The sequence below is a fragment of the Leptonotus elevatus genome, chromosome 4 (assembly GCF_054856555.1).
Source record: "Leptonotus elevatus isolate MCC_2025b chromosome 4, RoL_Lele_1.0, whole genome shotgun sequence".
NCBI classification, from domain to species: Eukaryota; Metazoa; Chordata; class Actinopteri; order Syngnathiformes; family Syngnathidae; genus Leptonotus; species Leptonotus elevatus.
Genome location: NC_141242.1, coordinates 27,529,009 through 27,666,586, shown reverse-complemented (window position 1 = coordinate 27,666,586; position 137,578 = coordinate 27,529,009). Strand labels below are relative to the sequence as shown.

General features: G+C 40.5%; 4 protein-coding genes, 2 long non-coding RNA genes and 2 pseudogenes across 7 annotated transcripts in view; 4 read left to right on the top strand and 4 right to left on the bottom strand.

Moving 5' to 3' along the window:
- Positions 1 to 5,684, top strand: part of chst6 (carbohydrate sulfotransferase 6) — a 12,780-nt gene extending 7,096 nt beyond the window's left edge. The window contains exon 2 of the mRNA XM_086073914.1: positions 3,016 to 5,684. Within this exon, the coding sequence (XP_085930040.1) occupies positions 3,076 to 4,272 (1,197 nt within the window). The 5' untranslated portion in view covers positions 3,016 to 3,075 and the 3' untranslated portion in view covers positions 4,273 to 5,684. The remainder of the gene's footprint in view (positions 1 to 3,015) is intronic.
- A 10,436-nt stretch (positions 5,685 to 16,120) lies between these two features.
- LOC147176449 (uncharacterized) lies at positions 16,121 to 16,900 on the bottom strand. The gene is made up of 3 exons (XR_015094566.1): positions 16,781 to 16,900; positions 16,611 to 16,705; positions 16,121 to 16,534 (listed from the first exon to the last, which is right to left on the bottom strand). It is a non-coding gene; the product is annotated as an uncharacterized LOC147176449 (long non-coding RNA).
- Positions 16,901 to 21,019: 4,119 nt separating this feature from the next.
- Positions 21,020 to 32,846, bottom strand: LOC147176448 (uncharacterized). 2 transcript variants are annotated; one of them, XR_015094565.1, is made up of 7 exons: positions 32,611 to 32,846; positions 32,159 to 32,200; positions 31,683 to 32,023; positions 31,438 to 31,606; positions 31,270 to 31,351; positions 31,105 to 31,191; positions 21,020 to 21,276 (listed from the first exon to the last, which is right to left on the bottom strand). It is a non-coding gene; the product is annotated as an uncharacterized LOC147176448 (long non-coding RNA). The 2 variants fall into 2 exon arrangements; XR_015094564.1 differs by lacking the exon at positions 32,611 to 32,846 and having other exon boundaries at positions 32,159 to 32,244.
- A 14,280-nt stretch (positions 32,847 to 47,126) lies between these two features.
- On the bottom strand, positions 47,127 to 94,296 carry LOC147176445 (muscarinic acetylcholine receptor M2-like). Its single transcript, XM_086073150.1, has 4 exons — positions 94,175 to 94,296; positions 65,756 to 65,945; positions 52,008 to 52,880; positions 47,127 to 49,628 (listed from the first exon to the last, which is right to left on the bottom strand). The coding sequence occupies exons 2-4, from the start codon at positions 65,906 to 65,908 to the stop codon at positions 49,317 to 49,319; spliced, it is 1,338 nt and encodes a 445-aa protein (XP_085929276.1). The 5' UTR covers positions 65,909 to 65,945; positions 94,175 to 94,296; the 3' UTR covers positions 47,127 to 49,316.
- LOC147176447 (uncharacterized) lies at positions 77,279 to 79,440 on the top strand (annotated as a pseudogene).
- Positions 79,642 to 80,887, top strand: LOC147176446 (E3 SUMO-protein ligase ZBED1-like; annotated as a pseudogene).
- Positions 94,297 to 120,802: 26,506 nt separating the features above from the next.
- On the bottom strand, positions 120,803 to 130,935 carry LOC147176444 (uncharacterized). Its single transcript, XM_086072571.1, has 6 exons — positions 128,863 to 130,935; positions 128,609 to 128,771; positions 128,158 to 128,218; positions 127,023 to 127,088; positions 122,850 to 122,915; positions 120,803 to 121,554 (listed from the first exon to the last, which is right to left on the bottom strand). The coding sequence occupies exons 2-6, from the start codon at positions 128,641 to 128,643 to the stop codon at positions 121,390 to 121,392; spliced, it is 393 nt and encodes a 130-aa protein (XP_085928697.1). The 5' UTR covers positions 128,644 to 128,771; positions 128,863 to 130,935; the 3' UTR covers positions 120,803 to 121,389.
- A 5,786-nt stretch (positions 130,936 to 136,721) lies between these two features.
- LOC147176443 (guanine nucleotide-binding protein G(i) subunit alpha-1) overlaps positions 136,722 to 137,578 on the top strand; it is a 31,653-nt gene continuing 30,796 nt past the window's right edge. Inside the window, exon 1 of the mRNA XM_086072753.1 lies at positions 136,722 to 137,184. Coding sequence (XP_085928879.1) covers positions 137,067 to 137,184 — 118 coding nt within the window. The 5' untranslated portion in view covers positions 136,722 to 137,066. The remainder of the gene's footprint in view (positions 137,185 to 137,578) is intronic.

Sequence of the window (137,578 nt, the reverse complement as noted above, 5' to 3'; positions counted from 1 at the left end):
AGACGACCACAAAAATGAGTTGACAAAAAAAATTCTGCCTCAACACAGGAGGCAGGGCGATTACTCAAGTAGTCGATGGAGTAATCAAGAGGGTAATATATTCTTTTTTTTAAAGTGGCAGGAAAGAGCCGCTCAGTCCGGGAATCGAACCGGAGTCGCCTGCATTGCAGATTGGTCTACATTAAGCGGGAACAAAACACCACTCTGAAAATATTTGTTAGTGCCAGCTCGAGCTATTATAAATAATTGATGAGAATACACTGATCATGTTAATTTCTCACAATAATTAGGAAGCAAATCAATACCATTATGCAGCACATTATTTCTGTAAGCCTTTTGCATTGGTTAAATGTCACTGGTGAGCAATTTTTTGGGCAGGCCCGCAGGCTAATCGTGGTCTTTGGGGGCTACCACGTTGGTAACCCCTGATCTGTAACGTTTTGTAATTTTTTTGCCGCCTCCAGCCAGAGTGACAGATATCACTCAACACGGCGCTCCAGCTGCAATGCATTGCATGAGAAGGTGTGTCCAAACATTTGGCCTGTACTGTATATCAGTGACATGCAGTGAGCTCTAGGTTTGGGTAGGCAGGCAGTCGCAAATTGAGACGCACACACCAATTACAAATTTGTGTGTTGGCAGACGTTTTTTTTTTTTGAAGAGCACACTCAGCCTGACCTCGAGATACTCAGATACAAGATGCCATACATTCAAACAATTTTAACATATGCCTCCTCTGTATTGATAGAAAATAAAACAAAAAACATTACTCTCTTTTGAAGTCTTACATGTTTTGCTCCGCAATCTTTTTTTCTTTTTTTTTACTTCGAGCGAGGGTTGTACCCATCGCCTCCGATGCGGAAGCTCAACACTTGCCACTCAGCTAAAGTTCTGGGCCACCGTCAGCCAGTGCGCAGTCTGCCAGCCACAGTAAACGTTGCAGTGCCTCCCATTTGCCGCACAACGAAAAATGGACAATTTCAAACCCGCCCGGACGCCCGGAAAGAATGTAATAAAGTGAATATCTCCCTGCAGCCTAATTCCTCACAAAATCAAGCTAGCAATAGCAATAGCAATGCCAAACACCATGTACAGTGAAACAGCCAGTTCATTGGAGCACATCCACAAAGCCAATCTTTCCTTTTGCACCATTCTTTGTGAAAAGTACAAATAATTCTTTGTCCCTTACTTTACTGAAGATCCGGTAGCTAAGGCGTTGGTCTCCCATCCTTCAAAAGATGGCATTTTCCCTCAAAAGAAAGGCGTTAAAATCATTTTAGATTCTCCAGAGTGGCGTCATCTTAACGCTTTGCTATCCACTAAGTGTGTTTTGAACTCACAAATGCACTGTGGGAACGTACGTTTGCATAGGAATAATACAGCGACGTTAAAAGGTTGCGTAGCGATCTGCCTATTTGCGTTAAAGGACTTTTCTACTGGGAAACTGACTACGCATGCGCGAACACACATCGCTACGCGGACAGAGATGGGGAAAGCACAGTAGCGGTGTGCCTTCAGGAGGATAATTTTTGCAGCATTTTTGCCTACAGGCCAGACGTAGTAATTGAGTCATTTTTAATTGAGGTATGAAACTCACCAAATATTGTCACTTTTAAACCTATAGGTAGAGTCGGCTTTCTGAAATGAAAGAAATAATTAAAATAAATAGAAAAAGCCAAACAGTTTCAACTTTCATTTCAGGTGTAGGCAGTGCCTACCTTGCCTATCCTGACCGCACACCTTGCCTATCCTGACCGCACGTCACTACTGTATATGCTGTGTACTATATGCTAAGCCAAATATAAATACAGTGTGTTGACCCCCGGTTTTAGTTTGTTTAACTTGTTGGCATAAGAGGTATTTATTTACTCGATTAGTGCTGTCACTATTCAATTTTGTATCATTTTAACGCAAACTCAAAATTAATCCGATGAGTCAATCAGTTGAATAATCGATAGATTAATCGATTCTTTAAAATATTGATAGTGACAGCACTATTTGGATTACTTTTGGATTAATCCAATACCAAGTATGCTCATGAAGACAAAATAAAAAATAAATATCACCACAATAGATCAAAATATATTTCTTTACAGTGCGTCCCTGCTATTTGTGGATGATAGGGACCCGGGCAGCCTAAAAATAGCAAAAATCCTTGTGTAATTGACACCCACTAAAATGCATTTCATAGGTTGATTGATTGGTTGAAGGCCATTAGCTGTTTTCAAACTGTCACTGAAAGCAACCACACCTGACAGACAGACAGATAGATAGTCATCCAATGAGGTAAAGCTTTGCTTGCTAACAAAGCTGTAGTGTGGAATGGTGAGAAAAGGGACAAATTATGCTTTTGAAAGGAACATTTCTCATGGTAGCGCATTTCATCCACACACACACACACACACACTAATAATATGAAGATGACAATGCGTGACATCTACTGCAAAATGAACTTTTATCCCAGTCACGAGTTTAGCCGTATATATTATGTATGGTGTTTAAATAGGGAATTGATGGGAGGGAGATTTGTTCGGAAGGTGTAATTCACATTATTATGGTGTAGGCAGCTAGCAAGAAGCGCAGCGTAGCATGCTGCAAGACTCTCAGCTCAAACTTGTTCTTTGTTCAAGATAAATCAGTCCTTCAGCAAGTCAAGTGTGTTCTAAACAGTGAACACTGGTTGCTGAAGCTTTTTAAACTGGCCGTGTGTGACACCACATCGACATGACACAACAACGCAACGGCATCTCTCATTGCAGAAATTGTAATCCCTCGAAATAATCCCCATTTTTTATTTAAATTGTTTTTTTCCTGTACTGTAACGGAATACAGTTAAAAAAAAAAGCATTCTGAATACGGTACATGTATTCCGTTACTCCCCAAGCCTGGTCATGAGAGTAATTAAGCAAACTGTATAACACTGTCTGGGCGTTAGAGTTAAGAACTGCATATTAATTTTCCCGTCTGTTCCTTTCCTCAAACCTGTCATTCATTCTTCCCCTGCCTCTTTTGCAGCATGGTCAGCGTGCAACTCCACAGAGGGAAAGCATCAACATCAAGCGCCAGATACCAATCATGCCCCGTTACAGAGTGAACCTCAACACTGTGGTTTTCCTGTTGATTCTGCAGGGAGCAGCAGTGGTCCTCTTCTGCAGCTGGTACATCAGGCTAAACCCTCACGACTGTTCCCCCTCCAATAGGAAAGTCCACATTCTGCTGCTGTCATCATGGCGATCAGGATCATCCTTTGTTGGTCAGGTGTTTAGTCAACACCCATCTGTCTTCTACCTCATGGAGCCTGCCTGGCATGTTTGGACCAAACTTAGGAACTCTGGCGCACAGGCACTACGGATGGCTGTAAGGGATCTAATGCGTAGTGTGTTCCGTTGTGATTTTTCTGTGACAGATGCCTACCTGCCAGAGCATTACAACGTGTCGTCCTTGTTCATGTGGAGTCACAGTCGAGCGCTTTGCTCACCGCCGGCTTGTCCTCTCACACCACGTGGCTATTTCAGCAATCAGACTCAATGCTTGCAAACGTGTGATGCAAGAGGCCTACAGGGTGTGCAGGAGGCCTGCCTTTCTTACAGTCATGTAGTATTAAAATCAGTGCGAATCTTTGAACTGGAATCCCTCTACCGGCTCTTTGAGGATCCTGGCCTTGACCTCCGCATCATTCATCTGGTTCGGGATCCCCGGGCCGTGGTGCGCTCAAGGGAACAGTCTGCCAAAGCTTTTGTTAGTGATAATGCTATTGTTTTAGAGCAGAGAAACATGCCAGCAGCTGAGGTACAATACCAAGTCTTGCAGGAGATCTGCCGTAGCCACGTGCGCATTAGTGAGAGGGCCCTAAAGAAGCCCCCGCCATTTCTAAAAGGCCGCTACAAAATGGTACGCTATGAGGATGTGGCCCGCAATCCACTACAGGAAATAAGTGCCATGTATGACTTTGTAGATCTGGACATGACAAATCAGTTAAAAGAATGGATTTATAAGCTGACTCACGGAAAAGGCAAAGGTTCCTTGAAAGAGGCTTTTGAAATCACTTCAAGAAATGCTGCAGATGTTTCCCAGGCTTGGCGCACCACGCTGCCATTCAGTAAGGTTAAGCGCATCCAGGAAGTGTGTAAGGGGGCCATGTCACTGCTTGGGTACACCATCGTTAACAGTGATAAAGAACAGAAGAGACTTGATATTGATTTACTGGTACCACGAGAACCGTACCAGTTCAGCTGGTTACCACCCAGAACACAACGTCCTGGTAAAGGTTAAAACAGTGGATAGGGAAAATAGTCTCTTGTAGACTGAAATTGTTGTTCTATGTAGTATTTGTAAGATGTGGTAATATAAGTGAGATAAAACTGCCATGACAATTTAAATTTTTTTTTTAATGAGCTGAACAGTTTAAAATTTAAACGATTGGAATCGGTAAAGAAATGTGGAAGTTAACCATAATCAACATAAACTAAAAGTATCTTACTGTCGCTTTAAGAAACATGCACATTCACGCACACACATTGGACTTTAACATGTTGGAGACATCACGCACACACATTCAACTGATTTGTATGAGAAACGCACACCTCGAACAAAAGCCTCTCACGACTTAACGGTTCAAGATGCAGATTCCAGAAATGGTTCGTTAGAACGGCAAGGTTTTGTGGAACGCGAGCATGTTCTAATTGTTTTAATCGGATGAAAAATGACCAAATTAGAGCAGGTTGAAAACTTTTGATTTGTAAAAAATGAAGAGAAAAAGGCAGCGAAATTAACATGGAAAACATAGGCGAGAAAGTCCGACTTCTCCGCCCTTAAAGTGAAAAAAAAGGTACTAAATGACACCTTAGCCAAATAAGGGTTTGTCTGAAAGAAGACCCTTGTGACTACAAAATGTGCGAAATTGATGTCTAGTGAGCAAAGATTGTGGCCATGGTGATGAGTTGAAGTGAAACTTTTGGAAAATCGATGTTTGTCTCTCGTCACTCTAAGGCAAGCAGACGCAATACACACCAATGTTAAAAGGCAATTTTTTTCTCCAATTCGCTCACTGTCTTTGAACCCGCACAGAGGGGAGAGCTTACATTCCTTAAAAAAAATGGGATGGGAAAAATTGCAACAAAATGAGCTAAAAATCATGTCGGCCGGTTAACGTATGCGCGCGTAGCGTGTCTTGGGAAAAGGTGCTTGAGTTGATTATTTTCGGTTTCCCATTCATTCCAATGGGACTTTTTTGGGAATTGCTTCGCAAGCAGTAGATCTGCTACTTCTTTGCTACGCAGCAGTCCCATAATAAACCCGATTTTCTTAGGATATTAATATGTGCGTGCTTTGCTTTGCAAGCAGTAGCTCTGCTACAGTATTGGTTTATTATGGGACTGCTGCGAAGCCAAGCAGTAGCTCTGCTACTGCTTTGCTTTGCAAGCAGTAGCTCTGCTACTGCTTTGCTTTGCAAGCAGTAGCTCTGCTACTGCTTTGCTACGCAGCAGTCCCATAATAAACCAATACTGCGGCCCTCCGTCTCCCGATGGCTCTTTTTGTTCGACCATTGGGCCGAAACTTTGGCGACATGCAATGGGAGTTGTCCATTGAGGTGACTCTGAATTTTTTTGTTTGTTAAATACCTACGAACTGCAGACTAGTTAAAATCGCATATTTATGCAGCCCAATATTTTTGTAATTTTATTTTTGCTTTTGTTATTATATTTTATATTTATGGGGTGGTGGGGTGTCTGGGGGCTTGGGGGCCTGGGGGCGGCTGGGTTAGGGTGGATGGCGGGGGTGGATGGGGGTCGTGGGGGGAGCGGGGGCTGTGGACCGGTGGGGTGCCTGGCGGGCCTGCAGTGCCCCGTCCTGCTGCGTTGGGTTGGGGGCGCGGGCCGTGTTGGGGTGGGGGGGCGCTCCTGCTCCTGGGTTTGCTCTCCGGCCGGTGGCCCTGGCGGGGCCCGGGGGTCATCCTTTGGCGCTGCCGCGGCCTGAGGTGTTGCGCTTGCTCTGTCCTGGCAGGGGTCGACGGCTCCCCTCTTTGGTGGAGATTTTCATGCATGCCAGATCCACCACACCAGCATCTATCGAAACTCAGACACAATCTGCTTCTTCCTCAGGTCATTGAATCGGTGGAGGCTGGTGTCTGTGGATCTCACTCTGCTTCGTCTGTCCTTCCTTCCTTTCCTCAGTCTCTCCTTTGGTCTCTTGAGGTCTCCCTGATTTGTTGGAATTTAGATGTTTCTGGGGTTGGTGAAGAACTCTGGTCGGTGCTGGATTTCACTTTCCTTTCTTTGGTCCTTCCTCGGGTCTCCTGACGGCGGTGTTCGGTTTAGGTGAACGGTATGGGATTTTTTTAATAGGTTTTTGGTGAACTAACGAATACACACACACTCGCACGCACGCACACACGCACATACACATTCTCACCCACATACAAAATAATAAAAAAAAGAAAAAAAAAGAGAGCAATGATGATGACATTACCGAATGAACAATACTGAGCTCTTAACTCTTTGACTGCCAAGCATTTTCAGAAAAGAAGATATGTGGGTGCCAGCTGATTTAAGCATTTTGACTGATCTTTCAAGGTCGACAGAAAGTTTTGTGTTTGGACTATGGAAACACAGATACTACCAAATGAAAGATTGAACTCTCAAAGTTTGTTTCTACCTTATTCCATTCTTCAGTAATCAACAATAGAAAATAGGTTAGTTTCACCCAAATGCTCTGTTTTGGACCAAAATACGGAGAAATCTAGCTTTTAGTGAAATGATATTATTTCATGCACTCTAGTGAATTTGACACCTTTTTTTTTTCCATGAATGATGCCACAAACACCTAAACAGTGCTTTACTTCTGTAAAACACTACCACCAACAATGAAAAAGTGTTTTTTAATAGCAAAATACGTTTATTTACATTCAACAGTGTAACAATTTGACAAAACAATTTACAAATGTGTGCAACTGTGGTACTATTTACAATTGTGTGGATGTTTCAACTACACAGTTTTCTTTTTGTGAGGTATATTGTGTAAAGGTGCAAGGTGACGAAGCAGGATTTGCACCAAAATCCATCTTATCCACTCCATTCATGATGGCATCGTAGTCCAGAACCAGTGTCTTCTCCGTGATCAGACTGTACCCACTCCTCCGATGAATATGCATTGGACTCGGGGTACTCTTCATCGTCCGATTGAACGTCCGCCTGTGCAGAAGTGCTCGTTTTCCGGCGTTAGCATCGCTAGCCGGTGAGGCTTTACGACGCGATCAAAGCCGCCGCGTCAACGCTTCCAACTTCGCCGTCAACCTCGGAGTCACCGTCATCATCATCATCAATGTGCTCTTTAGCATTGGTCGATGCTTTTCGTCTTTGAAAAAAATGCTCAAGCGTGAGCTGCTTGCAACCGGTCGCCGTTTTTGCTTCCTCAGCCATTCTCCCCTCAACACTCTAGCTCAGCCTCACGTCTTCTACTGACGCCTACCCAATCTTGTCCAAAGAGAGTCATCACTGCCATCTAGTGCCTAAAAATAGTCATTAAACTAACTCGACCTGGTTGATACTTTCAGCACAGCTTGCCAAGGCTTTCCTCCACCCGTTTAAAAAAAACAAAAAACAAAAAAATAGTGAACGTCTTTTAACGTCTTTGCCGGCACTCATTTGGATTTTACTAAACGTTATTAAATGTTTTTGGCGGTCAAAGAGTAAAAAAAATAAAAAATTAAAAAATCTGGTGTGTTAGAGGATGTAAAAATCTAAAACCTGCAGTACCCCGGCCCTCGAAGACCTTGAATGGGGAAGCCTGGTTTATTAAATAGACAGTCGGTAGCAGTACGACAGTAGGCTAGTATGCTAGACGGTAAATTCACCTCAATCTCAATAACTGCCTCGTTCGGAAGTTCCAGCATTTTTCTGCGCTTTTTAGCCTCCTCTTCTTTATCCACTGTGATCTATACACAAACCACAGTATTGCAGTCAGTTATTTGAAATAGATCATTACAAAAGACATTTAAACCCTTGATTTTGTTATTTTATATGATTCTAAACACTACACACCCAAATAAAAATAAGGCATATTTACAGGAAGATGGAAGCAATCCTGACAATGGGGGCATGTTGCCACCACATAGCAAAACATTGCATACACATCCTTTCCCTGATGATACATATATGAATTTTCATTTAATATGATATTAACATAAATTAAGTTGCAAACACTTCAAAATTCAGTCATTGTACCATTCATCCATCATGTACCACTTATCCGGGGTCGAGTCGCGGGGGCAGCAGCTTTAGCAGGGAAGCCCAGACTTCCCTCTCCCCAGCCACTTCAACCAGCTCCTCCGACGGGATCTCAAGGCATTCCCAGGCCAGCCGAGAGACACAGTCTCTCCAGCGTGTCCTGGGTTTTCCCCGGGGCCTCCCGCCGGTGGGCCATGCCCGGAAGACTTCTCCAGGGAGGCGTCCAGGAAGCATCCGAACCAGATACCCGAACCACCTCAACTGGTTCCTCTCAACGCGGAGGAGTAGCCGCTCGACTCTGAGTCCCTCCCGCTCGACACTGAATCCCTCCCGGATGACTGAGCTTCTCACCATATCTCTAAGGGAGAGCCCTGCGGAGGAAACTCATTTCGGCAGCTTGTCTCCGGGATCTTGTTCTTTCAGTCATGACCCACAGCTCGTGACCATAGGTGAGGGTAGGAACGTAGATCGACCAGTAAATCGAGGGCTTTGCCTTTCGACTCTTTCTTCACCACAACGGACCTCACATGTGCATCACTGCAGACGCTGCACCGATCCGCCTGTCAATCTCCCGCTCCAACCTACCCTCACTCGGTAACCCGTACTCCCGAAGCACCCCCCACAGGACTACCTGAGAGTCACAGTCAAATAGTAGTTCGAACACACCCTGCGGTCCCCCTTCTTAAAAAGGGGTACCACCACCCCGGTCTGCCAATCCAGAGGCACTGTCCCCGATGTCCACGCAATGTTGAAGAGTAGTGTCAACCACGCCACCCCCACAAAATCCAGAGCCTTTAGGAAATCTGGGCAGATCTCATCCACCCCAGGGGCCTTGCCACCAAGGAGCTTTCCAAACACCTCAGTGAATTCAACCCCAGAGATAGGGGAGCCCACCTCAGAGTCCCCAGACCTTGCTTCCTCAAAAGAAGACGTGTCAGTGGAATTGAGGAGGTCTTCGAAAAATTCTCCCCACCGATTCACGACGTCCCGAGTCGAGGTCAGCAGCACCCCATCTCCACTATACACAGTGTTAATGGTGCACTGCTTTCCTCTCCCGAGATGCCGTATGGTGGACCAGAATTTCTTCGAAGTCCGGAAGTCGTTTTCCATGGCCTCACCGAACTCCTTTCATGTCCGAGTTTTTGCCTCAGTGACCGCCAAAGTTGCATTTCCGCTTGGCCAGCCGGTACCTGTCAGCTGCCTCCGGAGTCCCACAGGCCAAAAAAGCCCAATAGGACTCCTTCTTCAGCTTGACAGCATCCCTGGGGAGTCAAGGATTGCCGCCACGACAGGCACCAACCACCTTACGGCCACAGCTCCGATCAGCCGCCTCAACAATGGAGGCGCGGAACATGGTCCACTCGGAATCAATGTCCCCTGCCTCCCCCGTGACAAGGGAGAAGTTCTGCCGGAGGTGGGTGTTGAAACTCTTTCTGACGGAATTCTGCCAGACATTCCCAGAAGACCCTCACAATACACTTGGGTCTGCCAGGTCAGACCAGCATCTTACCCCGCCGTCGAAGCCAACACACCACCAGGTGGTGATCAGTTGACAGTTCCGCCCCTCTCTTCACACGAGTGTCCAACACATGCGGCCTTAAATCAGACGACACCACTACAAAGTCGATCATTGAACTGCGGCCTAGGGTGTCCTGGTGCCAAGTGCACATATGGACACCCTTATGTTTGAACATGGTGGTCGTAATGGACAGTCTGTGGCGAGCACAGAAGTCCCCCAACAAAACACTGCTCGGGTTATGGTCGGAGGGGGGGGGGGGGGGGTTTGGCGTTCCTCCCAATCACGCCCCTCCAGGTCTCACTGTCATTGCCCACGTGTGCGTTGACGTCCCCCAGCAGAACGAGGGAGTCCCCAGAGGGAGCACTCTCCAGACTCCAAAAGGGTGGATACTCTGAGCTGCTGTTCGGTTTATAAGCACAAACAACAGTCAGGACCCATCCCCCCCACCCGAAGGCGGAGGGAGGCTACCCTCTCGTCCACCAGAGGGAACCCCAACGTAAAGGCTGTGTGGTTAGGCGAGTCCGACTATATCTAGTCGGAACTTCTCGGCCTCGCACACCAGCTCAGGCTCCTTCCCTGCCAGATAGGTGACATTCCCCAGAGCTAGCAAAAGTTTACTATACAACTTGTACTGTGGACTCCAATTCCTGGTGCAAGCCCAAGGTCAAAAAGTATTTGCGTTGCAAGGTAAAAAACATCTCGGTCATCTGGCATTGTATGACGTATTCATCTGCGTTTTTATGGGGGTCCAAGACGTATTGCAGCTCGAAAAGAGTCATATAACATGCATGCACGACACAAAATCAACAAATTAACACACAACATTGTGTCTCTATGCTACCATGTTTTCTTGAGTTGAATTACTCTACTATAAAGGGAAGATAAAAGCTGATCGGTGCAGTCATAGTAAAACATTCAGGGCTCTTTTTACTCATCTGGGCATTGGTGGAGCATGCATGATGTAGAAAAAGCTTTAACATTATCTTTTTAAACAGCACAATGCAACTTTAATAACAACCAAATAAATAATACAGCACAAACTTGTCATTACAGTCGGGGTTCCCTTTAATAACAAAGAATGAAAGAAGAAGCCGCTTTGAGGTCGAAAATCCGTGTGGGCGGAGTCAAATGTTTAAATCCACCCCGCGTGGTGGCATGCCTCGACTGCACTCTTCATCCAGCGCTTACTCGAGATCTTCGCCCAGAGGAGGAATGATTTGTAGGGCTGAGTATCGCTTCTAATTTCCTCAATCGATTCAATTTTGATTCACACGAGTTCAGTTTGATTAGATTTTTTCTGATTCGATTCGCTTCAATTCAATCCGATATCGATTAATTATGGCACATCAATTATTCATAAATATTAAATTCCAAAGTAAATTTTGCGTAGGCAGTAAAACAAACATTGACATCAGCAAGGATGAGATGAAAATATTTCCATAATCTAATTCAATAATTGTAAATATAAATTCTGAATTGTCTTAAAGTGCAATAAGTCAGGTCTTTCATAAATGTAAGAAAATACTTTTAAATTCATGTGAACAGTAAATTTCAAGAAAACATTAAGATACCAAAAAAACTGCCTTTAAAATTCAATGTTCTTAAGAATTTATGGGGAAAAGAAATATGTAAAATAATAGATTCATTGTTTTATGAATCGATATCAGGCTTGAAAAGGAAAATGTATTTGATATTGATTATTCTAATGATTTGCATTTGCAGGGTGACAGCCAATCAGTCATCTCCATTTTACACAACTGCTATTGATGGCACATCAATTAAAACCATGTCGAAAAGAATGACTTTGGAAGCATGTTATGCAGTGTGTTGTTTCTACAACTAGGTGTCAGTACTGCATAACGCATGGAATTCCATGCGAGCCCTGATGTTACGGTTAGGTTTTGGAAAAAAAAGTGGGCATTCCGTCAACAGCGGATGCCATGGCAAATACCCATTTCGCTGAGGGAAGGACGATTGACAATTCCAATGCCGTTGACTTGAAATATTGACGATGACGGAAGGGTGTCCTGACTGTTGACGATTGCCGAATGATGGACGATCAAAATTCAATGACGCGCCCACCTCTGCCTGAATGTAATAATAAATGGTGAATAATAACATTAATGTCTTCATTAAGGATATGGAGCTTATCCTAGTTTGGGTGGGTTACACCTAGTTCGGAAAATTGGAGCATTAGATTAACATGCATGTTTTTGGAGGAGGCCGAGTAGTTTGTAATTAATTCAATCAAGTAACGCTTTGATAATAAAGTTGTAAAATAATGATGTTAATTATGATCTTGAACCGGAAATGAGGGCTTCTCTTTAGTAATGGCTCCTGTTTTTGACTGTCTTCTTCGTCAAGCCAGCCGCTCTTCATTTCAAGTTCGCCATTTTCTAAGCTTTACGGTAGAGTGCGCAAAGCACGTAGGACGACATCCGGTTTTCTAAATAAAAGACCCGTTTTCGAAACAAAATATTATTGACAAGTAGTTTAAAAGTTTTTTTTTTTAATTGACAAGCAGTTTAAAATGTGTTTCAGTATAACACAGCACCAATTCACGTTTCATTGGGCATGCACTCTTGTGGAGTAAATAAATAGGTAAATGGAGCTATAACATTGATATGTACAATATTAAGTTAATTGAAAACGAGGGAATGGTTGAAATTGGGGGGAAAAAAGAAGTCTATGTCAACCAGCCACCATGGCACTATGATATAGCACTGATTTGTTGTCAGTAGGTCACATGACCTGGAAGCTATTGAATGAAAATGCTAATTTTTACAGATTTCTTTTTAAAATAAAAAATGCGTTGGGAGTTCTGAATTGGCTAGCAACCAGTTTGGGGTGTATCCCGCCTTCTGCCCGAAGCTGGCTGAGATGGGCTCCAGCACCCCTGCGACCCTTGTGAGAAATAAGCAGTTCAGAAAATGGATGGATGTTGGGAGTTATAATGAAAGAATAAGAAGCGTATGTCAACCAGCCAGCATTGCCCTATGATCTAGCATGGATTTGGGGCCAATAGTTCACATGACCTAGAAGCTATTGAGCAAAAACGCAAATTTTTAGCCGGTATTGTTAATGTGGAATGAAATAAAGTGTTTTACATTTATATTATCCTTGTTTTAATCTGTATTTAATTATGTGAGTCTGCTATTACTGCCAGAAACATGAATAGACAGTTAAAACAACAGTAGACCTACTTTCCGCACAGAAAATATGCCAAAGTACTACCATGGGCGAAGGCTTATTTCAAAATGATGGAGTTGGATAATCAAAATTTTTATTGGCTTCAAATGTTGATCAAAGGTGACTGTTGATGGGATAAAAAGCTCATTCCCATCATCATGTGCCCACATGGCCAACCAGTGGCCTGAAGTAGGGGGTCCGAATTTTGTCCCATTTTGTCCCCTAGCCATATTTGGAGCCTTCCTGTATCCCCACTAAAGGCCTGAGGGACTTGAAACTCTCTAAATAAATAAAATAATTCACAAATATGATGATAAATCAGTTGGAACCCCAAAATGTATTGCGTCAATAAAAAAAAAGCACCTTTAGCAGTTAATCTCTCTACAAATAGGAGCAGAATCTTATAGACAGGGTCAGAATACACACACACATGCATACTTGTCAAGAATTAAACAAGCAAACTTTGGCAGATGATGGCCCAAAAGATCAATTGTAAGCTTAACAGGATCTTCATTGTTTTGGGCCAAAATCTGCATTTTTTCCTGATGTCATCAGTTGAGAGGTCAAACTTCTTCAGATTTGCAAGGCTTAAAATCTTGGATGATGCCCTTATCTGTGATTGGATTTGACTTTCCTCTGGTCTGTCAACACTTCCTGAAAGTTTGAGATCAATATATTTTTCCTAAGGTAAGGTAAGGTTGCTATTCACATTTAAAAGATGAATGTGCCTACAAAAAAAAAGAGAAAGAAAGAGAGCGATGATGATGACTTGGGAAGGCTGCCGAATAAATAATACTGAGCTCTCAAGAAAGACGAAAAAAAATCAGCCCAAAAATTTTAATGTGTTTTTTCTCAAAACGAAGGATTTCAACCTGCCAACATTGAAATTGTGGTAACTTCATCAATTTTGGAATTACCACCACATATTGTACATCATTTGAAAGGGATTTAGTTGTAGAATTAGAATATATGAATATCTAAATTTTCATTTTCGGAGACATAAGCCTGATTTTGTGAAAACACATCAAAAATATTAAACATGCCTTCTGTCCTGAGTTTTTCATACATTTGGGCAAGTTATGGTAATGCAAATCATTGAACAGGCTAATAATGCATCTAAGTTGTAAGCAGAAACTTTTGATGAAAAGCAAAACTTTTTTTAGTGGACTAACCCAATATTTTTGTTACAGCAATTTACTAAAACTTGACTCATTTAACCATTTCCAGCAGAAATAAATTAATATTTTGTCTATAATTAATTTGATAACTTCATTATTTTGATATGCAATGAATACCTTTAAAAGCAAATTTTTCCACTTGCTGTTGGCTGAAAATGACCACGCATGCTCAGAACTCAGGTAACGACCTATGGGGTATATGCCCGGAGAAGGAGGGACTTCCGATTTTAGTGTTTTAACACATCAGCTTGGTTTCAGTTTCCGGTTTGCGCCGTGTGAGCTGCGTCCCAGTACTTACGCTTACGCCTTTGTGTCCCTCAGTTGCATAAGGGTCTACTGCAGACGCTGGGCGAGTGGACCTCTACCGGAAACACATGACTTCGAGCGAGCTGTTTTTTTTAAGCAAATGATTTTTAAAAGCAGACAAATAAATAACTTCATAATCTATTTACAACTAAGTGTTAAAAATTATGATTTGAATTTCACTGCAAAACTTGTTTTAGCAACACATGGGATACTGTATGTACAGTATAGGATTTTAAAATAAAAAATGGCAAATATGTCATCATGAACTCACATCATATGAAAGGGAGTTTAATATATCTCAGTTCAAGTAAACAGGTCGTTTTTGAAGACATTAAAGAAGTGCAGGGACAAGCTATTGATCGTATGTTTACACTGTCTCAGCTATGACAATTTAAATGGCCCAGGTAAAAGGAAATCCGTTCAGGACAGAAAGTCACAGTCCTAAGGTAGGCTTCAAATTTTTAAATGAAAATCGTGACTTCAATGTGTTCAATTTTCGTGACAATTAACATGAGATGAGCTAGCGAGCACCAGATTACGAGCTATGATCGTACAATAAATCTTACTCTCATACTAAAACTTCTTTCTTTCTGCCCACTTTGAGTGCTCTGCATGTCAACCAACGTTTACGCTGTTCCACACAGTGTTTGTAAATTGAACCATGTGGAAATTTTCACGCCTGGAACGTCCTCTTCTTCCAAAATGACGCATAAACTGGTGTGGCTACTCTGTTTGGGATTTCAGATTTGTACATATTAATGATAAAAACGTGGCGTCATTTGAAATCAACCCACTATCGTTCGCTGAACCAATGAGGTTGAGCTTTAGCCCGCCCGAATCCTCCAGAGCCCGCCCTCTTCTCTAAGAGTACAAATCACGGAGCTCTACAAGTACGAATCAGTTTTGCACCATCTGTAGCGAGAAATTTGGTGCAAAAGTCACGTGACTGGACAGCATCTGAAAAAACAATTGTGACTCCTAGTGGCGACTTCTTTGACTACAAGTTGTCATTTCTACAGGTACAAATCACGACTTTTACAGATACAAATTTACACTATTTTTTGTACAGGTACCCCAAAAAATTTACAGGCACATTTTTTTTTTCTTCTACAGATACAAATCTATACTTTTTTCTACAGGTACAATTAAATTAATTTTTTTACTACAACTACATTTTTTTTTTTTTAATAGATACACGTTACTTTTGCACCATATTTACCTCCATATTTTACTAATTTGTCAATTTTTGACAGCCAGAACAGATTTAAATGCAGCGTCCATTCGTCCATGTTAGATTTGTTTGCTACTCCCGGCTTCCGCGCTTCCTGGTTTCGTCACAGCTGCATATCATGTCGCTCTGTGATTGGTCATCGTGAAAATCAACAGGCTAAGGACAAGATACATTCTCGGGAGTTTGTGAACTCACAAATACCGCAATAATTAATCTTGCGGAGCAAGGTTAAAATTAGATGATGGTTTAATCAATATTGTTTCCTTAAAAATTATTAAATTGGGGTACACTGACGGAATCGTGGTTGCCAGTGTGCGCCTACAGCCATTCTGACCCCTACCAAAAGTTTGCACCATCCATACACCACTGTGAGGGACACTGGAGGCAATGTGTGTGAAGTGTCTTGCCCAAGGACACGACGCCACATGACTTGGGGAGAGTGGGAATCGAACAGCAGACCTTCTGGTTGGAGCCTCGGCCGCCAATTATACACTATGCATTTAAGAAATAAAAACTGTTGATAAAAATGCAATCTTCATTTCTTATATTGTCATATTTTTATTGTTTACTAAAACCATTGCCTTTGTCCCTGGGATTAACCTGCAAAAAATTGTTCCTCAAAATTAGAAAGTAGCTCCTCAAAGTCATTGATTCGCTTAACTGCTCCGCAAAATATATTCATCTACAAAAATATATTTTGAGCCTTATACTTAAAACTTATTATTATCTCTTCATTAGTGTATTGTGCTAAATGTATAGACTGAAATTAAAAATTCTGTCAAAAGACAGCTCAAAAATGAATAGTCAACCATTTTTACAGGAGGTTTCAAATAAATATTTTTGAATAACATAAACAGGTAGTCTTCAGAGTCCAGGGGGTTAATACCTGCACAAAAAAAAAAAAGGTTTAAGTGAGTCATAAAATAGTAGTAAAAATGTAATGTTTGTTGAGTGTCTGTCACCAATGCTTGCCGATGCCCAAGTACTTGGTCTGCTCGTCAGTCAGCTTTGTAAGGTAAATGTCAAAGCCAGGGATGTGAACTGGCCACGTATTCGTCTGTGAAAATTAATATTGAAATTTCAAACTTTGGGGATTTTGTGTTAATATTACAAATATTGAAAAATAACTCACCCATCTTTTTTGGCAGCAGGTAGACATCCCGTTTCTAACGTCCTTCTGGAGCGTCAATGAGGGCCAGTATGGCAAGCCCTATGAGCATTTATTCCATATCCTTGATATCAGACAGTAGTGTTTCTCACTAGTTCAGTCTTTGTCAGCACTAGTTGGACAATTAGCCACACTAGCTATGCACTTTGTCATACTAGTTGCACAGAAATACTGACTAGTCACTAATTTTTAGCAACGTGTTAATTAGTCAAACGTGAATTCTTCTCACTAGTGACATGTGTCCTATGATTTCCTTGCACTAGTTAGGTTGTGAGAGCTGAAACATCCACTAGTTAACTAGTGAAAGAAAAAACACTGACAAGTTAACTAGTGAACGGCTCTTGAAGTCTACATGTTGAACTAGTGACACGCAATTGTTTTACTAGTTAACTAGTGATGCCCCAAATATCTACTAGTGAACGTTTTGGACCTCACTAGTTACACTAGTGAGACATTTTGACTGAACTAGTTCAACTAGTGAGGTCCAAAACGTTCACTAGTAGAACTAGTGGATGCCAACATGCTCACTAGTAAACTAGTTGCACCCCAAAAATGAATGAGGAGGTGGGGCCGACGTGCATCCAGGATTCCTATTGGCTCTGCAGTTAAAATACACCAATCAAGATTCAGATTTTGTCATTATCCCACCCCTTTAATTGCATGTTTTACACTAGTTTACAAGTTGTCCTGAGGAATTGGAGCTCGTTAACAAGTGGATGCCTATTACGATTACATGTTAACTAGTGAATGCAGAAACCCAGACTACACAACTACTTGCATCTATTTGGACCTTACAAGCTAACTAGTGAGGCTCAAAATGTTCACAAGTTAACTAGTAAATGCAGAGATATCCACTAGTTACACAAGTTGGGCTCTTTATGATGCCACTTGTTAACTAGTGAAACACGTGTTTTCCTACAAGTAAACTATCTGTGTACAGAGTGAGTAACTAGTAAACTAGTGACACATATTTTCTTATCACTAGTTTACTAGTAGAACGTATTTTGTCTCACGTGTCGGCCTCAAGAATGAATTTGTACAGACTTTGACTGCAAGTTTCACACAATTGCTCACAAGCTGGCATGTGCACACAACTACTTAACCAGTGAAAATAATTACATTTTACTAGTTGACATGTTTGCCAGTTACAACACTTCGCAAGTTCACTAGTTGTGCGCACATGTCAGCTAGTAAGCATTTTTGTTAAACTAGTATGATGTAAAAGACGCCTATTACACTAGAAACATCAACTAGTGCAACAAAATTCACTACATGTTAGATATGTGTTGTACTAGTTGGGCACAGTTGCTTACTAGTGCTACATAAGGGTCCACTAGTTAAAAGACACGCCCAACATGTAGGAAAAATGTCTAACGTGTTCTGTCAAATCTTTTACAAGTTCATTTCTTGGTCTGACTTGTGAAAGAAAATGCCTTCCACTAGTTAACTAGTTAAATAAACATCAGTGTCACTTGTTAACTAGTGACTCAGTCTGGATGTAACTAGCTTGCAAGAGAGAAACCAAGTGATTCAAGTGAGGTCAAAACGCGCCCAACTAGTGCCACAAGTGGGTATATTTGCATTTACTAGTTCACTAGATCACATTTTGTACCTCACTAGTCAGCTAGTAAGGTTGGGAAGATCCCAACTGGTGTAACTAGTGGACATTCTATGCCTTCCTAGTTAACTAGTAATAAATGTTAAATCTTACAAGTGATCCACTAAGGTAAGAAAAAACGCAACTGGTGATACCAGTGGACATTCGGCCCTTACATGTCAACATGCAAAATGCAACAATGGACCATAGACGTCTTGAATGTGACTCAAACGCCAACACGTTCACTAGTGCACTGCATGCAAATGAAGCAGGCGGGACAAGAACTTTGATTGGTCGATATTCAAATTAGATGTCTTGAAGCTATAACCCTTAAGTGCCTGGACCAGCTAATCTAAAGAAAATCAACTGTATTTACAAAAAACTAACAAAACAACAACAACACATGCTCAATTCATCTCGCCCCCACCAGTAAACTAAATAAGCATTATGGCTGTTTTCAGTTTGTTTTATTTTTAAATAACTGGATAAGTACTTTTGCACTGTATAGATACAGTGCATAGACAGAAAGTGACCAGTGGGCTCAAAAATGGACACTATAGTGGTGTCAGAACTGGAGACACGAACTAGTGATGTTGCAGTCATTTTTGGGCTTACTTGTTAACATGTAAGCTCAATGTAAGCTTACTTACAACAAGTAAGTTTACATTAAGTGTACAAGTAAGCTAACTTGTAAGCTCAATGTAAGCTTACATGTTAACATGTACGCTCAATAAAAGCTTACTTGTTAACATGTATGCTCAATGTAAGCTTACTTGTTATCTTGTAAGGTCAATGTAATGTGTTTACTAGCCTACGAGTGGGCACGCTGAGCTTGATATCACAGATATCAAGCTCGGTGTGCATGTTGACATCCTTGTGTGCATGTTGACATGCTTGATATCCTTGATATAGTGGACACTTTAAGGAATACTCGTCCAGACAAGTTCTTACTTCGCCTTTATTACCCAGGATGCACCAAACAAGATCTGCGTGACTTCGGACAGCCAATCAGCCAATCATGATACATTTCCTACCACCAGCAGTTTGAACAGATTTCACAACAAATGACAATTCAAATCCTCAAGAAGGGAGAATTTATTTCAGAACTGTTGCACTGGATTCCTTTTTATTTAGTATAGCATATAAAGTGGAAAGTGACTGCACTGTATTGATTTTGAATAGATACAAGGGGCAGTAAATGACTGTGGAAGCTCAAATTCTGGCTTTACAGGGTTACATTTTTCCTGGGTTGAGCTCTGATCATAGAGCCAATAGGAGTTACTCACTTATGGCATTGTCCGGCCTCCTGATTAGCATTTAGCGTAACTAGTGCCACTAGTGAGCAATTTGGTTTTCACTTGTTCTACTAGTGAACATTTGGGCATCATAGCTACCTAGCAAATTCAAAAGACTAACACTAGTTGACTAGTGAGCATGTTGGCATCCACTAGTTCTACTAGTGAACATTTTGGACCTCACTAGTTTAACTAGTTCAGTCAATATGTCTCTCTAGTGTAACTATTGCAAATTTTGGACATCACTAGTTAACTATTAAAAATGTTGAGTGTCACTAGTTCAACATGTAGACTTTAAGAGGCTTTCACTAGTTAACATGTCAGTGTTTTGTCATTCACTAGTTAACAAGTAGGTATTTCAGCTTTCACTAGTAAGCTAGTGCAGCAAATCAGAGGCAACTAGTTAACATGTTAGAATAATTCACGGTCAACTAGTAAACATGTAAGAGCTTTTGTGCCTTACTAGTTAACTAGTAAGACTTTGAACATTACTTGTTAGGTCCACTGGGCAACTAGTGCATAAAAAAGCTGACTAGCTGCGAGTTTGGCACTACATGCATGCTTATATGTGTCACTAGTTAGACTTGTGTCCGCACGAGTTGGATTAAAGTGGCACAAGTTGCAGAAAATGGGTGAAATGTCAATGTTTTTGTACAAGTAGTACGACAAAGCGCATAACTAGTATGGCTGAATGTCCACCTAGACTGACGAAGACTGCACTAGTTAGGAAACACTACTGTCTGATATCAAGGATATGGAATAAATGCTCAAAGGGCTTGCCATAACTGTCTGATATCAAAGATATGGAATAAATGCTCAAAGGGCTTGCTGAACAGTTATGAGTGACAAAGAAAATTCCACTGCTGTATCGCAGATATGTAATATTGATTGCAAACATTCACCTTACTTTTTTTTTTTACCATACAAACACTTCTGTTTTGATTTAAAAATGTAATACTTAAGCAAATGTGAATTTACGTTCTCCTGTCTATGGTGTTTGCATTTAATGTTAGCATTAAGCTAGCAGACTTTCGTACAACAAAATTATGTGGTTTTGAAATATGCAATGTTGATTTTATTTTGTTGTATGTCAGTTTTATGATAAACATCAACTTGGAGTGACAACTTAACATTTTGAAACAAGCAAGCTTTGACTCTTATTTGGAGAACTCAGCGCGCACCAGCCTCCCATTACTTGACATTGAGAGTGTGAGAACAGACTCTAAGAAATACTTAAAAAGGAATACATTTAAGTGTGTTTTAAAAAGTTTAAGTATACTGTAACTGCTGTCTCCATAAGTTAAATTGCTGTTTTTGTGGGTGCTCACGTTTTTGTCCACAGTCCTAGTGGTGACACTTTGGAACAGTTTCATATTGTGAAGGGGAAAAAAATGCATCCTGGATAAGAGTAAAAATCTCTGATCATTTCCATGTACACTACTTGTGTGCCAATATTTTTGTCCACAGAATCAAGAGCAATCTGTGTGCGGGTCACACACCTGAGTGGTGGCAGTGATTGAGAGGACAAAGGGGGGCACAGCGGAGCAGCTCAGATTCAGCAAACGACCCTGAAGTGAGAATAAGAGAGACAAAAGACATCTATGGACATGGGTCACTTTAAACAATCCAGGTCTCATACGTCCAATCAGATGGGAGGCCTATTCAAACTTGATGGCACGTTTGTATATGCTTGCTGCTTTATTTAGGAAGAACTACACAATTTTTTGACCTGAAATGACCGTGAAACATTTTATTTATTATTATTTTTTTTTTTAAGAGCTCAGTATTGTTCATTCGGAAATGTCATCATCATTGCTGTTTTTTATTTTTTTTATTTTTTATATATATATATATTTTTTGTGTGTGGGTGAGTATGTGTATGTGCGTGCGTGCGTGTATTTGTTAGCTCACCAGAAAACCTATTAGAAAAAATCTCATACCGTTCACCTAAACCGAACACCAGGAGACCCGAGGGGACCAAAGAAAACCAAGGAAGGTGAAATCCAGCACCGACCAGACACCCCCCACCAGAACTCCTCCCCAGCCCAAGAAACATCCAGACCCCAACAAATCCAAAAAACATAAAATCAGGGAGGCCTCAAGAGACCAAAGGAGAGACCGAGAAAAGGAAGGAAGGACAGACGAAGCCGCGTGAGATCCGCAGACACCAGCCTCCACCGATTCAATAACCTGAGGAGGAAACAGATTGTGTCTGAGTTTCGGTAGATGCTGGTGTGGTGGATCTGGCATGCATGAAAATCTCCACCAAAGAGGGGAGCCGTCGACCCCCGCCGGAACAGAGCAAGCGCAACACCTCAGGGCCCCCCAGGCCGCGGCAACGCCAAAAGACGACCCCCGGGCCCCGCCAGGGCCACCGGCCGGAGAGCAAACCCAGGAGCAGGAGCGCCCCCCGCCCCAACACGGCCCGCGCCCCCGGCCCAACGCAGCAGGACGGGGCACTGCAGGCCCACCAGGCACCCCACCGGCCCCCAACCCCCGCACCCCCACGACCCCCCGCCCCCCATCCACCCCCGCCACCCACCCCAACCCAGCCCCAGCCGCCCCCACGTCCCCAATCCCCCAGACACCCCCCACCCCCAGCACCCCCCCACCCCGCAACCCCCACCACCGCCCCCCCCCCAACAAAGCCGCCCCCCCCCGACCCCACCCCGACCAACCGGCAGCCCCCCAACCCCCGACCAACCGGCAGCCCCCCAACCCCCGACCCCCAGCCCCCGGGGACCACCCGCACCCAGGCACCGGCGCCGAAGAGGGGCCGGACAGCGGAGCGGAGAGGGCAGCCGCGCCCACCCCACCCCCCGCCGTGTGGAAGGACGGAACACCGGGGGCAGAAGGGGGAGATGGGGGCACCGGAGGGCGGCCGACACCCCCGAACCCCAGGCCCAGCGGGGGAAGGCCCCGGTCGTCACCCCAGCGTTCTTTGTGAAAATTAACCCCTGTTACTGAGTCCGCCAGCTCGCGGACTGGCGAACTCTACCCCTAAACCGTGAATGTGACCCCACCCAGTGTATATACAAGTGTGTGTGTGTGTGGTGCATTAAAATTAGGAGCAGGTGAACCGGAGCCGATGGAAATGATATTCCCACGCTCCGATCCACCCGCCACCCAAGCATGTTACTGAGTGTATGTGGTGCATTAAAAAAAATAGATAGGGCGGGGGGGGGGGGGGGCGGGGACACGGACAGGTGACCGCAGCACTGCGCTATACTGCGGCCCCCAACCGATGGCACCCCCACAAGCCCCCCCCCCCACAAGTTGTGTGGTATATTAAAATTGGAGGGGAGTTGTAGGGTGAAGACGGTGTTTCCACCCTACCCCACCCCCCAAAGTGTGTTATGTGCCCTATATGTCTATAAAAGTGTATTGTGCAAACCTAGTGTAGTGAGTTAAGAGGAGTGACCAGCGGGGCCCTCCCCAACCGGGCGGGGGCAGGAGGCGCACCGGCCCACCAAGCCCCCACCCACCCCACCAGGACCCCGGCGGGCATATGGGACCCGTCCGGCGGGGCGATAGGGCTCGCCCCCCGGATACTGGGTCCCGCCCGAGGTGCCAGGACGCCCACCGGAGCGGGGCGGGCACGACACCAAACCCCAGCCACCCCCGCCGGCCCCCGTAGCACCGAGCCATGGATGGAGCCCCCGGCCCAGGGGAGGGGAAGGAAGGCGTACCGGGGAGGGGGAAGGGAGGGGGGAAGGGGACGACAAGAAGGGCAGGGGGCAGCGGCAGGGACGCAAGGAGAGGGGGAGAGGAGGAGGAAGGGTGACGAGGGAGAGGGGACAGGGAGGCGGAGGACGGGCGGGGAGAGGCGAGGAGGGAGAGGCAGCAAGGGGGAGGAAGGGGGAGGGGAGAGGGAACCACCGGGCACCCCGGCGGCCCACAGGCCCCGAACCGCGTCGCCGGGCCCAGAGCGACGGACCGCGCCGGAACGGCGCCGCCCCCGACACCAGGGAAAGCCCCGCAACGCAGCACCCCCCAAGAGACCCAGGGAACGGCCAAGACGCAGCCGCCACCCAGCAGCCAACAGAGGGGCAGACCCGCCCACGCCCAGCCAGGGGGGACAGCACCCACAGAATTAACCCACTGGCATGCCGTGAATCCGAATATCAACCCCTGGTGCCCATCGGAGGTGAATCTGCTCGATCCCGCTGGCAGCAGCCGGGTTCCTGACTATAGAAACACAACCATTAGTTACAAATTGCCTAATACAGAAACATCAATGCAAGTTATAACGCTGCTGTGGCTCTCGCTAACAGGCAGAATTAAAATCCAAGTTTAGGTTAAAAAATTCTATATACGTAGACCATGTTTCTTTAAATTTTGACATTTGGTTTTTATTTGAGGCAGATATTTTTTCCATTAAAATATGATTTATGAGGAGGTTAGACCATTGGTCGATATTCAAAGTTTGTTTATTTTTCCAGTTAACAAGAATTGTTTTTTTTGCGATAGTAAGGGCTACAAGTATAGATTGAAATTGTTTATGTGGTAAGTCAATTGTTGTTAAGTCACCTAGCAAACACAAGTTTGGAGAGAACGGTATCCTACAGTCCAAGACAGCGGAAAGTTTTTCTAAGACTTTAGTCCAGAAACACATAACCGGAGTACATAACCATAAAGCATGAAAATAAGTGTCTGTAGTGTTTTGTAAACACTGGAGACAAATGTCGGAGTCTGAGAGTCCCATTTTCTTCATCATATATTGAGTAATGTATGTTCTGTGAATAATTTTATATTGGATAAGTTGTAAATTTGTGTGTTTTGTCATTTTAAAAACATTTTCACAAACTTGAATCCAAAAGACAGATTCCGGAGCTATAGACAAGTCTGTTTCCCATTTTGAGATGGGTAAAGACGTTTTATCAGTATATGAAAGTAACTTATATATTTTTGAGAGTTTTTTTGTTGTTGTCGGAGAAAGCTTGGTAATATCTTTAGCTAAAACAGGCGGTTGGAGCGTACCCTGGAGTGTTGGAATTTGTTTCTTTATCATACTTTTAACTTGCAAATAATGTAAAAAGTTTCCGTTTTTTATTTTATATTTTTGGAGCAAGGATGTATATGATATAAACATATTATCTGAGAAGAGATTGAAACATTTATAAGAGTATATAAAGTACGTGAAAACCAGTGCTGTCAAAGTTAAAGCATTAACTGATTAATTAATCAAGAAATATTATTGCATTAATCATGAATTAACGCAGATTAATCGCATTTAGTTTTGACCATAGATTATCCTTTAGCGTGACAGCGGATGGTTACGTTTAAGGTAGCACTGGTTATGTTTTAACAATAAACATAAATACATACATTTAAGTAAAGCATTTAATAAATGTGTGCGTATCACATTTAGAATATTTGTTCATGTCAAAATATTGGGTTACTTTTTTCCCATTTTTAATTATGCAAGTAATTAACTGATTAGAAAAAGAGGTGGGTGAACGTGTGCAGTGGATCAAAAAATGTTGAAGACGCCCTCATAACATTAAATGTCAAAATAATTAACACATAAACGGTGCTCTTCAAATTTGGCTGGACACATTTTTTTGATAAAATAATACTTTTTATTAAGCGATTAAACGTGATTAATCAAAATTCCAAGATGTGATTAATCTGATTTTAAAAAATTATCATTTGACAGCTCTAGTAAATACATAACCATATGATTAGTTTAGGGGCGGCACGGTGGAAGACTGGTTAGCACGTCCGCCTCCCAGTGCAGAGGACGTGAGATTGAGTCCGGGCTTCGGCCTTCCTGGGTGGAGTTTGCATGTTCTCCGGGTGCTCCGATTTCCTCCCACATTCCAAAGACATGCATGTCAGGTTAATTGAACACTCTAAATTGTCCCTTGGTGTGATTGTGAGTGTGGATGGTTGTTTGTCTCTCTGTGCCCTGGATTGGCTGGCAACCAGTTCAGGATGTATCCCGCCTACTGCCTGAAGCCAGCTGGGATAGGCTCCAGCGACCCTTGTGAAGACTAAGCGGTTAAGAAAATGGATGGATGATTAGTTTATATCAGGCACTTTGCAGTGTTTAATTTCTTATTTAAAGTGACCGTGTTTAATAAGTAATACTGGACATATAATAATTGTTTTAATCTGTATTAATCTCACTCTAATTCTGGAGTTAATCTAGATTAAAATTCATTTGAATTTTGACAAAGGCAACACGAGTTACCGAAATAATGACACTTGCTGATGATAAATAAGTCTTTTACTTTGTAAATGTCATGGTTTGGGTTGGGTCTTGGTTAGTTGTATTTGCTTTTGTCATGTTTTGGGTTTAGCTCGGGTTTTGTTTGAGTTTGTTATGTTATGTTATGTTATTCCTGTCATGATCTGTGTTCTGTTTTCCTTGTGTGTCTCCCTTGTCTTGTACAGCATTATCATGTCCACCTGTGTTCACCTGCCTTTCATCGTGTGTCAACCAATCAGTGCCCTCAGCTACTTGTGTCTTGCCCAGGTGTGTCTCGTTATGTCAATTAATGTGTGTGTATTCAGTCTCGTGTTTTCCCTTTGTCTGTGTTGATCCATTGTTGTTTCCTCCTGTCGTTCCCCCCACGTCTCACTTTGCTTGCCTTTTTGGACTTTGTTGTTTTTGTTTCCGGCCATTACCTAGTTTGGCTCCTTGTTTTTGTTTAATTAAAGAAACCCCCCTATATATATATTTTTTTCTTTTTTTTTTACTTCATATTTGCCTCCTCGCCCTGCTTTTCTGCACTTGGGTCCGCAACTACCACCACAACCAAACCCGGACCCAGTGGGAATATCCCGACGCGGGTGCAAAACTCCATCTGCCTGCTGACCACCCTCATTCCCACCACGTAGGTTCACGTAATAGAAAAGTACAAACAAAACAAAAACACATACTCATACACAACAAAAACAAGTGCACTTAATACCTATTATAAACATGTTCTAAAGACATATGATGCAATTCAGATTTACAGTTCCAGACCAGGTAAATTGTTCACATGTGTTATTAAAGAGTCCCAGGGTTTTGTGGAATTTGTTGATGGATCAGTTGAGGGTAAATCGAATCATTTCCAATTTATGATTTTGCATAACATCCCTAATCCAGTGGTGATTCAAAGGAGGATTGGCATCCTTCCATTTGAATAAAATCAAGCGTCTGGCTAATAATGAACAAAAGGCAATGACTCTCTGTAAGTAAGCAGGGGGTTCACATCCCATTGGGTCAGAAATAAAAACCAAAACAGCAACCAATGGAGATGGTGAAATATGACAAGCACAAACTTTAGAGATTACATCAAAAAAGAAAGACCAAAACTGAACAAGCTTCGGACATGACCAGAACATATGATAAGAAGTAACAGTAAATTGTTTACATCTGCCACATAATGGATTTATGTTTGGAAATATCCTAGCCAGTCTGGCCTCAGAAAAATGTAATCTATGCAGCACTTTAAATTGTATTAAGGCATGTCTAGAGCATAATGAAGAAGAGTGAACTCTCTTAAGTGCCTTATCCCATTCCTCATCGGACATCTGAGCACCTAAATCAGTTTCCCATTGTTCTTGAATGTGCGAAATGGAGTGATCACAGCATTTCATAATATGGGCATAAATAAAGGATATTCTGCCTTTAGTCCGACTATTAACACTTAAGAGAGAATCCAAACAGGACAAGGGAGGAAGATCAGGAAAGTTGGCAATTTTTTTGCGGGTGAAATCTCTAATCTGCAAATAACAAAAACAATTATTATTGTTCAGCCCAAATTTTTTAGATGGCTGCTCAAAGCTAGCAAATGTGCCACCAATATATAGATCCTTAATACTATAAATACCCTTGCTATACCAGGTTTTGAAACCGTTATCCACCAAAGATGGCTGAAAAAGGTGGGTATGTAAAAGTGGGGAATGAATAGAAACACTCTGGGTCACAATACGTAACTATTGTGTTACAATTATATTGTCTTTGATAGGAGAAGTTAGTGAGGCACATAGTAAGGCAGGGAGTGAATATCGGCTACTAGTGGACTTTTCAATCTGGAGCCATGCAGGGATCTTATTGTCCCAAACTTTTAACCATAGGGATATGGCAATAAAGTTTGCAGCCCAATAGTATGTGCGCAAATTTGCAAGTTAAAAGTATGATAAAGAAACAAATTCCAACACTTCGGGGTACGCTTCAGCCGCCTGTTTTAGCTAAAGATATTACCAAGCTTTCTCCGACAACAACAAAAAAACTCTCAAAAATATAAGTTACTTTCATATACTGATCAAATGTCTTTACCAATCTCGAAACGGGAGACAGACTTTTGGATTCAAGTTTGTGAAAACTTATTTAAAATGACAAAACACACAAATTTACAACTTATCCAATATCAAATTATTCATAGAACATACATTACTCAATATATGATGAAGAAAATGGGACTCTCAGACTCCAGTGTTTACAAAACACTACAGACACTTATTTTCATGCTTATGGTTATGCACTCCGGTTATGTATTTCTGGACTTTATAAAGTCTTAGAAAAACTTTCCGCTATCTTTGTACTGTAGGATACCTTTATCTCCAAACTTGTGTTTGCTAGGTGACCTAACAACAACTGACTTACCACATAAACAATTTCAATCTACACTTGTAGCCCTTACTATCGCTGGTCGCTCCTCTTAACTCACTACACTAGTTTTGTACAATACACTTTTATAGACATAGGGCACTTAACACACTTTGGGGGGGGTGGGGAAGGTTGGAAACACCGTCTTCGCCCTACAACTCCCCTCCAATTTTAATGCACCACACAACTGTGTGGTGCATTAAGGCCCTGAGGTGTTGCGCTTGCTCTGTCCTGGCAGGGATCGACGGCTCCCCTCTTTGGTGGAGATTTTCATGCATGCCAGATCCACCGCACCAGCATCTATCGAAACTCAGACACAATCTGCTTCTTCCTCAGGTCATTGAATCGGTGGAGGCTGGTGTCTGTGGATCTCACTCTGCTTCGTCTGTCCTTCCTTCCTTTCCTCAGTCTCTCCTTTGGTCTCTTGAGGTCTCCCTGATTTGTTGGAATTTAGATGTTTCTGGGGTTGGTGAAGGACTCTGGTTGGTGGCCCGGTGGGTGGTGTCTGGTTGGTGCTGGATTTCACTTTCCTTTCTTTTCTTTGGTCCTTCCTCGGGTCTGCTGATGACATTACCGAATGAACAATACTGAGTTCTTCAAAAGAGAGAAAAAAAATAAAATCACATTTTAAAGGAAAAAATATCTGCCTCGAATAAAAACCAAATATCAACATTTATACAAACATGGTCAACGTGTATAGAATCTTTTATTCTAAATCTGGTTACTTAATTCTGCCTGTTAGCGAGAGCCACCACATCGCAATAATTTATTTTGCCATTTCTGTATTAGGCAATTTGTAACTAATGGTTGTGTTTTTATAGTCAGGAACCCAGTTGCCAGCACACCTCGAATGACACCTTACAGTCACCAACTCCTCAAGATTAACTTCCAATGGGCACTAAGGGTTAATATTCGGAATCACTGCATGCCAGTGGGTTAACTTTATAGGTGCTGTCCCCCCCCTGGCTGGGCGTGGGTGGCTCTGCCCCTCTGTTGGCTGCTGGATGGCGGCTTCATCTTGGCCGTTCCCATGGTCTCTTGGGGGGTGCTGCGTTGTGGTGCTCTCCCTGGTGTCCGGGGCGGTGCCGCCCCGGCGCGGTCCGTCGCTCCGTGCCCAGCGACGCGGTTTGGGGCAGGTGGGCGTCTGGGGTGCCCCATGGTTCCCTCTTCCCTCGCCGCCTCTCCCTCCTCAGGGGAGTGGGGGCTGTGGGCAGGTGGAATTCCTGGTGGGCTTGCCGTGCCCCGTTCTGCTGCGTTGGCCTTGGGGCGCGGGCCATGTTGGGGTGGGGGGCGCTCCTGGCTCTGCTCTCCGGCCGGTGGCCCCTGCGGGGCCCGGGGGTTGTGCTTTCTCTGCCTTGGCCGGGGTCGACGGCTCCCCTCTTTGGTGGAGGTTTTCATGCATGCCAGATCCACCACACCAGCATCTACCAAAATTCAAACACAATCTGCTTCTTCCTCTGGTCGTTGAATCGGTGGAGGCTGATGTCTGTGGATCTCACTCTGCTTCATCTATCCTTCCTTCCTTTCCCCTCAGTCTTTCCTTTGGTCTCTTGAGGTCTCCCTAATTTGTTGGAATTTAGATGTTTCTGGGGTTGGTGAAAGACTCTGGTTGGTAACCCAGTGGGTAGTAGGTGATGTTTGGTCGGTGCTGGATTTGACTTTTCTTTCTTTTATTTGATCTTTCCTCGGGTATCCTCACAACTTCTCGACTCTAGCTGGATTCTGAAGTATTCGGTTTAGGTGAACGGTATGGGATTTTTAATAGGTTTTAGGCGAATTAATGAGCACACACTCACACGCATGCACATATGCCCACACACACACACACACGCACACAGACACGCATACATACATACGCTTTCTTTATAGGCGTTTCACATTGCTTCGCAGAGAGCCAGCCGCCATTCTACGTCACTACGCACTGCGACATAAATAACAATGGCCACATACGTCCAAATAAAGTTTCTACACCTGCCGCACATGCACATACAAAAAAAGAGAGAGAATAAAAAACAAACAAAGTGTCTACAAATTGTATTAAACTGGAAATCATTTTTGAAAATGAATCTCAGTTATGTTAGTAACAACCAAATAAATAATACATAACAAACTTGTCATTACCATCGGGGTTTTTTTTATGGGGCAGCCATTTTGTCACTTGCTGCTAACTAAAAATGACATCACAATTGTTCAGGGCTAAGGTAATGACCAATCATGGTTCACCTGTTTTTTCTGAAGTTGAGCTGTGACTGGTCATTACCTGAGCCCTTAGCAACTGTGGTGTCATTTTTAGTCAACAGTCAAGTGACAAAATGTCCACCGCAGAGATGGATAAATATGGATGGATGTTGTTCTTAACTCATATTCCACAAACGCAATATTAATCAGAATACTGTGTTTAGACCAGTGGGGGCACATACAACATATTATTGTTAAGATTTTTGTGGGTCCACTTCCCCTTTCAATCACATTCTCTTATTGAGCATTCACAATGCAAAATCTTTGAGCAGAGGCCAGGTGGTCAAACACTGTAAACCTGGATAGATAGGTCCTACGTTGAAAAAAAAAAGGCTTGCTTTAAATTTTGAAGCAATGAAGTGTTATGCAGACTGTGTTTATTGTACTTGTGCTCTTAATGGAATGGAGCATTTAGAAAGAATGTAACTTAAAGTACTTAGTTTAAAACAATAATTTAGTTTGTATCTCTATTAGCAATTGAACCATTTTGTATATTATAACTGGCCAAAATAACTATTTAAAAAAATATGCCTTACTAAAAAATATGCCTTACAAATTGGTATCTTCCTCTTTTTGATGCCGTGTTTCAGGTGCTCCAGTGCATGTTTACAAGCTTTCCTTTCAAGTTCAACAGTGCTGACTGGAAAACAAAAAAGAATGCTCTAAAATGTATGATGATTTGGTTATTTAATAAAACAGTGACCTTAGAAAAACTTACCATCTACGAATACAGTATTTCCCTTTTTTCTGGTTGGTCCCCAAGCACCGCAAAAAGGGTTGCCCGAAACAAACAGAAGACCCTGTTCAACAGAAAATAATTTTTTTTTGGGTGGCACAATGTGATTATTGTGTTCTTTGATAATCATAGTTAGTAGTTATTACTCACAAATCTATTTAATGATGGATCTGGGTGTGCTGTTGTAGAGCTGGAATTGTGTTTGTGGTTTTGAAAAAGTGAGTTGTGCACCAAAATCATTTACCATGTCTTGCTCTCCTACTCCTCATAATGGATTTTGTGGACAGAACATTTTGGAAAAACATTCACAGCCTGAAACCTGAGCACAATTGATATTCTATTAATTAATATGTTATCATCTCATATTATGAACTTTGAAAACATACCAACATTACCTTAAAATATGCACTTTGCCACCTTCCTCTTTATGGGTAAGACCTCTGCATCTTCTCCTTCCCCGTTAAACCTGTGCCAAGTTACATTCTCTGTCACTGGTTGTTTCAACATTTGGATGTGGTGGAAGGTAGTTCACCTCAGCTTTCTCCAACTTCTTATAAATGAATACTTTGTGGGTGTTTGTTCACCTGACTGTTTCCTTACCAAAGAGTGTCCACCAAGCTCTGGACAAGGTAAACCATGCTTTCTAAATTTGAATAAGTAGTAAATTAGCAATCTGGTTAAGAAGACGCTGGCACCACCCGTACACCATTTGGCTTGTCAAAACAGCACAAGCAACCTGTACATGAACAGACAACATATATTAAAAGCAACAAAGTACAACATTTACATATTTGTTACATTACAGTGTGAAAATAATGCAAAGTTAATTATTGGCTCAACAATTACTAAAAATGTTCTTTATTTGCCTTACCAAATAAATATCCTGCAGCATGACACCTCTCTGATTGGTTTCCTGATGAAAGGAGTTACAGTGAAAAGAACAGGTTACAGATAAACTTTATTAATACATTTCTATACGATTGCAAATAAACCTAGAAAATATGCTAATCAATGTTCTGTTAAAAAAGGCTGTTAAAAACAACTGAAATAAGATCCATTCTTCATGTAAACACTCCTAGTCTTCAGTGCAGTTCGTTAGCTTACTAGCATATTAGCAACATGGCACACAGGCTTGCATTACCTCCCATTGCTAATAGGCCGTTAGGATTAGAAATTTAGCTTCAACGTTTAGGATGATTCGTAACAATTTCTTCGCTCAAACCACCTCTAAAGACAACGTATGCTTAGCGACCCAATTGACAATGGACATGGTGATACACATTGACATTCTGTTGGTTTTATTTTAGCACAACTTTTACCTACCTGAAACACAGAACGCCGACACGTTTGGATTCCTGCTCATTACACGGCTCTCGGAGATTTGAGATTATTATTATTCTACGCCGTGTGCGTGTGTGTGTCAGTCTGGCTAGTAAATTGGCCCGCCACCTGGTGTCGTAGCTGTGAAACAGCGAGCAAATAACATGTTTAAATAGGAATTTTGTACCTTACAAAGTAGACATCATGAAAATCATAAATCAACTAGATGAAATTCAAATTGTATGAGATATATAATAGATATTTACAACATAACCTGAGAAATCTGTTATTTTTTAAATACATGATATACTAAGTATACATGCCACACAACACTATAATAACTACATAATTTAAATTAAGCTCTGCACGTTTTACAGTGCAAGTTGAATATTATCCCAGAACAATATAATATTTGGTGCTAGTGATAATTTGGTACGTTTTATATTAGCATACTCTGTTCAATAAAATAGCTTCAATACAATATTGCCCGCCAAAACATTTACCTCTGAATCAGATTTCCACTAAATGTAAATAATTATCTCTTTCATATGAAACTATTCATAGTTTGAGAAGTGTTATATTTAATGTTTATGCGTTTTAGGTTGAAACAAAACTCTGGTCAGATAAAATAAGATTTTCTCTGATCAGTGAGTGCACCTAACTAAATATGATGGCATTAAAACTAATAACTAATACAGGGAAAATCTAGATAACCACACACATCAATGTCTGTCAAGTCAGTAGCTGTGTCAATATGAAGCCATAAAATGTCAAATGTAAAACATAGGGAAATAAAATACTTACTCTTGAATCGCTACAAAGAAATGGCGAAATCATGTTCACCTTCTAAGAACTTCTCTCTGGGAGGTTCATGAAAGTTAATTCGCTGAATTCCCACATACATTTTGATTGTTTGACCAGAAACATATTGATATGTGTGTGTGATGATGATGTAATAAAATTCTTCTTTTATCTGTGATGCATAATAAGACTGTGTAGAAGAAAAACAAATCTGAAATCTGAAAGACTAGCTATACATATATGGCCCAGAGTTGCGACAAATACCAAACCATTCTGAATAAGTATGCTGGGTGAGTGAATCTGGAGTTAGAGAGAACAGTTAAAAAAAAAAAAAAAAAAAAAAAAGTGAGAAGTGTTGTGAGAATGGATGGTTTCCTTCTTCAACTGCGTGTTTGGTGACATTAATGAGAGAAACGGAAAAAAGCTTGTGTTGGAGGAGCGGCGGCTCTAGAGTTGGAAGTAAAAAACAACAACAAGATTAACAGGTTGTCTCCAAAAAGGAGGGTGAGAGAGAATGATGGCGATGGGAACACGCAGCTACAGGCCCTTCGAATGAGGAAGTGAAAAACAGGTTGTACATTGCTCAGTTACAAAATCAAGTAGCAGAATTAAAGTGTCATGTCCAGAATCTTTTAGGTGCCCACCCTGACTCCGTTCTGGACCGAACCAGAGGTCCTAAAAGACCCAGAAGAATCTTCCAAAGATCCAGCTTTTCCTCATCGGCCTGTGACTCGTTCCCAAATCTTGCAGGCACCCATGTTGGCTAAAGTTGACCCGTCCACTGGTAACTCTGCTATGTTTTACAAACCTTTCTCTCCCACTAATGTGAGTGTTTTGATGCAGAAACTTCCGCCTATGCAATCTGGTGGTGCCAATTGGCTTCAAGCAGTACAGAGAGCGGTTACAGGACAAATGTTAATAGCAGGTGATATCCGTGTTCTTTTTATACAATTATGTAATAAAATTTAGTTTTCTTTTTCTTTTTTCTCTCCCTGATAATTATGCTCTTACGCGAGAAAATTATTTAACCTTGTCTATAGCCTTAGACGCTTCCCCCCCCCCCCCTTCCTGAGTGTGTTATTTCAGATCTGGTGTTCGCTCCCAAAGCAGATGAGGAGGCCGCGGCTATTGTTGATCGGACCCTCACTGATTACACTCTGAAAACAGGACACGCCCCTACGGCCTCCGCCTTGCATTCGCAAGTGTTCCGAGCAGCCATTTTGAAGGGCGTTCCCAAGTCTGTGGCACAGGCCATGGAGGCCGGATCTTCCCGGTGCTGAGGTTGACCGGTGGTTGTCACATCTTAAACATAATTTAAGGAGACATGCTAAAGAAAAAGAGTCTAAGGAAGAAACCACTCTTGCTGTGATCTCATCTCCCTCTGTCGATTCCGAGTGCATGATGTATCAAGCAGGTTCATTCATGGGTCAGGGTGTGCCCCCTGGGTGGCCTAACATGTGCTTTAATTGTGGACGGCCTCGTCATTGGGCCCGCGATTGTAGACAGCGACCTCAAGCGTCTGGTTAGAAAGAGGCAGAGGCCAACAAACTGCACGTAGCTACAACCAACCTCGAGGGAGAGAGAAACCGCAGCCGGTGCTAAACCAACAGTATCTGCCTCCCTCTGGTGGACAGTTTCCACAATGATGGTGCCCTGAATCCACATGCTCAGTGACTGTTCAATGTTTTTTTCACAGACTCTTTTGCATTCTTTTGTGTTTGCACCTAACTGTCCAGTCAATCTTTTGGGCAGAGATTTCCTCATCGCCATATGCCCTCTCATCAAATGCAGCCCTGATAGACTTATCCTGGAATTTCCGGATGATAACACCTACTGCTGCTCTGCCTCCAATGCCACCTCCCAGTTCCCGCTTGTTGAACAATGCCCTGTGGCATGCGCCACTGCCGACATCTACTGGGCAAGAGTGGATATTGACTCCAGTGGTTGGCTCGAAGCTGAGCTCTCTGGTCACCTTGGGTTCGTAACCTCAGATCTTATGATATGGTAACTGATTGTATGCATTGCACTCTGTACTATGACAGATCAGGGGATGAGATATATAGCGAGGCATTTCAGGAAATTGAAAACAACATATGGGAATTGAACATGGGTGATTTGTTTGCAGGCAAACCAGGTGTCGCCTTTTCGGTGTCCCTAAACAACTCCCACATGTCTCCTTGATGATCTCGCCTCAGCACATAGCGAAGGATCTCTGTCCGTTTGTCCTGGCATGCACACAGGCCACTGATTGGCAACATTTATTTAACTCTTTATTGCTCTATTTCCCGTCACTTGATGCTTATTGGATTCAGTCTAACACATTTTTAACCACTTCCGTTTTGGAGCACCAGCTTTTGGTTAGGCACCATGGACGTGAAACAACCGACAGCGATTTTGCTGGTTCCCTTCTTGATTTCTTTCCCACATCGCTGTGGTCCATGGATCCCACTGATGTTGGTCTTTGTAACGTCTCACCTGTTGTGTTTCAGATGAAACCAGGACAAATATATGTTCCCCAATACTCTGTAAAAGAGGCTGGGATGCTTGGCATTTCGAAAACAATTGACGGTTTGCTCCAAGCAGGAGTGTTGTGTGAAATTCCCGGCTCTGATTATAACACGCCTATTTTACCCGCTGAGAAGAAAGATACTGGAAAGTTTCGCATGGTCCATGACCTGCGAGCGATTAATGCGGCCGTCTTAACTCCTACTTTGTCTGTCCCGAACCCTCACTCGGCATCGTCCCAAATTACATCAACCCACACTCATTTCACTTGCATTGACCTGGCTAATGCTTTCTTTTGCATTCCACTCCATCCTTCAATGAAGCAATTTTTTGCTTTCACTTGGAATGGTGTTTGTTACTCCAACAATCGCCTGCCTCAAGGCTTTGTCCTTTCACCTGGACTCTTCAACGACTGTCTTCGCCAGTTGCTGTCTCCACTTGAACTGCTTCCTGGTGTTCTCCTGGTGCAGTATGTGGATGACCTCTTGCTGGCAGCTCCATCTGAAACTTCTTGTCTTGAAGACACCAGGTCTTTGTTCTTCATCTCCTTGAAACAGCATCTTTCCACTGCTGCAGCTCTTGCGATTCCTGATTACAGTCGCCTGTTCTATCTTGATGTGTCTGAAAAGGTCAGCAGTGTTTCCGCTGCCCTTTATCAGAAGGGAGAAGGAGGAAGTCGACAAGTTTGTCTGTATGCATCAACTCCATTGGAAAAATACGAGCAAAGACACCCAATTTGCGACACCTATTGACAACCCGGACTTGATTCTTTTCACAGTTGGATGTTGCTTCAAAGGCAACGATGGCCTACAATCTGTATTGGCTACTGCCAACCCACAGAAACAGGTTTTGAAGAAGTCCAAACAGAATGAATTGTAGTCTCTCAGTCAGCACAAAGAGCTGAAATGTTGGCATTGACAGCAGCTCTCAGATTGGTAGAAAACTAGTCAGTAAATATTTAAACAGATTCGGCGTATGCACACGACAGTTCATGTTGCATTAAAAGAATGGTAGCGAAACGATTTCTAACCTATAACCAGTACACCCATTAAACATCAGGAGGAAATCAAGCATTTTGCAGTAAAGAACAACATGCACAACTTCAACCCAATTGGAGGTACAATTTGTACAACCTGGTTAATGTCGGCATTGCTGCACTTACAATGGTATGGTGTTGGCTCGAGAAATGGAGAACCCTGGATTGGAGATTCACCAAGCCCGTTCCTTGAAGAAGATGATGGAGAGAGAGAGAGAGTTGTCCGGCTGGGCAGCTGAGCCTCACGGCGGGGGACAGCCTGTTGGCTCTGGAGAGGTATTTTCGGTTGGGCTTCAGAGCACCACTGTGGGCACTGCAATCCGTTTACCCTTTGCCAGGGAACCAAGAAGCAGTGTGTTTTCACTGCGCCTGTCGCCAAAAGCGATGGCAAGCCGCACGGTCGTCATTTGTTGGTCATGCGAGCCCTGTGTTGGTGGTCAAGCCAGCCGTGGGCTAGCCTTTTGTTTCTTGCGCGCCCGAATGCAGAGCCAGATGGAGCGTGGAGAAGAGAGCCAGGAGGAAAGAGGAAGAAAGCAGGGAAGCCAAGAGAGACTGAGACAAGCAGGAAACTTGCTTTATAGGTGGGCAGTGGTCTCCTACTCAGCAGGAGTCTGCTATCACATCTGTTACACAGAGACCAGAAAGGTAAATGTTCCAGCTTTGGGGTGAATTTTGGTGAAGAATAATCAGATTGAATTTAGATTTCATGTTAACTTAGATTCTAAGTTCAAACTTCAATGCAAACACATACAGTTAAACACATCAAAAGAAATGTTGTCTAGCTGACACTGTTACACGTGCACACGAATGAATATTAAGTGGAGAATCTGCCACTGCAATGGAACATTTTCAGGACACTTCATGGAGTCAACATTTCAAAATGGCAAACACATAACATTTCATAATTCATTATTCTGTTGCAAAATAAGACAGTCAGGTTTCTGAAAGGGAAAAAAATGGTTTTACTTTTTTTTGGTGTCAGTCAGCACTGGATTCAGAGCGGGTGGGGCTGTCTGTTTTTGTGTCTGTCAAAATCGAATAAGGTAAGCCTCAGCCTCCTTTGGTAGACTCCGTAAAAGGGTGTATATGAACAGAGATCTCAGCATACACACCAAGGTAGCAGTCTACCAAGCCATTTGTGTCTCCACACTTCTGTATGGCTGTGAAGCCTGGACTTTTTATCGCCGCCGCATTCAACAACTGGAAAACTTTCACATCAAGTGCCTCCAGAGCATCCTAGGGATAACATGGCGTGACCAAGTACCACACACAGAAGCTATGAACAGAACTGGTACAAAGAGCATGGAGGCCACATTTCTCCAGTACCAATTGCGATGGGCCGGCCACACCATCAGAATAATAGATGACAGACTCCCTCGCCAACTGCTGTATGGACAACTACATCACGCCCAGCTATCTGCAGGAGGTCAAAAGCGGAGATATATGGACCAGCTCAAGTCAACACTCACGCAGTGTGGAATACAGCACACACAGCTAGAAAGCGCTGCCTTAGATCGTTCTCTATGGAGGCAACTCTGCCATTCTGGACTTCAATGTTTTGTAGAGGAGAGGAGTGCAGCGAGGGAAAGGATGCGCCAGAGGAGGAAGATGGTTCCTGCAGCCAAGACCAGCACAACCAGTACTAACCTCACATGCCCCCACTGCAATAGAACATGTGGCTCTTGCATTGGACTCTTCAGTCACCTCAGAACCCACCAACAGAAGAAGTAGAAGTCATCATCGGACACGATGGACTACCATATAATACTAGTATTCTCAAAAATACAGTCATGCTAGGACCCACACTACTGTCTCTTGTCTCATTATTAATACACAAACATGGTGTCAGAAGTGACAAGAACTGATCGTAGTTACGTGGAAAGGTATCGTGGTTCGCCGAGGGACTCATGAAGTCATAAGAGGAGAAAAAACAAGACAATAGACGAAAGGCAAAGATGAGCAAAACAGCAGCAGAGGTTAACAAAAAGCTAAGCTAACAATGGTAGCGAACATTCCACCACCGGAGATGAGGATGAGCAGCACCCTTGCAAGCAACTGGCCTGGGACAACTTCAGAGCGGAATTTCAGGACTATATACTGGCGACAGGCTTACAGGACAAAGCAAAAGAGGTAAAGGCAGCAACTTTGCGAAGAGTGATGGGCAGTGAATGTCGTCATATAAACAAGCACAACTTGGGATTTTCTGCGGAGCAAGAAAAGGACCCTAAAAAGTATTCCTGATGCATTGGCGGTTATTTCAAGCCAACCAGGTACGTCATATTCGAGAAATAGGTATTTGGCACATGCAAGCAAAAGGAAGGGGAGCCCATTGATGCATTTGCAACAAAACTGAGGGAGAAGGCCGCTTCCTGTGAGTATGGAAAACTCAGAGAGGATTTGATAAGAGATAGACTGGTGCTTGGTGTGATGAGTGTGTGACGTCGTCTACTCTGAGAAAAAGCTCTCACACTGGCATCAGCCACAGACATATGCCGAGCTGCAGAGATGACAGACATGATGATGAAAATAAATGACACAGGACAGAACACAAGACACATTACATGCAACAGATGGACGCCGTCCCCGAATTCCACACAGGCAGGAACGATTTGACAAGAAGCAATTTCAGACTCTGGGCACGTAAGAAGGCACAACTTGCAAATTCTGCGACAACATACACTGGCGCGGGCGCAACTCTTGCCCCGCATTTGGAAAAACTTGCCGCTACTGTGGGACAGCAAATAATTTTGCCAAGGTGTGTATGAAAAGGGGCAACTGCACATACAGCAGACAGTGAGGAGCATGAGGACATGGCCAGGTCTGTTACAGAGGCACACTTATACACTGCGGAGAATAGGGACAGTTGAAGGACAGGACAAAAAGGGGTTTGTCAAAATTAAAATGAATGGAGTGACTCAGAGATGCCAGCTCGATTCAGGGGCAACATTTAAGCATAAAAGATATGAGGAGACTCGCTCCTGAGGCCAAGTTACAACCAAGCCAGACCTGACTGGTGATGTATTCAAGCCAATCGATGCACTCAATAGGCATATTCCAAACAGAGTGTTTAGTCAGGGGGAAATTACACAAGCTACACTTTGAGATAGTAAGGAGCGGGCAGAGACCCTTGTTGTCAGGCGAGACCAGTGAGCGCTTAGGTCTAATGTGTTTCACCATCCCAGAAAAGCTTCTTGTGGTAGGGCATGGCTGCCCAGAGCCGCTGACCAGACAACACTTTGTGCAGACCTATCATGATGGCTTTAATGATCCAGTTGAATCACTCCCAGGGGACTTTCATTTTGAGTTAAACACAGATGTGGCACCAGTGAAAGCTTCACCACGTAATGTGCCAGTAGCCCCTCAGGGAGGCAGTCAAGGCTCAGTTAGATAAATATGCGAAGGAAGGCCATTTAACCTCAGTGTCAGAGCCTACTGAGTGGATTAGCAACATGGTAATTGTCAGGCAGCCAGAGAAGCTGAGAATCTGCATAGACCCCAAGCTGCCCAGGGCTCGCATTTTCACCCTGGTAGATACATGGGATGCTTTCTTACAATGCAAACTAGACAAGTAGAGCAGTTACACAACCACATTCTGGACGCCATGGGGCAGGAAGCGCTGGTTAAAACTGCCATTTGGGGTATCTGTGGCCCCAGAGATAAACCAGCAAAAGCAGCATAAGCTATTGGCAGGCCTAAGGGGAGTAGAACCAATAGCAGATGATATACTGATAGTGGGTTGTGGGGAGACGAATAAACAGGCCATACAGGACCATGACACAAAACTCATTGCGCTAATGCAGAGGTGCAGAGAAGTCAGGCTGAGGCTGAGTTTAAAGAAGCTGCAATTCAGGGTCAAAGCGGTCAAGTTTCACAGGCACATTCTTTCGGCAGAGGGGCTCAGAGCAGACCCTAAGAAGATTAGGGCAGTCCGGGACATGTCACAACCTGAGGACGCCAAGGCTGTACAACGGATTATTGGGTTTGCAACGTACCTTGCAAGATTCATGCCACACCTCTCTGAAGTATGCGAGCCATTAAGGAGACTGTTGGACAAGGATGTCCCATGGCATTGGCTACCCAAACATGATGCTGCAGTTGAGGAGATCAATAGACTGGTCATGCCCCAATTCTGCGATACTACGATGTGACCAAGCCAGTTGTCATCCAGAGTGAGGCGAGTCAGAAAGGTCTTGGATGATGCTTGCTGCAGGAGGGTCAGCCTGTGAGTTATGCGTCGCGGGCGCCGACCCCTACCGAGCAGAACTATGCACAAATCGAAAAGGAATGCTTGACTATCGTGTTTGCATGCCAGCGGTTCCACTATTATTATATGGGCGTGCGGAGATAACCACAGAAACTGACCACAAGCCGCTCATTCCAATTTTAACCAAACCCCTCCTTGCAGCCCCCAAGCGACTCCAGAGCATGTTGCTTACTCTGCAGGCATCAATCTCAAGGTGGTGTACAAGCCGGGTCCTGATATGCACATCAGTGACACTCTGAGTAGGGCCACACCTCCAGCACAGGGTGCCGACACAAAATACACAAAGCAGAACATATCCAGCCTGGAGAGGGCACATCAGGACAATGAGCAAGTTAATCAAGCAGACTACCTAAAAGTCGCCAGCCAGCGGCTGAACTAGATAGGAGTGCACACTGAGGGTGATGCAAGCCTTCAGGTTTTGAAATTAGTAGTTCTCCAGGAATGGCGAGGACACTCCTTTGGCAATCAGGGAATTCTGGCCTATCAGGGACGAGATCGCAAGAGACGCATCCATGCCAGGCACATTGGGGGTGACGCCTGCTACAGGCAAGCAAGAAACACGCTATACTGGCCCAACATGCACGGTAAAATCAAGCACTATGTGAGCCAGTGCTCAGCATGTAATGAATATGCACATGACAGCGGGAGGCAATGATGTCCCATGCACTTCCTACACGACCATGGCAGATACTCAGCATGGCTCGATTCAAGCAGGCAGGCAAAGACTTTCTAATCATTGTTGACCATTACTCAGATTTCTGGGAAACAGAACTCCTCCCAGATCTTTCGGCGGAGACTACAGTGTTGAGGTGCAAGGTCCAGTTTGCACGTCATGGACAACCAGACCGGGTCATTAGTGATTGTGGCAGTCAGTTTGACTGTGAAACGTTCAGGAAATTCGCAAAAGAATGGGACTTTGAACACGTCAAGTCCTCGCCCAGACACTCAAAATCAATGGAAAGGCCGCGAAGATAGTGAAAAACATCTGCAAGAAGGCAGCCAATGCAAACGACGACCCATGGAGGAACACACCCACGGAGGGCATGCTCAGTAGCCCTGCACAGAGACTGATGTACCGTAGACTGAGAACCCCGCTCCCAGTCGCTGACACGCTCTTGGAGCCGAGTGTGGTCACTGGGGTCTCAGACAAGCTGCGCATAAAACACCAGGCAGCCAAACTCTGGTACGACAAATTTGCCAGAGATCTGCCTGACCTGCACATCGGACAGAACATAAGGATGAAGCCCCTGCCAGGCGACAGAACAGGCAGATGGCAAAGAGGAGTGTGCCTCCAGCAGGTGGGTCCCAAATCGTAGATGTCGAGGGAACAATCTACCGCCATAACCGGGTGGACCTGCGTCTGGCTGAAAGGGACACTACCGGGCGCCCCTCTGAGCAACACAATGTGAAGCTAGGAATCGAAGGTGTGATGATCAATGTTATTAATGTCCCTTAGTAGCTAATACAGTACCTAGTGAGACACACCCAGTTAACTGAATACACAGACGTACACTGACAACACACAGACATACACTGCATGCACATAGCCCCGCAGATGGTGGGGTAAAGTTGCACCAGTGGTATGTGTTTCTTGTTGCAGTGGAGCGTGACTGGGACTACTGTCGTCTGAGCCGAGCACGGACCCCTGCCACGGATCATTGAAGGGGGGACTGCAACGAATATTGCCCGTCATCCTTAATTTTTCCATTTTATTTGTCTTTTTAAACACTTCCCCCTGGGGAATGTGTGTGCGCGTCTTAACTCTGTGTTTTCAGTTCAAAAGGACTCTTTGAGTTTATCTCCAGCAGGGACTGGATTTCGTTTTACGACCCCCAGGAAACGCATACCACAGCTCCTACAGACCTGAAAGCCTGTTTAGCAAGCAAACTAGCGATAAGACTGCTTATCAGTCCCCAGACCATCTTTTATGGTCTGGTCTATCCACAGGAATTAGCCATGTGTTGTTGGAAACAATGTCCCTTTGGAAGTTATATGGTACAACAGTGCCCTCCAGCGGTCACTATCGATCCTCAAGAATCTTGCCGCTCCTAATTAATCTGGAGTCTACATAATTCGGGACTTGACTGACATCAAGTGACTCCTGTTGTTTATCTTTGCACACAACCTGTATGTCTATCTCAAATGAATGATGTGTGTAATTTCTGTAGCCACCTAAGTTTAGCTAATTAGTAAGCTTAGCAGATTCAATAACTTTATGATTGCGGTAATGTTTGAAATGTGTTAAGAATGATAAATGAAGCATCTGGCTTGTCAATTCTGATCAAAAATGATCAAATACTATCCTAAAAGCTTGGTCTTCGTCGACCAAGTCTACTTCATCCGCACGGAAGAGGCGGGACCAAACTGCCGGGTCCCTGGGACACAGTTTGAAAGTCAGCGCGCGAAGGAACTTCTCTCTCTTCCCCTCCTGCTCTTCACCTCACGTCTGGCCTCATGAACTTCTCCTGATCATCACTAGAAACGTGGTCGCTGAGGGTGACCACGCGGCTTCTTTCTTTGAGCCCCGGATTTGAGCCACAACGCGCGCCCCAAAGCGTGCGTGTTTGTTCCTGCTGAGAGCTGACCCACCTATCTGAATCACGCAGCGCCCCGCCGACCCGGTTCCAGGACGGCTGTTAAGCACAGAGCCGCTGCGCGCCAGCGACCCATTTCTGCTCCAGCCGTGCGCCATCCAAGGGCTTGCGTGCACCTCGCCAGCAGCCAGAAGCCAGACTCCAGGGCAGCATTCCAGCTGTGCGTGCGCCGACCGCCCAGATTGCCTCCAACAGAATTTTCTCCAACTGAGGATTGACGCTCGAGAGTCCCTCTTCCTCCCGTGCAAACTGAACCAGTCCGTAAATTGTGTTGCAATCTGACCATATACTACGCTTTTATTCATACATAAAAGGTTTGACAGGTCAAAACGCTTCCATCTCTATCCCCCATCTACCTTTTTCATTTACCACCCTTTCTTTATATTAGTTAGTTAGGTTGCATGTTTTCTTTTTATCTTTGATTCACATTTTTATTCCGTTTCATTAATAGGTTAGGCTGTGACTGATATACGTGTGTGTGTTTACTAAATAAATTTGTTGTCTAGAAATTCAATTTCTGCCGAAACATTTGTGTTTACTGAGTGGATTAGTAATTCTCTTATGAAAGCAAAGAACTCCATGGTTAACTAAAGTAGCAACTTCAGATTATGACTACTTGATAATAGGATTTTTATCGTTTATTTTGCTCCTACAAACAAGCAAAGTCAAAGTGGTGCCCCAGAGGTTGCTGAAGAAATTACAATTCCCCTCAGTACTGTCTAAATTTCTCATAAGCCATTACGGCAACCCAAATAATCGCTACTATATATATATATATATATATATGAGAGAGAGAGATAGCTAGATAGATAGATAGATAGACAACCAATTCAATTAGAGAGGGCTTAAGAACATTTTAGGTAGGCTTGAGCCCCGTAAAATAGGTCTAACGACACCATTGCTAAAAGGGAAATCGGACGCGTTCTCCACAACTAGTTTGATTTTAAACTTTTCCACTATAGCTATAAAATTAGCTACAAATATAGAGTTATACTCCTTTGTAATCTCCAGCCCTAAGTATGTGAATTTTTCCCAAGCCAGTTTGAAGGAAATATGTTTAAGTACAGCTGGGTCCCTGTAACGCACCGGCATCAGCTCACTTTTACCCCAATTTATCAGATATCCAAAAAAATAACTAAATAATTTGATTGTCTCTAATAAAGCAGGTATGGAAGTCTGTGGTCTCATTATATACATCAAAATATCATCCGCATACAGCGATATTTTATTTGAGGTGTATTCTGTGCCATAACCCTGAATCTCAGTATTCACTCGAATTGTCACTGCCAGTGGCTCCAGCACTAGTGCGAACAACAATGGGCTAAGAGGGCACTCCTGTCTGGTACCCCTGTACAGGTTGAACCTGTCTGAGACAGTCTAGTTGGGCATTATGATTTCTACTGCAACGAATATTGCCCGTCACCCTCCGTTTTTTATTTATTTGCCTTTTTAAAAAATTTCCCCCTGGGGAATGTGTGTGCGTGCCTTAACCCTGTTTTTTTTTCTCAATACAACCAGAGACAGTTAAAAAAGAAAAAACTTTGAATTTTCCTCCAGCAGGGACTGGATTTAGTTTTTACAACCCACAGGAAACACATATCAGCGCCTACCGAGATCTAACAGCCTGTTTAGCAAGCGAACTAGCGATAAGACTGCTTATCAGTCCTAGACCACTTTTATGGTCTGGTCTTTCTACAGGAATCAGCCATATGTTTTTGGAAATTGTTAAGTTATTAACATTGTTTTTCAGTTTCAATTTATATTTTAGCCGTTTTGGATTTAGTTAACTCAGTATGGCTCAATGAATTGTATTCTTATCTGTGTTACTTTCATGAGAGGAGAAGGGGCAACGGGTTTTTACATTTGCTATCTTAAAGGGAGTTTTTTCTGGGACCGGTCTCTGCCGGTCGGAAGGGAGGCACAGGCTGATTATTATTGTTTTTCTCTAATCTGATTTATACCCATGGGAACAGATTTTCTTGTATTCACTGAGTTGTAAACAAATGTACTGTGGGCTGATGGGAGGAGACTTTTCGTATTCACCCACTTTTCAATAAATAATGATGTGCCGGAGTAGAGACACACAATCTAACCAGAACACGGCTTCAGTGTCGTCAGTTTTTGTCATCAGAAGCTTCTGTTTTAATGATACCTTTGCAAAGGGACTTCTTCACCAGGATCTCACCATTCAGTTAATTGAACACGCAAAGAGTACAATACTTAATATTGTCTACTCTAACAAAATCAACACCCCTTGGAAGTTATACGGTACTACAGTGCCCTCCAGGGCCACTATTGGTATTATCAAGAATCCTGCCGCTCGTAATTCTACATAATTCGGGACATAAACGGACTCTATGTACTTGACTGACATCAAGTGACTTCTGTTGTTTATCTTTGTACACAACCTGTCTATCTCAAATGAATGATGTATGTAACTTCTGCAGCCATCTAAGTTTAGCCAAATAGTAAGTTTAGCGGATTCAATAACTTTATGATCGCAGTAATGTTTGAAATGTGTTCAGAACGACAAATTAAGCATCTGGCTTGTCAATTCTGATCAAAAATTAGCAAATGCTATCCCAAAAGCTTGGCCTCAGTCGACTGAGGCCAAGTCTGCTTGAAGCGCACGGAAGAGGCAGGACTATTACACAATCAAATGCCTTTTCAGCGTCTAAACTCAAAACAAACAAATCTTCCCTAGATTTTCTGGGAGAGTACATGATATTGAGAAGACGTCTGAAATTATGAAACGAGTGTCTGTTTGGAATGAAGCCTGTCTGATCAGGGTGTATCAATTTAACCAAGTGAGTGCTGTAGTGATGGGTCGTTCAGGAACGAGCCGGTACAAAGAGCAGGCTCTTTGAAGTGAACAATGTGAACAATCAAAAACTGAGTGCCCACACAAAAGCAACCACAACCCCAAGTCTACCTAGGCTTCCGGACAAGCCCCCATTTGTTACGTGCTAGAGGTTGCTAGGTAAAATGTTTTAAAAAATCCAGGTAGAAAAAGGGCAGGTGGATGGCAAACAAACAGGGCAAATTTATTATGCCAAATAAAAGAAAGCTCTCAGAAATAAACAAAGGCAATAATGGAAGTCCAACACAAAACAAACAAAAACAGAACTAACGAAAACTGCTGCAGCAAGGTGGAGAGCCCCAGAGACTCAAGTGCCGCTCCGTCCTCTTCTTATAGGTGCCGAGTTAATCAGCCCCCCAGGTGTGGCGAATCAGGTATAATTAGCTGGGAAGAGCAGAGGCAAGGCAAACAATTTCACTGGGACTTGGCCCAGGGCCGTAACAAAATCAAAGAAACCTCTTCATTTATTCAGTTTATTTAAACATGCCACAACATTTATGTTCATGTAAACATCAATTCAGGATGAAAGTGAGCGCTATACAGGTTTTTAATAAGTATTATATTTGGACTAGTTTCACTACCTGTACTTAAAGAAATTTGAAACATGAACACAGATGCACACACACAAACACATGGTGAAACCAACACGATGAGACTTAATACATTCTAAATGGTGATTTCTATACACTTGGCACATGAGTATCGCTTAACACTGTGTCATTAGTTTTAAAGTGGGATATACACATATTGACCATCAGGGTTAAAAACTGGAGGGTGGCATGCCAATAAACTACACAAATGTAGTGCTGCCTTGGTAAATGTTAAAGTGTTACAATGGATGAGTAAATACAGTGTTACCTTTACTTATGAGTTTAATTTGTTCCTTGACCAAGCTTGTTACTTAGTCGCATATTGAATCAATTTCCCCTATTAATTATTGAAATGCCATTAATCCGTTACATCCCCAAGATAACATTATTTCATTAGAACAGCACTGCATTGTATAAAAACTAAATAAAAATGAATGTAAAGATCTAAAATGGTTTTAGAAATTGTAATTGTTGTAGTATACATGTGTTGGATGTGTGTCTTTAAGAGGCATGGCCTACTGAGTGATGCCAGGAGCTGGAGTCAGATTGGCCGGTTAGTCTGTGTGTGAACATCTGAGCGTGAGTTGTGGCCTACAGCAATGACTGTTCTCATTGTGCATTTTTGTATTTACTATTTGCCCCATTCAATAACTGACTGACGGTGCATTGCCGACTGTGGCTCTCTTTGCTCACATGCGATGTCATGACAGTACGCTCTAAAAAATAACCCAACTATGTCAAAAATAACCCAACTATGTCAAAAATAACCTAACTATAGGTAAAAAATGGACTGATCCTCTACTTGGGTCTATTTAACCCAACTTTGAGTCACGAAATGGGTCTTTAGTGTTAAACAACTCATAAATATTGGTCAGGTTCTTCATTTGGGTCAAAAAATTGGGTCATTTTGTATAAGACAACCCAGAAAGTTGTGTCAAATTGACCGATAAAGTGGATCGGTCAATTTTCCCCCCGTTTTATCATCTTAGGTTTTTCCACCTACTCCAATATTAACGCTGCTCCAATATTGATCCATGTCCTCCTGCGAGGTTTGCGCGATTTCAGTTTTGCTGTTTTTGTCACACTAGACAGTGTTATCCTTTACTGCTGTGCTCAGTATTCTGACCGTGGTCGGGGGACGCAGGGTCGATTTTTCTCTCGGCCAGAGTCACATCCGTGGACAACTCCCGTTGCATGTCGCCGAACAAAAGGAGCCACCGGGAGACGGAGGGTCACACTACAGTATTGTTTTTTTTAAATATTTTGACACACTTTTATATCTGCTGTTGCACACACTTATGTCTTTCCATGATCTCGTCCACATACTCCCAAACACTTCCGCCTTCCCAGCGCTTCTGCAGAGCGAGAGAGCGTGCATGCGCCTGACTTCACCAAAGCTTAAAGATTCGGTCCCGAACACCCAATTATTATTTCACTCAACAGGAAAATAGGGGCAACAGCCATTGTGCCACATTAGTGCCTCCTGTCCATTATACAATTCTTAAAACATGTGTGGGTGAAAAATATGGTTATTTTAACACTCCAATTTGCGTCAATATTGAGACATGCACCTTTAATTGCTCCTTTTTTCCACTTTACTTGAGCAGCGGCTTGTACCACTTTTTTGTTGCTAGCAACAGCTTGTAAATGGAAAAACTCAAAGTTGGGTCACTTCAAAGTCAAGATAACACTGTACAAGGCCAGCCCAAGGCAAAAGCAAATTAAGCAGCTGCTTAGGTCATCGTGACCACCAGGAGGCCCACCAAGAGAGCAAGAGGGACGCTCAAACATTTGACAGTATGAGTCTCAGACTTTTTGGGTTTCTGTAGAAAAAAATTCGAAAAAATTTATTTATACCACCGCTCCATTCAATGGGGCCCTGTTATGAGCCCTGTGGGGCACATTAAGATATTGCAGATGGATAAGATCAACCCTGGTAAAACTACAAACCGACATTAGGCTCCATCCCAAAAAAACTCCAAAATTGGTACACTTGTACACATCAACAATTCAGCATTTAGTTTACATTTGATGCACTGAGTCTGAGTTGATAGCAGCCTCACCGCATTGCTCGTATGTTTTTGTACTGGCACAGCAGTAGGTGCTTGAAGGTGTTTTTGAAGGTGGTGTTGCAGAGGGCGTAACAGGCCGGGTTGATGGTGCTGTTGATGTAGCACAGCCAGTAACCGATGGTCCACAGAGCATTGGGGATGCAAACGGAGCAGAAGGTGTTGATTAGCACCATCACGTTGTACGGCGTCCACGTCACCACAAAGGCCACCAGGATGGCCATGATGGTGCGCGTCACCTTTTTCTCTCGTGAGGATGTGCTTTTCTTGCGCCATTTGGCAACTACGCTCTGTTTTGTCACCTGGAGGAAAACAGATTGTGTTGCATCAATGGTGGACAGTCACGGCAGCAGGGCCTTCTCCGTTGGCCTATAAACCAGGCAAACCCGCAGCTCTTGAGCCGCATGTGGCTCTTTAGCGCTGCTAAAGAGTGGCTCCCCGGAGCTTTTTCAAAAATGTTTGAAAATGGAAAAAGATAGAGGAAGAAATACTTTTTTTGTTTTAAAGCTACAATTATCACGGTATTTTAAGCCCTTCCACAGTTAACTATAGGCATGTTATGATTAAATCTTACCTTTGACACCATGGCGATGTATTTTTTTATGAAATATTAGGTATTTTGCTAGCTATTTTTCTAACGCAGAAGTAAAATGCCCGGTTCAGTAAAACCCAGTCTCTCCCCATGTGGTTGCCACGCGCCTCTAATAAGCCGGCTGTGCGCACCGCCCACAAAACTCTGGAGCCCTTGCAGTACAACTGTGTCTTCTTTAAATGTGGAAATTGGATGGATGTTCAATTCTTCAATACATATTTGAAACAAAACGGCTCCTTGCCGCCAGAAGTAGTGGAGGAGTAGGGAGGAGAATAAGAAAGAGAGAGAAAAAAAACCTGAGAAGCGAACAATGTGCTCACCAACCACTTCACCATTTGTTTAGTTAGCTTCGACAGCGCATACATTTTACTTGTAGTTTACACAAGTGTCAGCCACCACCGAACTGTTGAGAATTTAAGATGGCCAATTGTCATTGCATTTTGGCATGGCAAATGTGAAGGATAAATGATTGCTTTGAATTCATTTGGACAGAATGTGTACTGATAAAGACTACTTTTATCACTAACCTGCGAGCATGGTGGTTTTAGAGAAAGTGGGCGTGTGTTTAGTCCGGGAGACGGTACGACTTGCAATGTCATGGTTTGGGTTGGGTCTGGGTTAGTTTTATTTGCTTTTGTCATGTTTTGGGTTTAGTTTGAGTTGTTATCAGGTTACTTTGGTTTTGGTCTCTCTCTCTCGAACGTGGCTCGCACAGTTACACCTCTCTCTCCTCTGTGCTCATGACATGCGCAACACATAAAATACTTCAACATGTAAACTAAAGTACAAAACCAAAAGTAATAATAATTCACAAAATAAATTAGTCAATTGCAAGTAAATTAAAATACACATTTGCAAACAACGTGTTACAACAATAAACCTATGACGCACCTGTTGCTTGCCTCTTGCTTTAAGCTTCTCCGTCCCCGCGTGACATTCTGAAAGCTTTGCACTGACTGCTCACGTCGACACCACACCGGCAAAGCGTACAGAAACCGTGAAACCAGTCTTGACTGCTTTCAACCAGGAAATTGTGCTCTTTCGTTCATTCAATATTAAAAGATGTGTGGCGTTTTGGCATTTTTGCTAGCGCTGCCTTTTCGCTGCTGTCAAAGAAGGTGGCGAGGAAATACATGTAGTAAGATAGCCACACGTGGAGATTTTTTTACATTTATTGAGCCAATGATATACGAGATTTTTAACTGAAGCCACTCTTGGCCAATCCAGATCAGTTGTGACAAACGAGGGTGGGTCTGATTTGGGGTCACATAATATCAACCGCGGCTCATTTTCTTTTAAAGGCGGACAAACCAGCGTCTGGCTTAGGCTTTCACAGGACGCCGGACTCGTCACTGAAAAGTAGGACTCTCCGGCCTAAACACGGATATCTGGCCACCCTACTAAAAATAGATTAGCTTTTGGGATCGCATACACACTAGCATAGAACAACACAGAACGACTGAGTGAACAAGGTTATTTTCGCTGGAATGTCCTATTTCGTGGATCCGATCAATGACGTCATTGATTAAATGTGCAAATTACAGGCGATCACCGATTATGCATAAAATGCCAGTTATCAGCCGATCACGATCAAGCTGTTCAGATCGGCGTAAAGTCTGACTAGAATATGCACCAATCTTCGAATTGACGAAATTTAGTTTGGAATTCTTGTTGAATTTCCTTTCCAACAATACCTGTTTTGTGAAGCTCGACAGGAATTTATGAAATATAAGGGTTCAGGAAGGAACGTCCTCACCACTTTTTGCCGAAAATATCAAAATTTGGTGGGCCGGTGCTCGTAAACCCCTGCTCTGATTGACCTAAAATTAAAGATTTAGTGTTGTGCCATCTCTATCAACAAGTACACCAAATTTCATCAAAATCAAAATCTGCTCGGTTAAACCCACTGGGTGATTTGGCATGGAACGCCCCAGAGTTTAAAGAAGGACAATATGGGCAAATGTTAATTTTAAGAAATGACGCCAGCCGCTAAAAATAATGGACAGCGGGCTGCGAATGGCTACTGTGCTGTAATTTGGACAGCGCAGTGATCATACCCTGAGTGAGAGAAATTGTGTATGATGTTTACCTTAAGCATTGTCCTTGTGGCTTGAGAGTCTGTCAAGGATGTTGCCCTGGAAGCTGGCTCTGTTTGGGTCATCCTTCTTATGGCATTCAGTCCCCTCAGCACTGAAACGGGGACCTCGTTCTCCGTAGATGTGGAGGGTTGGACGCTGTCCGCCTCCGGTTTCACCTGCTCGGGTTTGTCTTCCTTACAAAGAGCACTTCCATTCTGTTGCTGCAGTGCTTCCTTCTCCTTGCTCTGGGCAGCCACCCTGAGCTGCTCCCTCATCGTCTGAATGCAGTTGTTCTGAATTTGGTTCTCCCCTGTGTCTTCCTGACTGTGAGAGTGAGCTTCTCCATTAATGGTGCCGGACGTCTTCCTGCTGTCTCTCTGCATGCGGCTACGGCTGGCTCTGGAGATGCGCCAGTAGAGGTAGATCATGATGGCCACAGGTAGGTAGAAGGCCGTGATGGCCGTGCCAAACGTGACCGCCGGGTTGGAGAAGAACTGGATGTAGCACTCCCCTGGCGGCACTGTTCTCCCACCCACAATGAACTGCCAGAACAAAATGGCAGGCGCCCACAAGATGAAGGACAGCACCCAGGCGGCAGCGATCATCAGACCGGCCATCTTAGTGCTACGGCGCGCAGGATAGCTTAGAGGCTTGGTGACGCAGAAGTAACGATCAAAGCTGATGATCAGGAGGTTCATGACTGAGGCGTTGCTGACCACGTAGTCCACCGCAAGCCACAGGTCGCACACAACCGCTCCCAAGGGCCAATAGCCAATCACAATGTAGACAGTGTACAGGTTCATGGAACCGACACCAATAATTAGGTCCGCACAGGCCAAACTGAACAAAAAGTAGTTGTTGACAGTCTGCAGGTTCCTGTTTACCTTTGAAAAAAAACACATGGAGCAGGCTGTCAGATACTAATATTTTTTGTGTGATGTATGTTTCCCCACTTCTATTAGATTACTTGCCTGGACATGTATTCTCTAATTGCTTCTCCAGTATGGGAAACCTCACGAAAGAAATTAAATAGAAAAGGAGCAAATAAATTGTTACTCGGGGCGAAGGGTGGGGGGTATTTGACTTGGATAAAAAAAAGCTCAAGCATTCATATAGTAAACAAACTCTTCCATGTCCTTTTACCAAGACAACGGCTCTATTCGCAAGGAATCTTGGGCTGTGTCCGAATATCCACATGATACTCATTATAGTGAATTAAATAGAGGCCACACCATTTTGTAGTGGTGTTTGAATGTTCAGAGGAAAAAAAAATGTAGTTCAATAAAAATTGCCCAGAATGCACTTAGAAATGTAGTGAACATTGATGGGCACTCAACAGGTTCATATAGACCACAATTTATGGTGAGCAGGAAACAAGCGCAAGCGATGCAAAGTGGTGGTCTCGTGATATGTGATGATGAACAAGTAGTTAGCTGGCTGTCCGATTCGCCAAACAGAATGAGGTTAGTGTATATAATTTATTGGGCTACTATATATTACGGGACCAGATAGTGAATGATGGGTTAGGGATTAAGGGTGGATATTCAAACACAGTCTTGGTCTACAGTACACAAACTTCTGTGAGAGCCACATTGACGCTGTCTTGTCAATTAGAGTGACTCCAAGCCACTTGATCTTTAGATGCGAGGCGTATTTTATTCAGTAACTCCAGAAAATAGCTCTTAATAGTGATGGGTCGTTCGCAAACAAGCTGGTACAAAGAGCTCTTTGATGTGAATGATGAGAGCTGGCTCCGTCATTTTCCCTCTCTCTCTTCTGTTAAGTTATTAACATTGTTTTTCAGTTTCAATTTATATTTTAGCCGTTTTGGATTTAGTTATAGCTGTGTAGCTCAATGAATAGTATTGTATTCTTATCTGTCTCACTCTCATGAGAAGGGCAACGGGTTTCTTCCACTGCTATCTTGAAGGGAGTTTAGTCTAGTACCAGTCTCAGCCGGTCGGAAGAGGGGAGGCACAGGCTTTGTATTATTGTTTTTCTCTAATCTGATTTATACCTATGGGAACTTGCTGAGGGAGGAGAGAGGGATTTTCTTGTATTCACTGAGTTGCAAACAAATGTACTGTGGGCTGATGGGAGGAGACTTTTCGTATTCACCGACTTTTCAATAAATAATGATATGCAGCAGAAGGAGGGACACAATCTGAACAGAACACGGTTTGAATGTCGTCAATTGTTGTCATCAGAAGCTTCTGTTAAAATGATACCTTTGCAAAGGGACTTCTTCACCAGAATCTCACCATTCAGTTAATTGAACACGTAAAGAGTAGAATACAAATATTGTCTACTCTAACAAATGGTGATCCCCGACGCTGAATTCTAACGGATGGTGGTATTTTGACGTAGAGCAAGCTGCGGCGTTCACGGACGGGCGGAACTTCTAGGCCTAAATAAATAAAGTACGGTAAGTGGAGACTTTTATCCACGTAGGGAGGTTCTGTCTGTTTGGGTCCGCTGCAACTGGTTTTTCGTCTTCCAAATTGTCTAAATTTTAAATGAGATCTGTGTGAACAAGTTGTAGTTTGATGTCGTTAGAGAGTTGGGATAATTCCTACGATATTGAACTAAACACGTCGTGGGGTGGTGCATTTTTTAGTGACGTAAATGCAGACCTAAAGAGATGAAGCTTTTTTTTACACAGGATGAAGTAGTGGATTTAATTTGTTGTTTTGTTTTGTTTCGTCACGCTACGAAGAATCCTTAGACCATAATATATATTGAATAAAAGGGTTACCGGATGACGTAAGAAGTCTTTCTTCTGCTAAGGATCGCGAAGATTATGGTGCGCTCTGCCTTTTTAGCAGTTTGGCCGATTGGGGACTAGTATCATATTTTCTCATGACTCTTGGTGAGAACGTCCATTTACACGTAATATGTTTTTTGAAAAAAAGCGCCTGTTTGAAATTGAACAGTATTGAGGGGTCCAGGTTGATTACAGTGATAATTGGATTTGTGTTACTGTATTTGCAATCGAGAGATTACGTGAATTTATTTTATTTTTTGGCGCTCCTACGATTGTAGTTTTGGGGTCAGGATTACCGTATGAATTCCTTTTGTTCTACGGTTTAATTCGATAGCGCGTGACAAGTTATTTTGAAAATGAGCGCCTTGCAAAAATTTTGCAATATATGGAGAACAGTTTGGCTCAGCGGGATTGGATAACCGCTGTGTATAAACGAGAGGTCACGTGATTCTTATGTGTGTCTGTTGTGTGGCCATATGTGTTAACCTATTGAACTATTATACTAAAAGTGAGACGTCACTGTATTGATAAATATTAATACTACTTGCGTAGAATAGAAACCGAAAGTAAAAAATAGCCTACAAACAAAATGGAGGGCGATTTCGACCCGGATACAGAATGGTTTGTCCTGAATGCGCTTCCGGTTCATAGTCGGGACTTGTACTTGTGAGTCGCAGCCATGCGGAAAAATAAAAAACGTCGATGAAAAACGAAAAAACAAACTATGGATCGATTGTATGAAAAGCTTTCGCTGGACAAAATGGTACGTCAGACTTTTGTATTTTCTTTGTTGGTAATGATGTAGTGGCTGAATTTGATGCTAAAATGACTCCAGCATTTGTGGAGCAGTTTACGGGTGGTTTGTTCGAAGTTAACCCGTTTACTGAAATCACCGTACAAAACTGCGGTTTAAATGCCATGAGATTTGTAGATAACGAATTGATAGAATAAAACCGTTTATTATTTTATAATGACTGAAGAGTGTGTGCGTATGTATTTGAGTGTGTGACCTAGCTTCTAAAAGGTGGGGGCTATTGTTGTGATTGTGAGTGAGAAATGTGCATATGGGGATTTTGTTTGTTTTTCTTCAATATCTTTAACTAAGTTTGGTGTTGTTTTTGTGTGAGATGAGACTGTTGTGATAGTGGTGTTTGTTTTATTAATGGGAATGTGATAAAATAGGTTTTGCGATGTATAATGTTAAGACCCCCCCCCCCCCCCCCGTTTCTAGGTTAGAAGAAAAGGAGGGGGCTGTGGGTTAGAGCATAATGTTTCTCTTTTCTAGGTAAGAGAGGAATGATATACAATAAAAAAATAAGTAATAGTATATGAAAGATATTGTTGAGTTTTTGTAGAAGAATATTACATCAGTGTTTTATTTTTTATTTTTTTTTAGTGACTGAATTGATAGTCTTTTACACTATAATAATTGATGAAGATGGTTAATTTGTTAACTTTCCCTTTTCGGGACAAATGAATCAAGAATAATGATAAAATAATAGTATTTTGTTTGAGCTGTATTGAGTTGAAGTTATAAATGTTTTTGAAATTGACATAATGATAATGATTTTTAATATTTGTTTTTTCTCTGAGTGTGTCATTTCAGAAACTGATGTTTGAGTTCCAAGGCAGATGAGGGTTTGATGGCCTTCACTGATTACAAACTGCGAACGGGATGCGCCCCAGCTGCTGATACGTAGTATTTGCAAGTATTGCTAGTAGCTATTTTGAAGGGGTATTTAAAAAAAAAAAAAGGGCTGTTTTTTACGAAACATTTTTGAGAAAGCAGGAAGTGAACTGTCTTGCTATGATCCCATTTCCTCAGTCTGGCATTGTAGTGCATTGGATCAGCCGGGTGCATTCGTTGGTCGAGGTGAGCGCCTGGAAGGACCGAAAATGTGTCATCGGGTCCACATTGCAGACAGCGTCTGAATGGATGTGGCAGAGATCAAAGGTCAAAAGCCGCAGAGCACAGTCTTCTCCTCCTGTGCCTAAAAAAAAACCATGATGCTCAACTTCCACAATGCCCAGTGACTGTGTACAAGCCTCATTACAGAGATGTCTCCTCTCATTGCTTATACCTGATGAACTTTGTCTGACACAGCCCCGCCCTGAACATTGACTTTTGAAAGCTGGTGGTCTGACTTGGATGGACCCTTCAATCAGTGAAATGCTGCACGGTATATGCAAGGCATTTTTAATGTGTTGAATGGGGAACTGTGATCTATAGCAAGGTATTTCAGGAAATTGAAAACGACATATGTGAATTTGAAATGAGGGATTGAGGAAATTTATTTCAATCTATAGCCTACTAAATTTTTGCCTATATTTTTGGGAGAATCAGTTTCTGAATTGGTACAATGGGAATTTTATTAATATGATATGATACGATATACTTTTATTTTCCCCGTGAGGAATTTTTTTGGACTTCGTCCAGCTGCAGCTATAATATAGAAAAAATTATAGAATAAAATGAGTAGTAACAAGTAAAAGACTAACTAAGAGTTTGATGGTTAATTTTAGATTTTTTTTTTCTTTCACAGCACTGTGATTTATGAATCCCAGAAATATTTTGTGTGCTGTGTTTTTTTATGAGCCCCGCTAATATGTAAAAGAGGTGAAGTTGATTAGCAGTTTGATAATTTTTAGTTTGATTAAATCTAGGAGAATTAGATTAATATGGTTACCTCTATTTTTTTATGGCCCCAAAGTCATTATATATTAATGTCTTAAATTGTATCTGCTTGTGCTCATTTTTGTTGTGTTTTGTAGCTTTTTCGTTTACCTCATAGCCTGATTTAGAGGGTTGTGTTATTAACGACGTCTTTTGAGTTATGAGGTCTCTATTTTATCCTCCCTTTATCTTGACGTGTTTGAAAAAATCAGTGGATCTTTGTCAAAATGAGGGAGTTTATGTTTAAGAAATTAACCAATGTAGACGAATTAGTAGATTAAAAAATGAAAAGGTTTTGATAATCCACAGTTTGAATATGAAAAGGTTTTGAAGTGATAATCCACAGTTTGAATATGAAGAAATCTACCAGAGGAAATCGAGCGGCAAAGTAAGTCTGAAGCAAGCAAGGACAATAATGCATATTCGCCGGATGAAGGTAATTATATTATATTATATCTTTTATTTTAGAAAAATGTAATGTTTGGAGCCCAGTGTTTGCAAAAGAGTATAGATAATATGAATATATGTGAGCTTTTTCCAGGATCATCACGATTCGATCGGTCGTGGGATTCTGAGAAGAGAATATATGATATGCTAGTAAAATGATTCCTTTCAGGATGGTGAAAGGCACAGTTATGCAAATTTAGAACAAATTTAGTCGTGGTAAAAAATTACCTATTATTGAACAAAACCTATTTGAAAAATAAATATTTACAAGCTCTGTCTTATATTAATGAATGAGCGAATGTCATTCAACTCAATCAAAGGCTGGGCTCTATTTCAATGTCACAAAAATAGATATTTTCCTGTTCCAACAGCACAGGACCTACGGATCTTAACCAAATAACATTTACTAATCCCAACTAACAAAAACTATCAGGGTTTTTCCTCCAAATAAAATTGACGTGGGTTTATGAGAAGACTAAACATATTCCGCTCTCAGGTTGATGACGGAAAGGAGAGACGAAATTCCACAACTGGTCTACAAGGCTGCCTGCCGGCTATCTCATCAACTGATGATCATCAATCTTATCACCTCCGACCTGGGAGCCACGTCAGCTGACCCAGTGTTCGGTTCTGGAGCGACCGTTTGGACATCGTTTTGACATCATTCAACGGATCAAGTCAAGTGGCTTTTCCTGGGCAATCATCACGAGAATCACATTTGCAGGCAATCTATTCTGGGGTTCTGCAAAAAGCTGACAACGTCATCTTCTCATTCAACAAAGAACTTCATCACGAGATGGCTTCAAAGAACACATATTCGTCTGCCGATACATTGCGACACTTTTTAATGAACAACATTTTATGTTAAGCCTCACATATGTTATGCTTATTCCACTAAAAATCTTTTAAATGTATCAAATTGTTTTTTAATGTCATATGATTGCTAAACTACCTCCTCTCCTGCTAAAGGGATGTTTTAATGATAATTATTTCCACCACACAACCATTGAAAAAAATGTTTTAATGTGTTGAGCTCTCATGAGCTCAAATGAGGGAATGTTAAGTTATTAACATTGTTTTTCAGTTTCAATTTATATTTTAGCCGTTTTGGATTTAGTTATAGCTGTGTAGCTCAATGAATAGTATTGTATTCTTATCTGTCTCACTCTCATGAGAAGGGCAACGGGTTTCTTCCACTGCTATCTTGAAGGGAGTTTAGTCTAGTACCAGTCTCAGCCGGTCGGAAGAGGGGAGGCACAGGCTTTGTATTATTGTTTTTCTCTAATCTGATTTATACCTATGGGAACTTGCTGAACTTGCTGAGGGAGGAGAGAGGGATTTTCTTGTATTCACTGAGTTGCAAACAAATGTACTGTGGGCTGATGGGAGGAGACTTTTCGTATTCACCGACTTTTCAATAAATAATGATGTGCAGCAGAAGGAGGGACACACAATCTGAACAGAACACGGTTTGAGTGTCGTCAATTGTTGTCATCAGAAGCTTCTGTTAAAATGATACCTTTGCAAAGGGACTTCTTCACCAGAATCTCACCATTCAGTTAATTGAACACGTAAAGAGTAGAATACAAATATTCTATACTCCAACACTTCCTATGTCGTTCTCTCTTTTTCACGTGTCTGAAGCCAGGTTTGGCTGCGCTGCTCAGAGAGGGAGAGACGGGAAGAGAAATAGGAGGGGCGAGGGCATATAGTGAGTGTACTACACGCGGAGCACGTGCTTACTACACGCGGAGCACATGCTCTGGGTCTCCGCCAGTCAGAGAGAAACAGAAAGAGGAGAAAGCAAATAGAGAAGAAGAGAGTTAAAGAGCTGAAGTATTTAGTTTTTCTGAATGCCAATTTGAAATAAAACAAGGTATTTTATCCTGGACCTGGTGCGTAGCTTATAATGTTAGTTTTGTTCGCTGCTGTTGCACTTAAATTACTACTCACTATTTGATTGTTATTTTAATTGTGTTGCTTATTTATTGTTTGTAGCCTTTTTAACTTTAAATAAACTAAACACAAATAATTGTCTTTGCTTGATAATTGTTGCTATTTGCAGTCAGTAGAGTGCAATACTTAGTTCAGCAAGTCATTTATCAAAATGTATACTAAATTTGTCGTAAATATTTAAAACAAAAGCTAAAGTTAAAAGACAAAAAGAGCTGACCCTTTTCACTGAGCCAATCCATATGAACCGGATCACCCCAAAGAGCCGAAAATCCCATCACTAGCTCTTAAGTGCTCTTGGCTCGCTTGCAACAGAGCGCCAGCGTCTGTGGCTTGCAGTAAAGCGGCGTCACTTAATATCAATGCACATCCGAGAACTTAACAAAATCAAAGCGACCAACATCGTGAAAAGGAATCACTATAACACAATTTAGCAGTGACAAATTAAATAATAATGCATATATTTGCGGGGACTGGCGTCAAGTTGTATTTTACCAATTTAAAATTGTGCACAGAAGTTTGCGAGTTACTTCATGTTAAAAATTAGATTAGCTCTTAATATGAAAAGAACACAATTATGGTTTGTTTCCAGTAAAGTTACGTCATTTTACAGTGCACATTCGTATTGAACTTAACAAAATAAAAGCATTCAATGTTGTGCAAAGGAGTCACTGTAACACAATTTAATAGTAATTAATTAAATAACAATGCATATATTTGTGGCGACTGGGGCCACGTTATGCTTTACAGTTTTTAGAATTTACAAGTTACTTCATGTTAAAAATGTGTCAGCTATTAATATGAAAAAAAAATAACCATTGTCTTACAAACGCAATTATGCCATGTCGTGACCAAAAATGACCAATACAAATCAATGTCAAAGTTTTTTTTACAACACAGTACATATTTTTAATTGTATTTTTTCATTTTTTTTATGAATTGTTATATAATTACTGAATCAACGACTAAAAAATGCAACCAAATTTCTATTAGGTTAACATTTCTTCCCAGTTTTATGTGGGCGTTATTTTTTTGGGATTAAATTCTTGTAATTTTTGCCAAAATCAGGCATTTTCTTTGAAGTGTGATAACTTAGTCATTTATGAATCTTTTTTTCACTTTCAACCGCTCAAAATGTTCACTGGCATCAGACCTATCTATACATATATAGTTTAAAAAATGCCCTCTATGGACAATAATAGCAGTATTATGCTAACAGCAAAATTAACTATGCTGTATATATATATGTGTAAAATAAAGGTCTAATTTGAATATTTCATATGACATATTTAGAGGCTCGAATAAGTCCATAAGTCATAACAATATAATTTTTTATGCATGCCCAGTTTTCACACAATGGCTGTTTTCTGAATAGCACAAAACTCTTGTGATTTTGCCCAAATCTGGCATTTCCTTTGAAGTGAGATAACTTAGTCATTTATGAATATTTTTTTCACTTTCAACCGTTCAAAATGTTCAGTGGCATCAGACGTATCTATACATATATAGTTTTTTAAAAAAAAAATTTATGCCCCCTATTGACAATAATAGCATTATTATGCTAATAGCAAGACTAACTATGCTGTATATATATATATATATAAAATAAAATACTAATTTGAATATTTCATATGACATAGTTAGAGGCTCAAACAAGTCCATAAGTCATAACAATATAATTTTTTTATGCATGCCCAGTTTTTACACAATGGCATTTTTCTGAATAGCACAAAACTCTTGTAATTTTGCCCAAATCAGGCATTTCCTTTGAAGTGAGATAACTTAGTCATTTATGAATATTTTTTTTCACTTTCAACCGCTCAAAATGTTCAGTGGCATCAGACCTATCTATACATATATAGTTTTTATTTTAATTTTTTATGCCCCAATGGACAATAATAGCAGTATTATGCTAACAGCAAAACTAACTATGCTGTATATATATATTATGGATAGATATAAATCAAAGTAAAATATTTCATATGAGATAATTAGATCCTTGAATATGTCAATAAGTCGTAACAAGATTTTTTTTTCTTTAGAATAAGTAGGTCAAAGTCACAATAACTGATTTTGATTACAGAATTTATGAGTAACACTTTAGAACAAATATGCAGAATTCATGAACATGAAACACCAGTTACTGAAACGAAGAACTACTACTAACTAAACACCAGAACTTTTTTTTCCCCATTTAACATTTCATGCAATGGGTCTTGATGTGTTTTTTGCAAATGTAAGTTCCACATTTTGCGCAAAACGTTTGAAGCCCGAAGTGGCTTTGTGCAAAGGCCACATTGTTTGCGCTTAGACGGGGGTCCAGCACGCTGCTCTGCATTCTCCACCTGCTCCACCAAGCCTTCGACAGAAGGCTTTGCTTCCCGTTTCAAAATTTCAGGCCAAATTAGAGCCTTACCTAGTTCCTCAAGCCGCTTGAAGCTTTTCTTATGGTTCGCTGTATGATGCCCGAGTTGGAAAACAAATCTAACGCAGTTTCAGGGCTGCTGATTCTGGCTACTGCGTAGAGGGTTGCCCCAGGGTTAGGAATGGGATGGGGGAAATAATGTGTGGCCACTTCGTGAGTAGGAGACCATAATAGTTTTTAATTTTTTGAGAGACACTCACTAATTTCTTTGCCCTGATCGCCGTCATTTTCATCATCCTCTGCCTCCTCGTCGTGTTCATCTCCACAACCCCCCCCCCTCCCCCCCTCGCTCTCACCTCCGCGATCATCTGCATCCACTTCCCACACCTCGTCATGCTCATCTCCGTATTCATCGTCATCATCCTCTTCCTTCTCTGGCATTCAAAGTCCAAGAGTAGACTCTTCAACCTCTTCCGAGCGCTCCGAACTAGCGTCCGAATAAAATTCTTCTTCGGAATTAGTACTTTCTAAAACGAGCCGAATTGCGTCCTCCAATACCATCTTTCTAGCCATTGCTACCAGTTGTGGTGAAAGAAATGCAAAGTAGTGATCATCGCGAGAACAACGACCTCAAAAATGCCCGGAACCAATAAGAGTAAAGAAGTTCCAACACCCAACCAGTAATAGTTGAAATTCAAACAATAACAATAAACAAGTGAATTTATTTTTGCATTTGTGGTACCTTTGTATTTTCTTGTGAACACCTGCTAATATGCATGCCCAAATAGACTGAAAGTGAGCTCAGACACATCAACACCAAACTTTTTTGTAATGCCAACCGTTTTTTATCACATTAATTTTGACTAATCTGCAGCAGGCTTTACACAAGCAAATTCATTTATTAGCCTATGGCGCCACCTAGTGGATTTTGGGTGTTAACACTCTCAACACACAAATTCCTCTATTTTCATGTTTATGACTCGTCAAAGAAGCGATTGCACCAGTAATCACGGAAAATGCATTATAACACATCAGGTTTACAGCATATCAAAAACTGTGATTTATAATGGGAGTCAATGAGCCAAAATCGGGCATTATTACAAGAATTTCGTGTGAATCTCTCCCTCCTGTTAGCAATAATTATAAATTGCAGCATGGCGCCAATTTGAACTTCTACATTTTTTAACAATCCTGGTGAAATGTCAGGTCCCTAGTGTATTTTTTTCAAATGCTTTTTCTTTGATGAAACACAGAAAAACATAAAAATGCCAGAAAATGTACAAATAACAGCGACGGGTTAAGAGTGTGAAAATTTTGAAAAAATATTGTACACTTTATTATAAATGTAGATATAAATTGAGATATAAAATGTGCGATTAATTTGTGAGTTAATTATTGAAGTCATGCGATTAACTACAATTAAAAAAAAATAATCGACAGACACCTCTAGTCCTTACTATATTATAATGACGGCCGAACGTCACGTCAACGTTAGGGGTGCAACTGTTTTTGTATTCTATGGACGGCATGTGCTGCTTTGAAGACCCCATTTTTCTTTTATCGCTCAGTTCCTTGGACCCCAATATTAGATTTGGCAGAGGCATCTTTTGTTGAATTACAGGTATATTTCTTTAATTGAAAAATATATAAGTTTCCTCCTGTAAACATCATTAAGCATATAATTTATACACTTTAAGGCAAATTGTAACAAACGGACATACAAAAAGGGATAGTTTTTCCCCCCACTCAATAAATGATAATTTGCATGCCAGTTTGTTTAGATATGTCAGTAATATTCTCTTGCCCTGCTTTTTGCCTCTCGTGTGTGTTAAATAGTTTTGAGTCGGCACTCACAAGCGCAGCGCGCGGGCACACACACGTGCGGGCACACACACACACACACACACACACACACTAGGAGCGAACTCAGTGGAGCTAGTGGGATAAGAGCTATCTTTATGGCGCTCTTTTCGTACATTTCATTGCTTTTGTATGAATGGATGGATGTTTTTGTGCTATCGGTAACACCAGAAGCTTAAAGAGACTGGTGACCGGCATGAGATACCCATTTAGAGCGAGACCAGCGTACGGTGTCTATGGGGCTATTATTGTGCCAAAACTATTTACAAATGCGTATTTCGATCCATAAATATATAAAAATAATTTGTATCCATAAAAGTCACAAATGTTTAAGGAGATTCCACAAATGTGTGACATAAATCTGAAAACGCATGCACTGATTTGTATGCGTAAACACATAGTTGAATGCCGCAATGCGAATATATATATGACCTGTGAACACGCTACAAGCAACATGGTGGCGGTGCATTCGGGTACTTTCTCAACATAGGGAACTTGTAAACGCACTGCGGTGTTAAGCACATTAATTGTTTTTCTTCGATTATTACGATTTAGAGATCAAGAGAAGCCAAAATTGAAAAGCACGGTAAAAAAAAAAGAAAAGAAAAAAAGAACATATATTGCCAATCCTTGCGTCTTTGAGCTGGCTTCCTGTTAATTTTAAAATTGATTTTGATGTCTTATTGTTTGTTTTTAAAGCTTTGAACGGACTGGCCCCTCCGTACATTTCAGACCTCTTCCAGAAGTCCACTCTAACACGTGCACTGAGGTCTGAGGGCCAGTTCCAGCTCGTGGTGCCCAAGACGAGACTTAAAACTGGGGGGGGATAGGGCTCTCTCTGTGGTCGGCCCAAAGCTGTGGAACAATCTGGCTCTCCTCGTTTGAACTGCTCCCACAGTGGGGTGTTTTAAGTCTCGTCTTAAGACCCACTTTTATTCCTTGGCTTTTAGTTTAATGTAAATTGTATAGTCCTCGGGGTCTTTTTATGTTTTATTATATTTTTAAATTATTTTTAATGTATTATTATTATTATTATTATTTTTACCTATTGTACTTTACTATTTTATTGACTGGTTTTTATTTTTGGGTTGGTTTTAATAGATTTTATGTGTATGATGGTGTGCTGATCTCAATGTACAGCACTTTGGAAACGCTTGTTTATAAAATGTGCTATAGAAATAAAGTGGATTAGATTGAAATTTCGATTAATCGTCCAGCCCTAATTCGTAGTATGAACATAAGTCCTTGCATCTGGTGCGCAACCCCTCAAAATACACAAGCAGAGATAAACAAACATGGTGTTTTTTTGACACAGCACAGCAACACACTCCTGGAGCGAGGAGGAAACCCACAACTTTGTCAGTGTGGTCAGTGACATAAAATCATGTCTTTTATCGACTGTTGAAAATTAGAAGTGGAAATTAACTATTGTGTCATGACGCTGTCTATGCGTCACGGTTTAGAGACGGACTTGTGTATGATATATAAGCCCAAGGGTTCATATAGGGATGGATAACATGAGCAGGTCTACTGGAGTAACGCGTCTACTCACGCATGTAAAGGAGTTGTTCAAAATCTTTCAGAAACCAGAATTCTGAGCTAACCCAAATATTGCCGGCATGTAAACATAGTCATTGAGTTTTACTCATTGACCATTGTGACTTCAACTGCTATGACGAAAACGCAATGAACTAACCTTTATAGAGAGCATGACCAGGATGTTTCCAATGACTGTGATCAGACTGAGGGATCCCGCCACCAGAATGATGAGCACAATCTCCACGGCAGTGTAAGGACTGGCAGAGAAGAGGCCGCCCTCATCCCCGCTGCTGGTATTTACAGTCTCCATTGCGTCCACTCTCGGATGTGGTCAGAGGTCATTCACACTGCACATACCAAAAAAACACCAGGTTTAATTTATTTAACAAGGTCAACAGAGGTGGCAACAGTACTCACACTCTGTACTTAAGCAGAAGTACAAATACTTGTTTAAAATAATAATGATAAAATAAAATAGATTTTGGTAACAGCAAAAGTACAGATTTGAGTCCTTTACTTAAGTGTAATCAGACTGATGTTCGGAAACAGTAAACATTTTCATTTGTACTTTATTACACTCCACTGAAGGGCACCAATGCTAATTGCTGTGTAACACTTGGCAGGTGTTTGACAGTGTTTCAGTTTACACTGAGTACGTGTGAACAGTGACCAGGTGAGCAAATAAAGACTTCAGCAGCAGTGTTTGAAAACAGAGAGCGGCCCCATACTGGGAATGCACACGTCTTAGTCAGTACTTTATTTCAAATCTGACTGCATACAAGATGTAATTATTGATTAAATAAAATGATATTGAACAGATCATAATCTTTTGCGTCATTATTGATTTGGAGATGACTGCTTTTACGAAAAGCCTCCCTTTTGCGCAAATAGGGAGCAGATATCATAACTCAATCTGCTGTTTGCTTACAGGCTTCCCCCGAGGCTCAAACAGGATCACCGAGACACACAACATCTCGCAGGCTAATTTTTAAGACAGTCTCTTTCATTTTGGGGTCTTAGATGCTGGATTACTTCTTGGGGATAAACATCACAGCACCAAGAGAACATGTTATAAGATATTAAATTATGATTAGGCTGAGAGAAAGACTTAATAACTGTCCAAATAGTCAGAAATGTCATAACAGTGGTAAATCAAGGAGTGGTGGTCTGATAAGAAATCGCAGTAAATGAATGTTGCTATTCCACTAGAAGCGTTTCCATAAAACAGCATCTTAACAGACCTGCAAGTGTAAACCCTGATGGGACCGTGTATCGTGGCTAGCCACCTACCCTTTTAAAAGTAAAGGACTGGAGCTTAAAAGGGACCTCTTTCTGGGTGAATGACCAATTCCCGAGAGAGATTAATGAGCGGTGAAAGGTACTGTTTCCCACAATGAGACAAAATAGGCAGGAGGGTTAACGGACTACGATGGTCGTTGATAAGAATACATCGATGGCCAACTATTCTGGAACCCCAACTCCACTCCCTGGCTGTTGTAATTGGCATTGGTGGAACTGAACTTCGTTTGATTATTAGATGTATGCATATAGGTATATGTGGTTATAAAACCTAAAATATGAATACTTATTATGTATAGGCTATATTACAAATATAGTATTCATACATAACTATATATAAAATATATTTAAACATTTACTGGTATATTGTTACATGTTTAATCCCCCACCAATTTCATTCACATCTACTTCCCTCCCCGTTTTTTCACTGTTATATTCACTTACACGTCACCTCTCATTTCACACAAATCACATAAACCACTTTGATTCCATCCTATAACAAGTAGCCTATACAGATATATACACATGAATGTGTGTGGCGCTCGATCACAGGCAAAAAGAATAAACATTTTAGACCATCTCTTAACTCTTTGACTGCCAAGCATTTTCAGAAAAGAGGATGTGTGGGTGCCAGCTGATTTAAGCATTTTGACTGATCTTTCTTTTTGTGTTTAGACTATGGAAACACAGATACTTTCAAATGAAAGATTGAACTCTCATCTTCCATCAGAAATAAAAAGCTTGTTTCTACCTTATTCCGTTCTTCAGTAATCAACAATAGAAAATAGGTTAGTTTCATCCAAATGCTCTGTTTTGGACCAAAATACGGAGATATCAAGCTTTTTGTGAAACGATATTATTTCATGCACTCTAGTGAATTTGACACCTTTTTTTTCTCCATGAATGATGCTACAAACATCTAAACAGTGCTTTACTTCTGTAAAACACTACCACCAACAATGAAAAAGTGTTTTTTGATAGCAAAATATGTTTATTTACATTCAACAGTGTAACAATTTGACAAAACAATTTGGCAAACTATTTACAAATGTGTGCAACTGTGGTACTATTTACAATTGTGTGGATGTTTCAACTACACAGTTTTTCTTTTTGTGAGGTATATTGTGTAAAACTCCCCTGCGTGCAAGGGGATGCAGCATGATTTGCACCACAGATTAGTTTTACTGCGATTGTCCCTTCACGTGCAGACCCTACACTTTCTTGCCGGCCTTTTTTTCCGGGGAGTAGCAGGTATATACTGCAGTGTGTGTTTGACCATGTTGTCATCAAGTCTACTCTCAGGATCATGATACGGTGACCTGGTGTTACATCTGGCTTCCTCATGTCCTTCAGTTCCTATACCGGGTGGTAAGAGATGTTCTGATCCATCTTATCCACTCCATTCATGGTGGCATCGTAGTCCAGAACCAGTGTCTGCTCCGTGATCAGACTGTACCCACTCCTCCGATGAATATGCATTGGACTCGGGGTACTCTTAATCGTCCGATTGAACGTCCGCCTGTGCAGAAGTGTTCGTTTTCCGGCGTTAGCATCGCTAGCCGGTGAGGCTTTACGTTGCGATCGAAGCCGCCGCGTCAACGCTTCCAACTTCGCCGTCAACCTCGGAATCACCATCATCATCATCATCAATGTGCTCTTTAGCATTGGTCAATGCTTTTCGTCTTTGAAAAAAATGCTCAAGCGTGAGCTGCTTGCAACTGGTCTCCATTTTCGCTTCCTCAGTCATTCTCCCCTCAACACTCTAGCTCCGCCTCACGTCTTCTACTGACGCCTACCCGATCTTGTCCAAAGAGAGTCATCGCTGCCATCTAGTGCCCAAAAATTATACTAACTCGACATGCTTGATACTTTCAGCACAGCTTGCCAAGGCTTTCCTCCACCCGTAAAAAAAAAAAAAAACAACAACAAAAAACATAGTGAACGTCTTTTAACGTCTTTGGCGGCACTCATTTGGATTTTACTAAACGTTATTGGCGGTCAAACACTTAAAACTATAAGCAGATATTTGTCTCCTACAAAAATCTGAAGAAAAATTACTTGTTGACAAGAATTTTACTGTGTACTCTGCCCCTTATAACAGTAGACAAAGAGGAGTCTGTATACTCATACATAAGATTTTATTCTTTACTCTAAATAATACAGTAACCGACCCAGAGAGCCGATACATTACTATTCAGGTGACTATATTTAATCAAATATATACATTTGGTAATTTATATGTCCCTAATAATGATGATCCGACCTTTTTCCATGATTTTTTCATGGACATGTATAAAGCGATTACAATCTACCAAAGTAATAGGGGAATACATGAATGATTTTAGCCTCGTCAACAGCTGGGGACTTAAAAACCCAACTAAGAAGGAATTTACCTTCTTTTCCACGGTGCACCGGTCTTTTTCAAGAATTTATTTTTTTCTTACAAATGATTCTATTGCTGATAAAATTGGTACAAAAATACATCCTATTATTAGCGACCATGCACCAGTCTCCCTTCCCCTACAAGTTGACTATACCTTTAAACCACCCCCGACATGGCATTTTAATGTCTCACTGCTAAATGACGCAGAGTTTGACAAAATAATAAGAGAGTGGGCAGACTTTTTGGAAATAAATGACTCTCCAGACTTATCTCCATCTCTTCTCTGGGAAGCGGTAATTAGAGGTAAAATTATATCATATTCATCTTACAAAAAGAAACAGGATAACAAATTAGAAAAAGACTTGGAAGATAAAATTTAACTGATGGATGAATACGCAATAAACCCAAATATGAACTTACTTACAAAATACAAAAACACAGCCAATTCCATTCTTGGTTCAACTAGTAACTCTCGTTTCTCTCGTGTCCTAACACACAAACATAAGGTTATACTGCCAAATGCTTTTTTTTCTTTTCTTTTAACCATACAAATAACATACAAACTAAACTAAGTGAAATTTCTGGAGAAATTGCATAGGAATGCTAATAGCTGAATGCTAAGCCTGATTCTTATGAAGGAAATTGGAAGATAAATTAAGTGAAAATTACAAAGTATTAATAGTAAAATCATTTGACAATGATTTGATGTGTTAAAGATTGGTTGAAACTGGATTCTAACCCAGGAACACCGATCACTAGCCCTTTCTCTTAACCACTCAGTAATTTTAGTCATAGAAGAATTTGTGACATTGTATGTAAAAAGCTTGTATTGAATTTTGAATAATGACGAATTACATCAAAAGTCATGGATGTGAAGCCATTTGACAATAATTAGTATTCAATATTGCATTTCTACAAAACAGTTGTTTCTAGCAAGGATCGAATTCAGGTCCTCCGTGTGGCAGTCAAATAGTCTAACCACTGACCCAATTTATCTGGTTCAGATTAATGGCTTATGGTGTATTTATATTAAGTGACATCTGATGCTGAAAGCATCGCTGAATGCGGAATCAGACAATAAATACCCAGGAAGGCGTGAATTTTTGAAGCAAGTTGAAATTTGAACGGTGTAAATCGGATGTATTATGTGGGAGTTGTTTCTCTGTGAAAAAGTGAGAATAAACAATACAATATAATAACATAAACATATAACAATTTTCTAATTTCTCTCTCTCTCTATTTATTTTTTATTTTTATTTATTTTTTAACATTTGTTGCCCAACACTGCAACACTTTTATCCAAAACAATTTAACAATCAAACATTCTCAATAAGTCTGTCTGGTTTTCTAGGTCTTGTTAATCTTCTCGGAGGTTCAGTGATTTGAGAAGTTGCCTGCAGTTGAATTTGTTGTTCCTTCTGTATATCTTCCTGGTTTGCAGGTTCAAGTTTCTCACTGTCCTCACAAGTCTTTAGCAGACTCCTCCTGTTCCTCCTCACTTTTTGTCCATCTTCGATTTCCACAATGTAAGATCTAGGTCCAACCTCGCTTAGTACAGTTGCTTTTCTGTCCCAGCAATCAGGTCCCTCGAGGACATTGTCCTTTTCACAAAGAAGTTCCAGATATTTTGTTGCTCTGTCATATGCCATTTTCTGTTTGAGTTTGAGCTTCCTTTTGTTGTCTTTACAGATGTTGTTGTCGTTACGTCCTTGTGGCATCTGTGAAGTGTGGTGCGAAGCTTACGACTCATAAGTAGCTCAGCAGGTGATGCTCCTAACTCCAAAGGAGAAACTCTGTAACTTAGTAATGCGGGGTAAGGGTCAGTCTTACCAGTTACTATCTTTGGCTTTCTTCAACAGTCTCTCAACAATTTGTACTCCCTTTTCTGCTCTGACCATTTGCCTGGAGATACAAAGGACTTGAAGTAACGTGTTTAAATCCGTATTGTTTTGCAAAAATGTTTAAACTCTCCACAGTCATACTGAGGACCGTTGTCACTCACAACACACTGCGGGATTCTGTGTCTTGCAAAGATCCCCTTCATGTGCACAATAATAGACTGCGTGGTGGTGCTGGAGAGTTGCACAATCTCAGGTTAGTTAGAGAAGTAGTCTATAACAACAAAAGTCTTTGCCATGCAAATAAAACAAATCTTTATTTTTATTTTATTTTATTTATTTATTAATTATTTTTTTTATTCTTTTAAGAGCTCAGTATTGTTCATTCGGTAATGTCATCATCATTGCTCTTTTTCTTTTTTCTTTTTGGTATGTGGGTGAGTATGTGTATGTGCGTGCATGCGTGCGTGCGTGTGAGTGTGTGTGTATTCGTTAGCTCACCAAAAACCTATTAGAAAAAATCCCATACCGTTCACCTAAACCGAACACCGCCGTCAGGAGACCCAAGGGGACCAAAGAAAACAAAGGAAAGTGAAATCCAGCACCGACCAGACACCACCCACCGGGCCACCAACCAGAGTTCTTCACCAACCCCAGAAACATCTAAATTCCAACAAATCCAAAAAATCAGGGAGACCTCAAGAGACCAAAGGAGAGACTGAGGAAAGGAAGGAAGGACAAACGAAGCAGAGTGAGATCCACAGACACCAGCCTCCACCGATTCAATGACCTGAGGAAGAAGCAGATTGTGTCTGAGTTTCGATAGATGCTGGTGTGGTGGATCTGGCATGCATGAAAATCTCCACCAAAGAGGGGAGCCGTCGACCCCTGCCAGGACAGAGCAAGCACAACACCTCAGGGCCCCCCAGGCCGCGGCAGCGCCAAAGGACGACCCCCGGGCCCCTCCAGGGCCACCGGCCGGAGAGCAAACCCAGGAGCAGGAGCGCCCCCCACCCCAACACGGCCCGCGCCCCCACCCCAACGCAGCAGGACGGGGCACTGCAGGCCCGCCAGGCACCCCACCGGTCCACAGCCCCCGCTCCCCCCACGACCCCCCCGCCCCCCATCCACCCCCGCCATCCACCCCAACCCAGCCCCAGCCGCCCCCAGGCCGTCAAGCCCCCCCCCCACCCCAAAGTGTGTTATGTGCCCTATATGTCTATAAAAGTGTATTATTGCAAATAAAACAAATCTATGCCCATCTTTTGCCAGGGAATTGTAGGAAGGTCGGCTATCAGCATTGGCTCGACTTGTTTGTTTTGATGTTTTTGACAGATTTCACATTTTTTAATCATTTCCTCTATGTCCTTGTTGATACCTGGCTAGTAGATGGCTCCTCGTGCTCTTCTCTTACATTTCTCTACTCCCAGAGAAATGTCCTTCTTGAAGACGTCAAAGCATGTCTTTGTGCAATCTTGTCCTTCCTCAGCATGATGACGTTTGACACACACAATTCTGCTCGCACAGGGAAGAACTGAGGATTGACTCCTTTTGACCAGCCACTGTTCATGCATTCTGCCACTTTGTTTAATACTGGATCTTCAACAATTTGTTGCAGCATGGCATCTGTCGCAGGCAGTGAGGCTGTGACCATGTTGATGTGAGCTAGGGCTGTGCAATTAATCAAAATTCAATTACGATTTCAAGTATTACCATCCAAGATTACAAAGTGGGCATAATCTCGTACAAAAACAATTATTAATACTAGGGCTGCAACGAGTCTTCATCATTTCTGCCTTGGATACCTGCTGAGATAGTCGTAGTCAGGTTAATGGCAGTATGCATGACAGTAAGGGCTAACGTTGTGTAACGAATATTGCCTGTCACCCTAAATGTTTCTATTCTATTTGCCTTTTTAAACATTTCCCCCCTGGGGAATGTCTTAACTCTGTGTTTTCAGTTTAAAAAGGACTATTTGAGCTTCCGTCCAGCAGGGACTGGATTTCGTTTTGTAACCCCCAGGAAACGCATACCACAGCCCCGACAGACCTGAAAGCCTGTTTATGGTCTGGTCTATCCACATGAATTAGCCATGTGTTTTTTCGGAAACAATCCCCCTTGGAAGTTCTATGGTACAACAGTGCCCTCCAGCGGTCACTATCGGTTATCCTCAAGAATCCTGCCGCTCCTAATTAATCTGAAGTCTACATAATTACACGGACTCTATGTACTGGACTGATATCAAGTGACTCCTGTTGTTTATCTTTGTACACAACCTGTATGTCTATCTCAAATGAATGATGTGTGTAATTTCTATAGCCACCTAAGTTTAGCTAATTAGTAAGCTTAGCGGATTCAATAACTTTATGATTGCGGTAATGTTTGAAATGTGTTCAGAATGATAAATGAAGCATCTGCTTTGTAAATTCTGATAAAAAATTATCAAATACTATCCCAAAAGCTTGGTCTCAGTCGACCAAGTCTGCTTCATGCGCACGGAAGAGGCGGGACCAAACTGCCGGTCCCCTGGGACACAGATTAAAAACCAGCGCGCGAAGGAACTTCTCACTCTCTTCCCTCTTCTCTTCCCAGCCTGCTCTTCACCTCACGTCTGGCCCCATGAACTTTTCCTGATCATCACTAGAAACGTGGTCGCCGAACACGCTGAGGCGCCCCGCCGACCCGGTTCCACGACGGCTGTTAGGCACCGAGCCGCTGCGCGCCAGCGACCCCTTTCTGCTCCAGCCGTGCGCCCAAAACGCCTCGCAGTGCTTCAAACCACCTGCTTGCGGCCTCTCAACCGCGCAAGCACATCACCACCAACTGGGACGTGCGGCAGCCAAGGACCTGCAGCGGCCTCCACGCCGCGCGTCCACCTCGCCAGCAGCCAGAGACTCCAGAGCAGCATTCCAGCTGCGCGTGCGCCGACTGCCCAGATTGCCTCAAACAGAATTTTCTTCAACTGAGGATCGACGCTCGAGAGTCTCTCTTCCTTCTGTGCAAACTGAACCAGTCGTGAGTGCTGTTAACATTATTAACATTGTTTTACTGTTTCGATTGATATTTTAACCGTTTTGATTTTAGTTAGAGCTGTGTAATAATAAGACAACAGTTAATTCAAATGTTATTAAATCTATAGTCCATTGTTCTCTTCTCTGGGAAAGAGATGTCGAAGTTGTTTCTGAGTTATCTATGTATCAGGAATGTTTGGAAAGTCACGCAGAGTTCTGTCCATAAATTATCTGGTCCAGGAGGTGCCGGGACCAATTATTTACCCACATCTGTAGTGGACTAAGATACGAGCTGAAGATTTATTATCTGTTTTGTATTTCACTCTTCCCACAAAGACAAGGATGAAGGAGGGGGAGACTATTTTTTGTAACCACTGCTTTTGTATAAGTGAGGATGAGCAGAGAGCCAAGGGCACATTCGGGGACTCCTTCTGATTCAGCAAGGGTCCAGAATGACTTTGGAAATTTCTAAATAAAATACTTGCAAGTAAGCCTCTTCACTAGATCTCAACTTTGAGTTTTATTTCAACACGCAAGAAAACTTTTGGCTGTTTTTAACAGTGCGCTGTCATTGCAATCTGACCATATACTGCTGGTGCATTGCTTTTATCTAAACATAAAATAATTGACAGGTCAAACGCTTCCACCTCTCTCGCCCATCTACCTTTTTTTTTTTTTAATCTTAGTTAGTTAGGTTGCATGTTTTCTTTTTATCTTTGATTTGCATTTTTATTCCGTTTCATTAATAGGTTAGGCTGTGACTGATATATGTGTTGTCTAGAAATTCAATTTCTGCCGAATCATTTGTGTTTACGGAGTGGATTAGTAATTCTCTTATTAAAGCAAAGGACTCCATGATTAACTAAAGTAGCAACTTCAGATTATGAATACTTGATAATAGGATTTTTATTGTTTATTGACTGCTAGCTAACAGCGAACTACCAGCGCTAGCTCGCAGCGGTAAAGTGCTCCAGCCGTCTGATTACTTTTCAAAGACGTACATACTACAGCCTGTAGACAGCTGGGGTGGGCTCCAGCGCGAGCGCGCCCGCGACCCTTGTGAGGATTAGCGGCTCAGAAAATGGATCGATGGACTGTGCACACTTTGATGCTGACAGCCTGACTAATTTGCCATTCCTACTGATCACTTATTAACAAACCAGGCTTACTCAAATGTGCTATTTATTTAGCCGACAAAATCGCTATTGTGGGTCTGTTGTCACTTTAGTTCCATTGACCAAAATCTATGGGGGGAGATTTGTTTAAAATCTCACTGTTTCAGAGGAAAATAGTTTGCTGACAAGCACAGTGTTAGTAAAAAATAAAATAAAAAAGAGTTGATTATCTAAAAATGAAAACCAGCAAATGTGTTTTTTGTCTTCTGTATTTATAATTGTTCATTAACCAAGAAAGTATATAGGCCTATAGGTACACATTTTTATTTCTATCCAAATACCCCATTATTTGCTAGAATTTTCAGTAGCATATCCAAATACCAAAATATTCGATAGCTCCAGCCCTAATAATATTAATTTGGTGTTGTTTTAAGGCACGCCCACACGAGTTGTGTCACCACACACCCCTGTCAAAACTAGCTTGCACCCCACAAGCCACACTGCACACGTTGCACACCAACTTCAAATTTTTGCTAACATAAATAATATATATTATTATAAATTATCTTTGGTCCAAAAGGAACTTACATAATTATAGTGTTTCAAATAATTGTATTTGTCTTAATATTTTCAAATGTTTAAACATGTTCTTGTTTTGAACAAAAAAAATAATAGTTTTGAATAATCGTGATTTCAATTATTACCAAACATAATCGTGATTATTATTTTTCCCATAATCAAGCAGCCCAAATGTGAGCCTCATTCTCCTCTGCTGAGATGCACTCAGTCGTGTCACTGTCATTCAGGGATGGTTCTTGCAAAACCGTATCAGCAAGCACTATGTATTTTCCAGGCATGTATTTCAGCTCAAAATCATAACGCGCAATGTCAACATCATTCGTTGGATTCTAGGAGACATGTCGTTTTTTTTCTTCTAATTGAAATAAGTTGTTTATGATCCGTCTCTGCTGTGAATGTGGGCAGTCCATAAACATATGTGTGAAACTTGCTACACCCAAACACTAAACCCAGTGTCTCCTTTTCAATCTGAGCATAGCGTTTTTCAGTTTCAGTCATAGATCTGGATGCATGGTACAGGTTGCCATATTTCTTCACTCATTTGCAGCAGTATGGCACTTCGCCTCTCTTTTGATACATCAGTGGAAATTTTGGTTGGTTTTGTTGGATCAAAGTAGGTAAGGGCTGGCTCAGCTGTCACAGTTCTCTTTAGTTCTTTCCATTAATTTTCATGTTTTGTTGTCCACTCAAATGTTACGTTGTGATGCAGCAGTTCTCTTAGAGGTTGGGAATGAACTTACCCAAGAGGTTTATCATCCCCATTGCTCGTAGAAGTCCTTTATTTTCAGTTGGAGCTGGCATGTCCAGCATGGCTTGCACTTTGGTTTTGTCTAGCACCACTCCATTCGCTGTAAGCTTGTCTCCCAAAAATGTAATTCCTGTTACTCCAAAAAGACATTTCTCTCTTTTTAGTTTAAGTCCATTCTTTTTAACTCTTTGTAAGATCTTTTCAAGTAAGTCTCTCATCATGTTGCTTCTTTGTGTTGCCCCAAACAACTAAGCCATCAATGTACACACATGTACCTTCCAGACCTTCTATGATTCACTCCATGGCTCTGTGAAAGATCTCCGGTGCAGACTTTATGCCAAACGGGAGCTTCAGAAAGCAGTAACGCCCAAATGGTGTGTTGAAGGTGGTGTATCTGCTGCTTTCTGGGTCGAGCTTCAGCTGCCAAAATTCATGCGAAGCATTCACTTTGCTTAAGTACTTCGCACCTGCCATGTCACTCAGGATCTCTTCACGCTTCGGAATTTGATAATGTTCTCTTTTCATATTTTCATTTAGATCTTTAGGGTCGAGGCAGACACGCAACTCAAGGAGTGAGGAGGATCCTGATCTGAATCCTGACAACGAAACAGTGGAGCAACAGGTGAGAGCCAAACTGCAAGATTTGAGAATAACAGTGGCACATTCAAGAGTGCTACCCGCTTCCATCTGGAAGGAGAAAACCACCAATGGTCCTCATGAAGCTAAGCAACAGAAAGAGCAAAATTGCTCTCCTCAAGCGGGGCCCCAAGTTGAAAGGTCAGAATGTCTATCTGAATGAAAACCTGGCCAAAAAGAATGCTGAAATAGCAAGAAAGGCTCGTCAACTGAAGAAAGCTGGGAAAATTGGGGCGACTTGGACCGCAAACTGCGACCTGGACCGCAAAGGTCCTCATCAAAAGGTAAGAGATGAAAACCAGGGTGATCAAAAGCGTGCAAGAGCTGAAGGCTTATGAAAATTAAATATGGCCCAATCAACTGACTCTATACTCTCATTACATCTGAATCTAGAAGATCAATTTGAGGATTGTGCTTTGAATGATCCAAATGGAATATTTGACCCTGCTAAAAAAATATATATATACAACAACAAATCGGATAAATGCCACTACTACACTGAAGACCAATACAACAAATTAGTCAATTTGGACGGTAAACTCTCTATAATCCATTTCAACAGCAGGAGTCTCTACACTAACTTTGAACACATCAAGGATTATATACAGAAGTTTGACAAGAAATTCAATATCATAGCTGTTTCTGAAACATGGATAAAAGATAACAAAGGCTCTCTCCAAAGATATAATATGGTATGCACGAACAGAACTGACAAAGGTGGAAGAGGGGTTGTTTGTGGACAGCAACATCAAGTTTGACATATTAAATAATATGTCGAATAGGGTTGATAATCTTATGGAATGCATAACGATTGAAATTACTCTGACAAAAGGTAAAAAATAAAAATAAATTACAAGTTACAAGTTTACCGTGCACCTGATTCCGAGGTTATGCTTTTCACTAGATGTATAGAGAAATTACTGTCTAGAATTAACAATAAGCATGTGTTTTTCTGTGGTGACATGAATATTGATTTGTTAAACCCTAATAAAAATACACACATTGAAGACTTAATTGATACAATGTATTCATTAGGGCTTCACCCATTAATCACACAACAGACTATAATTACGACCCATAGTGCAAGGTCCTCATCAAAACGTAATAGATAACATCTTCACTAATGTTATGTTAAATGAGACTCAGAGTGGACTAATGATTAATGACATTACTGATCACCTCCCAATTTTCACTAACTATGTATGGCTTCACAGTAACAACACATGTCAAACACAAACATTATATGAAAGACTTAGGTCAGATCGAAATATTACTGCATTTGGAAATGATTTGTCAACTCAAAACTGGAACTGTGTTTATGATGCAATGGATGTGAATATAGCGTATGACTGTTTCATAAACAAACTAGAACAATTGTATGATAAAACTGTCCAGTAAAGATATTTCATATCAAACAAAATCCTCAAAGTAAACCACGGATGACTAAGTCTCTCATAAATACTTGTAGAAAAAATTTAACTTATATAAGATATTTATTAAACAAAAGACAAAACAGGCAGAGGTAAGGTACAATAAACATCGTAATAAACTAAATGCTATTTTGAGGGATTGTAAAAAACAGTATTTTTACCAAATTGTTGGAGGACAATATAAATTTCACTTGCAAACTATGGGATATCATGAACGAGACTATAAAGGGGGGGAAAAAAGCTAAGCCATCTTATCCTTTACTACTATATGAAAGTAGTAAAACATAGAAGAAATCGCAAATAAGTGACCAGCCCAGCGTGAGTTCTCTATTCCAAGCCAAAATCCCTTTTACTTCACCCAGAGCAAAATCCATCACGCACAGCATCGCTGTATATATTCGTAAAGATCTACGACCATATAGCGTGGTTGAAAATGAGGGCTTTCGTTACATGATACGCACTCTTGAGGCACGCTACGAAATACCCAGTCGAAAACATTTAACAGAAAAAATTATTCTTACTTTGTACGAGGAGACTAGGGCTCAAATAATGAAAGCACTTGAGTCTTCTGAACGAGTTGGTCTTACCTGTGATGGATGGACTTCGAGGGCCACGCTGTCTTTTATCACCATTTTATCAGCGATTGGGAACTAAAATCATACGTGCTTCAAACCCGTGAAATGCATGAAACCCACGCTGGCGCGCACATTGCAAGCAAGCCGTGGAAGAGTGGAAGATTGACACCAAAAGGCCTGTTGTCATGACCGATAATGCCTCTAATATGACTGTAGCAATGGAACTAACCGGCTACCAGCATGTACGATGTTTTGCCCAAGTACTAAATCTTGCGTCACAACATGCTCTGAAGGTGGCCACTATTGCCAGGCCTCTTGCCAAGATTTTGAAGGATCTCAATTTACTTTCACAGAAGCGCAATAGGCGCAAAAGCACTGAAGAAGAACCAAACTCTGCTTGGCCTTCCCCCCCACAAGCTCATCACGGACATGCCTGTGCGTTAGAATAGTGCTTATGAAATGGTCTCCAGGTTTCTTGAACAACCAGCCATAACCGCTGCTCTTTTATCACCTGAGGTAAGAAAGTTTTTATATTTAAAGGATCATTAATCACATTGTGCATGTAGTGTTTCTTTTTCTTTCTTTTTTTTTTTTTTTACAATAAATACCAAGTTAATCAAATAGTAATATTTTCTGGCATATCTAAAATTATGTGCAGGTTAGTTAATGTACATAATAATACAATTAGTAAACAACACAGGTGAAATTTAATAATTACACACATTCAGCTATTTTTTTTCACTTTGTAGTACTGTACTAACACTTGAAATATTCCACGAAAACATAATTGCAAGTCAAAAGATAAATATAAAAGTTTGTAATCTTATGGTTTTTTCTTTTATGCTGTGTTTTTAGGGTGAGAAAGAAAGTGACTGACTGCTCACTGACGGAGTCTGATATCTCAAATGCTGAAGAGACAGTGGAAGCACTCAAGCCAATGCTTGTGGCAACATCATGTGTGAGGAAAAGAGCCCCACATTTCTGTCATCACTCTACTTCAAGCTCAGCTGTTAAGCGACACCATCTGCACTGTTGAAGATTCACCACTGGTTTGAGAAATCAAGATCTCCATTCATCAAAATCTCTCAAAAGAGGTATCAGTCCATGGAGGAAAAAGGTTGTTCTGTACATATCGTTATATCATCATTTCTTGACCCAAGGTTTATATCATTCCTCTTTTTGTCATCTGAAGAAGTGCAAGACACATATGCAAAACTACTGTCAAAAGCTGTAGCATTGAAGGAGGATGCACAGGGCATTTGGGAGAAAGCACAGGGAGAGGGGGAGGAGCTGCCACACACTAGTGAAAAAAGTCCAAAAAGGAGAAAGTCTGCTCTTGTGGATCTGCCAGGACAGACTTTCAAAAACAATACATCTACTCAGACGGAGTCACCCATAGCAGTTGCTGACAGGTAGATAAAACAATATCAGGATGTTTAGTCTCTTCCACTCACGGAGGATCCACTGCTATGGTGGAGAAGTTAGCAGCATGCATACCTTCTTCTTTCCAAGCTGGCACAAATGTATTTGTGTATTCCTGGAACAAGTGTAGCAGCTGAAAGAGTTTTTTTCAACTGCTGGTGACATCATCAGTGTTCAGAGAAGTGTGCTCACCCCTGAACATGCTGACCAGCTGCTCTTTCTGAAGAAAAACATGAACTTACATAACATGTAAAATGGACATTTATCTGTCCAGTGAATGACTTTTGCACAAGTTTGTATTAACAATGTTTATTATTCAATGCTCAAGTTGTAAAAATCGGCAAAGTTTAAAAATCCACTTTTTGAAGCACAATTACTGTGGAATACTATTTGATTTTTTTTAATTTTATATTTACGTTTTTTTGCCTTATGCAAACGTTGCAGTAGATTTGCACTTTACACAAACAGAAATGTGATTGAGTTGTTGAACTACAATAGTGTTTACAGGCAGCACTCCATTTGTTTACAAAAATGTTGCAATAATAATGTCTCTATTAAGACACTTGCATTTGTTTACTAAAATTTGCACTTAAGTACTCAACTACTTACTGTGAAGAAGACGATACGGTAGCTTTAATATTGTGTTTCAGTGATTGTAAAAAAAATTAAAAAATTTCATTTAAAAAAAAATAGTGAATAGTGTCTTGAATAGTTGTATCGTGATTAGCGTGGATTGCTTTCCTGACCAATATATCGATATCGTCATATTGTGAGATAATCGTTATCGTGAGCTTTGTATCGCGTATCGTATTGTATCGTGAGGTACCCAGAGGTTCCCACCCCTAATGCACATACATACACATGAATTATTTATTAAATCCAAATTTAAATTATATGATTTAATAAACGTTAGTACTGTGCAGACAATGTACAAAGCGTCAAAAAATTGCCTCCCTTGTAATTTGCTTCCAGGCCAGGGAATCAAAATATGATTTGAGAGGTTAACATGTATTTGTACAAAGTTGTAAAATCATTTTCGATCTCCTGTACTGGTGTAAAACAATGGAATAACTTGGATTTTGGAGCAACTAACACAGGGACATTGACTGGCTTAAAAAAAAAAAAAAGTTCAAAGAACTTATATTTAACAGCTACATTGATGATAATATAACTTCTGGATATGATGGCATTTGCATGTAAGGTCCAAATCTGGGGGAAAACCCTGAACCGTAAACAAAACATAGCTAAATGTGATATCTTTGTTCAAGGACTGATAGTCATTTGGGAACTGTTACGCCACTTGGGAATAGCAGCTGTCCTGACTGTCCTGACTGCTGAAATAAGTATTGACTCTAGCCTGTCCATCAACTTGGAACTAGTGAACTGGTCTTTAAGTGCTCTGGACAAGATCTTCTCTACAATGAGAACTGGACCTGGCCAACCCTCATGTCCGGAAGGAACTTTCATGTCTGGATATGCAGAAGATAGCTGGGGAAGATGACGGCCGCTGTGTCTAGCCTCACTCGAATTTGAAAACGCCGAAAATCTCTACCTGTTCGTCACGCTTGTGGCTGGGATTCTTTTGCTAGGGATTGGAGCCCTCTGGCTTCATCTGATGGTCAGGAAAATGCAGGGTGGGCAAAAAAAAAGGCAGTGGAAATGGCCATTGTGGCTTTGAGCACTATTACTGGAGTACAAGCCGGCCTGTACAAGGCCTGTGATGACATGTCACAGGTGAAGAGTGACCTAGCTGCATCCAACATCGCCACGACGAGAATGGGAATGGACTCGGCTACAAAGCTGAGCAATCTGGAGAGGAAATCACGTCGGAACACAATGATAAACAGGAATTGAGATGAGGAAAAAAACGACTGACGGGTATGGCTGGACGCGGGCTGCCATTTATCCTCAACTATCCAAAGAGTGTTGGAGACTTGAGAAGAGGTTTTGCTCTCTTTGTGTCAGTTTTAATAATTGTGCTTATGCATGTCATTTTAGTGTTTTGTTAGTGCTGCAATTGGGAAAAAAACTGTAATGCCCAGATGAGTACAAAGAGCCCTGATTTTTTTTTTACAAAGACTGCACCTATAAGCATGTATCTTCCCTTCAGTGTGGAGTGCTCGCGCCGAACATGCCACAGATTCTTGAAGGGGGAAGGTGGGGGAGTGGCGCCATGCACGAGCTTTACACAGAGACTGCAGTTACACTTTAGGCCAGAAGTGGCAGTTGCAAGGAAAAAAGTGACCAAGTCCACAATGCTTCTTTAATATACCTTATGAATGTTTTGGACATAAAAACATTTTCATATTAATAAAACGTTTTTTTTTAATAACTGCAAGTCGGAATTCAAAGTTGTGTGCCTTTAGTGTACAAACCCAAATTACATTGAAGTTGGGACATTGTATAAAACAACCTTAAATAACAACAGAATACAATGATTTGCTAATCTTTTTCAACCTCTATTCAATTAACTAAACTACAGAGTAGACAGACAGTACAGAGACTAGGAAAGAATAATAATAATAATAATAATAATAATAATACAACCAGTTCAGCGTGTACCCCGCCTACTGCCCAAAGCCGGCTGGGATAGGCTCCAGCGCCCCCTGTGACCCTTGTGAGGACTAAGCGGTTAAGTAGATGGATGCATAGATGGATGGATAATAATAATAATAATAAAAACCCTGTTTGATACATTCCTCAGGGAAACAGATTACTAGAGGAAAAATGTGCTCTGGTATGACGAGTCCACTGTACAATTGTTTTTTTCTTGACCATGAACATTTTACCCTCCAGGCCAAAAAGGAAAAGTGCCATCTGGATTGTTATCAGCACTAAGTTCAAAAGTCAGCACCTGTGATAGTATGGGGGGGGGGGGGTGATTCGTGCCCAAGGCGTAAGATGGCCGCCCTGTCGCTTTAACAGCTTGCACGGGCGTATATACAGATCAGTGAGACGAATACAGGAGAAGTGACAATGGCGGGTGATTCAAGAACAACATCACGCAAAATATTTTGCTGTAAAGGCTAAGGAGGTTGCGCAAAACAACTACGACATGGCTATCCGCCAGACTGGTGGTTTGTGAGAATTGGAGATACGTCATCAAACTATGACAAAACGTCATCATCGAGCTGCGACCCTCACTGTAGGAGTATCCCGCATATGGTGTTCACATTGGACTGTACGTGCGTTTTGAAATCTTTCCACTCTGGAGCCCAGTTCCAAAAGTGATCGGTTGCAAGCTCCAAAACGGCGTCGCCGTGTGGACAAACTGCCCAAACGGTAAGAAACTTGTGCGGATACATTGAAACGGGCTTTCGTGTGGATAGGGCGTTTCACGGTTAAATCCTTTATAAGGATATTCCGACTAGAAAACATTGTGTGCCGCCATAAGTCTTCAAGGGCAAGCAGATAATCACATTTCTAGATGCACTTCATGATGAAGTTGTAAAAGATAGACCAGAGCAGCCCAGGTTTGTTGTTGTCTGGGATAATGTTAATTTCCATCGGGCTGCTCTGGTCCAGAACTGGTTCACCAACCATGATCAATATGAGGTTGTATACTTGCCCTCACCATTTCTAAATCCTATAGAGGATTTTTTATTTTTTTTTGCTTTGAGGCCATGGAAAAGACACTACTGTAAAGTGATGATTTTGTAATTAGTATTTAAGCTTTTGGTTGTGAAAAAGTGCCTTCTGTGGAAGTGTAGTCTGCTGTGTTTTGTATAAAGTAGACTAGTGTGGTGCTGCTGATCTGAGAGTGTATTCATATGATGCAAGTGGGTATCATTTTATCATCAAAATGACATTTTGACAAAGGATTGATTTGTTTCAATTTGACATAGAGGCAGAGGGGTTGAGGTGATTCTATTATTATTATTTTTTTAATTTTTTTAACTGCCAAATATGTCTTACCTAACAATGCAACAAAGCAATGTATTTTCATTATAAAATCAATGTAAAGTCTGAGCCTGTAAGTGGCTCCATTAGGCCACATGATAACATCATACTGTGCCTGAGAGACATTTCCTTCCTGCTCTTACAACCCTGTGAAACTTCATTACTCCATCACTTACTCATCACAGATGTATTGCAAGTCTTTTCTGTGGCAAGACTACTAACAACTGTGTGTGTGTTCTTGTATGTGTAATCTTGTGAGGACCATATTGCAGTTTTTTACTATCATTGTGGGAACCACAGGTGCTTTGTGGGGACATTTTGGCCGGTTCTCACAACTCAAGACCTCTTTTTTAGGGTCAAGAATTGGTTTTGGTTGGGGTTAGGGTAAGGGAAGGGTTAGGATTAGGATTAGGCCAATTAGGATCAGTTAGGATGGCTAAGATTAGGGTAAGGGGCTAGGAAATGCATAATGTCAATGGGATGTCCACACTTGGAATTATGTGTGATAGTGTGTGTGTTAACTATGGCCTGCATGTACAGTATACTCAATAACCTGGTTTCTGTTTTGGGTAGATGTATGGATATCACATGAGCATGTTTTTCAGACTGGACATAGATGTTCCAATTTTTGTAAATTATGGTGCTAAAGAGGCTGGTTGTAAATGTGAAATTGTATGATTTCCTCTTTGTTATTACAGTGGAACAATGTGGGATATATTACAGACCCACCTGCAGTGGCGTGCACAGACATTTTGGGGGTCAAGTGCTCCCGGGGAAAAAGGGCACTTTTGCGCATATGGAATACCTTATTGACAATTCCAAGATGACGTCATGAGTCAAGATAGCGGTCAATTTGGTCTTTTAGTGAACGAAATCTATCCGCTCATTGAAAAGCATTATTAATGTAATTTGATTTGTGAGGATTATTTTGATTTAAAAATGTGATGAGATGTTGTTTGACTACTATAACAATCGGTGTGACTTGTATGATAGTCACAGGCAAAAGCATTCCAATCCACCATTTGCGTTCACCTTAATAAAGGAACCATTTGCATTGTGTTGCATTGGGGAAGTGTCAGAAATGCCCGGATGTTCGGAATTGTCAATACAAGTTAAAAAACAAACAAAACATTACACACACAAATAATAATAATAATAATAATAATAATAATAATAATAATAATAATAATAATAATAATAATAATAATAATAATAATATTTTACTAGTTTTAATAACAGCCTATTAGGGCAACATGATTGCAAGACTTGTAGCATAGAAATAACTTAGAGTTATGGTTTGTACAAAATAATAGCTAATAATTTAGCTAATAATAGTTTCATGCCTGCTGATTTAATACAAACCACTTCAAAAATAAAATGTGAACAGCTTTTAAGATTTTTCAATAAAATTAACCTTAAGGAGCAAATCAAATTTAAAATGGGAGCTTTAAAAGGTGCTGCTTGTTAACATGACTCTCTGGTCTTGACTCTGACTTTTCATCTTCATGTGTCTTTGATTTCATCCAAGAGAGCAGAGATATGCTTTCCCTTGGCTGCTTGCTGTAAAGCTCTTTTTCTTTTTTCCCTTTTCAGTTTCTCCTTTCTAGGCATTATGCTACAATTAGTAAATAAATAGACCAATTTTAACCAAACAGACCAACGGCATGAGAATGAATAAGACTGACTGTTGTCATTACCAGAAGGCAAAAGGGTATTTTTCACAATGCAACTCAACGTAGACGAACGTTTCGATGAAATAATCTTTTGAACGGATTCAGTTCACTTTAAAAAACTGTCATGCCCATCACTAGTTCACGTGAGAGAGACAGCTAGGTTAAGTGTGTGCGTGCACGGGGCGCATATCAGGGCTTTTAACAAGTAACAAAATGTAATAGGTGTGCAGATCACAACAGACGTGTTTTGTTTGTCCAAGTTGGCCAACAAGTTTTGCTCTGAGCAAACAATGAGAAGACGGAGAAATGTTCACATCATCGAGGGCCAGTGCACTAGACTTGTAAGGACAATTGTGAAATATTTTAGTGGAAAACACATTAACGATATATTCACACTTATTCAAGACTGTTTTAAGGTTGTTTTTTTCTTCTCAATGCACTTTTAATGGGCATCAGTTGTGCAGATTTTCGCTATTAGTGACCGGGACGTAAATGGCAGTGGTGTACTGAACGGCAAATTTGATCGTCTGTCCTCACTTCGACTAAGTCACTAATGAGTACAGAATTAAATGGAATTTCTTTGTTAGTTAATTTGTTAGTCAGGGTGATTTCCCTGACAGGGATAAAAAACACATGCTAAAAGATCTAGCAGATGTACAGGTTAAAGCAGCAAAATACACTATACTGGCCTACAGTAGGATGTAGCGATGATGAATTGCTTTACAAAGTCTTATACAATAAAAATGCTGCCTTGTTTTCCTAACCCACTCACTCTGTAGCTGTGGATTTTTACCACATTGGGTTACTTTTACCCATGGTCAGGTTAATTATCTCTACCCAGTAGAGTGGATTGAAGAGTTGAGGCCACCCACCATTTTTTAGCATTGGCTGAAATAAATTTACATTGACATCGTTGCTCTTTGCATTTGAGGGAGCGGGAATCATTTTGTGATCTAAACCCCCAATTCCAACCCATAATGCTGAGTGTCGAGCAGGAAGGCAAATGGGCCCCATTTTTATAGTCTTTGGTATGACCAGGGATCGAACCCACAACCTCCGAGTCTTTGGATAGACACTCTACCAGTAGGACACTGAGCTGGTCACGCCTAGTGACCTATCTAGACACACATTTTTAAACACAATATATATATATATATATTATCACATAATACTTAAAAATACATTTAAAATACAATAAATTGATATAATAAATATATTTGGTTGTTTGGCTAACCAATAAAATTTGTATGCCCGTAACCACCCGGACTGGTCAATGTCTGACCAATTTATTGGTTAATCAAGCCAATATGAGCTTAACCAACTAGATTGGTAGTTTTTTTTTAACCAATCAATTTTTAGAGTGTATATGTACAGTATAAATAATATGGCCTGTACAATTCAGATTTGAGTCCAATAATAGCCCTAAGTTCTAGGGTAAGATATTCAAGGTGACTGCTGACACTTTCACTTGGTTTATGTGGGCCACAAAGATTCTAATTTTGTCTGAATTTAGCTGGAAAAAAAAAACTGAATGAAGGAGCATGTAGATATTGAAAAATAGAGGTCCCAGGATATACCCCTGGGAAACTCCACAGGTCAAAACCAATTTGTGTGTTGACAGTTACCAATTTCAACAAATGACTTACAATGTTAAAAATAAAAGGGGGGGGGGGGGTATGCAGTAGTACTCTCATTTAAAAGTTACATTATTTCCGTGAACAAGCTCATAAATGAGTTTACTCATATATCAATCAGTATTTCTCATCAAAATGCCCTTTACAATTCAATTCAAAATTTAATTTGACTCTTTAAAAAAAAAAAAAAAAACGGACAGAAAGAACTTATGATGTCTGCCCCTGATCAACACAAAATGAATGACAGCAAGCAGTCAAAACGTTTTCAACATAACAATTTTACAAATTAATTCAACAGCATGATTCAATCATTATATATACTGTGTATATATAATGATTCAATCATTATATATACTGTGTATATATATATATATATATATATATATATATATATATATATATATATATATATATATATATATACATACACTAGAGGTGTCAATTAAAAATTGTAATCATAGTTATTCGCATGACTTCAATAATTAACTCACGATTAATCACAAATTAATCGCACATTTTATACCTCACTTTATATCTAAATTTATAATAAAGTGTAAAAAAAATTATCACATTTTTCATACTCTTGTTAACATAAAACTGGGAAATATGGAAAATGGTTGAATTTTTTAGTCGATTAATTTCATAACAATTCATTAAAATTAAAGATAGGTACTGTACTGTAAAAAAACGAGTGTGACATTGATTTGTGTTGGTCATTTTTCTTTCACAACATGGCAGAATTGTGTTTGTAAGACAATGGTGACAGCTCAGTGCATTTTTCTTTTCATATAAAGAGCAGACTAATTTTTAACATGAAGTATTTAATTGAATACACTTAAGACAAGGTATTTAATGTTCAAACTATTGGCTAAAAACAAAAAAGTTTAGTAGTTTGAACATTATAATAACATAACATATTTTTTAAATGCAAGTTGAAAAATGTAATTGATTTAGATAAACTTTTTAAGCTAACTGTATTTTGTTGGTAAAGTTGAGTGTGTCTTTCTTATTTCTTAAAAAAAAATTACGCTGTTATTAATGCTCTTGGGTTCACGTTCCTCCATATCACTGCTCTGTCATGTCTGTTTTTTTCCTGCTATATATAACCCCAATCAAAATTTCAACTTCTGTTTGACATTGTTGCTCTCTATTTTCATCAGAGGTTGAAAAAGTTAGTGGGCCTTTTTTTGTGTGACAAAGGACAACTAAGTACAGTAGTTTTCAAACATAAGGAGTAAAAGTAAAACAAATAATTGTCAGAAAAATAAATATTCATATGAAGTACACATTCCTGAAAAATCAGCTTAAAGGTGTACTGAACACGAAATAAACTTTTTTTTTTGCTGATAAACTGTATAAACTGGTGTTTACTAATGCCGTCTACATGTCCTGGTCATTATTTTTGACAATTTAGTGCATGTTTGAAAGTAGGGATCTCAGGCTATTAACATTTTTATTTTTGATTAATCACGTTTCAATAATTAACTCACGATTAAGCGCAAATTAATTGCACATCTTCTATCTCAATTTATATCTAAATTAACAATAAAATGTACATAAAAAAATCATACTCTTAACATAAAAGTGGGAAGAAATGTTAATCAAATAGAAATATGGTTGCATTTTTTAGTCATTGATACAGTAATTTCATAACAATTTATAAAATTGTTTTAAAATTAAAAATATGTACTGTACTGTAAAAAAGTGTGACATTGCTTTGTGTTGGTCATTTTTCTGTCACTACATGGCATATTTGCATTTGTAAGACAGCTCAATGCATTTATCTTTTCATATTAAGAGCCGACTAATTTTTAACATTAGCAACTTGTGAAATTCTGCACATTTTAAAAACTTTAAAATACAACTTGACCCCAGTCCTCACAAATATATGCATTGTTATTTAATTTATTACTGTTAAATTGTGTTACAGTGACTCCTTTGCACAACGGTTAATGTTTTTACTTTGTTAAGTTCAATACGGATGCACATTGTAAAATGACGTAACTTAACTGGAAACGAACCATCAAAGGTCGTTGTGTTCTTTTCATATTAAGAGCGTTCTCATTTTTAACATGAAGTGACTGCTTTTCACGACGTTGAAGGCTTTTATTTTGTTCTCGGATGCGCATTGATTGTAAAGTGTGTCGCTTTACTGCAAGCCAGAGCCTCTCTGCTGCACGCGACAGCGAGCCAGGAGTACGACTGTTACACAAAAATTGGACAAATTGACTGTTTCTTTAACCAATCACATTTCAAATTAATCCCCACAGCGGCTAACTCTTGATACATGAGCATTTTTCTGTCCTCTGATTGGTTGGTCAGAGCAAAACTGTTGTTGCAATCATCTAGGGCTGCAAAACCCGTCTGTAGCAATTTGCACACATGAATACGTTTAATAACATCCCAGGTGAGTACGATGTACTTTGTTGCCATTTTTGTCATTGTTATTGATAAATATTTATTTTGAACTGCTCCAGAAGATCCTCCTCGCTATTAATGGAGACCTTAGCAACGTTTGTTTTACTGATTTTGAGCTCAGTGTGTCCCTGCTCTGAAACTGCGAAATTTCACATATGCTTGAGTTCTGGCTTCACAGAACATGGTGGTGGGGGAGTTAGGTGCGAATCTGTGTGTGGGGGGAGGCCAATTCGTTACAGAGTCTCGGTTAAAATAGTGGATGCACACTGTTGTGAATGAAACGAAAGCAGCAAAAGGAGAAGCAGCTGCAGCAACAAACCAGCAGTGGTGATTAAGAGACATAACTTTATTTCAGTCATTTAATTTCCTGCACGCAATTCAGGGGATTTCTCGGATACAATGGTGAATTCCTGGGCTCAGTATCAAAAGATTAACATTTTAGCTGTACTGGGAATCAGTCATCATTAACATTATTTTGTTTTGAGAGCAGCAGATTTTCCCAAGTGAATACAAACAAAGCGCCAGATGTGCTATGATATATTACTTACATTAAAAAATACATGTTAATTAACACAATTTGGCTGGTGCTGAAAATCTAATAATACCCCGAAAACAGAAAATATTTTTGCTGAATCAGCATATTGCTTCATGCCGTGATTCCCCTCATATTTGTGGATCTTTTAATTTAGTAACAATATCTTCTTTCTAATTTATTTATTTATTTATTTATTTTAAAACAAAAGGCAAACAAGGTACCAGGAACCTAAAACTACTAAATTAACAAAAGACCAAGAAGCAGATAGATACAAGTAACAAGCAAAACACACTAGGCTAACTAGGGCAAAAGACAACGAAGACAACGAAGACTGAACAGAATCAAAGAACCAAATACAAGCAGACTAAAGAGACAATTAGAAACACCTGGACATGACACAAGTGGCTGAGGGAGCTGATTGATAGACACGAGGGAACAAGGTAGAGAAGCACAGGTTTTGCAAATAAGCGACTACAAGACCGGATATACGTCGCACGTTTTGACCGATACTACGGTCACACGCACGTTTGTAGTCACAATAAATGGCGGATGATAAAGTAAAATAAAGTGTTTGGGGAGACGAAGAAACACGATTATTTTTATAATTAATTAAAGAAAAAAACACTGCAATTTTAGATTGCTTTTTTAACATCAGCTCTTATTGTAACGACACACTTCACTTACATGCGGGAAGGTAGCCAACTAGACAAACTACTTCCGTTCAGTCCGTCAAAACCAACATTCCAACCTGGAACTCCCCATTGTCCAAAAGTTTCGTCACTACAATGTCATCTCGCAGCGCATATTCGCAGAAGAAGAGCGGATGGAAACGGGCATAAGTCGCATGTCCGTTTTGCGCATTTTCACAAAATTCGCATAAAGATTTCAAAACATTTGGATGGAAACCTGACTAGTTTCTTCTCTCTTCTGAAGATTCTGACCACTTGATACACGGCAGGCAGTCAACAGAAGGACTGTGACAGTTTGATGTAATAACGCAGGGGAGGGAAGGCGCTGCATTTTCTTAACCGCTTATTCCTCACAAGGGTCACGGAGGTGCTGGAGCCTATCCCAGTGGGCTCCGGGCAATAGGCGGGATACACCCTGAACTGGTTGCCAGCCAATAGCAGGGCATATTAGGAAACAATATTTATGAATTTTTTAACTATTGCGGTTTCATCTTTTATGTTCAATCATTATTATGTAGCATACCGAACTTTCTTAAAGGATAACTCAACAGGAAGTCAGATTCTTGCTCCACCACTCACTAAGATTTGCAATTAGGGGGTTAAACTTAACTTAAACTTAAAGGGGGTAAAAAATGTGTTAAATTAATTTCCTGGCCGGGCTCTCCCTTAGAGATAGGGTGAGAAGCTCGGTCATTCGGGAGGGACTCAGTGTCGAGCCGCTACTCCTCCGCGTTGAGAGGAACCAGTCGAGGTGGCTCGGGCATCTGGTTTGGATGCCTCCTGGACGCCTCCCTGGGGAGGTGTTCCGGGCATGTCCCACCGGTGGGAGGCCCAGGGGATGACCCAGGACCTGCTGGAGAGACTACGTCTCTTGGCTGGCCTGGGAACGCCTTGGGATCCCGTCGGAGGAGCTGGCTGAAGTGGCTGGGGAGAGGGAAGTCTGGGCTTCCCTGCTAAAGCTGCTGCCCCCGCGACCCAACCCCGGATAAGCGGTAGATGATGGATGGACGGCTTAAAGGGGGGTTTGCGTAGACGAACGATTCGATGAACGAATCTTTCGAACGGATCATTTTAATGAAATTATTCTAAAGATTCAGTTCACTTAAAAGAACTGTCATGCCCATCACTACTAAGAAGCCGTTTAAGGAGGCGTGTATGAGAATGAGCCGGTGGGTGGCGAGGGCGACTACGTCATGCGGAACAATTGTCTCGTGTAATGAGAGGACAAACAGCCAAATTGAGTTTATCCCAGTATGTTACCGGAAGATGCCGCCAAACACATGGTTTTTGCACCAAATTCAAGCTTTAAACAAACATGCACTCAAGTGTCAAAATAATGACCACGACATGTAGACAGCTTTTGTAGACACCAGTTTATACAGTTTATCAGCAAAAAAAAGTAGATTTGGTGTTGAGTTATCCTTTAAGCGGGGGTTGTTTTTTAAAAAGTGCTCTGTAAATCAAGTTGAGTTTTTGCTGTTTTTGTGCCCAGTCCATTATAAAAGTATTGCTTTGCCGCTATTTCGTATCATCTTGCTGCCGACAAACGGACATTAAGTGAGGGTAAGAGCTTCATTTAGTCATTGCCCATAACACGATCTAATAGAAGTTTAGAGAGTTACACCCATCTTGAAGTATCTTTGTGAAAATAAAAATCAATTGGGGACAGTGTCAATTATTCTAGTAGCCATCGATTGTTCACTACTTTTCAAGATGCATTGTGGGATATACAAGGTGACACAACAAAATGAGAACTTTTTAACAATCCAATTATTCATAGTAATTGTAACCTTAAAACGTGTCATCTAAGAAACAATGTTGGAATTTTCTTTTTCTTTTTAAACGACATCCTCCTGTACGAATCCATTGAAATATGTTGTTGAGATTCCTCATTGAACGCTGCAACATCTCAGCTGGGATAGCTGGGATTCCATCATTGTTTGATTGTAAATGGCATGTTTTAATAAAATAAAATATTTTTCTTCCATCACTCTTGGTAAGGTTTTATCGGATTGTTAAAAAGTTCCCTTTTTTCTGTGTCACCCTCTAGTAAGGGCACTAGGGAGAGCAGTGTTGTTTACCAACTTCTGTTGAGCCAAGGAAAACATTTTCCATTACAAAAATCTCACAGCATGCACGCCACCAAACAAAAATGCTACAAGAATTGAAATTGATGATCTTGTCTCATTTTACTCAAATTGACTTAACTGTGTGAAATGAATTGAACACAAAGCAGAAGCCATGACTTTTTCTGTTTTATGAATGGAAACAAGTCGATACACAGGTTTATTGTACTTCTGTCATTTAATGGAAGAATATTTAGTTGATCTCGTCCCTCAAGTATATATCACTGGCATAGCTACAGTATATGAATAAAAACATTTTCGCAGTGAATAAATAATAATGTTATGACAAATTACATGAAATTGGATAATTTCGTGCGGTGATGATTTGTCACGGCACTCCATTGGTCAGTATACAATAAGAAAGTAAGGCATTAAAATATCATTTTGGGGTAATACATGCAGAACAAATATTGCAAACAAGTTCCACCAAAAGACCGAACATCACAATTAGTTATCACAACTATATGGACATCATTTCTAAAATAACACACACTCCCAACAATAATGTTTAATTATTTAATTTTTTTAAGTGCCCTTACCTGCAAAATTTATTGTGGAATCTTACCTTAGGTGTATGCAGTGATGTGGATGAACACTCTTCATGTACTCCATGTTACACTTGCCTCTGTGGAAAAAACTGGAGGCGAGCAGAAAGTTACTGAATGTTGCTCCTCCTCTGACTGTGTGTGTATGCCACATGAATGTGTGTGTGTGTGTGCGTGTGTACGCGCGCAACCGTTGTATGTGGCGTTCAGGGACGTCTCGTAAACAGCAGTACTCGTCTTCCAACATTACACCTTGTGTAAATAGACTGATAGACGTTTGAGTCAAGGAGGGAGGAAGACACGGACTGGAACCTACAGGAGCTTTTAGTGGCTATGGTCTTATAAGCCCGCAGCCAGAGATGCAAATTTGAATTTGAAGAAACAAGACATGCAGTGAGAGCTGTTTGTTTGAGAGAGCGTGCTGGCCTCTGATAACAGCCATAGGCCCCATGTATACGTGGCATGGATGCATAGCCTACAAAAAGGTGCAATAAAAGGCCAGAATTTAAAAAACAAAAAACAGGACCATCTGCTCTGCTGTATTCCGTCGCCGCAGGACGTTAACCTTTATAACTCTGTTGTTTTGACCTTTTCAACAAACCCGTGACGTAGTCTGCTCCAGCTGGTGGATGACCTTCCTTTGATGGAATTATCACAAAGAAGAATGGTTGCACTCTGCGCAACAATATCACCCAAATGAAGAGTGTGCCCTTGATTGAAGAAAAAAAAAACATTCAAATTGAGATGATTTATCAAAGATCTCCCTCACTGCTCATAGTCTCAAATCATTACAATACTTTCCGGATGAGCTGTCATGCATGTTACAGACAGATGCAAAAGTGTGACCATGGTCATGAATGTTATATTTGTCATGGACACAAATCAATATGAGGCTTGACTCCACTGTTGTACCAACAACTTTCTAATGCACTCCTGTACTATTGCCATGCTTATTCCAATGTTTATGTCACACCCTTCTGATTAACTGGTTTCTTGGTAGGAGACCTGTCAATGCCATTTCTATTCCCTTGAATAATTGCCTAGTGACAACGCTAACCTGCTATATATTTGCCGCACAGATTTTAAAATAATGTTTTTATGAATTTTGTACGGTGGCCCTGAAATGAAGAACGCAAAAAACTGAGCACAACAGCAAATCAAAAAACACAAAAACGGAACACAACAGCAAATAAAAAATTGCAAAAACAAATAACTAAACAAAAAATAACAGGCAATCGCAAACACAAATAAAAGAAAAAACAGACGGAACGGAAAACAACAGCAAATCAAATTTTTTTTTTATCACAAAAAACAAAACAACCAAAAAACAAAAAAGTTATAGCAAACCCAAATCCAAAAACACAAAAACAAATCTAGGCTTTAAACGATCAGGATTTTTGGGGTAGATCACAATCGCCGTTCAGCGAGTTAAAAAATTTGAGTTTCCGATCAACGATCCGATCATAGGATGGCGCAATACGTATATTTAAATAACGGGTTTATTTACTGTTTATTTGGTGGGCTTTACACCTTCAGGATTTTTGGGGTCAACCAGCAAGTTTGGGGAAAAACAACAATACTCAATCTCCAATTCAATCAGAAGATGGAGAACTATATTTAGTTAAACAACTTTTATATTTACTCTACAGTCTAACCCCTGCCATAGTGCAAATCCATGTCTAATTGACACCCATTGAAATGCACTGGAGGAAAAAAGTAAACCATAAAATTATATAAACAGCAGAAAGCAGCCAGCCAATCAGGAGCGTGCGTTCACACAGCAAAATTTACATATGCCACTGATCGTCGCTTGCCTCCGTGGCTTGGCTGGAAGGAAAACATTGAAACCCAGAAACGTCCCTGACAGACCAAAACAAAACCTTTGGACCATACCTTTATTTTAAAAAGAAGAGAGATGTTACTTGATATGTACAACCAAATCAAACTACAACGTATCTAAACGCAGACAGAATGCCACATACTTTTTGTAATAAGGCAAAGACTTGTTGTAATTGGAAAATGTTTAAAACTTAACATTAATTTCATTCTTCAAGAACTAGGAAGAGGGTGTAAAACTGTGCCATGATGGATAAAAGAAAGGAGGTATTTAAAAGGATTAAACTAATTTAATTTAAAAAAAAAAGGTAACTAAAGTGAGTAATTAAAGTTATTCTGTTATTTTTATGTCTGTTTGTCTTAGAATTTCAGATGGTAGTTGTGGAGACCCTAATGGCCATCTCATGGTTTGTGGAATTACCCCTCTCTGTCCTCTCAACAGTAGCTCTCCAGCCACAGTGAAGTTGTCCTTCTCTGGCCAGTCTCAGCTCAGGAGACAATGCATGTTTCTCAGGCCATCCAGACTGACAGTACTGAATGAGTCTGGCGCAGATTGGGTCTATGTGTTGTTTCTGCTGGATTTCTTTTAGCTTCGGTGCTGTAGCTGGCAGGCTCTAAATCACAGTGTCCACAAACACTTTGACCTCTGTCTCATTGTTCAGTTCATCCGGTGTCGGCATGTATTTTACTGGCGCTCTTGACAGGGTGTCTGCCGTTATTAGCCTCTTTCCCGGGACATGCACGATGTCGAATGTGAACTTCATCAGCCTCAGACGAAACCTCAGGACTCTGGGTGGCAGCTCGTCCAGTGCTTTAGTGCTCAGCAACGGCACCAGAGGCTTGTGGTCTGTCTCCAACTTGAATCTCAGGCCATGAATGTATGATCCTAACCTTTTGCAAGCCCATGTGACTGCCAACGCCTCTTTCTCTATTTGTGCATAGTGTTTCTCTGCCTCGGTTAAGCCTCTTAAGATGAACTCTATTGGCCTCCATGCTCCATCGGGTTGCTCCTGAGTGAGAACAGCGCAGAGCCCGTAGGATGAGGCGTCGGCTGCCACACACGTCTCCGCTGTTAGTGAGTATGGAGCAAGAAATCGTTGGGAGCTCAGTTCAGTTTTTACTTTCTTAAAACATCTACCTGCTGGGGCCCCCAGTGCCACTCATTCTTTTCACTGAGAAAGTCCTTCAGTGGCCTTGTGTATGACGCGAGATTAAGAAGAAACTTTCCTAAGTAGTCGCTTTCCTGACCCCGTCTGCATCAGTTGGTTCGGGCATCTCCATGATGGCTTTGACCTTGTTTGGGTCCGGACGCACACCATCAGCTGTTACACAGTGTTCCACGAACAGAATCCTGTCTTTTGAGAACTCACATTTCTCATTCAATGTCAGTCCATGTTTTCTAAGGGACCGGCGTACCATGGTGTGGGTTGTGTCACCCTGGAAATCACACGCATTCGCTCCAGGCGCTCCAGCTCCACTTTAACTTTGTCACGCAGCGGCAGGGGTACTCTGCGAGGAGTTTACAGGGCATATGGAATGACTCCTGATTCTCGATTTTGTAGGGCTCCTCCAACTTCCCCAGCCCCGAAAACACCATTGGGTACTGTGCTCTGAAGTCCTCTGGTTGTGTTTGTGTTAGATTCATTCAACCTAGAACATTTAATTAACAGACACGGAAGGAAGACAAGAGATGAATGAACAGAAATGTGACACACTCTGATGTTTCTCCTCCTTTTATTTGGGTTGACCCCAAATACTCTGCTCTGAGGGGTTTGGAGAAGCACATAACAGTAATGTGACAATCATTTACAAAAAGTCGTTACACAGGCAACATTGCAGACATCCTTTAACACTAAAAGTTTCTCAACCATCCGGCCATCTGTTTTCTGTTGAAGCTTTTGACTGCACATTTCCTGTTTTCTGTCAAAGTTTCGTGACTGATTGTGACTGCAGTGACTCCAACTCACACAGTTCAAACATAGGTCACAATATTGAATAATTAATTCAATAAATAAGGTTGAATAAATGCTTTACAATTAATAAAAGACTAAATATGGGATAACTAAGATACATTAATCTAACATTGCCCCCATTTTTATCACATATTTGCTCAAATTCTCATATCACCTATCAGTCACTTCAGTTAGATTTTCGACAGTAGAATCATTTAAAACACACCAATACCGTGTATTTGTTAAATAGGCAAAATATTACTATCATTGAGTATAACACAATATTTTTTCTTTCCATCATAAAAAACATATAAGTGAAATAATCATCATCACAACAATATAATCCAAAGTGTTGTCCTTCAAGTGCAATCAATGCGTTGTTGCTCTAATGTGTGTATATTGTCCAATTTTCGTAATCCAATGCGCACAATTTCCAGTGCTTCTGTATGTAATATTCAGCATTAGTTCAGCCAGCTGTCTCTCCTCCCCCTCAAGGTGACCGCAAAAACAAAAATAAAAAACAAAAGAAAGCTCCAAATGAATCCGATCGCATCTTACTCTCCGTCCGATTCAGGAAAGGGACTCAATGTCTCCTTGATTTGTCACTTCTGACACATCTAGCACAATTGACAGGCCCTAGACTTCACAGGGGTTGCGGAACCTTGTTGGGGAGCAGACTGAATGTGCTCCCATCCTCTTCACTGTTTGACTTGGTCAGACTTTTCTCCACAGCTAGACAAGCTGCTTGTTTTCCCCTTCTCTGTCAGGTTTCACTCCGCAACCAGACAAGCTGTTAGTCAATGGTACCTGTTGTGCCGTGCGATAGGTGAATCAGGAGGGTCGTTAAGCGATCTTCCGAGCCTTTGGGGTCATCAACAACACTTACAAGGACCTTCCCGCCTTGGGCTGCACCTTTGATCAAAACCCAGCCACAACCCTTGATGGGAGGTTGGCCTTCCTGCAAAGGCAGAGTCATCTGGCATTTGATTAAACATTTTCACTTCCTCGTCATTTAACAATCTCCTCAGTTACTTAAATCTATTTCTTTCACCTGCTCGACTTAACAGGTTATTTACAATAGGCAAATTAAAAAGTTTACCACACAAAATTAGACTTAGAATTAGACAGACTTAACTGCCCTGTTCCTTTTACAATTTTCCAAACTATCTGACCATAAACTTCATGCCTTGGTCATGTATTTATTCCTCTTCTTTTTTTTCTTTTTCTTAACAATGTGACTTAAAAAGTGACTTTCATTCGTTACTCCAAATAACTAGTATGCCATATAGAAACATGATATATTTACACAATGCTTTTGCCATAATAATAATGTGCATAAATAAGGTGTTTTGCTGGAACAATTTCAACTCATTTTAAAATGTTATCAATACTTGATAATATTCATATTTTCTTACTTTTGGTCAATTCAATGAAATCCATACACACTAACGGAAATTGTAGAACATTAGAAACATTAAATCAATATATAACAAAACTTCTACAAACATAAAAAATTAAAAACATCGAAAAAATTATATGTAGTTAAGTGTTGTTACCATGTTTACCATATCCTCCCTGTTGAGACATTTATGGCTCACATCTCAAAGTTACTATCCACTTAAACTTTCCTTACATATAATTAATTATTAATAATACCTTAATTTTCACAGAAGGTTTTCATTTTTCTAATTGGTGCGCTACAGTGTTCCCTCGTGTATCACTGGATTAACATCCTTTAATTTTTCTTAAAAATTACATGGTTCTACAAAAAAATCCACAAAATCAGCAAGATTTAAAAAAAAGCAACTGCATAATTTCAAAAACCATTGGGACCTCGAAGCCGTTTCTGCTTGGGCCCTAATTTGCAAAGAACACTTTAGCACATGTCTTGGAGAGGCAGAATTTTGAGGTCTGCCCATAGTAGACTCATAAACAGGCACTTTTTAAAACCAATTGTATTATACTACAGCAATGTAATACATCTTTCCAAAGTTATATGTAAGCCAACATGCATATCAATCATCTTGTAAACAATAAATATATAATACTGACTTAAGTTCTACTTTATGTTTTCTAAACAAAACTAAAGTTGTAACCATATCAGCAATCAAATATCTGCTTAAATGGCTTTCTAATATTTTGGTAAAGCCAATACTGCCATTGTTCAATTTAATTCACAAACTGCATTTTTTTTACATTTATCTATCCATCAAAATTTGTCAGACATTGTCTTTTGTCATCGGTGTCTCAATTCAATTTCATAAGTGCCATTGTTATCTTAGCGCATAATTAGCATAATTAGCACCCCAACTCATGCAATAATTGCACAGCCTCAAAATCATGGGTGTCATTTCATTTTAAAATAGCATAATCAAAAACAACAAAAGCTTACAACGGGTCACAAACCCATGGGTTTTAAGATATCATTTAGTGTTTTGTTTCAAATCTTAGGGCTGACAAGATTGCTTATTTTCTCGTTTGGGCTCCATAATAACCACTTTACAGTCAAAACATAACCTAAATATTACACCCTTGTTGCACAAAAGTGTAATATAACTTTAATTTCAATATTCTAAATTTTTTTGTAAATTAAACTTGTTGTTTTTTTCCTTTTTCTCACAGTTAAATTCATTTTCTTTGAAGCCATAAAAACAATGTTGTCCATGCAAGTCAAAATCTGACTCAAATGTGCCCAAGCAATTTATAATTGCTTGAGAGAGTATTGTGGGACATTCACAATATCCTTGTGGTAACCATATATATATATGTGTGTGTGTGTGTGTGTGTGTGTGTGTGTGTGTGTGTGTGTGTGTGTGTGTGTGTGTGTGTGTGTGTGTGTGTGTGTGTGTGTGTGTGGGTGTGTGTGTGTGTGTGTGTGTGGGTGTGGGTGGGTGTGTGTGTGTGTGTGTGTGTGTGCGTGCGTGCGTGCGTGTGTGTGTGTGTGTGTGTGTGTGTGTGTGTGTGTGTATGTATTTTTTCCTTCCAGTGTAAATTTAAACCAGAATATACAATTTGGGTGTACAGTGCTGTTATAGTATTGTAATTTATTACTTACATTTTCATCAAGAACATCTTGCTTCAGAATCCAAATTATCTAATAATGTGTGTCTAATTAATAAATTTAGTACTTTCAATCAACACTCCTGCCTTTAGCAAGTCCTAGTCAAATGTATCTCTACTTCAGCATCTTACTTCAATTTTGTGTTGTTCCGATTAGAATCTGCATGAGTCACTGTCAAGTCTGTTAATACATGCAACCATCACAGTAATAAAACTTTTAAAGCATTTATCTCTTAGTAAGTGTTTTCAAATTTAGTCAATAAGCGTTTACATCACTACCTGTCAAAGTAATAGTAAATAGTCTATAGTTTTATCGAGTATGGAATTGTTTTTTTCTGTTAGGAAGTCATTGCAATTTCACATAAAAGTGTCTATCATTTGAGCTAAAAGGCCTTCCCCATTTGGCAATTTGCCCAATGGTGCCTCTATAAATACTTTACAATAGTCATAGCCGAAAATCATTACTTACTCAAAGCAGCAAAGTTTCTGATTTCTCTAAACTTGTATTTAACAAACCAGATTTGCATTATCTATGTATCTAATAATATATATGTCATTATGTATTTTCCATTTCTATCATAAGCCTTTCATAGGGGGTGGAATATTGCTAAATTCTTGTCCACAGAAAGTGGAGGAGGAGAGTCACAGTACAGGATCAGGCTGATAAGGGAGAAGCAGAGCCTCAATGCCGTCCCTTTTCTCTGTCCACGCTCAACTTCATTACCTTCATTCTTTTATCTTTTAATTTCTTAATCAATTCATTAGTTCTTAACATTTTAAATGTTCTATAAAAAACACATTTTACCTACACATCACTAACACAGTCGTCATTTACCGGTTATCTGTGTTTTTTCAACTCCTATAATCATTTTGAACTATCTGTATTGTACTTTTGAAGGCAATTTCTAGCCCAATATCCTCTAATATTACACTTCCTTTCTGTCTATCATCAACAACACCACTACTTGTTCTAAAACACTTTATCGAATCACACACTGAATTCATCCACTAATTCTGCACTTTTCTTTTACTTAACTCTAATATCATTAAAATTTCAACATACAGTTTCTTCTTATTCATTTATTTTATCAGTCTCATTTCACCTCTTTTACACACAATACACTTATGCCGCGATATCAGTAGGCTGTTAAGGCTCAAACTTTTCTCCTTTCTCTATCTCGTTTTTGTTTTTCGGTTCACGTGCAGGTATTTCAACCCCCCTATTTTAGAAAATGTCGTCCAGTTTGTCAACACCTAGGGTGTTCTAGGGACTGATATGTTTGAAAAACAGGGTGACAATAAATTTCTCACTGTGGTAATTCTCAAGCTTCTACCCAACAGGGCAGAGAATTCTTGCCTTTGCTTCCACAATGAGTTGTCACTTACAATCCTGTTTGTTTAATATGAAGTAAGTATCAAGCGATGCTACACTTCCATTCACTTCACACACTCACACAAGGCCTTTTTGTCAGCGTTTCACAGAATTTAAGTACGTACACGGAACGTTACTGGGCTCCGTTCCCTTTCACTTACCATTGACTAGTATTCACAAGGTTTTACACTATTGCGTCAGTACCTTTGCACAAGCTTTTTCACTCACACTTTCCCCTGGAAAGTAAACTTTTCTCACCACTGTTATCTTCCCTCCGTCAGAATGCCGTCAGCCTGTCAGATCCCAGCTGCCGTCCAGAGTTCCAGTCCTCAAAAAAGGATCTTAGACTCACTCTAGGGAGCCTGTGCCATGGCCATGGTCTTTCTGGGGTCCACCACGCCCGCTGGAATCCTCAGGTTTTGGCATCCGGCTCTCAACGACCAAGTAAATGTTGGGTTCATTCAACCTAGAACATTTAATAAACAGACACAGAAGGAAGACAAGAGATATAGGCTCGCGAGGAGAAATCAACAGAGATGTGCTGATCAGAGATTCCTGCCCATTTCTGACACACTCTGCCGTTTCTCTTCCTTTTATTTGGGTTGACCTACCACATGGACATTACTGCTCTGAGGGGTTTGGGGAAGCACATAGCAGTAATGTGACAATAATTTACCAAAAAAGTAGTTACACAGGCATTGCAGACATCCTTTAACACTAAAAGTTTCTCTACCATCCGGCCATCTGTTTTCTGTTGAAGCTCGTGACTGCACATTTCCTGTTTTCTATCGAAGTTTCGTGACTGATTGTGGCTGCAGTGACTCAAACTCACACAGTTCAAACATAGGTCACAATGTTGAATAAATTCACAAGGTGAATAAATGCTTTACAATTAATAAAATACTAAATATGGGATAACTATAACATTACATGCAACATAACAAATATGGGATAACTATAACATTAATTTAACAGTTTGCACTGTACTGATACGTTTCACCAGCCCCAGCGCTTTAATCGCGGGGAGACCCAGTAATGGTTTGTACAGCCCATTAACAATGTACACATCCTTCACTTTTGAGATAAGTTAACGTTGTTTTGCACAAACTAGATATAAATGCATGACCTGAATGACCAACACAGACGTGAAACAGGAAACAGAACTACGGAGCGGCCTTCCAAATTAAAAGCATAGATTTTTTATATATTTAAACATCACACAAAACAGCTTAAAGAATACTTAACACTTAGTATATATATATATATATATATATATATATATATATATATATATATATATATATATATGCCTTACGTTTTTAGTCTAGAATTGGGGGATTTAATAACATTATGTGTCTGTAAATAAATTAGTAGTACGAGGAACCTTTTTTTCAGAGGGTGTGTGGAAAACGATATAAGGGGACAAAATGTGACTTGTTTACTTAAACAAATTAAACTAAGCAAGTGTATGCGTTAAAATTTAATTCATGTTAAACACAGATGTTAATTATTTCATAGACTTTTAATGTTTTTATACATTGTTAATAAACAGCACATTATGTGCAAAAATCTCCTGCATGCTTAATATGTACTTAAATATATTATTATATATATATATATATATTTCAACATTTAGAGACTCCGATTGAAATTGATTTCTAATAATCTTTGGATACCGTGAAATATCCTTGCCCCAGTCTGGCTCCGCTAGTGCCAGCTGGCTGGCCTTGTGAGGATGAATTTGAAATCTGATTGGTTGGTTGATTCCCTCTGCTAATATAGTTTGAGTTACATCAGCCAGCATTACAAATTCTGAAGACCTTCTGCTTCGGTCACATTGTTTGTTAGCATATGTTTGTGTGGAGGAGCGTGCACGTTGACCTCAGACTCTGAACGTTCCGGGGCTGAAAAGATAGTGTGAATAGAAGTACTGATAAAAGAATGCAGCGCTCTAGGGTACGGGGATCTATAGTACTGTATAGTATTGTATGGCACTACGAGTAATAAAAGCCATCACCGGTTTAGACATGTGCATAATGCCCCAGCATTTTCTTTATCTGTATAGTTTATTTTATTTGGTGTAAATGTTTTTTTTCTTCCTTGTCAATGTCAGAGCAAGAGAGGAGTCCTGGAAAAACAACATCATGTGCAAAATACAGCCAGAAGAACAGCATCCTAATTTGCTCTGTACCACTCAGATGTTAGGGGGGGAAAGTGCTGCTATAACAATGAAGCAAGCTTTTTCCTTTTCGCTATCTGAAGCCGTGCCCCAAGCTTCTTTTTTTTTAATAGGAGAAATTAGGTCATTTAGTTGGAGCATCTTTCTGAATGGATGACAAAGAGCCAAACACTATAGCAGCCGCAGCACACTATATAACACTCCTGATGGCAAGTTTACAGGTGCGTGCAGAACAATTTTTTAGTTTACATATTCTCTTTCTCATTTTAGACTAGTGTAAGGGACCCCTTCATTCACTATATTTTCTAAACAATTTCTTCCTGTTTGGGCACGTAAGTCATAGGCTGTGTCCGAATGTCCACAAGGCGTTCCTCCCAATCATGCCCCTCCAGGTCTCGCTATAATTGCCCACATGAGCATTGAAGTCTCCCAGCGCTCTCCAGCACACCCTCCAAGGACCCCAAAAAGGGTGGGTATCTGAACTGCTGTTTGTTGCAGAGGCACCCGTCCCCCTACCCGATGGCGAAGGGAGGATACCCTCTCATCTACCGGGGTGAATCCCAACGTACAGGCGCTAAGCCGGGGGGCAATAAGTATGCCCACACCTGCTCTTTGCCTCCCACCACAACTCCAGAGTGGAAGAGAGTCCAACCCCTCTTTCGAGAGGACTGGTACCAGAGCCCAAGCCGTGTGTGGAGGAAAGTCTGAGTATGTCTAGTCGGAGCTTATCAGCCTCACACACCAGCTCGGGCTCCTTCCTTGCCAGAGAGGTGACATTCTATGTCCAGCCAGCTTCTGTAGCCGGGGATCGGTCCGTTGTTTGCAGAAACCTATCATTTGCCTGTCTGGCCATTCACATAACCTCACAAAATTTAATCTACTTACATAACTGATAATAATCATTTGTTACTCAGTTCACAGACATATATAATGTAACCATTAGTTTGTCCATTCACAGAATCAATTGTAGGCCTGTGTGCCTGTGCGTGCATGTGTGTGTGATGTCTATAAAGTACATCAGAATACAAATCTATTTCCTTATTTGTGGGATTACTGGAGCATACTAAAGAAGTTTATTTTTTACTTATTTTATTTAGCACAGTTAATACTTCCCCCTCGGAGTCAAGCTCTCAACTCAGAACTTTGTTGCCACCCAGAGGACTAATGTGTCACGACAATCCTTTTAGGAGCTTTATCTATGGAGGACCAAAAGTGCCAAACTGAAATACATAAATACGTAATAAAATGAATGAATAAACAAATATGTCAAAGATTATTTAATGATGTGAGTGCCTATTGACTTATTTTTAACATAGCTGTTTTTGTTGTTTCTACTATTATATATATATATTGAGAGAGAGATGAGTTATTTCATCATTTATTTATTTATTTTTATTTATTTTTTATTTTATTTTTATTTTTTAGAGCTCAGTATTGTTCATTTGGTAATTTTACCGATTTGACATGTCATCATCATTGCTCTTTTTTATTATTATTATTTTTTTATTATTATTTTGTATGTGGGTGAGTATGTGTATGTGTGTGTGTGCGTGCGTGCGTGTGAGTGTGTGTGTATTCATTAGTTCACCAAAAACCTATTAAAAAATCCCATACCGTTCACCTAAACCGAACACCGCCGTCAGGACACCCGAGGAAGGACCAAAGAAAACAAAGGAAAGTGAAATCCAGCACCGACTAGACACCACCCACCGGGCCACCAACCACAGTCCTTCACCAACCCCAGAAACATCTAAATTCCAACAAATCAGGGAGACCTCAAGAGACCAAAGGAGAGACTGAGGAAAGGAAGGAAGGACAGACAAAGCAGAGTGAGATCCACAGACACCAGCCTCCACCGATTCAATGACCTGAGGGAGAAGCAGATTGTGTCTGAGTTTCGATAGATGCTGGTGTGGTGGATCTGGCATGCATGAAAATCTCCACCAAAGAGGGGGGCCGTCGACCCCTGCCAGAACAGAGCCTCAGAACACCTCAGGGCCCCCCAGGCCGCGGCAGCGCCAAAGGATGACCCCCGGGCCCCGCCGGGGCCACCGGCCGGAGAGCAAACCCAGGAGCAGGAGCGCGCCCCACCCCAACACGGCCCGCGCCCCCAACCCAACGCAGCAGGACGGGGCACTGCAGGCCCGTCAGGCACCCCACCGGTCTACAGTCCCCGCTCCCCCCACGACCCCCCCGCCCCCATCTACCCCAACCCAGCCCCAGCCCCAGCCGCCCCCAAACCCCCAAACACCCCCAGCACCCCCCACTCCCCAACCAAGCCCCCCACCCCCACCAACCGGCAGCCCCCGACCCCCAGATCCCTGGGACCCCCCGCACCCAGGCATCGGCGCCGAAGAGGGGCCGGACAGCGGAGCGGAGAGGGCACCCGCCCACCACACCCCCCTGCCGCGTGGAGGGACGGAACACCGGGGGCAAAAGGGGAGATGGGGGCACCGGAGGACGGTCGGCACCCCCAAACCCCAGGCCCACCGGGGAAAGGCCCTGGTCGTCACTCCAGCATTCTTAGTGAAAGCTAACCCCTGTTACTGAGTCCGCCAGCTCGCCGACTGGCGAACTCTACCCCTAAACCTTGAATGTGACCCCACCCAGTGTATATACAAGTGTGTGTGTGTGGTGCATTAAAATTGGGAGCAGGTGAACCGGAGCAGAGGGAAATGATATCCCCACGCTCTGATCCACCCGCCTCCCAGGCATGTCAGTGAGTGTATGTGGTGCATTAAAAAAAAAATAGGGGGTGGGGCGCGGCGGGGACACGGACAGGGGACCGCAGCACTGCTCTATACTGCGGTCTGCCCCAACCGATGGCACCCCCCGACCCCCCCCCCCCCACACACACACACACACACAGTTGTGTGGTGCATTAAAATTGGAGGGGACTTGTAGGGCGACGACTGTGTTTCCACCCTACCCCACCCCCCCAAAGTGTGTTATGTGCCCTATATGTCTATAAAAGTGTATTGTGCAAAACTAGTGCAGTGAGTTAAGAGGAGCGACCAGCGGGGGCCCCCCCCCCAACCGGGCAGGGGCAGGAGGCGCACCCGCCCACCAAATCCCCACCCACCCCACCGGGACCCCGGCGGGCATATGGGACCAGCCTGGCGGGGCGATAGGGCTCGCCCCCCAGATACTGGGGCCCGCCCGAGGTGCCAGGAGGTCCACCGGAGCGGGGCGGGCACAACACCAAAACCACCCACCCTCCCGGCCCGCGGAGCGCCGAGACCCGGGCAACGGATGGAACCCCCGGCCCAGGGGAGGGGAAGGAAGGCTGACAGGGGAGTGGGGAAGTGACGGTGGAAGGAGACGACAAGAAGGGCAAGGGGCAGGGGCAGCGGCAGGGCCGCAGAGAGAGGGGGAGCGGAGGAGGAAGGGCGACGAGGGAGAAGGGACCGGGAGGCGGAGGACGGGCGGGGAGAGGCGAGGAGGGGGAGGGGAGAGGGAACCACGGGGCACCCCAGCGGCCCACAGGCCCCGAACCGCGTCGCCGGGCCCAGAGCGACGGACCGCGCCGGAGCGGCGCCGCCCCGGACACCAGGGAGAGCCCCGCAACGCAGCACCCCCCAAGAGACCCAGGGAACGGCCAAGACGCATATATTGAGTAATGTTTGTTCTATGAATAATTTTACATTGGATAAGTTGTAAATTTGTGTGTTTTGTCATTTTAAAAACGTTTTCACAAACTTGAATCCAAAAGTCAAGAGCTATAGACAAGTCTGTTTCCCATTTCGAGATGGGTAAAGACGTTTTATCAGTATATGAAAGTAACTTATATATTTTTGAGAGTTTTTTTGTTGTTGCCGGAGAAAGCTTGGTCATATCTTTAGCTAAAACAGGCGGTTGGAGCGTACCCCGAAGTGTTGGAATTTGTTTCTTTATCATACTTTTAACTTGCAGATAATGTAAAAAATTTCCGTTTTTTATTTTGTATTTTTGGAGCAAGGATGTATATGATATAAACATATTATTTGAGAAAAGATGGTGGAGATGTGTAATTCCTTTCTGCTCCCACACACCTAAATAAAACGATTGGTTGTTGAGTTGAAAGTCGGGGTTATGCCATAGGGGAGAAAGCCCACAGGGCTCCACTTGGGCTTTTGTAATTTCTAGTGCCTTCCACCAGGCAGTCTGGGTGGCGGAAATCATTGGGTTTTTAAAACAATTATGTCGCTTAATCGATGTTGTAATAAAGAGTAAATCTAGAAGTCTGAGGTTATTACAATCCTTCTGTTCTAGTTCCACCCAACAGTTAGTATCTCTGTTGGGTTGTGCCCATAAAATGATATATAGCTATATAGTAGTGCATACAATTTGGTGCCTCTCGACCTCCTTTGGATTTATTTTTCTGAAGAGTCGAATTGTTGCTTTTTTTTTATTCCAGTAAAATTTTGTAACGGCCGAGTCCAACAACAGGTTTAACTGGAATAATTGAGAAAAAAATATTTATTTTGGGTAAAACTTTCATTTTAATGGTGGCTATTCGTCCTATTAGAGAAATGGGAAGATTATTCCAGTGTTCCAAGTCACTATAAATGCTATCCAGAAGTGGAGTAAAGTTAAAATGAATTAAATCAGTTAATTTAGGTGAGATTTTTATGCCTAAGTATTTTAAATTACCTATGGGAAATGAATAGTGTGGGTCCTGGCTTGCAGGGTTCCTGAATTTTCTGTAATAGGTAGAAGTGTTGATTTTGTCCAGTTAATAGAATAATCTGATAACTGTGAGAATTTAGTTATTAAGTTAAATACTTCCCCTAACGAAATAGCAGGCTTTTCTAAATAAAGTAAAATATCATCGGCATATAGATAAATTTTATGTTCTGTTACCCCAGAGTGAATTCCTTGAATCCTTCTTTCCTGGCGTATGGCTAATGCAAGCGGTTCAATAAATATTGCAAATAATAAAGGGGACAGTGGACATCCCTGTCTTGTGCCTCTCTGTAGAGTAAAACTCTGAGATATAATCCCATTAGTAGTAACTGTTGCTTTAGGAGAATCATGTAATACTGACACCCAGTGAATAAATGACTTCCCAAAGCCAAATTTATTTAAAACAGCAAAGAGGAAGGACCAGTTAACTTTGTCGAAAGCTTTTTCTGCATCCAATGATATAATAACTGCCATTTTATCATGTCACTGTGACATGCTAATAAGGTTAAAGAGCCTCCTAATATTATTAGTAGAGTGACGATCCTTAATAAAGCCTGTTTGGTCGCTATGAATGATTGTCAGGATTACTGTTTCTAGTCTAGATGTGAAAGCCTTAGTGATAATTTTAATATCAGTGTTAATTAGTGAAATCGGACGGTAACTTGATGGAAGGGTGGGGTCACCATTTATTTAATGATCTAAATGTTTGTTTAGTTAGTCCAATATATGCAGGGTTGGGAGGGTTACTTTTAAAATGTAATTCGTTACAGTTACAAGTTACCTGCTAAACTTTTTTAGTTAGTAACGTAGTCCAAGTACCACAATATTAAAGTAATGTAACTGGATTACTTTTGGATTGCTCCAATATTGAGTATGCTCATAAAGACAAAATAAAAATAAATATCACCACAGCAAATATTCTATACAATGTGCCCCTGCTATTTGCGGGTGTTAGGGACCCGGGCAGCCTACAAATAGTAAAAATCTTTGTGTAATTAATAAGCATGTAGGCTATTGATTGATTGATTGATTGATTGATTGATTGATTGATTGATTGATTGATTGATTGATTGATTGATTGATTGATTGATTGATTGATTGATTGATTGAAGGCCATATGCTGTTTTCGAACTGTCACTGAAAGCAACCACGCCTCACAGTTTGAAAGATAGATAGATAGATAGATAGATAGATAGATAGATAGATAGATAGATAGATAGATAGATAGATAGATAGATAGCTAGATAGATAGATAGATAGATAGATAGATAGATAGATAGATAGATAGATAGATAGATAGATAGATAGATAGATAGATAAATCTAATGAAGATGATGATGCGTGACATCAACTGCAAAATTTACTTTTATCCCAGTCACAAGTTTAGCCCCATTTTTAATGAATGTACCTGTATTCTGATTGCATGTTTTTTTCCTGTAATTGTAACGGAATACGCATTAAAAAAATGTGTAATCTGATTACATAACAGCGGTACATGTATTCCGTTACTCCCCAAGCCTGTCAATATGTGAGTATTTATTTGTTTATTTATGGATTGAGTGATCATATGCATTATAAAAGCATTTTTTCAGTTTCTCTGTTTCTCTCTCTCTTCAAACTCTTCAACCCAAAAAATCTGAGTAAAAAATGCCTCGGAGTTTGAACTCATTTTCGGAGTTCGAACACCCAAGCAAAGCAAGCTAAGCCGAACATACCTTGAAAACGGGTAAACGAGTGAAGCCGAGTAATGCCGAATGCTCACGTTGCGGTTGAGACGATGCACTGCTCATTTACAGTCAGATCGTGAATACTCCCGGAGGTGCTCCATACTCGTGAGTGCATTTGGATTTTTCCATGACAATTTTCTTCGGCTCCAAGAAAGACAACAGTGCCAGTGGCAGCAAAGAAAAACATACAGTGCTATGAACCACAGTGGAATTAGGAAGATTATCGCGTAGTTGTAACTACTTTCACTACTTCTGTAAATACTGGCACGAGGACCCCCCTTAGCTGTTCAACAACGAGCCTGACGTTAAACAACGCACGCAAGGACCGCAATATGCCCAATGTAAAATACACAAACTCAGCACTGAACTAAAGCTAGCATTAACATAGCATTTGTCATCCACTGATGCCATCACACCACAACAGGTAAGGTAAGGTATTTTTATAGTTTAAATACTGTACTGTACTGTAAATGTAAAAAACATCAATAGAAATTAAAATAGGAATTTTCCGTTTTTGGAGCTTGGGAACGGATTAATTGCATTTACATTATTTCCTATGGCAAAAAAAAATTCGGAGGTTGAACAATTCGGACTTTGAACACTTTGCAGACACAAATTATGTTTAAACTCCGAGGTACCACTGCATATATATATATATATATATATATTCAGGGTTCAGGTTCGTGAATAATGAACACGCACACACACACACACACACCCCTACACTTACACACACACACACACACACCCTCACACGCACACACACAATGGGTCTAATAGATCCCACACAGAATGGGGCTAATAGGTCCCACTCGGAGGCTGTGCAGCCCTAATGAACAACAAAGTGCTGAGTATCTGTCTTCCATTCACGCTCAGGGTCTTGTGAGGCTTGGTCGCTTGAAGGATTCAAAACATTTCTGGTTGCCTGGAAGTGCAGTTGTGTCATGGTGACATTAAGACACCACTTCCCCTGCAAAAAACACTTCCCAAATGAATGTGTTCTTTCTTCTGTCAGGATTACGAAACAGGCTTGTTGGGGAGTTTTTCAATGCACTTATACCATCCTGGCTCACACATCTGTCTCAGTGTTCAGCAAGAATGGGGTGAAATGATTGTGTATCTCAGTTTGCATAATACACAAGCCACCTGCGATGGAAATTGTATGCAAAGCGAGGAGATGAATTCTGACCTCATCTCAAACTTTTTCCATCCCATTTCGACATATAGCTCCTAAGAATATGACTCGGCCACTTTAGGTAAAACACTATTACGCTATAGTACATAAAATGAAGGGCTTTATAGTTATGCAATTTTGTTGTGTGTTGTTCCCCTATATTCTGTCTGTCCATTCTAATACACTCTTATCCATTTGCCTGTTCATTCAGAAACACGCCTACAGTTTGCAGTATGCACATCTGTTGGTCTAATCACTAGTCACATACTCTACAGAATGTAAACATCTGTCTGTGCATTCAAACACACAAGCAATGCACACACGCAGTGTAAATGCCTGTTCATTCCAGTAACTTGCAATGTAAATGTCTACTCAGTATTTGTTCCTTCACATTCACAAAATGTGTGTAAATATCCTTCCACTCACATGAATACATGAATATTTGCCTGTGCATTCAAACATAATGTAAACATCTATTGTTCCATCCACATCCACACATGTCTGTCAATTCGCATGTACAATATTACTGTATATATACAAAAATACGATTTGAGTCGGAAAGTCGGTTTTGATTTATAAGATGTCAAAGCATCAAATCAAACCGAATCATTCCACTTTAAAATAGCTATATCAAGATATGTAGGGAATGTCTTTAATTAGATCAGTGATTCTCAATAATTTTTTGTTATGTTACAAGTTTTTATCAAGGCAAGTGCAAATAATTAAAATTCAATACAACAGTGTGCCTTAAGTATCTCAGATTTAACCGGTTTCCACACAAATTGTAGTGTCTCCGTCTGAACACTTGGTGCCACACTGGGTCACACCCACATAATGACGTACTTATAGACCGCCAAAGAAGAGAGCCGCAAAGCGTCATGTGCTAACTTCGAATCAAAGTTGTTAATAAAATGAATAAAGTCAAATACAAGACTAATTGCTGAGAATGCTGCACAGATCACCAAACTCAATGTCCACTACAGGCACAGACAGCGACCCCCACTTGATTTAAAACTAATTGCGGCGATTGAAGGGTTTTATCCAGGGGTGAAAGTGGCTAGAATTTCTTGCCGGAACTCCCTGACATAAAGTTCGCTGCGCAGCCAGAATGTTTTTTTTTTTTTTATGATGTGCAAAATAGCAGATAACAAAAACACAAACGTGCACACATCGACGTGACTCGTCAGATACACAGAGAACGGAGCCGGTAGACAGAACTCCGTGGGATAAATAAATAATAGAGATAGTTGGAAACGGATTACGCTACACAAGCACACTAGAACAATTCAGAAGCACTTTATGCTATGTTCACACCAAAATAGGGGGAAGCGTTCTGCTGTTGTGCCAAAAGTATTTAGCCCGGTACAAAAATTGCATCCCCTGCTGTGGGATATTATAACTTTTACGATAGAAAAGTAGAGATTCTTCGAAAAGGTTCCTTGTAAACAGATATTTAAACTTCAAACATCTGGAACAAAACAGCAAAACAGTAACATTCAGTCGTCTGAGCTTTTTCTATGTATGTAATCCATCCCCTAGGCCAATGTGGCACATGTTTCAGCCTATCAGGCCGTGAAGAAAGTTCACATTTTCAACTTTGGCGAATATGCGAATTTTCGCCGCACCGCGTCTCCAAATGTGTCCTTTGCGCCGCCCCACGCACGAGCCGGCTCACGCTCCCCCCGCTTTTGGTGACTTGATGTATATCTAAATCTGACGTTAGTTTTTTTTTTTTTTTTGGGTGGCAGCCTGACATGGGGTTTTGACAGTTGCCATCAAATTTTTTACCGGAACGCAGTTCCGGACCGTTCACCCCTGGTTTTATCTGCCGTGATCCAAATGCAACAAGCTAGATGTTATGCTAACCGCCACAAACTACCCGCCCGACTGAACTACACTGACTACAATACAAACCAATACAATACAGTACAATACAATACATCCCCTCAAAAGCACCCCTTTACTTTTAGTGTGGACGTTTCCTGCACGCAGACAGGAGAAACAACAACAACAGGCACATTTTTTTGTACAGACAGTTCTCGGAATGGACGGAGCAGATATAAGAATTTAAGACTTGGGTCAATTAAATTTTAGACCTGGGATGAAAATATGGGTGTTTTTTTAAAGACATTTAAAGCCTAAAATTTACGTTTCTGAATTTTTGACTTTTTATGACTTTTTTTTTAGGCCCCGTCGGAACCCTGGATGTGCACTCGCAATTTTTTTTAAACCACAATCATTACAAATACATCCACAAGTACCTTTTAAATTGTAAATATAGTTCAGCGTTATTGTAAAACATTATTATATTTATTGTATATACTGTATTTTTATGACTTTGGCAAAGACCAGTAGGCGCCTCTTGCCTCGCTTGCTTAAAATAAGGAAATGGGCGTTTGCCACGGCGCCGCTTGCTGCGTTGCTGCCCGTGCTCGACCTAAAGTGTCAGAAGAATTCAGATGCGCAATCAAGCGACGGGATTGATGATGGGATGTCGCTATGGATGCACCGAAATGAAAATGTTTGGCCAAAACCGAAAACTGAAAATGACAGATGCTTGGCCAAAAACCGAAACGGCGAAAAAGATTTGTGCCAATTTTTACTATCATTGCATTTATTATAATTAATTACAATTCTAATATTATTATAAAATATTTATTTAGTACTAGCATTTTAACAAAGCACAATATAAATTGAAATGTGCCCACACCCCAGACATGTTGGCAAATGGTACATTAAACACGGATTGAGCATCTTCTGGCGGTGCGATTGCACTTTATAGTCAATGTAGTTCGTACAGGCGAGCACGGATGTGTGCGGCGGGACAAGGTGCGGCACACTTAAAATCAACACATTCACATATTTACCGTTTAAAAATAGATAAATACATTTGTTTGCACCAGTTAATTGGTTTCGGGAACGGACTGCAAAGTCACACACAGCGTCCTGTACAGGTCTGCCTGTAAGTGTTTCCGTGTTTAAAACTGTTGATAGCAATAGTGCTAGCATTAGCTTAAGTATTTAGCACGGCCACCGGGATTCCGGTGAAAAAGTGGAAGCGTTTGAGGTAGGGGTGCACCGATCACAATTTTCTGGCCGATCTCCGATCTTTTAAAAAGTCTGACCTGCCAATCCTGATTTTTGCTGATCTCGATTTTTTTCATAACAAGCAGCATACACCTTCAGAGTTCCAATCTTATTTTATTGGAAAACATTGAATAATATCTGTGAAATAATACAAACGGTTTGTTTTAACTGTCAATTAAGTAGTTCTCTGAAATAAAAATGATAAGCCTATTAGTCATCTCAGCAGAAGAGGACAGTGGCTGACTTTTTCAGACCTCTGAGGAGGGAGGTGAAAAAGATCAGTTTTTATTTAAGGGATCGGCTGATCACCAGTCACCCAAAACTAAGGAAATCGGGGACGATAAATCGGCCGGCCGATCGATCGATCGGTGCACCCCTAGTTCAAGGGGCTCTTATATAAAAGAAAGGAAAGGCGCTGCAGGAGAAAGAGGGGCTCACCTGTACTGCAGTTGTACACCAAGCGACGCCCCTCTCCTACCGGTGCAAACTCACACGATGAAAAGGCAGCGAGAAGCGAGGGGACACTCACCCTCGCTGTTTAATTCAAACAGACGCTTGCTTGCAGCAGTTTTTTGCTTGCGTCACCACAACCCTTCTGCCATATTCTTTCTGCTTTAATTTTATTTCGGCCGAATGACGGAAATGGAAAAAATAGCAATTTTTGGCCGAAAATTTTCAGTGGCCAAATATTTGGTGCATCACTAGATGTCTCACTTTTTTTTTTAAAGGTCGCGTGTTGTCATGCCATTTACCAATACTGCTTTGAATCGACGCATCGAGCACCCCTGACTTAGAAGTCAATATAAATTGATAAAACACACACACAGCACACAATCAGGTTTCGATTTTTTTCACGTTTATTTTCTGAACTATTTGGGAAAATCTACTCGGGAACTTAAAGAAGCTAAACTCTAACTACTGTGATAGAAAATTGAAATAAGAACGAAAAATGATAAAATAATCAAAGATAAAAACAATTATAAAAGAGAAACGGTCTTAAATGAGGTGATAGCATTTGGTAATCAGGCAAAACATGTGACCAAAAGTTAACCTTAATTGCTTAGTCCAATTGGATGCAACAATTTGTGCAATCTGCTTAATGTTTGCAAAGTTGCACTTAGAGATGGTCTGAGTTTGGGCCAAGACGCGGAGAGGTGTTCCTGGTTTGGAGGTTCGACAAGCCAATTTGTTGAAGAAATAACATTTCATATGAGGCAAAAACTCGGACATGGGAGGAGTTCGGTGAGGCCATGAAGAACGACTTCCGGACGGCTTCGAGGAAATTCTGGTCCACCATCCGGCGTCTCAGGAGAGGAAAGCAGTGCGCCATTAACACTGTGTATAGTGGAGATGGGGTGCTGTTGACCTCGACACGGGACGTCGTGAATCGGTGGGGAGAATACTTCGAAGACCACCTCAATTCCACCGACACGCCTTCCTTTGAGGAAGCAGGGTCTGGGGACTCTGAGGTGGGCCCCCCTATCTCTGGGGTCGAAGTCACTGAAGTGGTTGGAAAGCTTCTCGGTGGCAGGGCCTCGGGGTGGATGAGGTTCGCCCGGAGTTCCTAAAGGCTCTGGATGTTGTGGGGCTGTCGTGGTTGACACATCTCTACAACTTCGCGTGGACATCAGGGACAGTGCCTCTGGATTGGCAGACCGGGGTGGTGGTTCCCCTTTTTAAGAAGGGGGACCGGAGGGTGTGTTCCAACTTTAGAGGGATCACACTCCTCAGCCTCCCAGGTAAGGTCTATTCGGGGGTGCTGGAGAGGAGGGTCCGTCGGGAAGTTGAATCTCGGATTCAGGAGGAGCAGTGTGGTTTTCGTCCCGGCCGTGGAACAGTGGACCAGCTCTACACCCTCAGCAGGATCCTTGGGGGTGCGTGGGAGTTCGCCCAACCAGTCCACATGTGCTTTGTGGACTTGGAGAAGGCGTTTGACCGTGTCCCTCGGGGAGTCCTGTGGGGGGTGCTTCGGGAGTATGGGGTACCGGGCCCCCTGATACGGGCTATTCGGTCCCTGTACGACCGATGTCAGAGTTTGGTCCGCAATGCCGGCAGTAAGTCGAATTTGTTTCCTGTGAGGGTTGGACTCCGCCAAGGTTGCCCTTTGTCACCGATTCTGTTTATAACTTTTATGGACAGAATTTCTAGGCGCAGCCGGAGTGTTGAGGGGGTCCGGTTTGGTGGCCTCAACATTGCATCTCTGCTTTTTGCAGATGATGTGGTGCTGTTGGCTCCTTCAAGCCGTGATCTCCAGCGAGAGAGATCTGGAGCAGTTCGCAGCCGAGTGTGAAGCGGTTGGGATGAGGATCAGCACTTCCAAATCCGAGACCATGGTCCTCAGTCCGAAAAGGGTGGAGTGCCCTCTCCGGGTCGGGGATGAGATCCTGCCCCAAGTAGAGGAGTTCAAGTCTCTTGGGGTCTTGTTCACAAGTGAGGGTCGGTAAGAGCGGGAGATCGACAGACGGATCAGTGCAGCGTCCGCAGTGATGCGGACGCTGTATCGGTCCGTTGGGGTGAAGAATGAGTTGAGCCGAAAGGCAAAGCTCTCGATTTACCGGTCGATCTACGTGTTTGCCCTCACCTATGGTCACGAGCTGTGGGTCGTGACCGAAAGAACAAGATCCCGGATACAAGCGGCCGAAATGAGTTTCCTCCGCAGGGTAGCCGGGCTCTCCCTTAGAGAGGCACTCAGCGTCGAGCCGCTACTCCTCCACGTTGAGAGGAACCAGTTGAGGTGGCTCGGGCATCTGGTTCGGATGCCTCCTGGGCGCCTCCCTGGAGAGGTGTTCCGGGCATGTCCTACCGGCGGGAGGCCCCGGGGACGACCCAGGACACACTGGAGAGACTACGTCTCACGGCTGGCTTGGGAACGCCTTGGGATCCCGTCGGAGGAGCTGGCTGAAGTGGCTAGGGAGAGGGAAGTCTGGGCTTCCCTGCTAAAGCTGCTGCCCCCGCGACCCGACCCCGGATAAGCGGAATTGAAGACGGAACGGAACGAACAGTCTTATGAATTCAAGAGCTGGGTGGGGGCTGTCTGTGTGTGGAGGTCTCTTGGTCCACCAAACCCCACTTTGGTGTGCCAAGGACAAAGAAATGAAGTTCCTTCATCTTTGATGAGGTTGTTAAAGTTACAACCGAACGATAATCGTTGCAGCCGTCTAGTTGCGTTGCCGGTTTCTACACACACACATGCACATGCACACGCACACAAACACACACACACACACCGTCGGTGTTATTTGTCCATTTTCTGGCTTTTTTATGTTTTTCTGTGTTTCATCAAAGAAAAAGCATTTGAAAAAAATACACTAGGGACCTGACATTTCACCAGGATTGTTAAAAAATGTAGAAGTTCAAAATGGCGCCATGCTGCAATTTATAATTATTGCAAACAGGAGGGACAGATTCACTCGAAATTCTTGTAATAATGCCCGATTTTCCGTGATTACTGATGCAATCGCTTCTTTGACGAGTCATAAACATGAAAATAGAGGAATTTGTGTGTTGAGAGTGTTAACACCCAAAATCCACTAGGTGGTGCCATAGGCTAATAAATGAATTTGCTTGTGCAAAGCCCGCTACAGATTGGTCAAAATGAATGTGATAAAAACGGTTGGCATTACAAAAAAGTTTGGTGTTGATGTGTCTGAGCTCACTTTCAGTTTATTTGGGCATGCATATTTGCAGGTGTGCACAAGAAAATACAAAGGTACTGCCCACAAATGCAAAAAAAATGCACTTGTTTATTGTTATTGTTTGAATTTCAACTCTTACTGGTTGGGTGTTGGAATTTCTTTACTCTTATTGGTTCTGGACATTTTTGAGGTCGTTGTTCTTGCGATGATCACTACTTTGCATTTCTTTCACCACAACTGGTAGCAATGGCATTAAAAAAATAAAAATAAAAACTATATATGTATAGATAGGTCTGATGCCACTGAACATTTTGCGTGGTTGAAAATATTCATAAACGACTAAGTTATCACACTTCAAAGGAAAAGCCTGATTTGGGACAAAATTACAAGAACTTTGTGCTATTCAGAAAAATGCCATTGTGTAAAAACTGGGCATGCATAAAAAAAAATTATACTGTTATGACTAATGGACACATTCAAGCCTCTAACTATGTCATATAAAATATTCAAATTATAATTTTATTTTATATATATATATATATATATATATATATATATATATATATATATATATATATATATATATATATATATATATATATATAGATATATACAGCGTAGTTAATTTTGCTGTTAGCATAATACTGCTATTATTGTCCATAGGGGGCATAAAAAACAACAACATTTAAACTATATATGTATAGATAGGTCTGATGCCAGTGAACATTTTGAGCGGTAGAAAGTAAAAAAAATATTCATACATGACTAACTTATCACACTTCAAAGGAAAAGCCTGATTTGGGACAAAATTACAAGAATTTTGTGCTATTCAGAAAACTGCCATTGTGTAAAAACAGGGCATGCATAAAAAAATTATATTGTTATGACTTATGGTCTTATTCAAGCCTCTAACTATGTAATATAAAATATTCGAATTAGAATTGTATTTTATATATACGAGCTTAGTTGCTACATAGTACCTACCTTTTTAACCATGTGTTTTTCCAGTTTTTCATACCCTTGTTAACATAAATGTAGAAAAATATTAACCTAATACAAATATGGATTTGTATCTTTTAGTTCACTGATACAAAAGTACTATAATTCATAAAGTTATTTGAAGTTAAAATTAAAAAGATGTACTGTACTGTAAAAAAGAAGAAAAAAAGGGAAAAAGTGTGAGACATGATTTGTCTGGAGGTCTTTTTTTTCTCAATAGATGGCAGAAGTGTTTAACATTAGGCATTGATGACAGCACAGTGCATTTTTCTCTTCATATTAAGAGCTATTTAATTTTAAACATGAAGTAACTTGTGAACTTCTACACATTTCTTAAACATTCTGCACATTAAACATTCTGCATATTTCCTGGTTTCGCCATAACTTTTGCTTCCGCCTGTGTTGCCGCGGGGCTGTGACTGTAGTAAGGGAGAACCGTTCGTCCATCGATTACATTGACAGATGAAAAAAAACCTTTCGTCAATGCTTTTCCATCAATTGTCAATCATCAACAAAATGGGCGTCCATCATTGACGGACTTTCCATCAATGTCGACGGAATGCCCACCTCTGTTAAATTGACTTAAATAGCACGAGACACACAGTATGATCCTTCCGCTCACCCATGATGAGAAGGTTCGTAAAACAACTTTAGCGTTCGCCAGCTCGCCAATGGCAACTAAAAACCTCGTCGGGCAAACTCAGTTTACGCTATCATTCGCCGGATCAAATCAAACTTTATTTATAAAGCACCTTTCATACATTAAAATGCAACTCAAGGTGCTGAACAATTAAAACATTCCATAGTACAATAAAAAGATAACCAATCCCTCCCCCCAACATTCACACACACACACACACACACACACACACACACACACACACACACACACATACTTGCCTCTGTGTATTATGAGGACATTTTTTCCAAACCGGTTTAATTGTGTATTACAGGGACACCCCTTTCTGCTAATGCCAGAGAGATGGGACTTGCACCCAAAATTTTTTTTTGGGGTTGTCCAGGAGAATTTCACTTCAAAACTTGAAAAAACTCAACACACGAAAAAAAGAAAAACCTGAAAAAATCCGTAATTGTGAGGACATAGATAATGACCTAAATAAGCCACGCCCATTGCAAAAATGGTAATTATGAGGACCAACTCACATTACAAGGACAAAGTTTACACAACACACAGCAACCATGTCACTGAAGTGATTTGAAAGTTCTGGCATTCTGACTTTACACAAACTAAAATGGCATTGATGTGTAATGACTTACCTGATATAAGGACACATTGTTGTACATAACAATACTGTGAAATGCAAAGTCATACCTGATCTGTCCTAAAATTGTAAGTTTTAACATGGTGCTCATGTTACAACTTACAATTTTAGGACAGACTGAAACTGGTATGTTAATAAAACTGCTTCTTATGTGAACAGGTTATCTAGGTCAAACACAGCTTTGTAATGGATAAGCTCGACATGAAACCAGATGCAAAAGAGTCAGTGAACATTGAACATTTTATTCTTTAAAACATGACTACCTCTCATCTTAAAGGATGAGCAGTTTTCTCATAGCTCATTCCTGAAATACCTTCGGATTTCTGAATTTCTGAAACAGGTTCAATGTAGGAAGTGTCCGAAGTACTGTGAGAATCTGGAACATATTCCTCTGCTAACGAATCCTCACTTGAACTGGATACATCAGCAACCTAATTTTTTAAACGAAAACAATTATTACATACATACATACATACACATATTGTCGCTGTTCTGTGAAAAACACTTCCACCATAGGAGCTACCGGAGAGCAGCCCGCGACCTAAAAATGGAAACGTGTTTTTCACAGGACAGCAATGATATCCATATATACAGTAGATGCACACATACTTATGCATATATACAGTGGCTCTAAAATTAACCTGCCATATGCGGGTTAAAATTCATTTTGGCGGGTGGTCATAAATATTTACTAGCTTTACTTCGCTGTTACTTAGTGATGTTACACTCGAAGTAGAAGCTTGAGAAAAGTGTCGAGCGCTCGCGGCAGAAGTAGCTCCCGCCATTGATGGGCTAATGTGCTAAAGTTAATTTACCAAAGGTCTTCATCATCAAGCAGTTTTGCATTTTTTTTAAACGGGATATGTGCCAGATGCTGGAGCAAACTAGAAAAGCATTTAGAACCTAAAGTTTGTGCACATACTAAAGATTATTATAAATCTAGTCACATTTATTCGAAAGATGAGATGAAGCATTTAACAAGAGGGATAGTTAATATGCTTAATCTATGGCATTGCCCCTAAAACAGATAGTGTGATACAGTCCTTCAGTTACAGTAGACTTTTCTATTTTACCGAGTCAGACAGTCGTTAAGATTGAGACAATTGCTCAACATTTAGCTGCTTGCAACTAAAGATAAAGGTATAAACATGGGTCATAATTTATCCTCTTGACTAAATTATATTCATTCAATGAAAATGCCTGCACTATTAATTCTGGTTGCGTGAAACAAAGATCCATTGCAGATACAAATAACACAGAAGATAAAATACCCATCATGCCAGTCCATTCTAGTGCAGCGAAAGGTCCAAAACATAAAGCACATTTATCCAAGCTTGATACAAGTAAATTAACTACCTGATGTTTACACTTCTGTTTAAAAAAATAAAATAAAATTGATAAAGAGTTCACCTCTAAAATCCACCATAAATAAATTAATGGGAACAAAAGATCACTACAGTGCATAATCCAAATCACCAAACTGCCAACAAATCTTCAATTTGAGATATTTTTAATGTTGACTTGTAGGAATTTTAGTCCCATACAAGCTTATTGTTGGATACAATATTTTGAACGTCTTGGCAATACACATTGCATAAAAAATTGTTGTGATTATATTTGTTAGTTATATAGTTCAGCCCTAGCATCTACTCTACACTCTTCACTCCTAACGTCTTGCTTCTGAAAACTGATTTCAACATCAATATTCAAAAAGAAATCTCGTCACCTGGTCAACTTGGTCTGTGACAGCTACGTCTTCAGCTATGTCTTCAGGTTGTGCTTCAGTTGAAACCTGGTACACATGAAGAGAAAAATACATATAAAATTCAATTCTTAGTAACACGACTGTACCTGTGCATTTACACAGTTACAGTACATACAGAACAATTAACAGGTTAAAGTATTGTAAATGCAAACTCATTTTATTTGCCATTACAAAAATAAATAAATAAATCCTTCTGCACTACAGGTTTGTGTAAATTGGTGACGTCTATTTTTCACAATGAAACAAAAACAAGAAAATACACAGTCCTCAGAGAATCCATACCTGACCAGAGTATGAATTGTATAATAACTCCAAGCCCTCAAAACTTATTTTACAGTCACGGTGTATGAATACACTGTCCTCAGTGTCAGTTATTCACAACTATAACATTGTGAGGACTAAGTATCTGTGAGGGCTGCACAGTATTGACAAAACATGCGACATGGGTGTTTTATACAGTAATGGAGATTATTTCGACATTGAACATGGACCTAAAAAAAAAGGATCTATCTATAGCTATATATTTTTATAATCCAATGAAAAAAAATACACGATAATCCGGAAAAATAAACATGCTCATTGTGATCTAATCTTATCCAATTAAGTTATTTTTTGTTAGTAATGCCCCTCGATACGTTTCTCGTATGGCGATGCGCAATTAAGGTAGTCTCTGATTGGTCAAAGTCAGACTAAAGTATACAATCCAATATTCATTTGTTGCTTGTCTTTGCAATACACATATTGCATGAGCCATTCGTGCGACAAGATATTTTTTTATATATTGTGCCAACGTCTTGCTTCTGAAAAATGTATTTCAACGTCAACATTCAAAAAGAAATCTCGTCACCTGGTCAACTTGGTCTGTGACAGCTACGTCTTCAGTTATGTCTTCAGGTTGTGCTTCAGTTGAAACCTGGTACACATGAAGAGAAAAATACATATAAAATTCAATTCTTAGTAACACACAAGTCTGTACCTGTGCATTTACACAGTTACAGTACATACAGAACAATGAATAGGTTAAAGTATTGTGAATGCAAACACATTTTATTTGCCATTTCAAAAATAAATAATCCGTCAGCACTAATGGTTAGTGTAAATTGGTGATGTCTATTTTTCACAATGAAACAATTAATAGAAAATACACAGTCCTCAGAGTGTCCATACCTGACCAGAGTATGAATTATGAGGACTGTATGTGTAACTCCAAGCCCTGAAAACTTATTTTACATTCGCAGTGTGTAAATACACTGTCCTCAGAGTGTCAGTTATTCACAACTACGACATTGTGAGGACTATGCACCTGCGAGGGCTGCAAAGTATTGACAAAACATGCGACATGGGTGTTTTATACAGTGATGGAGATTATTTCGACATGGACCTAAAAAAAAAGATCTATCTATATCTATATATTTTTATAATCCAATGAAAAAAAAATACACGTTAATGCGGAAAAATAAGCATGCTCATTGTGATCTAATCTTATCCAATTAAGTTATTTTTTGTTAGTAATGCCCCTCGATACGGTTCTCGTATGGTGATGTGCAATTAAGGTAGTCTCTGATTGGTCAAAATCAGACTAAAGTATACAATCCAATATTCATTTGTTGCATGTCTTTGCAATTCACCTATTGCATGAGCCATTCGTGCGACAAGATCTTTTTTTTTTTTATAAATTGTGCAACGTCTTGCTTCTGAAAAATGTATTTCAACATCAACATTCAAAAAGAAATCTTGTCACCTGGTCAACTTGGTCTGTGACAGCTATGTCTTTAGCTATGTCTTCAGGTTGTGCTTCAGTTGAAACCTGGTACACATGAAGAGAAAAATACATATAAAATTAAATTCTTAGTAACACGACTGTACCTGTGCATTTACACAGTTACAGTACATAAAGAACAATGAATAGGTTAAAGTATTGTGAATGCAAACACATTTTATTTGCCATTTCAAAAATAAATAATCCGTCAGCACTAGTGGTTTGTGTAAATTGGTGACGTCTATTTTTCACAATGAAACAATCAATAGAAAATACACAGTCCTCAGAGTGTCCATACCAGAGTATGAATTATGAGGACTGTATGTGTAACTCCAAACCCCTGAAAACTTATTTTACATTCGCAGTGTGTAAATACACTGTCCTCAGAGTGTCAGTTATTCACAACTACGACATTGTGAGGACTATGCACCTGTGATGGCTGCACAGTATTGACAAAACATGCGACATGGGTGTTTTATACAGTGATGGAGATTAAACATTTAACACGGACCTAAAAAAAAGATCTATACATATACTGTATATATACACATACATACATATACATATATACATACATACATACTCTATATATACAGTATATATATATATCTATATCTCTATCTCTATATATATATATATATATATATATATATATATATATATATATATATATATATATACACATACATACATACACACACACATGCATACAGATATAGATGTATAGATATATATACTGTATATAGAGAGAGAGAGACATAGAGAGACAGATATATAGATATAGATAGATAGATATAGAGATAAAGATAGAGATAGAGAGATCTTTATAATCCAAAGAAAGAAATGCACGTTAATGCGGAAAAATAAGCATGCTCATTGTGATCTAGTCTTATCCAAATGTTATATTTTGTTAGTAATGCTCCTCAATACAATTCTCTTGTATGGCGATGCGCAATTAAGGTAGTCTCTGATTGGTCAAAATCAGACTAAAGTATACAATCCAATATTCATTTGTTGCATGTCTTTGCAATACACATATTGCATGAGCCATTCGTGCGACAAGATATTTTTTTTTATAAATTGTGCAACATCTTGCTTCTGAAAAATGGATTTCAACATCAACATTCAAAAAGAAATCTCGTCACCTGGTCAACTTGGTCTGTGACAGCTACGTCTTCAGCTATGTCTTCAGGTTGTGCTTCAGTTGAAACCTGGTACACATGAAGAGAAAAATACATATAAAATTAAATTCTTAGTAACACGACCACCTGTGCATTTACACAGTTACAGTACATAAAGAACAATGAATAGGTTAAAGTATTGTGAATGCAAACACATTTTATTTGCTATTTGAAAAATAAATAATCCGTCAGCACTAGTGGTTTGTGTAAATTGGTGACATCTATTTTTCACAATGAAACAATTAATAGAAAACACACAGTCCTCAGAGTGTCCATACCAGAGTATGAATTATGAGGACTGTATGTGTAACTCCAAACCCCTGAAAACTTATTTTACATTCGCAGTGTGTAAATACACTGTCCTCAGAGTGTCAGTTATTCACAACTACGACATTGTGAGGACTATGTATCTGCAAGGGTTACACAGTATTGACAAAACATGCGACATGGGTGTTTTATACAGTGATGGAGATTAAACATTTAACACGGACCTAAAAAAAAGATCTATACATATACTGTATACATACACACTCTATATATACAGTATATATCTATATATATATATATATATATATATATACGTATGTATATATACATACATATCTATATATGTATGTATATATATATACATATATATATATATATATATATATATATATATATATATATATATATATATATACATACATATATATATATATATATATATATACACACACACACATGCATACAGATATAGATGTATAGATATATATATATACTGTATATAGAGAGAGAGAGACATAGAGAGACAGATATATAGATATAGATAGATAGATATAGAGATAAAGATAGAGAAATAGAGAAATCTTTATAATCCAAAGAAAGAAATACACGTTAATGCGGAAAAATAAGCATGCTTATTGTGATCTAGTCTTATACAAATAAGTTATTTTTTGTTAGTAATGCCCCTCAATACGGTTCTCTTGTATGGCGATGCGCAATTAAGGTAGTCTCTGATTGGTCAAAGTCAGACTAAAGTATACAATCCAATATTCATTTGTTGCATGTCTTTGCAATACACATATACTGTATACATACATACAGTATATGCATGAGCCATTCGTGCGACAAAATATTTTTTTATATATTGTGCTACGTCTTGCTTCTGAAAAATGTATTTCAACATCAACATTCAAAAACAAATCTAGTCACCTGGTCAACTTGGTCTGTGACAGCTACATCTTTAGCTATGTCTTCAGGTTGTGCTTCATTTGAAACCTGGTACACATGAAGAGAAAAATACATATAAAATTAAATTCTTAGTAACACGACTGTACCTGTGCATTTACACAGTTACAGTACATAAAGAACAATGAATAGGTTAAAGTATTGTGAATGCAAATACATTTTATTTGCTATTTGAAAAATAAATAATCCGTCAGCACTAGTGGTTTGTGTAAATTGGTGACGTCTATTTTTCACAATGAAACAATTAATAGAAAATACACAGTCCTCAGAGTGTCCATACCAGAGTATGAATTATGAGGACTGTATGTGTAACTCCAAACCCCTGAAAACTTATTTTACATTCGCAGTGTGTAAATACACTGTCCTCAGAGTGTCAGTTATTCACAACTACGACATTGTGAAGACTATGCACCTGTGAGGTCTGCACAGTATTGACAAAACATGCGACATGGGTGTTTTATACAGTGATGGAGATTATTTTGACATTGAACATGGACCTAATATATATATCTATATAATCTAATTAAAGAAATACACGTACGTGCAGAAAAATAATCATGCTCATTGTGATCTAGTCTTATCCAAATAAGTTATTTTTTGTTAGTAATGCTCCTCGATACAATTCTCTTGTATGGCGATGCGCAATTAATGTTGTCTCTGATTGGTCAAATTCAGACTCAAGTAGGGCCTGGCAATAAATCAAATTAATTGAATAAATTAAATTTAAATTGAATCGTTGAAAATTTGCTAAATCGTGAAATGTATTTTGTCTTCTGGATTATTAAAAGCTGTTGTTATGTTCTGTTACATCCAGATGTTATTGTGAGTTGTAATTTTGCACAAGTGGTGGCAGAATGCTGGATGGTTGGTTTAAAATACTTTTTATTTTATTTTTTGGCCATATCGCTTAGCCTCAGACTAAAGTATACAATTAATCCAATATTCATTTGTTGCACGTCTTTGCAATACACATATTGCATGAGTCATTCGTGCGGCAAGATATTTTCCACATATTGTGCAGCCCTAGTATCTCCACCCTCCACTAATGTCTTGCTTCGGAAAACTGATTTCAACAACATTCAAAAAGAAATCTAGTCACCTGGTCAACTTTGGCGCAGTCTGATAGCTGTGTCTTCATCAGGTTGTGCTTCAGTGGAAACCTGGGGCAGATGAATAGAAAAATACCAATACAATTAAATTCTTACTAAGACTAGACTGCTATAATATAATTTCATGTAATCGTGAATGTGCGACCAGTAATTCTAGTATGTCACATGTATGACACAATATCCAAATGTCATAAGAAATCACGATATGATAATTAACATGATATTGTGAGGTTAGCGATACTCACGATAACTGTAAAAGTAAAATAAAAAAACAAGTCACAATATTGTAAAAAATGAAATAAAAAAATAAAAAAATTATATTGAGAAAAGAATGTACTTTTGCTTTTGAGTTTTAATTAATCTTTTATGTTTTGTCAAACCTTGCACGATATCCCCCCAAAAAAACAAAATTAAGTGTGACAACACACCATATAAACATACCATAGTGTTTTTCCATTGTAGCGAAATTCAAACATGAAAACCTTCCGGGCATCATGATACACTCTCAGCCTGTTTTCACGTTCCTGTTTGCTTAGAACTTCTCCTCGATATTCAGTAGGAAAGTCTCTCTTCTGAAAGGAGCAGGAACTGAACACTCCTCGACCTTACAAAGAAAAAAGGATACAACAGAAATATTTCATTATAACAATAATGAAAACTAGACCCATACTAAAGAATATTTTACCAATACTCACCTTTGAATTAATTAATATATTTTATGGTGAAGCCATTCTTGTCTTTACCTAAGGATGAAAAGTATGCTACCTCTTCTTTGGGTTTAACTTTTGCCCTCTGTGGCCTCATGACTGACATGTCTCACTGAAGATAATGATCTAAAGCTATAGAAAAAAATGAGTTTCAATCAGTTTGATAGGTAACTTGGTGCAAATGTCTTGAAGTTGACTTTCAGTGTACCATAATAGCCTGTGCAGTGTGCAGTAAATGTGCCAACGAAAATAAAATACAGTGGATAGCACAGCTCTGCTAAATATTTGCATAAATTAAATGTAATGAACACTAACAGACTTTACTGAAATATTTCTATTGAAAGAACAAATTTAAGTAAACACAAATGCAGCAATTTACCAATACTTCATTTATACTGTACTGGTAATACTAAGCCATTGTATATTTTCACATCAAAAACCAGCCTGTTATTGATTTCCTCTTAAAAATTGCAATTAGCATTCATCTTACTCAACAGACGGTTAGCTCTGCTATGCTAACCGTCGCTAACAGAAGCGTAGCAATTCTAAATAATTAGCTGCATCCATCATAATCAACAGATGGTTAGGTATGCTAACGTAAGCTTAGCTGCACTTACACTGGACTTGCATTATAAATCATTTTCGCGAAAGAGGGAGCAATGTACACAAGCGACCAACAACAACAGGAAAAATTCGAGCTTCAAACCTACCTCATTAGCACAGCTACACGCCATCACATCTCGTGAAGTAAATAGAGCCGGGGGCGGTTCTCTATCGGGGCTGCTAGATGACGTCACTTCCGTACTCAGGGCAATATAATAAATCTCGTTCAAATCAACAAATTGGTTCAGTCGTTGGATTATGAACTTTGTTGATAAGAGTGGCTATTGTTCTATGATTTACAGTGTCAATAAAAAAAAATAGATCACATTTAAAATGAACCCCAAAGGCTCATATATTAAATGAATTACCACAGACGAAAACAAAGGATATTATTGCTAGAATTATAGATCATTTTGTAATCATAAAATGTGATTTCAGTTTCACTTTTTTAAAAAGGTTTTTTTTTTCATTAACGAAAATGTTTTTTTGCTTTAGTAAATAAAATAACCTTGCTGCTGTCATACAGTTGCTGTCCGAGGATGTTTTAGTACTATACTTTAGTAATGGATGCATGTGTTTTTTGGCAAAATTGTGAGCGAGCCCAATTCCTTGGCTGAGAAGCAACCCTGCAAATGAATGGTCACATGATGCTTTCCTTTTGGCATGAAGCAGGACTGATGGTAGCGCTCACCTTTTCTTCTCCAGACAAGCATTTTTCCGGATGCCCCAAACATTTGGAAAGGGGGTTAATCAGAGAAAATAACTTCAACTCTTTTTTTCTTATTTTGGTCTGTATTTATGGAATCCCCTTTTCACTGGTCACACCAGGCCATCCTCCAAAAGTCTTACTCCCTCACCATGGGTGTAGATGCACTCATACCTGCTTACTGCCATTCCTGAGCAAGCTCTACACTGGTGGTGATGTCCTTATCCCGCAGCTGAATCAACTTTGGGAGATAGTCCTGGCATTTGCTGGATTTTCTTGGGTGCCCTGAAGCCTTCTTCACTTAAAGTTTGTAAGGTCACTAAAGGAAATTACTTTAATTTTCATGGCAAATAGGGACTTTGCAATTCATCTAATCACTATAACATTCTGGAGTACATGCAAATTGCCATCATAAAAAAACAATAATAATAAGTCAGCACTGGAGATTTTTAGAAAATCAATGTCATTCTCAAAACATTTGGCCACTGGTGTACAGAAAGATGTTACATTGTAAAGGCAGGGTGGGATGTTAAATGATGAATCAATATACGGCACTGACAGTTTCTCTGTCTCTGCCTCCAGCTGTTCAAAGTGATGTGATAAACAGCTGTTAACCATTGTATATTTTCAAATAAACAACCACTGCAAGAATTAAATGCTGAAATATATAATTAAATGTCATAGTGTATTTCATTATTTAATTTATCTACTTAGGAATTGGTGGCTGCAAAAAAAAAAAAGGCTCTGCATCTACAGACAAACATTCACAATACACAGCATTTTGAGAAAAAACGGAATTATGGGGACATGTGCGTAATTGTGGGGACAGGTGACGGTCAGCCAATCAAATGCTGTGAAATATACACTGGTGTGAATAATTCATGAAGTGGTGCATTACGAGGACCTTCCTACAGGGGGCGTCATCAAATACACAAAAATACACAAATTCATGTAATTATGGTTTACAAGGACATTGGCTAAAACTTTGGATTCAAGCCTTCTACAGCCCTAGAAGCACTTCTGCATTGAATGAATTATGAGGACATGGGCTGTGTCCTCATAATTCAAAATGTCCTCGCAGTGTTGCGTGTATTCAGGTGACATGTCCTCATAATACACAAAGGCAAACACACACACACACACACACACACACACACACACACACACACACAAAACCCTGTGAGGAAAGGCACCCAGGAGGTGCTCATCCCCACATCCCCAGAGGGATGACTACCAACCACCACAGGGGGCAATGTCATCCTAGACATCCCCGGCCCAGATTGACCGCGGCCCGCCCCACACAAAGTGAAGCGTGCCACAGCCCCCCAGGGCCAAGGTGCCCCCGGGATGACCACCCACCCACAGGAGAAGACAGTCATCCCTCCCAGTGCGAAGGCTCCTCCATGAAGAAACACTGGAGCTAAAAACTTAGTAACAACTAAATAAAAACAGTTAAACTCTAAAAGGAAACAGTTAAACTCTAAAAGGAAACAGTTAAACACTAGAAGAAAACAGAATAAAAGGCAAAAACTAAGCTAAAAGACAATATAATTAAAAATAAATAAATAAATAAATGTGGTAAAAATAAAATTTTAAAAAGCCAAACTAAAAAGGTGTGTCTTGAGCCTCCTCTTAAAAACATCAATAGTCTCTGCGGACCTGATGCCCACCGGCAGGCTGTTCCATAGGTGAGGACCATAGTCGCTGAATGCAGCCTCACCGTGTGTTTTGGTCCTCACCCTAGGAACAGTTAAAAGGCCGCTGCCAAAGGACCTCAGGAGCTGCGAGGGGTGATACGGTAAAAGCAGGTCAGATAAATAAGATGGCCCAAGACCGTTTAAAAGCAGGTCAGATAAATAAGATGGCCCAAGACCGTTAAGACATTTAAAAACTAATAAAAGCACCTTAAAATCAACCCTGAAGCACACGGGGAGCCAATGCAGCGATTTTAAAACGAGTGTAATGTGCTCTCGCCCTCTGGTCCCCGTCAGCACACGTGCAGCTGAATTCTGAAGTAGCTGTAGGCTTGAAATATTATTTTTGGGAAGACCAGAGAGCAGGGCATAACAGTAATCTAAGCGACAGGAAATCAAAGCATGCATCAGCACCTCAGTGTTGGCCTGCGAGAGAAATGGGCGGACTCTGGCAATATTTTAAGATGGTTAAAAACGATCTTGGTTACATTTTACTCTCAAACCCCTGTGAGAGCCAAGAACCGAATGGTTGGCGTCTTGTCACTTGGAGTGACTCCAAGCCACTTGATCTGTGAGGCGTATTTCATTCAGCAACTCCAGAAAATAGCTTGTAAGTGTAACACATAGATGTCTTCTGGTTCGCTTGTAGCAAAACAGCATCACTTTACAATGTGCATCCGAGAACTAACAAAATAAAAACATTCAACGTTGTGAAAAGGAGTCACTATAACACAATTTAGCTGTAATAAATTAAATAATAATGCATATATTTTTTGGGAGTGGTGTTAAGTTACTTCAGGTTAAAAAATAGATAGCTCTTAAGATGAAAAGAACACATCGATCTTTTCTGGTTCGTTTGCAGTAAAGTTGCATCATTATTCAATGTGCATCCGTATTGAACTTAACAAAATAAAAACATTCAACGATGTGCAAAGGAGTCACTGTAACACAATGTAGCAGTAATAAATTAAATAACAATGCATATATTTGTGGGGACTGGAGTCAAGTTGTATTTTATAATTTTAAAAATGTGCAGAATTTCACAAGTTGCTAATGTTAAAAATTAGTCGGCTCTTAATATGAAAAGATAAATGCATTGAGCTGTCTTACAAATGCAAATATGCCATGTAGTGACAGAAAAATGACCAACACAAAGCAATGTCACACTTTTTTACAGTACAGTACATATTTTTAATTTTAAAACAATTTTATAAATTGTTATGAAATTACTGTATCAATGACTAAAAAAATGCAACCATATTTCTATTAGATTAACATTTCTTCCCACTTTTATGTTAAGAGTATGATTTTTTTATGTACATTTTATTGTTAATTTAGATATAAATTGAGATAGAAGATGTGCAATTAATTTGCGCTTAATCGTGAGTTAATTATTGAAACGTGATTAATCAAAAATAAAAATGTTAATAGCCTGAGATCCCTACTTTCAAACATGCACTAAATTGTCAAAAATAATGACCAGGACATGTAGACGGCATTAGTAAACACCAGTTTATACAGTTTATCAGCAAAAAAAAAAGTTTATTTCGTGTGAGTACTGTATTTTTGTCACCTCGTTTTTTAATTTTTTTTATTCAAACTGGTTTACACTCATTTCCTTTAGAATGACTCCCTTATATTTCTCCTTCTATTATTCTGTGTCCCTTTGCACTAATAGCATCCCTGCCTGTTAGTCTGTATGTCTGTCTGTCTGTCTAAGCGGCACATGCAAATGCGCCAGTGAGCATTTGCAGCTCATGGGCAGGTCGGCCATGCAAATCCAGCACCAGTATTTTCACCCAATGTTCCGGCTGATTTGCCTAAACTATCAAGTGATTGTCGACAGCACCAAATATTTTTTCACTTGCTGGTACAATGCTGCAAGGGTGATCTTGGAAAAACACACAATTAAGGCTGCGACAAATACAACAGTAAAATATTATTTTAAAAGTGGCTCAGTTACTAACATGTGTCTGTTGAATTTTTTTTTTTATAAAATTTAATCTGATGCATGCAGTTTTGTCATATTTTAGTTAGCCTATTTAAGCTATTGTATACATGACCACCTATAATGCATGACGTTCAGCACATAAACGAAACACAATAATAAACAAAATAATTAAAATAACACATAATTACGGCACATAAGAATGTTGTTAAACTAATACACATATGACAGGGTTCTTGAATGTCAGAACTATTTAAGAATACTTTTAAAATCTGTAAGTGGGTTCACCCGCAAAACAAGATACATAATTAACACAACTGTCCATTCATATACACACAATGTTAAATCATCAGTCCCTCCGTTCACCAACATAAAGTAAACAACATTGTCCATAGAATTACAGTATGCACACAGTAAACAATCTGTCGGTTCACATTCATCATCTAGAAAAATAATTTAGACATCTGTCTTACCATATGCATATATGCAATGTTGAAACTTTGCCTGTTTTCACTGTTTTAGTTCAGTTTATTTGGTCACTCATAACAATTAATGATTAATAAAAGAAATATACATCCAAAAAAAAAAAGTGTAGACCGAAGCCAACCCTTTTCGCATTGTACTAGATCAAAGTAACAGAATTATCACAAGTTCATACATTCACATACTGGATCGACACATACGTCCAACAGTATACTGCATATATGCATGCATATATATACAAAAATATATTACCACTGACATACATATATAGAAAAAAGAAAAACATTTTATCCATATTTTTGCATAAACTACAAACTACACTGCCAATTCATAACTATTTATAAACTTGCATTTATACAGGTATTTGAAATTCTTAATTGAGTTACAGTTTCAATTCACAATCAAAATTATTCCACAAGTTCTCCTACTCCTTTCACTGACATACATTTATGTTTCACATTTGTTCTGGTTTTTATTTTTCTTAACAATGATGGCTCCTCTCAGCTCATAATTGCTAACTGTGTTGAAAGAGCTTTTGAACATAGAAAGGGAGCATATTAATATTCACTTTAAACATAAATTGCACTATGCTTGCATGGGATTTCTCTGGGTATTCAAAAAAAAAAAGCGTGCTAGTTTTACCGAACACTAAAACGGCTGTACTGTAGGTGAGTATGAGCATGAATGATTTGTTTTTTCTTTTTTTATATATGTGCCCCCTGATTCTATGTGCCCTGCCTCATCAGGACAAGCAACATAGAACATGAATAGATGTTGTACAGCAGCTATGAATAAAAAAAAGATACATTATTGACCTTTTGCACGTGACATCACAGCCCTCATGGGAACGCCCTCTACGGGAAGCTAGACGGTAAAAGAGCCACTTGCCTGTAATGTAACCATTGAATCTCGTACAGCGTAAAGTCCTTTATTTAATCGATTATCTTATAAAATGTTCATATCTTGCTGTGCGGTCGATTGTACAGACAGACAAAGGAGTAAACCAAATGTTGCTTTCTATTGCATACCTACTAATGAAGACAAAAGACGTCGATTGATAGCAGCAATCAACAGAAAGGACTGGCAGCCCACAAAGTATTCACGGATTTGCAGCAATAATTTTTTTGTGAGGTTAGTAGATAAATGTTGTAATTAGTAGATTAATGTTCGTACATTTTACTAGTAAACGTACACTCTAACAAAGATTGTAACAGAGGTGTCGAATTGAGTGTTTCAAAATCACATTAACGAGCCAGTTAGCGTTCACTCCAACTGCACGAACACACAGCTTAGTTTTAAAATGTACCTTCTTCAAAACTATAAAGTGCATTTGACTGTTTAAAAATAGGGGATTTCGTCTTTGTGCTTGGAGTTTTTCACTCTGGAGCCGAAGTCATATTCATGAAATTACTGCATAGCTTGCCACTATGATAGTCATTTGTTCCATGCTGGTAAACATGGTTTTACCTTTGCATTACGAGGTATATTGTCCCCCGGTGTGAGAGTAGCATCTCGTCTCAGATACTCAGCCAGCGACAAGCTGTTAAATCAGTCCCGGTGTAAGGAGAAGAGACGGCATTGACTACAAAATGATATAGGTCGTGCGCTGTGAATTCAGATAAAGTCGGCGATTTGATTAACTTGGTAAAAACAGCAGGCAACAGAAGGTAAGGGGCTGTTTTCAAACTAGCGATCTCCAACTTAACTCTTTGACTGCCAGACGTTTTCAGAAAAGGGATGCTGTCAGTGCCAGCCGATTTAAGCATTTTGACTGATCTTTCAAGGTCCACAGAAAATGTTCTGTTTGTAGTAAATATCGCGCTCTATAAGTCCCGACTAAATGTGCAACTTCGACTGACAGGCAAACTTCGGTTGAAGTAGTAGATTCCATGGCTCTATGGGCAGTAATAACTTTTAATTTGTAAAATAGCAGTCGCTAAGTCACTAAGTCGCTCCGCATCACGTCCACTTCCATTCAAAAATAATTTCCTTCCGCCGTCCGTCATAGGGCAGTCACGTGATCACGTGACGTTGGTACAAATGGTCAATACTGTACTTATACACGTATATATAAGTATGACTCAGTACATTTCTATACCTTTACAAACTACAACCACAATGAACATTGCTAAAGGAATCCATCTGTGACATGATCAAATAAATCAAAGTATTTTAAGTTGAAACAAAAATTTAAATCTTATTAAATAAAAAAAGGTTTTGCTGAATATCTGGTATTAGCTGTAATTTGATGGTGCAGCTGTCCCTAATGAAATGTCCACTGAGGCAGGATAATAATGATATTAAAAAATATACTATAATTTTAAGGTTAAATCAATGCAATTTAAACAAAGCTTAAACCTTTTGGGCATGCGCATTTCACATTGCCTTTTTATTTGAACCTATCTGCGCATGCGCATGCGCAAAACACCGGAAGCGAGGACTTTTAGCAGACTACGAGGCAGACTTCGATTTTACTTTCCTTTTATAAGGATAAAACATTTCGTTTTAACTCAGCTCTTCAAGTCGACAGAGAAAACAAATCTACGTGCATTGGCTGCGAAGTTGATCACTAGATAAGGGCGTGCTTCAATCACAACTGTAAACCCACCCCTTTACCCCTCCCTCCCCATTACTGGATGCTAGCTCGGTGGTAGCCGTTGCATGTCGTATAGTACTTTCAGACAAAAGTTGTGTTTCGTCCATTTTTACAAAAATATTCCACTCGGGGGGAGATCAGACTGCGGCGAAGGCAAAAGAGATGGGATGTACTCTGAGCACGGACGACAAGGCGGCGCAGGAGCGGAGCAAAATGATCGACAGAAACCTCCGGGACGACGGAGAGAAAGCTGCCCGGGAGGTGAAGCTGTTGCTGCTCGGTAAGAAAAAGATGGATGGGCCGGCCGGAGGACGAGGCTATGGGGGGACCATCCCAAGCCTTGCGTCGTTCACACACGCCCAACTGTTGTCTGCCTTTATCTAATTATACGACGCAACGTAAAGAGAAAAAAAAAGCTGAATTTGACGTAAATTTAAATTGTATGAAACAACAAGTGGGGACATTTTGTCGTTTAATGTTGAATGGCGCGAGGGTTCGTCGTGAAAATAGCTAAAAAGTTAGACTGTTGTCCCCCCCTACCCCCCCCCCCCCCCTTAACTAACTCAATTGCAGTAGTTATTAAGTGGTTATAATGTATCTGCCGTTGAGGATTAACGCCACTTTAGCTAGCCGCTGCCGCCCAGCACTGGCATTAAAATCGCTAAGCTAATTTA

What these genes read in the sequence shown, in the direction of transcription:
- LOC147176445 (XM_086073150.1), bottom strand. Translation starts at nt 65,908, where the DNA reads ATGGAGACTGTAAATACCAGCAGCGGGGATGAGGGCGGCCTCTTCTCT. An exon ending in TGGTCATGCTCTCTATAAAG is followed by an intron (nt 52,881 to 65,755) that starts GTTAGTTCATTG and finishes TTTTTTTCAAAG; the next exon opens with GTAAACAGGAACCTGCAGAC. An exon ending in CCACAAGGACAATGCTTAAG is followed by an intron (nt 49,629 to 52,007) that starts GTAAACATCATA and finishes GTTTTCCTCCAG; the next exon opens with GTGACAAAACAGAGCGTAGT.
- LOC147176444 (XM_086072571.1), bottom strand. Translation starts at nt 128,643, where the DNA reads ATGTTTGAATTTCGCTACAATGGAAAAACACTATG. An exon ending in TCACAGACCAAGTTGACCAG is followed by an intron (nt 122,916 to 127,022) that starts GTGACTAGATTT and finishes CATGTGTACCAG; the next exon opens with GTTTCAACTGAAGCACAACC. An exon ending in TCACAGACCAAGTTGACCAG is followed by an intron (nt 121,555 to 122,849) that starts GTGACGAGATTT and finishes TTAAAAAATTAG; the next exon opens with GTTGCTGATGTATCCAGTTC.